Below are 117,320 nucleotides of genomic sequence, written 5' to 3' on the forward strand. Positions count from 1 at the left end.
TCGTATTATACTTACATTTCCTTGGCTAGCTGTTATTGTACATGCCACTTGTTCAGTTCTCATGTATCCGGCTAGTACACTGTTAGTGATTAGAACCAAATTTTTGTGTCACCCCGGACGTTAATTTGCTCGCCGTTTTTGCTGGCTGACCGGCCTGCCTAAATATGAATACTGTACGGTGGGGCTGTGGTGATAGAGAATTTAGAGAATTTAACATCAAATTCACTTGTCTCAACTTCTTTACCATCTAATCCCATGTGCTCTATAATATGTCACTAGGAAGGTTAATTAGTCTATTTGGTACCACTTTCTCTATTTTTCACCTATTTTATATTTCCTAATTTTATTTAGTTATTTATACAATTTTTTAGACTTCTTGACATTTTTTATCCTAGGCCCACCTGTCAGATCCGTAGAGAGATATTCTCTCCTTGGATCCATCATTCTGCCCGTATCTCCTCCTTCACTGGCCCCGCTGCCACGGCGTTTCTGACACTGTCGAGTGCTCCACCGGCCTATTGCCCCGCCGTCGAGCGCCACAATGCGATGGAGCTCTGCTTGAAACCACATAAGGAGCCATCTGATATCTTCAAGTCTGAATGATTCATATTAGGGAAGAATGCATCCTTGCATTTGCTGCACATCACAACTAGATTGTTCATAAGATAGCACAACGAAATTGTGACTCTGAGAGCATCGGTTCAGTTGCATGCATATTATTGATATTTAGAAATCGATCTTTTCATGGCTTTCTAGAGGTCAAAGAAAAAGATGTACTGTAGCCATTTTTCGCATGCTGGTTACAATTGGTCTTCCGTGCTATTTGGCCTGCCTCCTCCTGAGTCCTGACACTGCACAACAGGTTAAAGGGTAACATGACGCCATTATGCATCACCTTCACTATGTACAGCGATGTTCTGCTCTTGAAACTTTGAGCTTTACTATGGGACGGCGCTCAGTGGCAGGGTCGATGGGGCGACGCCTATCGAGCGATCGAGGCGCTGGCGTAGACTGGCAGCGGAGACTGTAGCGCTAGGCGTCGGTGGGACGGCGGGCTGGTGGAGCACCGCTGGCATGGACAACGGCGAAGAACATCGCGGTGGCAGGGTTGGTGGAGGAGGGGACACGGGCGACAACGACACTGAGTCTTGGTGTACAGTATGCTCATGGATAGAACGATCTATTCTCTCTTTGGATCTGACAGGCGGGGCCAAGGGCAAAAGTCTCCACAAACTTGAAAAAATTGTATAGACGAAATTAAGAAATATGAAATAGATGAAAAATAGAGAAAGTGGTACCAAATAGACAAATTAACCTTCATAGTGATATATTGTAGAGCACATGCGGATTGGGTGGTAAAATAGTTGAGGTGGGCGAATCTGATGGTAAATTTTCTAAATTCTCGTGGTCGATCCTGTGATCGTTAAATAGTGATGTGAAAGTGTGAATCATATAATCTGTACATGGTGCTGATTCATACGTGAGGTAGGTCACGACCAATAGGTTGTTCCGTGAGTCAGGGTAAAAAACATATCAAATCACCTCTAAATTTCGAGTTATATCGCTCAACAGTTTTTTCATATCAAAATCTTATAGCTCTTGTGACGACGGTCTGTATGCTAGAAATAGAGTCCTAGCATAGTATATGTATATGTGTATGTGTCGTGGTTGTTTGGATGAGGCCGTCGCCGCCAACCGCCTCACCTCCTCCAGAACCGCGTAGTCCAGCCCAACCGACGGACAGACCTACTTACACATACCACCGTGCTTATACTTTCGTCCTCGCTTCATGTAAAAGGATCAACCCATAAGTCATATGGTTCGAGTGATGATGCTTTATAAGTTGGTTCCACTCTTGCTAAACTAGCAAGGTGGTACTAAACATACGCACACAGCTCGCATGGGCCACACAGGTCATATATCGGGCCAAGATGTCACACACCCACCTTTAAAGGACTACATGTCCTCGTCAGTCTAACTTACCCACAGCCACACAGGAATACATAGGCATCATCAGTCTAACTTACCCACAGCCTCGTCAGTCCAACTTACCCACAGCCACACAGGAATACATAGGCAAATGTACAGGAACACACCCTCACCCAGGATGTCACACACCTACCCTCAAATGACTAGACGTCCCCGTCAGTCCAACTTACCCACAGCCACACAGGTATACACAGGCAAATGTCCAGGAACACGTCCTCTCTTAGCGCACGTCCATACATCCAGTGTTAGCGCAATATGCCATGTCATGTGCCTCACATAGAGCCCACATGCGCCATGCGCCAAATGCCTACACACAGACCCGCATGCATAACCGCGAGAGTCGGCTTTGATACCATTTTTAACAACCCGTCTCCAGAACCGCATAACCCAGCCTAACTGACGCGGTGGTGGTCGAGCGGTTCATCCAAGAAATCCTAGTATGCTCATTCGAGTCGATCGGCTCGACACCGAGTGGCGCATCCTCCCCAAAGATGAGGGTGGGGGCTATAAGACAGCCCCATTGCAGCTGTGTGTCGGGCCGTGTTGCCTTGTGTTCCAGGTCTACCAGGCCGGCGACAAACTTCCTGAAATCTTGAAGAGGTTTGTCATAGAGGAGGACCACATATTCATGGGAGCACATATCTGCAACGACTTTAAACGACTAAAGGAGGACTGCGGCATCACAGATACCAATCCGAGGGACCTTCAATTAATCGTACCGGGACTTAATGAAGAATATAGTCGTCTCGTTAGTCCTAGTCGGCCTCGGTCATCACTCGAAGCGATTGGAGCAGCAACTACCTCTCTAGAAGAACAAATACTTCAACCATAATTAATTTCTAGGGTGTGAGGATTTTGACAACCAGTCAGGTGGAGTACGCTACCAAAGATGTATTTCTGTTGTTTGAGATCGCCAGACAAGTTGAGATCAAGCATGGTTTTCACAAGCTGAGATTGCCGGCGGGTCTTTCCCTGGAGGCGACGGCGGCCGGGGGCAGCACCCCTCCTACCACTGTCAGGTCAGCCCCGACCTCTCACATTGTCTTCAGTCCTGGTCTTCTTGCTTACTGTTAATTATCTTGTTTGAGTAATTTTATAGTCTAACAAAAAGTAACGAAAAATATCTCGAGGTACCGGTATCTCATGGTACCAAATCGTTTCTGATCGTTGGATCGTACGTCCTATCCAGCTAGATCCTATGAAATAATTTGGTATCTACCGGTATCTCGAGATACTTTTTGTTAGACCGGAACAAATCTCATCTTATTTTTGCAGGCCGGGACCCTCCGGAGCCGCTTCTCGATCTGGGCGGGCCGGGACCGACGGTCGCATCGCATCGACGACGCTGTTGGTTGGCGTGCCCGGCCGCCGCAGAGGTGGAGGCGAACGTAAAGCTGCCACTTGCGGCGCCGTTGGGCTCTACGAGCGATGAGTGACCTTGGCCCAGCGTCGGCGGAGGCTGAGTCGGGGATAGATGTAACTTTTGTTTTAAATAGAAGTAACTGTGGTTTAACATGAAAGTAAGTTTGCGTAACTTTTGTTTATATAAATGTAACTATGACTAACTGCAGATTTTAGTTTTGTTTTATATAGAAGTAACTTATTGTCAATTACCAAGCATGCATATATGCAAATTCTTTTAAGCAACATTAATATCGTAGAAGTTAATCAAATCAACACCCCGCAAGAGAATTAATTATGCATATAAAAAGAAAGGGAGGTTCATGCAGTAAGAAAGCAAGGAAGAGTCAACGTAGTCACGCCATTCTTGAAATTTATGGGAAGGAAAGATTACAAGTTCCATAAAACAATTTAACAAAATTAATACAGTAACTTGCATACAAGAAAAACGTATAAAATGTGTAATAGAGATATAACTTTAACAGATCATTGTATTTGTGTATTTTCAATCAACTTACTGTCCCTTGCAAGAAAAACTAGCAATATACTCGTACTAACACTACGGTGTCATAATATTTTCATTCATATATTATTTAATTTCACTCGTTAAACTATTTTTTCCAAAATAGATCTAATTACAACTTAACTCAATTCAAGTCATATATAACATACATGTGCTAACATATGGTGATATTTAATAATAGAAATCAAAGGATTGAAATAAATTTATATTTCAAATATTACATAATTTTATCTATCCATAGTTATATTCAACCAAATAAATGTCATGACTATACGTGTACCATCCAACATACTATTAAGGTATGTCTATACTCAAGATATAATACATAAATTTTTTTTGAAGACACGCGCATCAATCCTTAATACAATGAAATTAGGATCCATCTTCTAATTCATGTAAAATGAAGTATTTAGGCAAATTTGTGCACTTCCAGTGAACAACGTTCTTTTATCATAATCTAACCGAAATGAAAAAAATCTTATATACAATTAGTCATAAATCTTAAGCATATGTGTATATATAGCATAATTATATGAGCTATATACCGTATAAATTTATAATTATAGAAAGTTTATAATATATAGAAAGATTTTTTCTATGCATGATATATACAAAATTTCTAATACAAGTTTATATTTTATAGAAAGTTTCTAATATATTTTATCACTCTAGGGTAGATTAGATGATACATGAGCATATATATTAAATAAATAATTTAATTTGGACCCAAACAAGTTGTTTATTTATTTTACGAATGACTTATGATATTGTATATTTGCAATAAAATTTTAAAAAAATACAAATGGTCCATCATAGCTCCGAAATTTAACGGCGCCTAAAAAACCGCACGAAGCAGTACAAATACCAATGTGTCAAAAAATAGGTCTCATAATTACCTATGAGTCAATTTGAACACACATGTTTATAATTTAAATAATATATGCATGTATACATTACTATTTTATACTCGCTCTGTTATATACATATAAAAAAACAACGCGTAAGTAATACAAATATTACTGTGTAAAAATATCTCCCGTTATTTAAAATTTTTTTAGCTCAAACGTACATACAAATATTAGATTATATATATATATATGTGTATATATATATATGGTACATCATGTAATTAATATTCGGTCTATTTTTATTTAACGCCGTTGATTTAGGAGTCTAGGGTTGATCACTCGTGTTGATATATACATATAAAAAATTATTTATTTATGAATTTGATTCATTATTAGTTTTGAAAAAGATGAACGATTAGATGAAGATTTGACCGAGATATGGCATGGTAGTATTTCTAATACTCCCTCCGGCCTTTTTATAACACGGTGATTTTTGGATCTATATTTGACTAAGGTTTAATATATTAAATTTGATGTGGGGAGGATAGATAAAAATTATGCATAATTTTGGGAGCCGGTAAATAGAAGGAGGATAGATGGTACGTGGACGTCCGATTTGATGCAAATGATGTCCGTCGTTGGATTTATCCAATAAGTAAATTAAGTTCGCACATTACAGATAAAAATAAAATAAATAAATAAATAATAGAAAAGGAACGAAAAATCAACAGCACTGCACGGGATATGCGGCGTATATACGGTTTCTGTAATTTTTGTTTTTGTATAAGATGCATAAAGTGCTTTCTATTTTTAGGAAGGGAGCAACGTCTGATAGTTATTAATCCATGTCCTCTCTGTAAAAAAAAATCCACGGGAAAAAATCCTGGCCTCACGAGGCGAGGAATTTTTTTCCTCACGTGCGTGACGGGGCGCCGTCCGTCTCCTCTCCTTCCTCTCGCACGCCGCCGCCTCCTCCTCCTTCCTCTCGTCAGGACGCCGACGCCTCCTCCTGCTCGCAAGGCCGCCGCCTCCTCCTGCTCACAAGCCGCCGCCCCCTCCTGCTCGAGACCGTCGCGCCTCCTGCCCTCTCGAGACCGCCGTCGTCGCCGGCCAAGAGCCTCCCCGCGAGACGTCGCCTCCCTTCGCAAGACCTCGTCGCCTTCCTCTTCGAGATCTGAGGTTAGCCCATTCTCCTTTCTCCTCCTTTACTTCCTAGGGTTTTGGTTAGTGTTGTGACCTAGGCTATGTTGCGGTTCTTGATTTGGTAATGTTGATTTGGCAAACAACACATTGACTGACAGCAATAGCACGTTGTAGAGCAATTGAGGAACTTACAGATATATAAGTAATAGAGGCAAACTTCATAACAATTTGTAGAAACAAAAACGAATTTGATGGCAATATATTTTCTTGGAAAGAACAAATAATTTCCATGGTTCTCAAATAGATATAGTACTCTGTGTAATGAAACTTATTTGTAAAACAATATATGTAAAATGAGCATTTTCACAATGAGCTGCACCCATTGGAGGATGATGGCTTACCTAAGAAAATAGCATTAAAAAATATTGAGTGACATGCAGTTGCAGAACAAACACCATTAGTTAACAGAAGATGTCTGCAGAATGTTTCTGCAATTGCGATGTTTCATGTCACTAACCTGCTCAGCGATGAATGTAATACCCTGGTGGTTAACCATCTCATATGTCTCCCCTAGGATGGGATTGAAAGGCTTCCAGGTACGCTGGTATGCAAAGTAGACCGATACAGCCCATGTAGCTGAAAATTTATTTTAGAAGATCAAACAAGAAGTACATAGCAAGGTAAAGGCATTGCTCATGAGGGAAGATGCAAACTCACAGGCATATACCATACACATGTATGGGTCTTCACATTCATCTGCTTTGTCTAAATGTTCACAGTATTCCATCAACTGCATTCAGAACAAGCAGCTAAAATCATTAGCAATCAATTAGTGTGCGCCTGATAGATCTAATTGCATTCATACATTTAAACTAACGCTATGGTGTCACAATATTTTCATTCATATATTATTTTATTTTGTTAGTTAAACTAATTTTGCCAAAATAGATCTAATTGCACCTTAACTTGATTCAAGTCTAACATACATGTGCTAACATATGGTGATATTTAATAATAGAAATCAAAGGATTGAAATAAATTTTATATTTTAGATATTGCACAATTTTATCTATTCATAGTCATATTCAACCAAATAAATGTCATGACCATACGTGTACCATCCACCACCATGATACTAAGGCATGTCTATACTAAAGATATAATAAATAAAAATCTTCTTGAAGACATGCGCATCGGTTCTTAATACAATGCAATTAGGATTTATCTTCTAATTCATGTAAAAATGAAGTATTTAGGCAAATTTGTGCACTTCCAGTGAACAACGTTCTTTTATCACAATCTAACCAGAATAAAAAAAAATCTTATATACAATTAGTCATAAATCTTACGTATATGTGTATATATAGCATAATTATAGGATCTATATACCGTATAAATTTATATTTTATAGGAAGTTTCTAATATATAGAAAGATTATTTCTATGCATGACATATACAAAATTTCTAATACAAGTTTATATTTTATAAAAAGTTTCTAATATATTTTATCACTGTAGGGTAGATTAGATGATACATGCGCATATATATTAAATAAATAATTTAATTTGGACTCAAACAAGTTTTTTTATTTATTTTACGAGTGACTTATGATATCGTATATTTGCAATAAAATTTGAAAAATACAAACGGTCAACCATAGTTCTGAAATTTAATTGCGCCAAAAAAAACCGGACGGAGTAGTATAAATACCAATGAATCAAATAATAGGCTCCGCAATTATCTATGAGTCAATTTGAACACACACTTGTTTATAATTTAAATAATGTATGTACGTATATATTAAAAAAATTATTTTATACTTGTTCTGTTAATTCATTCATGTTGATATAAACATATTAAAAACAACGAGTGAGTAATACAAATATCACTTTGTGAAAATATCGCCCGTTATTTAAAACTGTCAGCTCGAAACTTACATACAAATATAAGATTATATATAAACAAATATAAATGGAACATCATTTAATTAATATCCGGTCCATTTTTATTTAACGCCGTTGATTTAGGGGTCTAAGGTTGACCATTCGTGTTGATATATACATATTAAAAATTATTTATTTATGAATTTGATTCATTATTAGTAAATGGACTATGAGAATGACATATAATATTCTATGTTTGCATAAAATTTTTGAAAAAGACGAGCGATTAGATGAAGGTTTGACTGAGATCTGACATGGTGGTATTTGTAGTACTCCCTCCAGCCTTTTTATGACACGTTGATTTTTGGATCTATATTTGACTGAGATTTAATATATTAAATTTGACGTAGGGAGGATAAATAAAAAATGCGCGTAATTTTGGGAGCCGGTAAATAGGAGGGTAGATGAAACGTGGACGTCCGATTTGATGCAAATGATTTCAGTCGTTGGATTTGTCCAATGAGTAAATCATGTTCGCACACTATAGGTAAAATAAATAAATTAGTAATAGAAAAAGAAAGAAAATCAACAGCTCTGCACGGGATATGCTGCGTAAACACGGTTTCTGTAACTATTTTAGTTTTTGTTATAAGATGCATAACGTGCTTTCCCTTTTTTGGAAGGGAGCAACGTCCTATCAATTTATTAATCCACTCCCTCCCTGTTTTAAAAGAAAAATCCACGCTCCCTCAAAAAGAGAAAAATAAAGGGAAATAAAATCCTCCCCTAATTCGATTCCAATTAGGTTGTTCTGCTTCTTGTTATTCTTCGTATATTATATTATTCCTCTTATCCTTCCTCCCAAACCCTAGACTCTTCCGCGGCAGCGACGGGGCGGGTTCTTGATCGGGTCCGCGGCGGCGACGAGGCAGGTTCTTGATCGGGCTAGCATGGCGACCACATCTCAGGTACACACGTCGTCCCTAATTCTTCCGATTGCAATGCAACCGTGCTGTACTATGCCCCCTTTCCGTACGAACAACAAACGGAACTGAACCCTCCATCGGTCTCACATGGTTCTTTCTCAGAAGGTAGTCGCTAGTGGCGCGGCTGCGGTGGAGCAGAATTTTCCCACTGTTGCAATGAAGCGCAAGCAGGAGCTCACCTGCGACTGCGAGGAGAAGGCGCCCACGAATGAGCCAGGTTCTTCGAGCCCTAATCGATCCATCGAGATGATGGGGGAGGAGCAAGACCAAGAATCTTCTTCTAGTGCTGAAAGATGTGCCGACGACATGGAGGAAGATTACTGTGAGTCATGTGTTCATCCTTTTGAGCCAGCAGTGCATACAACCTTCATTCGGTGGATGCAAATACCAACCAACCAAAATTAATCTGCCTTGCCTTGTTTTACAGTGGATGACAGTACCATCAGCAGCAAGATGGAGGATGCGGATGAGCAGTCCGCTATGCAGAATCAAGTAGAGTTGCCCTGGGAGGAGAAGGTGTACGAAGTTCTCAACATCGTTCGTCGCCAAAAGTTTGCTGAATATGACCCCAAGCAAGATGGGATTGTATACACCCGTTTTGCTGCCGGAATATAGCCTTCTTCGATCTCGACAGAGAGTGTGTGTACATTAGTTTCCAACCCCTTGTTTTATCTTAATAGTTCCTTGTCCATCCCTACAGCAAGTATAGTTGCATACATACATCAGATGGTATGTATGTTCATCTTAGGCATCAATAATCATGTGTTAAAAAAAGTTGCATTCTTGAAATTGTTTCCAATGCAGCAAATATTGGGCCAGGGCCACCAATTCACTCAATCCCTTCATCTGATTACTTGTGGTTGATGGACTCGGTCAATGTCATTGCTATCAAGGTTGCTGAGAGTGACTTATCTTATCCTATCAGAATATATGGTACCATTCTAGCAAGGGATCAGCAAGACTACAGATGTGTCTATTTATTCAGGCGTGATAAGGAACATCCCCAACACATCGCCTCGCCGGTATGCATTCATTTATCCCTCCATCTACACTTACTAATCAATCCAAATACTATTGTTCTTCCCTTACAAATAGACTGGCACACACCATCCATGGTAAAGTGCATTACCATATTTCTGTGAACTTTTGACTAGTCAAGTTACTTGATTCCCATTTTCTAAAAGAACAACCTAGTATCAGTGGGAGATGCAACCTTATTTGTCACATCTCACATTACTTGATTATTGGGATGAGACAGTAGTTGGCAGTGGTAAAATTTTGAGAGTGTCGGATCTTCTAGTGGCATCTAAGTAATCCCATTTATTTTGGTTATAATACCTAAAAGCTCATTTCTTTATGTGCTATCTACCCAAATTTCACTTTGGTTTGATATTTATGTCATCAGAATTTATATTTGAGTTATTGGGCCTATCTATTCCTTTTTCTATTGTTTTTTACTTGCTTTTGCTTGAATCCATGTGCAGGAGGATATGATAACTTTGACAGGCCCATATCGAGCACTCGGTTCGACAGATATTATAATTTTTGAGATCAACTTAAAGGTTTTGGGCGAAGGCAATGCTACCAAAGATTTCAGCAAAGGCGTGATAGAACACAGATGTGTCCATCATACAAAGAAACTCATGAAGTTCAAGCTAACAAGTTGGCTGAGCACAGTAGAATTGATTTATACGCCTGTTCAGTTTGCTGTACAAGCTTTTATTGCAGTTAATGTTTTGGAGGGGCTATCTGATTTTAGTGGTAAAGTAATTGCTTGGACTACTAAAAATGAGGAGAATGAGATTGTTCTACATGATAGCCAAGTGTCAGGCTTTTCAAATAAACTTAGAAATAATGGATCTGTTGAGTTAACTCGTCATATAGTAGCAGTCCCATTGGATGGAGAGCTGGTGATCAATGTTATTTTGTTTGATGGTGACCATGAAGATGAATGCTTTGAATTTGTTTTAGGACTCTATGACGAAGAATCTACTTGCAAGCAAAGCTGTTATGAGCTGCAGGTGAAGGTCGCCTGGACAGGTATACTGGGACAGGAAGAAACCGAGATTTGGAAGAGGATCGGTGAGCATGTTTTTCTGGGTGATTGGGATTGAACTTTGGGAAAAACAATTGCTACATCTCAACAGGGAATGCCGTGTGTTATGAATCTTGTAATTAAGATTGTGCACCTTAATCTTCAGTTAAGTTGATCCTGCAATAAAATTTGTCCCCTGGAGTGCTATAGTTTTAATGTTGACAAACATGTTTTTCCTTCAGGACTGCAAGTTTAATTTTTTTTGCATGTATGGTAAATGTATCTGGCATTGTGCTCATATTTGGCAGCTGTGCTCCAACGTTACCATTTGTTATGCCAATGCCAATGTGATGCTTCGGTCTTTCACCTGTTTCGGTTAGCTCTTGTCATTTTATTCGTTGTAACCAGAATAATGAAATCTGAAGAGTAGTTCTAAATTTTGCTGAAATCATGGTTTAAACTGAATTTGTGATAATAAAAGCTAGCTGAGAACTTGAATAGTTAAACAGGGTAGACTGGAACCCGTAGTTACATCTCGAAAATGACACAGCAGCATAAACATGTGAAGTTGGTGCGTTAGACGGTGGTTAAAAAGGCTATTTAGCGAATGTTCGTGAGTCTGTTTATACGAACGCTCACGCTCACTGTTTATTTTTTTAGTATATGATTTGTTTCCTTTTTTAAAAGTTTATACATGTAAAATTTGTATCATCAATATTGTTTGTAAGTATATGTAATTATATATTCGACTTCAATTTTAGACTAGAATTTGATTTTCAATTTTAAATTCATCTGTTTATATATCTATATTAAAAATCTATACTTGCTAAGTTTATACATGTAAAATTCATACGTTAAAAGTTTATGTGTAATGTTTATATGACTAAAGTTTGCACATGTCACCTAAATAGAGAGTCCATGCGTTTTGGTCTCCGCGCGAGCGTACTCTAAGTAGAATCACCTTCTCGGGGTGGTATCACGGTGACCATGTTGGCGCGGGGAGAAAAGAAAATGAAAATAGAAAAAAAAAAGATAAAACTGGTAATTGTGATAGATATCACTAAACCGTGTGACAAGTTTATAGTTGCACTTAACTTCATGGCAAATTAGCGATGGCTAATTAATAGTGCGTTTGGTTAGTAGTAAGGTGGGATGGAATATGAATATCCATATTTTTAGGGATATGGTGATCCAACTATGAACATATTTAATTACTAATAAATAATATTATTAATTAATCAACATATATCTGGTACTAATTAGTATAAATTAACATATAAATATATCATCACTAATTAACATTAATTTAAACTTGATAATTACTAATTAATAATAAAACATGTTAATTATCACTAAACCCTCACTAATAAATACCGTTAGTAAAAGTGGATGAGCACATGCACCCTTCAATGGTGCATTGGTGCTAGCCATTAAGCAACAAAAGCCGGGTGGACACCGCGTGCAGCAGCGGAGACTACTCCGATATCTCTTCGAGCCAGTGTATCTTACTCTCCCATCATCATTTTGCTTTTTGGAAGATAGCAAAATCATGTTTTCTCTCGATAAAAATAATTTATGGACAGAACTTTTATATACGTGTTTATAAAAAATAACCAAAAAATCAAGTTTTAAATTAAGTTTTAAAATTTAAATTTTAGCTTATAAGCAATCGTAACCGCAAAATACGGGAACCGTAAAATCTTGATTTGTTGGTCGCAATTACGTTGGTTGCCAGCCGGATACATGCTAATGAAAAATCTTCCTTTCCTTCTGCAACTCCTTGTGGTTGCAGGGCATGTCGGTGTGAGTTCAGAGACGGTGCATGTGAACGAGCAGTGTGCTATGGATATCATTTCAATATTTGTACTGAGCTCAAATCGGAGGTGGAGCGAACCCAGGGGCATTGAGATCCTCCGCAATCAAAGGTGCTGACATGTGGACCCACCGAACCCTAGGACCATGTCGACCAAAGAGAATTGAAACAGAGAGCTGACATGGGAGTAGAAGGCGCTGAAGACTCTTCTCACGTTCTTCTTCTTCAACAGTTAACTGAATTTTAAGTAGTTTTTGGAGGTAACAAATCGACTACTATATCAGACTTTTGATCTTTGAATAAGTGTTCATACTTTGATACAGACAGTCCTCTGTTGGCAGGACCTCCTAAGGTAAGGAAAACATCGTATAAGAATCAGGTTTGCATATTCTGAAACCTGATGGATTGCTACAGCAAGGTCAAACGGCAATAACATACATCTACAGAACCTAGTTGATATGTGTGACGTACTCTGACTGTTTAGAGCGTACAATAGTACAAAATGGTACGCTAACGTATACCCTTCACTTCTTAAGCATTGTTGTACAAAATGTCTTCCCTGCTGATTGGTAGGAAGAAAAAAGAATGTATCCAAGGAGAGCTGGCCAGCTCATAGGAAAAGCGAGAGCTCCTTTCTCCTGTATCACAACTCACAAGCGCATCCAACAACCATCAGTATATTTTGTAAATATAACAGATGTATGCATTAGCAAGCTTCAGAATTATATTACCTTCAAAAATCTGTTCAAAATGTCTTGGTGTTCAGTGTTATGAAGCTTCTTTGGTCGAGATCGATGATGTCTCAACATCCTGTGGGCTTCCTGGGTTGACTTTGTTATCAGTACCCTGCGGCTCATTGCCTTGAGGTTTCACTTTGAGCTTGTGATTGTTGTATGCAACAACACCTGCTATTGCTGTGGATTGAAAAAAAATGGTGCAAGAGAAATTAATCTATGAGCTCAATCTTGGACAGGGTGTAAGAGAGAGTATGAAGCTAAACCAGTGATAGAAAATCCAGTATAATACCTATGGCATAGCCAATTATATTTATAAAGGTAAGTTGTGTATCAGCAAAGATAGCAGCAGAAAGCAGCACCACGGTCCAGTCTCTCACAACTCCAGTAACACGAGCTGTCAGTGCACTAGTTCGGGAAATGACAAGGAAGACAGAGAGATTGAGGATGAAAGTGCACATGCAGTTTAAGAACAATGTAAATGGTGGGAAGTTCCATGAGACGCTTTCATCCATCTTGGGCTTCTCTAAGAACAACCAGGGAATAAAGAGACACAAAGCACTGCAGGGAAATGATAGGATAAAGTTATAACAGTAAACAGTTCTCAAGTAAATTAATTATGAGATCGAGTGGTCAAGGTACCTGCAAGGGCTAACATAGTACATCATGGAAATCAAGTTAAGCCTAACACCTTTTTTCTTCAGAAAAATCTCAATGAAAATCAGTCTTAGTGCTTCTGCAACGACTCCACCCATCTGGTAAACCACCCCAACCCAGCTGATTGTAATTTCACCAACAGAGGCCACAATAACCCCAACGCTGATGACAGACATGATAGCAAGCATTTTACAGCTCATTTCTTCGAGGCCAAAGGCAGCTCCGAGGAGAAACACAGCTACAGGCACTACAGTGCTCAAACAAAAAGTACATTAACATCATAATCCGAATTAATAAAAATTTGTCACCTGCAAATCAATCAAAAACCAGACAGATCACATACTTATTGCCTTCAACATTTGTGCAAATGCAACAGATATGTAGAGGTATGCACTGTTCCCTAGCCAGAGTGTCATTGCAAACATTGCTCCAATTGGAATGACTGAACTAATATATCTGCAAGTTCAGGTGTACTTGTAAGAATGAAAAAATTCTGGATTTCAGGTACTCACTATGAACAGCACAGGCAAGCAATATGCCAGGATTTCAGTGTTATATGCTAGTTAATAAACATAAAAGGGAAATACTTCTTCTGGAATATGGTATTGGATCCAGATAGAAATATCACAGAAGACAGAACATCTAAATTTGTTCAGATTGGTAGCTGCAGCCAAATAATGAAAATTGAACCATTCAAAAATAGTACAGGCAAGCATACTCATTTTTACAATTCAGAATTAAGAAACCTCGATCCAGTCGAGATCCAGGGACAGCCAATTTCAAATGACATATATTATTTTCTATCCTTATATATACATATTAAGTTATTCTCCCAGTCATAATCTTGACAAAATTGTGAAACCCGCTTGATGATCTTGAAAATTTAAGCATAATGTATTTTAGCAATAAACAGCAGGACAGGTTTCGAGAAACAGTTGTTTAACAGTTATCCATAATCTTTTTTTTTCCCCTTAATATGAGACATCTGTACATGTTTTGACAAAAATTTAACAATGTTATCAAGGAAATAATAACATTTATTAAACATATACATATGAATATTAGAAGAATATGGTAGCTTTATGCAAATCTATAAACTTTATTCCACTTGTTCGTTTAAGATAGACAGACTTGCAATTTTGCAAATGTCTTATTCATGCTGTGATGGTTCATGGAACATGATATACTGATGAAAAACTACTGTACAAACAAGAAAATTATACATGATCCATGACTTACATATCAGTAGTCATTCCCTCCTCAATCTTTACAATCTGGGAAATATTGTCAAACCAAAGGGAAAATAAGTCTATCGATTTACTGAATGCCAAAAGGCTATTGGAACATGAATGTCAATTATTTCAAAGATTAGGGATTATCAGCAGAGAGCCAGAGAGCATTTTTTCAAATGTACACGAGTAAGTACCTTGAAGACCTTTGTAATTGTAAAGCACACTACAGATGAGAAGACCATGTGCAGCAGAGTTAATGCCACTGGATAGGGGAAGTTGATCTCTTTTGAGGATAAAACCCACTGCATCGGATCAAAACAGGGTTCTAGTTAATAAGGAAAAATAATTTGTAGGTAGCTGTGGCAACAATGATGCTGTGTTGAAAAGTTGTTCATGTAAGTTGCTACTTGAAGATAAAATTAAGTTCGGTATTGTAGTAAACTGAAAGATCATGCAACTACATGTGTAGGAGAAAAAAAAATCTATAGTTGAGACAATTTTGACAGTCCAACACTGTACTACTTTGTCAACTGACAGTAATTTTGTGGCAGTAGCAATTCATACATACTGAGTGAGAGTAGAAATTGAACCCATAAATCAAACTAGGAAGCCAAGTTGGAATCATGTGTTCAAGGCCCCTAATTCATATGAGCATCTAGTCATTTTACTAAAAAGAAGCACAAGCAACCAAGCAGTTATCAATGTCTGAAACTTATTTGTGCATATGGAAAAGCCAGTACCACTTTTTTCTATGTGATATTTTGTAGTCTTGTTATTATTGGTGTAGACAGAAATAATAATAAAAGCCATTGAGCAAATCGATGTTGTGGTCTACAAATGTCAAACATTAGTGCACCAGACCAAACTAAAACCATGAGCTTCCTGTGCTTTGCACACTTTGGCAGCAAAATGAAGACAATTCCTTATTACGGAAGTACCTTTCAACTGTCATACAAAGAAAGTCAACCTTTCCCACAGAAAGAGATCTAGGTTTAGCAGTGAAACTAAAGCCAGAAAAAGATTACTCTTATGAGGATCAACAGATCTAAGATACACAGTTTTTGGAACTCGGCAATGGCATTAAAACTATCTTGCATTAATGCCTAAGGTGACAGGATTAACCGCCTCAGGAAAGAGTATAATTTCATTGAAATATGGGTTGCTGATTACATTTCCCATAGTCTGTATATCTTGCCTGAATACTGAGAAGTACATGACAGATTCTCTCCCAACTATAGGAGAATGATGAGCAGAAGAGGGCTGAAGAATCAGTTGAGCTCAAGCATGAGTTATGCGCGCTACCATCTTCAAATCTCGAAAGCGCTCCCCATTTTATTTTATTTTTCAATTCCCCTCCCACGGCGTCAGAACTCAAAACATCCATCTCGCCAGTACGGAGGCAAGCGATTCACAGTTCAAAACTAGAACCATCAAAATCCTCCAATCTCATCGGGCGACACGGCCGAGGTGAAACTAGATGGGAACGAAAAAAGATCCGGAATCCTTCCTAGCCATTTCGCACGCCCACACCATACAATCACCAGATACTAAACCCAAACCCCCACCCAAAAAAAAGGAGGAAGAAACCCCCGCCGTGCCGCAGAGCAGAGGCCGGCGGGCGGGAGGACGGGATCGTGTGTCGGCTGAGGAGGGGGGGGGGGGGGGGTGGGGGACTGGTTGCTTGTTTGCTTGCTTGCCTTGTTGAAGAAGATCTGGCCGCTGGAGATGGCGATGTAGAAGAGGAGGTGGAGGTAGGTGACGGCGCCGTCCCTCCACGCCCCCCTCGCCGCCGACGAAGACGACGATGTCCTCTCCATGGCCGCGCGCTCCCGCTGCTACGAATCGAATACGATTCGCGTGGCGTGCGTCGTCATTCGCGTGCTCCCGTCACCAAGGAGAAGGGTAGGCAGCGTGGGGCGACCCCTGGGCCCACTAGTCAGCGACACTGCTCAGGTCAAAATCTGTTCGTGTTTTTTCTTTGGCGGTAGTCAAAATCATTTTAGTCAGCGTTAGGCACGTATGTACATACATGAGATTTAAGTGGCGTTCAGTCGGTCAAATAAAATTTTTTTGCATGTCACGTCAGACGTTTGACCGGATATCGGAAGGGGTTTTGGACAAGAATGAAAAAACGAATTTCACGACTGGCATGGAAACCGCATGACGAATTTTTGAGCCTAATTAATCCATCATTAGCGCAGGTAGGTTATTGTAGCACTTATGGCTAATCATGTACAAATTAGGCTTAAAAGTTTCGTCTCACGATTTCTCACATGACTGTGTAATTAGTTTTTCGTTTTATCTATATTTAACACTCTATTTAGGTGTCTAAAGATTTGATGTGATGTTTTTGGGTGAAAATTTTTGGAACTAAACTGGGCCTAAGTTGGTCATGTCGTGCGGCCTAATTGCGGGCAACATATAGCCTGCGTTGTTTCTGCTCGCTCGATTTGAAATGTACGATTCTCGAACAATTAAACGGTATATTTTTAAAGAGAGGGACTACAGCATGGGATTCTATCGGACCAAATAGTTAAAATAGAACGAAGAAGAGAAACCGTGTCCGTGCATCACCTACGTTGTTGCATGCTCGCATGTCGCTGCATGCCTTCATGTTGCCCACGTCCGCCCGCCTCCATCGTCGTTACGTGCCTCTCGCCTCCGCCGTCGCGCATTCCACCCACCTCCATGCACCCCACGTCCACCCGCCTCCGCCCCACGTCAGCTCGCCTTTCGCCTCCGCGCTTAGACGCATCTCACATATGATACCAGATGATACCGCTGGTATGATACCAGATGATACCACTTCATCTGTTATCATAGCGTCGCGTGACAAAGAAAGCTCAAAAAGATACAGATATCACATGGTATCAGGCGGCGCCCGCCTCCACCGTCGTCGCACTCTCGCCACCGTGTGTCGCACACCTCCTGCCTCCGCGCTCAGATGCGCCTCACGTATGATACCAAATGATACCACTTAGCGTCGCGTGACAAAGAAAACTCAAAAGGATGCAGATATCACATGGTACCAGGCGGTACCGTATGGTTCTTTGGTCGAGTTGCCTGTAAGAAGTGGAGAACGACGAGGAATCATGGCGATGATGCCCGGTGCCGGTGCGAGGCAACGTGGTGCGCAAGGTGGCGGCCATGATGAGCGAACTCGACACCGACCGCGACGGATTCATTAACCTCAGGGAGTTCACGGCGTCCCACGGTCGCGGCCTCGGGGAGGCCGAGCTGCGTGTCGCCTTCAACGTGTACGACGTCAACGGAGACATGCACATCACGGTGGCCGAGCTCGAAAAGTTCCGGATGGAAGGATGTGGCTGCCGTCCCTTTTAATTATCCCGTCCCCTGGACGGCATGCCGTTGTACATTTTTTTTATTTTAAAGCACTCTAGGTATAAAAAAAGTCATTATAGATTTTTAGTTTTATAATTATTAATTTTATTATTATATTAAAAATATTAAATAATTAAATAATTGTCTATCTTTTATTATAATATTAAATAACTATTAAAAAATTAAATAATTGTCTATCTTTATCTAGCAAAATAACACTTAGTGGGCATGAGTCTGACTATAATATATTATTTTCTTAAGTTTCTTTTCAGTAATGTTTCTTTTTCAGATACAATAAATGCCAGATCAAAGATCTGTCACGACGGATGTGTTTTAAAGATCATCAGCAATTATTATTTAACTAGGGATGACTACAAGGCTGTGGAGAAGCGAGAAACAGGGTGAGACCCACCTCCAGCCTAGCCTACGTTGCCTTGTTATGATTTACTCTCTCATGGTTTTTTTACGTGGCACCGTTAACTTTTAGATATTGATCGTTTATTTTATTCAAAAATTTTATTTAAATATATAAAATTATAAATCATACTTAATATTTTTATAATAATAAATCAAATTATAACAAAATAATTAATAATTATATATATATTTTTAAAATAAGATGAATGGTCAAACGTAAACATAAAAGTCAACAGCGTCATATAGAAAAACATGAAGAGAGTAGAAAATAAGGTGTGACTCACCGTTAGTGGTGAGAACGTGACAAGGTCCATGCGTTCTTTCACAGCCCTATTTAATTCTTTTAGCTCAAAACTCTATACAATTTTATTTTCAACCATTTTAAACCCAACCCTTAAATTTTATAAACAAAATGATGGGTCCCATTATCACCCCTACCCACCGTAACATATTGTTCTTTTTTACCAACAATAATGCTACGTCACGGTAGTAACTCTTTACAAGACACAATGTATTACTACTTTTTAACAACTAACCAGTACTTCAAGCGTGATTGACCTTGAAATACAACGTGTTTGCTCCAATCCCGTGAGCGAGTGCATTCATTCAAGCGGCCATAACTTGATACAAAAGAGACCAAATGCAACGAATTTTGATTTTTTTTTTGTTTTGAATACATCGAACTTTTAGACTATATAGGTGGAGAAAGTTACTCCATTACAGAATTGTAGTGTTCAGTTGAGCCCCAAAAGAAAAAAAACGGAGATGCTTCGAGTGATTCTTGATCCATTTTCAACCGAATTTTCATGTGGAACTTGAACATCAAGATACAGAACTCTATCAGGAAGTGTCGAGTATTTCTCTAGCAGAAAAACCAAACTAATCTTCTGTATTATCAGCCACCCGTACCATGGAAACTAATCTAAGGAGATGTTTATCTCAAAGCTGGACTCTGAGCTGATGGTCTCCTTGTTGGTGGTTCCAGCAGGATGATCAGCACACTCCAGCATCAGCCTCAGGTGCACCGGTTTCATGATTGTCAGGTCCCTAGCATCCTTGCAGTTCTGCATCAACAGATCAGCGCCTGCATGCTCCTCGCGACGCTGACACTGGATGATCTTCTTGACCAGAGCTTTCTGCTCCCCTTGGTCGTTTTTCGTGCTGTCGATCTTCAGGTACAATGCAGCAGAGGCCACCAGCTGCAAAAGGTAACATGATAGTGTATGAAGGAAGTGTCTGAACTTCTAGGTGACGTGAACATGAGTACTTCAGAGTTATTATGACATAACAGTAAGGCATTTCCCTCCAGTGATCGAGAAGATTGTTTTTAAGAGGAGACGCACCTCGCATGTCCCAGGACTGACGTTAACGGCACAGGTGAAATGCACTCTTCTCTGGTCTTGGTAACCTCCATCTGTAGGTTTCTGATCAGATTCATGCGCAGTAGGCTCCTCAGGAACTTCAGAAAATGCTAGGTTATCTATCTCATCATACCATTGCTGTGCTATACCAACCTGACAGCATGTACATCAGCATAAAGGAATTAGCACCTTCCAACTGGAATATCAAAAAGTCCAGAACGAAAGAAGAGAGTTCCTTTCACCTTTTCTGTGTTCGAGGCTGGTTCATCAGAACCGGAAATCTCAGCACCAGATCCCCTTACTTGGCGCCAAATACAATTCTCAACCAAAGGTGAGGCAAGTTCAGTATCGGCAGGTATATCTACAGAAACCTTTATATTGCATCTTCCTGTCAAATGAATATCTCGAGTTACACAAATATCTTGAATGAATTCCACACAGCAGTGCAATTTGGCAAAGAACACAATAATAAGCTACTCATCCAAGTAACTTACATTGTCTCTCGTGATTACGCAAACCAGTAGAGTTTGTTTGAACTTTAAGATTGAAAGTTTTCTATTATATCCAATTGCAGTACAGGATATTGTCAATTTAAAAGAATTTGAAGTTGAAGGCACGGCAAGTTACCTGGGAGCACATTTACTTGACGGATATGCTGTTGACATTGTCCAGTAGAATGACCCCTGATGATTCATTACAAGTAGAAAGGAGTGTCAAAACAATGAACATGCAAGCTTAGCATATCAGTTTCCATGTCATCACAAACCCACTGAGCATATGAATATAGGATAAGCAGCTTACCAGGTTGGTACTCTCTCGAGATGGCAAACAGACCAATATGGAAACCCAAGGACCCCGAAATTCGAAAATTGAATATTTGAGGTGACCTGGGTATCCAAGTCATGCTTCAAAACACTTTGACCATCTTGACAGAAAGGAAATAAATTGGAATAATTTATTATATGATTTGAAAGCAAATTTAAGTCCTAACATAACAGCTTATATATCAACCTGCATCGCAGAAGACAATGCACTTCTGAAATCTTACAACTGATGACACAAGTTCCTTGACAGGGATCTTCCCCAACGGATCAAGATCAGAATACTCTGTAGCATTTGATGACCAACTCATGTTCATATCCTTCAGGAGAGCACATCTCTCATTCATTGTTTGCTGATATGACTCCATCTCTTCAGCTCTACCTTCACAAGACTTTAACTCTTCAATGAGTTAGGGAATTTAAGTCTACTGTATGAAACAAAGGAGTTTACTGACCTCTTTCAATTTCCAGCTTTTTACCAGTTGATATGCTCAAGATCCAGAATGTTTCAAAGCTGCAAAAAATGTTAGTATAAGAACTATTTTTTTCTCAGCACATCCACAGTCAAGACAATATGTCCAAAACAGGGACCAGCTATAGTTGACGTACAGTACATAGTGTGTGTACATCACATAAAAACCAAGAACAAAGTGCAGCTTTACTGTATTAAGAACTTCCACAGTTTGTTTAACCAAAAGCACAGTCATATTTGGTTAAATATTTTTGTAAAAACAATATGTTGCCAGTAAACAAGAAAGCTCTACACAGAAGAGTCTTATTATCACACTCAACCAAGAGAATATTCAGCAAGCATCCACAGTAACATCATTGAGCAATATGGAACTAAAATTGAGATCGGACTGAACTGTACATGTACAACAAGTCAACTCCCAAACTGAATGACAAGTCTAACATAGAAAAGGTGCACAAAATTGAGAATAAGTTAAATTAGATCCAAATGGCTATAGCCGTTGTGAGAAAGACAAATTAATCCAACTGATATTTAAAAAAGGTTAACGTGTAGGGGATGAGAAGTGATCCATACTAGCGGTCTGCTACTAAGAAGGCATCTTCTGTAACCTTTAGCAAATGCCATGGAAATGCTATTGAATCTGTATCAAAATTTCCGTTTGGAGCATCTTCCCGTCTCAAACCTAGCTTATCAACAATCCAACTCCAGATGCCACTGCTGCTTTTACTGGAGACTGGATAGACGGTCTCTAACATCCTCCTTCCCAAATCTGCTTTTCTAACTGCATGGTTCTGCAGAAGAATCAGGTAGGGGAGTTTGAATCTGATGCATTAGTACATGGGTAGCTGTAAATTTAGTGGAAGACAGGGGAGAACATGTAATATGCACACAAGACCTTCTAATATACCAAATATTATATAAATCCAGAAAATTATAACTACTGAAAAAGGCATTCTTCTCTAGTTCTCTTATCAGAACAACAAAAAGGATCGATCCTATTGTGGATAATTACCTCCGAATCTACAACATATAGACAATCTTCAGTGGCATTATAAAATGATGCAGCAGGGCGCAAGAACTTGGCAGATTCAAATTCACCATCCTCAAAGCCAGGGGAGCATCCAATCTGGAAAAAGGAAATTACATTTATAATCCTGCATGGCTGCAGTTCTATATTCTATGCAGTCATGCAAACAAAATTTAAACCAACAATAACAGTAAGTCATACATACATAATCTAAAATAGTCCCATTGCTGTCGCTAATGATGACCCTATGATGGTTACTGTCTGAGATGAAAATGCGATCTCCATCTTCATCAACCGATATGCAAGCTACAGCACATGAAGTTGACTATTTGAGTATTTACAACTTCTGGATTAAATAGGAAAAAAGCCATGGCATCAATTTTATAGAATTAGGTCGCAGTATTGATGTTTAAGTAGAAAATTATACAAAGTAGATAGGTGACAAGTACCAGGATGGTATAGTAACAAATTTCTTACAGAACCAACGCATGGTTCTTTAGGAACCTCTTCTTTTTGCCAAGAAACTTTTGATTCTGGAGCAGTATCAGAAGGTTCGGCTTTCAAGACAGCATTGTCCATGCCTGCTTTCAATAAATGATGAGCATCAAATTTAGAAAACAACGCTGCTGCAATTGAGATAAGTCCAAAAGACTAGAAAATTTAGACAAGGCGGGATTTATAGCATTGCAAATATAGCCAATTATGTTTAGTTTTTACCCTTGATCAAAATCTCAAGCTCTTCATCCCACTTCAAGAAGAGGACAGGGTCCTTAGAACCTTCAAATAGCAAGTAGCAAGCACCATTTGTCATCTGAACACTCATGAAAGGACATTCTTGTTTCAACAAAGTATTTGAGACAATACTAGAACACAAAAAGGAAATGCAAAACAAGGTCTTCAATTTTAATAGACATGATTAAAAAGTTCTTGAAAGTGAGTATAATGCTGCCAAAATTGAATACACAGTTATTTATAGGTTTTATAGGTTGAGATGACATAGAAAATGCACCAAAGGCATCAACAAAAAAAGGAATGTGGTTATTTATGCATCACAAGTTCATGATTCATGAATGCTTATTGATCAAGAAATAATTTTCAAACTTCTATAATACTATAAAGATTTCAAGGTTATGTGCCTTACATTTGTAAAGTCTTTATCTGACATCAAGATAGGAAAACTAATGTACTCCTTCATTACTGTGAGAATTGCTTGGCTTTGTGCTAGGGAACTAATACCACTCCCATGCTCCATAGCGAAAACAGTCAGATGTGGATACCTAGGAAGGGGGGAAGTTAAAATAAGTTCAAGATTTTGTTAGGCTAGAGCACATTTTACATAATTACCTCTGTTGAAGATATTTCAATCTTCGAAAAGCAGATGAAAGTTTTCCCTGGCAGTCTAACGTTCCACAGGATTCATATAAAAGGACAAGGTATGATCCTTGATTGAGGGTCTTCCAGGTGTCATTCATGCAGTTCAACCAACAATGATTTTGTCCTGCATCAACAAATTGTAGGCTATAACAACGAACTAATCCTCAGGAAAGGAGCAGTGCATTTACATTCACTACTAACATCTATATAACACAAATACTATAACTGTTCCTGTAGCAGACACAAGTTCATTTCAGCTTTGGAAGAATTTTGACAAAATACACTGCACTCTTGTACATCAGATCAGGATAGCAGTTTCACAAGAAATATAAACAGTTCAGGTGGTAAACATGGTAACTAGTTAAAGGAAATATTTGTGATTTTTTGGCACATGAATATTAACACAAGTACAAATATTCACAGAAAGGAGTAGGTCATATGCAACTTTGCAACATAATAACCCCTCCATATTTTAATAGATGATGTTGTTGACTTTTTGGCACATGTTTGACCACTCGTCTTATTCAAAAATTTTGTGAAATATGCAAAAATGCAAGTTATAATTAAAATATATTTAGTAATAAAATCCAATCACAATAAAATAAAAGATAGTCCGTCATAAATCATCAAATATATACCACAAAGCCAATGTCACCGTCTATTAAAATGCGGTTAAAATACGGAGGGAGTACCGAACAACATTTTAGAATTTGGAATTTTTGTTTATTCTGCACTAAACAGTGACACAGCGTCACAGTAAGTCAGTAGACAATGGTTGAAACAAGATTTTCTCGCCAAAGATAAACCGGCGCTTTGAGAAAACAAAAGCGTTTTTGGTGACATGATATACCTTCAAGCGTCCCAAAGGTGGATTTGATGAAACGTAGAAGCTCAGACTGTGAAGCAGATGTCTCGGGTTCACTTGGCACCGTTGCCATGGAGCTCCTGGATGGAGGAGAAACAAGAACACAGCAAATGCATCAGCATCACGAAAGAAAAGGAGAACCCACTAGTGGAAGCAGTTGCTGCTAGCTACTCTACCTCGTCGAGTGGTGCGCCTCCCAAGCCGTGGCCGCCGCATTCCGACGCCGAGGCAGACCGCGCCACAGGCGGGGACCGAGCCACGCGGACGCGCTGAAGCCGCGGCAGTCCCACACCGGCTGCTCCGGCGGGAGCAGCGCCCCCGGAGCAGAATAATACGAGGACGATGACGATGAGACGGCGCCGCGACGGAGCCTGGACGAGAGCAGCGCCGCGGCGGGATCGCCGCGGCGGCGCCCGAGGCGGCGGAGCGCCGCGGCCGTAGCCTGCACCATTAGAGCACCGTCCGCCTCCGCCTCCTCCTACGCACCGTCACCTGCTCGGCGCGGTAGCGTAGGTAGGACGGATCGCACGAAGCCGAAGGCCGACGCGGTGGCGGCGGGAGGGCGGCGCGGCGGGAGGAGAGGTAGGGCGGCGAGTGGGGGAAGGAAACCAAATTGGGGGTTGGGTTAGATGGGCTGGTTCAAAGTCTAGGCCCATCATAAATTTCAGCCCAAAGCCCATCCTATAGGTGAGCTTAACTGGGCTTGGTTTATGGGCCGGGCCTCTAAATGGGATTATGGGCCGGAGAAGGGTGCAAGGAGGCAAAGTTTAGCGATGCTCTTTCTCCATTTCTGGAGAAGCAAACTTCTTCAATTGCTGTGTGATTAAAAAAATACTTCTCTCGTTCTATAATGTAAGACTTTCTAGCATTGTCTAAATTAATGAATCTAGACATATATATAAATTATATATATTATGCTAGGCTAGAAAATCTTACGATATGAAACGGAGGTAGCGCTAAGGCCCATATAGTTGATATGCTGTGCACATTCAAGAATCTTGAAAAGGGATTATTGCTGAGGCTGTATAGGACTGTGGCTGAAAAGGGTAGAATATTTTTTTATCCAAACATTCAATTTGGCGTACATATGCTCCACTTGTGAGGTTTCCATATTCTCAGTGAGAATCAGTTGCCCATAGTGTTCCAAAATAAATCCATACAACATTATCATCATCATCATCTCCTTGAAATGACTCTAGCTGACCAGAAAAGTTAATCTTGTCTTTTTGGATGCCATAAGAAATTATCTTGCGAAAGGGACTTTGTCATGAATACAAGTTTAGTTTGCGTTCGTTTCTAGGTGAAGTGGGTGAAAACCCTCGTTTCTCATTAGCATGTTTCCGAACAATTAAACGGCATGTTCTTCTAATAAAAAATGACATATCTAAAAGTTACTTTAGAAAATCATACTATTAGTCAAGCTTTCGAGTTTAAAATTATTAGTACTAAATTAGTTACACGCTAATGAGATGTGTCATTTTGTGTTTCTTCTTCCTCCCCTCTTGATAAATATTAATTTGTGTTTGCTTTGATGCCACAACTACTTTCCAAAAAATAATCATGTGGCATCATGTCCATTTAAGATAGTACCATAAAATTTTGCACAAAATGAGCCAAATTTACAGTACAATACTCCTGCATGTGTAGGAGGTACCGTGTAAGTTCCTACTGAGGAACTTATCCAAGGTTCAGCCTTGATAGCCTAAGCTCCATTTATAGTACAATACAATATTATATATAGAGAGAATATAATAATTTTGGTCCCCTTTGGAATGTTCGAATTTTATAGGAATTCAAATATTTTCGATAAAATTGTTGTGAAATACTTGCATTCCAAAGAAGCGTTCATTTCAAAGGGAAAGTTCCTGTTCTAAAATAACCAGGGCAACACCTCTCATGCATTAGGGCTTTACACCCACTTAGTTTTCCTGTAGTTGCAATGCCATCAGATCAAGAAAGAAGCACACCGCATTGACTCAGCAATCCAAAACAAGCATGATCCAAACATATCTTTAGCGTCACGATGATGTGTCTGCAGTCTGCCTGAAGCATTTCCAGACAAGCTAGAATCTTTCTCATGAGGCTTCAGACAAAGCCACAAGAATCTGCCACTTTAGCACTTGCAGCAAAACAATAACAAACTTCAGAAAACCAGCTCCAGGTTTCTGATTAAAGCAGCCAGCTTTGGCTGATGATTAACAGAGAGGTTTCAGTCATTACACGAAGCATTAATCCAGTGTATTAAAGAGAGGTTTCAGAGATTACACGAAGCAATAACACAATCAATAAACTGTTGTGACAGATGTCATTACTCAAACCAGTACACAAACAGCTAAAGCCTAGCAGATGGAATAAAGGCTCATCTGAACACGAAAGACTCAAGAAGCTTCGCTGCAACCTGCCGCAAAAAAATCACTCCTTTTTCTTGAGAGGAATCAATCCGTGTGCCCTCATCGATTTGTGACCTAGCTTGCCTTGGTTGCTACCTTGTTCCTTGCTTGCGCCTTTAATTCAGTCATTCTTCCATGGATTTGATCTCTGAACTTTCTGAGAAGTAGAGAGGTAGCTGACAGGTGACAGCAGCATCGCATGCTACAAGAAGAAGAAGTTCAGGTTCTTGGCCACCGTCGTCGTCGTCGTTGTCATCGTCGCTGCTACACATGGGCGGAGTGATCGGAGCGCTGTTCGGCGGCGGCGGTCACCGTCGTGCAATGGAAAGAACGGTGACGAACCGGGCTGGTGGCGCCGGCGGCGACAATCGCCGGAGGGCGATGCTGAGCAAGAAATACTCGTACATACCTGACTCCTACACTTCTCTCGAGCAGGTGGATGAACACGAGATCACTGAAAGATACACTAAATATTATCATCGATTTAGCTCGTTTCTTGCATGTTTCTGCTTCTGAATTTCTGGTCGGTCGAATCAATGCTGAAAAAAGAATACATTTTTTTTCGTCAGGTGACGGCGGCGTTACGACAGCAAGGGCTCGAGTCATCCAACCTGATACTTGGGATAGACTTCACCAAGAGCAACGAATGGACAGGTAAATAAATAGTATGATCTGATCAAGTGATCATGTTCTTGCCTGCATTGCTCTGAATTACTACTCTCTGAATTCAGGGAAGCTTTCGTTCAACGGGCAGAGCCTGCACAAGCTAGGCACCACGCCGAATCCTTACGAGCAAGCCATCAGCATCATCGGCAAGACTCTGGCGCCGTTCGACGACGACAATCTCATCCCTTGCTTCGGCTTCGGCGATGGTGAGGAGCTAAATCAACATGAACACTGGTTAAAAATTCGCAGTTAAAACATGTGCGCACCTGAAACATTTGAGAAAATTCCGTTTGAGCACATGATAAATATTCATCGTCTTCTTCGTTGTCTGAACTCTGACAAAAATGGAATCTTCTTCTTCATGTGGTGTTTTCCCCCAATGCAGCAACGACCCATGACTACAATGTTTTCAGCTTCCATCCTGACAACTCTTCCTGCCATGGTTTCGAGGAGGTCCTATCATGTTATAAGAAGATTGTGCCACACCTCAGACTATCTGGTGATCATCCATCTCATCTCTGAAAAAAAAAAACTCCTGCATTGTGCATTGACCTGAAATCTTGCTGTCATCTTCTTTCAAGAAAGAAAAACAATGAAACTTAATTGTCACTGATGATTTAGCTGGTGAAATTGTGTGCAACTATTGCAGGGCCTACTTCTTTCGCGCCGATCGTCGAGGCGGCCGTCGACATTGTGGACAGGAGCGGAGGGCAGTATCATGTTCTTGTCATTGTTGCAGATGGGCAGGTTTTCCCTCGACACAAATGAAGAACACATAAACTTAATTTTGAGATATTTGTTTTACTCCATCTCACACTGATGTACTCAAGAACAAAAACATCCAACTTTATAGATACTTTCTCATTGATGGTGATTGAAAATGCAGGTGACTAGGAGTATTGATACAAGCGACAATGATCTTAGCCCCCAGGAGAGGGCGACAGTGGACTCCATTGTCATGGCAAGGTACAAACTACAAAGTTTTTCAACTAATTTCAGCCTTGCAAAACATTTATTTACTAATGGAAAATTGATTCTTGTTGCTATTTTTTTTCAATTATTGATTGATCTACTCAGCTCCTACCCTCTGTCCATTGTTCTTGTTGGAGTTGGAGATGGCCCTTGGGAAGACATGCAGAGGTTCGACGACAAGATCCCGGCTCGCCATTTCGACAACTTTCAGGTGAAGTTCTGAATCTCATCACCACAACTGAAACTTGGAGATGGATTGATCACATTGCAAAGGCAGATTAAACCTGTAATGTGATGCAAATTGGCAATTGCTTGTGTAGTTTGTGAACTTCACGTCGATCATGTCGAGGAGCACGACGCAGCAGCAGAAGGAGTCGGCGTTCGCGCTGGCAGCTCTCATGGAGGTGCCCATCCAGTACAAGGCCACCATGGAGCTCGGCATCCTAGGGTAAGTGAACTGATGCCACAGCCAAAATTTGAATTTTAAAACTTAATTTTAGAGTTAATTTTAAGGTTTCCTTATTGTAGTTTATTTCTTTCTGAATTGGCTTATCAAACTTTTTTTTGGTTGCTTAATTCTTTTCCCCTGGCTTATCAAACGATCAGAGCTAGAAACCTTGGCACATTCCAACTGGATAATTAGATAGATTATAAACTTGGGGAAATTGCTCATATGATTGATTAACTATTATAAAGTTAGCAAATAATTTAGAATAAACTATCTAAGAAACGCTAATTAGAAAGTTTTTTTGGGAGAAATCGTAATTTTATAATCATGGCATGAATAATCCCAACCTCCATTAGCCGTTCAGCACTGATGATTTTACTCTTCATCACCTGGTGATTTTCTTTACCTGTGCTGTTCTGAAGCCGGTCGACGGGGAAGGCGAAGAGGATCATGCCGGCACCGCCGCCGCTGCCGTCGGCGCCGCGGCAGCCGTCGCTGAGGAGGGCAGGCAGCAACGCCGCCGCGGCAGCCGCTCCACCGTCACCGAGAGGGGATCAAGTAGAGCAAATTTGTCATTGTGTCATCAAAAGATTTCTTCTTGTCATTTAGGTTGAGCAGGATTGACTTGACTCACAAAGCAACTGCTGCTTGTGGTTTGCTTTGCAGGTGTGCCCAATCTGCCTGACCAATGCCAAGGACTTAGCATTTGGCTGTGGCCACATGGTAACTGGAAATCTCAGACTAATTAGAGTTTTCTTTTTAGTCCTTTTTAATGTCCTTGAAAAGTAATTTGAGATACCAAAAAATTTAATACAAAATTTTAGTATTTTTATATCTAAAGGTACTAAACTTTACACAAAAAAAGTGATACATCGAGATATTTTTTCTAGGATAGTAAAAAAAGTTATTTCTTTTTTATTCTACTAGATGCTTTAATCTGTTCAAATATGTAGAAGTAGAAACATTTGTTTGATTGGATTGTTTCTCATATGCAGAGAAAAAATTATTGATTGGATTCTTTCTCTTGTGAAAACAACAGTGTTGCAGGGAATGTGGGGAGAGTCTGACCAGATGCCCAATCTGTCGACAGACGATTCGATCCAAGCTGAGGCTGTACTCAGGATGATCACATCAGCTGGTGGCTGTGATTTGTTCATGGTGTACAGGATGCATGACATCTCGTTTGTGAAAAATACTGAAACACATGAGATTTGTGCTGATAAATAGGGTTCCAAATGTATGATTAGTTCTGTTTGGTTTCTTCTGTGCATAAGGTTTCTTTTGTCTAGCTGCTTCCTTGTATCATCACCGAGAAACAAAAAGAAAATGACACCCAAGGGGGAATAAATAAAAAAATAAATAACTTGCAGAGAGGAAACTGGAAAGAGAAGAGTGATGGTTTTTCTTGTGTTGATTGGAGAGGGTTTGCTTCTATGATGAAAACCATAGACTTGTTTATATCACATTGTAAATTTTCTTTACCTCGAAAAAAAAACATTGTGAATTTCCAGTTATGTACTACTGAGGAATGTCTCAGTTTTGACCAATTATATTCTGCTGCTTATCTCAATATCTCTGGGGATTTCTTGCAACCGTCCTGATAATAAATAGTAGCAATGCTGCAATGCACTGAGCCATTATTCTCGTAAATATAAATAAACGAGGCATAAATTGGATTGATTTCTTGGCCGTGTTAAACCAACCGTTTTTGCAGCACGCCCTTTCTGCTTCTTCTTCCTTCTCCTCTATATATACCTTGTGCGTTTCCTTAATTCCGTGTGCCAAGAATTCCAAAGAAGACCTCAAATCTGTGTTCTTTGCTGCTACTACTTGTTTTTTTTCTGACACATCGAGATACAGAAAATAGAAGCTCATTGCATTCTCAGGTTCAGAAAGAAGGATCACAGATGGCTTCAGCTACTGCCACATTGCTCACATCCTTCTTTGCTCTCACACTCTTGACGCATCACTGTTTTGGTACAGCTCTCCAAATACAGACTGCTTTTCTTCATCAAACTTGTTGTCTACTGTTTTTTTTCCCCTGAAATGATCTTTTTTTGTCTACTCAAAAATGACCGGTTTCATGTTTTTCAATGGTAATTCTCACATCAATGCGCTGTAATCTGTGGAATTCCATGCAGCAGCAGCACCCAGCCTATACCAGAGCCAGGTACAGAAACAAACAGTTCTCATCAAGAAATTTAAATTCCCCTTAGTTCTGCAGCACCAGCATCATGATCATTGCCATGTTGATCAACTGTTATTGCCTGAACTGAACTGAACAAAACCTGCAGACAACCATGACATGGTGCGTCGCAAATCCATCAGCCAGCGGGGCTGCACTGAGGGCCAACCTTGAGTTCGCCTGCTCGGAGAGCGACTGCGCCGCCATCCAGGGCACCGGCGGGTGCTCCTTCCCCGGCGGCGACGACGACGGCAGCCTGCCGACGCGGGCGTCGGTCGCCATGAACGCTTACTACCAGGCCAGGGGGAGGAACTCATGGAACTGCTTCTTCAACGGCACCGGCCTCATCACCATCACTGACCCCAGTAAGTAGTGACCTCACAGTTGCAGATTCATTTGCAGGTTCTTCTGCCTGAATCCTGCAAATTTACATGGCTTTGTCTTCCTTTTTTTGCAGGTTCAGGCAGTTGCAAGTATGCTTGAGCTGGGAGGTCGCTCCAGGCAAGCCAGCAAATCTCTGGATCTTGACAAATAAAAGCTTTCTGGGGATGTTTTGTTCTTCCAAGTGCCCCCCACTAGTGTTCAGTTTTCAGTATCAGAGATGCTAGAATTCGAGTCATGTTTAGCATTTATGTATGGATAAAATTCAGAGAGGAATGCTTTATTTCAAGATAATATTGTTCCACTTTTGTGTAGCTTCAAAGTTTTGAGAGTGTGAATCTTAGACATGTCTTAATTGCATTGCACTATATGGTCCTCTGCTGCCATGAAGTTACAGTGACCCAACCATAAGAAATGTACGAGGATTTGCTCAATCAAAAGCTGGAAAAAACGAACCAACTTGAAGCTAAGGTTATGTGTATTACAGCAGTAAGTTTAATTCCTAATCTAATACATACTCCTGGAATATCATTGTGCACGAGTTAACTTGATACAACTGGAAATTCCTGTCTACAAATCTAGCTGAGCTTCACAAGCTACAAGTAGCACTGGCAGATGGCATTCACGTTTCGACCACCATGACCTCAAAATGCGCTCAGTCACCTGACATGTCAGTGAATAGGAGATAGTAAGGGCTAGCTCGATATCCAGGGTAATAGCGATACAACAATCGTAAGTAACAAGATAGTGGATAAAAAATTCCTGATCAACGGAAAGCCAAGTTTTCAGCAGGACGTCATAAAAGTGATTACTGGAAAAGGATTGGCGTAACATGTTAACATCCAACAGAATAATCAGAAAAATGTTGTTCAGGCCATCGTGATACACAAACTATATGACAATAGTTGATAGTGGACATTATGCCAGGTGCCAATAGGGCACATGGCATAATATTCTATATGCAGACCTTCCTATAATAATACAGTGTACCAAGTTTAGGAAGTCAAGCGTCTATATGGTAGGCCACAAATAATCCCCATACCATAAGCTCAAGCAAAAAATATTGCAATAAAAAAGAAATACCGGATGGTTTGTTGAGACAGTGAATAAAGCCATCCAAACTTACATGGATAACTATTAATCTGGTTTCTTCAAATTTATACAATGATCTGTAGCTTCATTAAACAGAGCCTCAACCTGCTTCAGCTCTAGTTCTACAAAAGCAACAAAGCATGTAACACAATGGATTCGTAAACAATCACATGGTGAAGAATCATTTACTAAATTCCAAGAATGTGGCAAAGCATGTTACCAGCAGCTTCCAGTTGCTTCTGAAGCTCTGATCCTACAATTTCATTCTCTGCCTGCATAATTTAATTCATAAGAACTTCTGTTGCATGTATACAAAGAAGTATCATGAGTTCATAAAAGTCCATGGTGGGAAAGACATGCTTCATTAAGAATACTAATGTCTGAGGGTTAGGTTAGCGTGAAACTCCATCCATAAGGAGCACAAATAAATGGAAGTCGGTTGCATGTATAGAAAAGATATCATGAGTTCATGACAGGCCATGATGGGAAAGCACATGTTAAACGTCCTTTCATTCAGTATACAAATGTCTAAGGAGTATAAGGTAGCATGAAGCTCTGTCCACAAGGAACACAAACAAATAGAAGGAAAACATTCACAAAGATGCTATTTTCATAAGACACTAGCGTAAAGCCCACCCTTTCAAAATGTACAGCTCAGAGCAAAACTGATGCATACCTGGAGCTCTTTAATCCTTTTCAGCTGATCCTCTTCAGATGATAGTGGCAACGCAGAAACAAGAGCATCAAACTGCATAAATGACAAATTGTGAGAACAAAACAGTAACAGCACATTTCAAGTATGCTTTCAGATGTGAGAGTCATGTTGTGCTGCAAGGTTTGGCATCTGGAAACAGAAATTGGTGTGTTGCACATCCTTATATTTTCCGCAAGGAATCATTCTACTAGCATAAGACTAGAGTGACGCACATGATTATCATCCTTTATTTCTTTTAGGAATCATTCTACTGGCATGATTTTCCTAAATATACACAATAAGCAATACCTACAATATTTTGCAGCACCACACAAGTTTCTAGAAAGGGCTAAAAAATAGCACAATACAATGGAAGTGCTCAACCACACAACAGGAACAATCTCGCTGTAGATGGTATGATTGCGCAAGCATTCCGGAATTCAGAAGAAGTTGAAAAAAAACAAGGCATCCTGGTTCTTGTTGTAATCTGCACTATAAAAAGGAGTGGTGGTGGGTGGTGGTGGTGAATCTGCAGTCCATCAGGCGCTCCGGCATTCTGTCGAGCAGGTGGTGAGCAGACAACACCCGAGGGACGAAGCATGTGAGAGGGAAACCGGAAGAAGAAGCGTCACCTTCTTGGCGGCGAGGACGAGCGCGTGGCTCATGGCCTTGGGATGCTCGGCGAGGTCGAGCGCAGGCGGCGCCGCAGGCGCTGGCTGGGCCTGCGCCGGAGCCCCCTTCCCGGCCACCGCCGCCGCTCCGGGCTGCGGCTGCGGCTGGGCGGGGTCGTCGGGGCTAGGGTTTGCGGTGGTGGGGTTGAGCGGGTCCGGGTAGCTGTTGGAGAGGCGGACCGGCGGCGCGTCCCGCTGCAGCGTCCCGAACGTGTTGACCGCCACCATGGCCATCTCGTTGAGCTGCTCCTGCAGCTGCGAGATGATGTCCATCTCCCCTCCTCGCCGCCGGCGATCTCCTCCTCTCCCTCCTCTCTCTACTCGCCTCGGCCCAACTACATATAGGCCCAGGAGAGACGACGGGGTGCGGGGCCCACCGTTACGCGACGACATAGTCAACTCACCAACTGACAAGCGGGCCATGCGTCCATTGTGGCCCACCTGTCATGGACCGCAGGCCGTTTCTCGATTACTTCGGACCGGTGGGTCCCGCGAGGAAATATCCGCGACGGGGCGACACGCGGCAAAATCTGGGCCGGAGAGAGACCAGATGATCGGACGGTCGAGGACTAATCCGAACTGTTAATGAGGATTAACTTCGATTGATTGGTAGGATCAGGGAGATAATCGGAATAGGCATGAGCCCTTTATAAGGCGGGCCTTCGCTGCTGCAGAGAAGGCGTGAGTTGACGAAAAGATCGATCGCTCGCTCTCTCTCTCTCTCTCGCTCGCTGAGATGGACGCACCCACGTCGTCCGCCGCCGGCGAGAAGTGTCAGAGGCAGGCAAGCACTCCCGCCGCCGCCGTCGCCGTAGGCGAGAAGAAGAGGAACGCCAGCACGTCCGGCGCCGCCGCTGACGGGACGTCGCCACCGGTGGACGCGCCGTTCGAGACGGCGCACCAGGAGTTCAGGGACGCCGCGGCCGCCGTGGCGGCGTCCGGGGTGACACTCCGAACCATCGTGTTCTTCCCCGGCATGGCCGGAGCCGAGCAGGTGTCGCTCCGCGCCGGCGCTTCCACGTCGTCGACGCCGGCGCAGGCGCAGGCGAAGAGAGTGGGTGACTTGGATTCAGCGAGGAAGCTGATCGAGCGGGACGTGTCGAAGATGTCGACGCTGGATGAAGTGATGGCGCATCAGAAGCGGCTGATGACGCTAAGGAAAGCCGTGGTTCGTAAGCTCGAGGACATGGAGAAGAAGGCGGAGGCGAGCAACGTCGGAGCCGGCGACGGCGACGACGACGACAACGCCGGCCGCAACAAGATCAGGAGGATAGAATAGTGGAAGGCATATAGACCACTACAACAGATCTTCCGTTCAATGACAAAAGGAGGGTGACAAATAATGGTTTCGTCATAGAACAGTATAATCTCTGACGTCACAAGACTTGGCTGGAGGTGACAGTCTCTCAAAATTGTCATTAAATATAGACTATGTTTCATCATAGATGTTCTATGGGGGTGGTGCGGACAATTAAAAATAATCTATGACGATAGATCTTTTGTCACAGTGTATCTACTTTATGACGATTTATATTGGAAAAGAAACTTCTGTTTGTGACAAAGTAATGCATTGTCATGTATATAGTGCCGATTAGATAAGGTGGCCAGACCACCTCCTCTTCCTATGCCAACAAGATAAGAATTGGGGAGAAGACCTTTTGATGAATAGTCATAAAATTGGCACTCAGGTACCTCTTTTCTGTTTTTCTTTTTTGGATTTACTTCTTCGATGCCTTATTCTGGTTCATGTGTTGGAAGAAGAGGCATTTCATTCCCTTTCTATAAGGAAGTGTTGAAAGCACATCGAGTTATTGATCTTGTTTTATTAGTTCTCCAACAATTTTAAATATAATTGATTGTTCTTGTGTGATTCCCTGCTCCTTGTTTTCTTCTAAACTAGACACACCTATTGGCTTAGTGATTTTGGGAGAAAACTATGTTGTTTGCTCTCTGTGCGGTCAAACTATTTGATGAAATTCCCACATGCAAGTAAGTTCAATAGTAATAAACTGGTGTGTGTACTTTCCTCAAAAGACAACCTTACAACTTTTGTTTGTCCATGTAAGGTATATATATTATCATGTTAAGTTTGTCTTCCCTATTAAAAATTTGGTATAATATATTTTTGTTTTAGGATAAAATGGATCGAAGCTGGATAAAAGCACGACGTTTCAGTGCTACATACATAGACGATGTTGAGCAATTTAGACAGTTTGTTCAAAATCATTTTAATGAAAACGATAAAATATTATGTCCATGCCGCCGGTGTCTTAATTTGAAAAATCACACCCAAGAAGATGTGATGGAACACCTACATGTGAATGGTATGTCAGTTACATACACAAGGTGGATTTTTCATGGAGAATCAGTCAGTGATGGTGAAGAAAATGATGAGGAGGCTCCCTATAACTTTGATGTGGATAATGATGATTTTGATATGTCTAGAGAAAATGCTAATATTGACTAGGACGACGACGATGATATTCTGAGTTTAGTACAAGATCTGTACGTAGCTGGAAATCAAGGGGGTGGAAATCAAGGTGGTGGTCACCCAAATATATTTGCAAATTTAATTGATGAGTCCAAGAGAGAGATTTACCCTGGATGTAAAAAATTCACAAGATTGTCATTTTTTATTAAGTTGCTCCATATCAAATCTTACAACAGAAATTCAAATTCTGCATTTAATTCCTTGCTTCAATTGTTGAGTATGGTACTCCTAGAAAACCATAGCCTACCAAAGTCATACAATGAAGCTAAAAGTGTTCTTCGTACAATTGGTCTTGGTTACGAGTCGATTCATGCTTGCAAGTATGATTGTGCACTGTTTTGGAAAGAGCATGCCAACAAAAATCATTACCCAATCTGTGGTACATCACGATGAAAAGACATGGAAGGAAAGAAAAGAATTCCCCACAAGGTACTTAGATATTTCCCAATAATCCCAAGGCTTCAAAGAATATTTGTATCAAAGGCAACATCTGAATATGCACGATGGCACCAGGAGAAGAGGTGCGAAGAAAAAAATATTATGAGACATCCAGCTGATGGTGAAGCATAGAAAGACTTTGATAGAAATTATGGATGGTTTGCCAACGATCCTCGCAATATAAAATTAGATATTGCCACAGATGGATTTAATCCATTTGGAAACATGAGCAACTCTTACAGTGTGTGGCCAGTGTTTGTCATGCCATACAATTTCCCACCATGCATGTGTATGGATCAATCAAATTTCCTAATGGCATTACTTAATCCTGGACCAAGATCACCAGGAAAGGATTTCCATGTATATATGCAACCTTTAATGGAAGATATGGAACTTTTGTGGAAAGGTATTCCTACCTATGACGCATATAAAGATGAAACATTTTCCTTGCATGCTTCTATAATTTGGGGTATTCACAATTATCCTGGACTAGGCACTATGTCAACGAGGTGCACAAGGGGTTATTTTGCATGTGTGCACTGTGATGAGAACACATGCTCTGTGTCACTTCGAAATAAAATTGGATATGTTGGGCATCGGCGATTTCTTCCTACTGACCATCCTTGGAGAAAAAGCAAAGTTTTTAATGGGAAGCATGAGAATAGAGAAAAACCGAGAAAGTTTTCCAATCATGAATTGCTAGAGAAGTTAGGGAACCTCACAGACTTTGTTCCTGGGAAACATCCAAAAAACAAGAAGAGAAAGCGTCCTGATAAGGATCATCCAAGTTGGAGTCAAAAGGCCAGTTTTTTTGATTTACCATATTGGTCTCAATTGAAATTACACCATAACCTTGATGTAATGCACATCGAAAAAAATATTTGTGACAACATTGTAGGGACATTGCTTGACATAGAGGGTAAGTCCAAGGATACTGTGAGTGCTAGACTTGATTTGCAAGATCAAAATATTCGAAAAGTGTTACACTTGATAAATAATGGGACTTCGTATCTCAAGCCACCAGCATGGTATACACTTAATAAGGAGCAAAAAAAATAAGTTTTGCCAATTTTTGGCCAGTGTGAAATTCCCAGATGGATACGTTTCGAACTTAGCAAGATGTGTGGATCTTGAAAAATGTAAATTGCATGGATTAAAAACTCATGACTGTCATATTCTACTGCAGAGAATTCTACCAGTTAGTATTAGAGGAATTGTGCGAAAGGATATATATGAAGCAATTGCTGAGTTAGGGAATTTTTTCAAGGAGTTGTGTTCTAAGACTCTTAAAATTGATGCCTTGCTCCGATTAAAGGCTGAAATTCCTGTGATTCTGTGCAAGTTAGAGAAGATTTATCCACCTGCTTTCTTTGATGTAATGGTGCATTTAGCTGTTCACTTGCCCGATGAAGCAATTATTAGAGGACCAGTCCAGTACGGATGGATGTTTCCCATTGAAAGACGGTTGGGTAAGCTCAAGCAGTATGTGAGAAACAGAGCAAGACCGGAAGGATCAATAGCTGAGGCCTATATTGTTGATGAGTGTCTGATCTTTTGCTCAAGATATTTCAATGATATACAAACAAGATTTAACAAGGAAGAGAGGAACAAGGATGGTAAAAAAAATGTATCACCCGATGTACTGCCAATTTTTTCACATGGTACCCATGCACTTGGTCCTTCCAAACTAAAATATTTTCATACTGAATATGAAAAAATGGTTTGGTATGTGCTTAATAATTCTCCTGAAATAGATGAATATAAAAGGTAAGCACCGTTCTTTTAAATCTATGCATTAATTTGCTACTGTTGAATTATAATAATGTTTTAAATACCTATTTATGTTTTGTCTAGTATATTCAGAGAAGAACTAGAGAAGAACAGTGTGAATGATATTGACACAAGACTTGAGAGAGAATTTCCAAAATGGCTCAAGAATTATGTAAGTAATTCAATTATCCAGATCTTAAAAAACTATTAGAGCATATCTAATGTGCAAACCTTGTAATAGATTGAGGAGCTACATTACAATGGAGCACCAGAAGTTTCAGATGATTTGTACTCTCTAGCACATGGTCCAGATAGGCGTCTCAGAGTGTACTCAGCTTGCAATGTGAGTGGGGTTCGGTACCACACCATTGATCGTGAAAAGAACCGAAAGACTCAAAACAGTGGCATCAAGGTTGAGGGTGCACATAAAAATTTAATCATTGATTTTTATGGTGTTCTTACAGAAATTCTCGAGTTGCGGTACACAACAAATAAAAATGGGGACAGATCAGTTTTTTTGTTCCGATGTGATTGGTTTGATCTTGATGGACGGAAGACACGGATGAGGAACGATGGGTACTTTACAAGCATTAATATTCGTGGTCGTTGGTACAAGAAGGATCCTTTCATTTTGGCACCCCAAGCAAAACAAGTATTTTACTTGGATGACACAAGATTTGGTAAAGATTGGAAAGTAGTGCAGAATTTTGAACATAGGCATGTATATGATGTCCCTGAAAAAGAAAGAACAGAGACCAACAAAAATGATGATTTTCAAATGGATAATCAAGATGCGTACCAACAAGAGAGTTCTTCTACTGAATTCATCGTAAGTGATATCAATCCTCTCCTAGACACACTTCACCGTGATGATGAAGATGTTTTGGACCTTCAGATTGAAATGGTTGAAAATATTCGAGACCAAAAAGGCAAAAATATTGCTCATGAACTTTATAGTAGTGACAGCGAAGAAGAATGTGAAGACGATACTCGGGACTATCCATATGACAATGGAGTTGATGGTCCACTTAGTGAGACTGATGATGAGTAGCTTTCTTTTAATAAGTAATTTGGGAATATGTTTGTAATATTTGAAACAATTACTTACTGCATTACTATTATCCAAGTATTTATTAGTTTGCACACAAGACAGACGTGTGCATTTTATATTTTTAATGAACATCGTGAACTATCGAATGCTCATCATCTTTTTAGCTTTAAAACAGGTTTTTTTTGCCAACTAGTATATGAGTATCCAATGGACATATACCATACAGACTAACTTCTCGGAAATAGATGAAAACAAGCTCTGCCTTTTTTTCTTATGTATATACTACATCCGTCCATAAATGTTTGATGTCGTTAACTTTTTTTTATAAATGTTTGACCGTTCGTCTTATTCAAAAAATTTACGAAATTATTAATTCTTTTCATATCATTTGATTTGTTGTTAAATAAAATTTTATGCACATATATAGTTTTATATATTTTATAAATTTTTTTGAATAAGACGAATAGTCAAACATGTGTTAAAAAGTCAACGGCGTAAAACATTTAAGGACAGAGGTAGTGTGTGTGTCTATATATATATATATATATATATATATATATATATATATATATATATATATATATATATATATATATATATATATATATATATATATATATATATATATATATATATATATATATATATACGCAATATCTATTGCGGTACTACTCGTCTGCAGCAACATCGGCGACGTGAGTGGGGAGGGGAGGGTTGGAGGGGCTCACCCGTGCCAGCGAGCCCGGGAGGCCGCCGGCGGCGGCAACGTCGGATAGGACTAGAGGCCAACCGATATATATGACATGTATTTGGATTGGATCGGATGGGATCATATAAGTTCTATTTGCACACATTTGTTAGCGTTACTGTAAGAAAGGTAATCAGTATCAAGATACCAGGTAGTATCTTTTTTTGTCTGGCGGTATCAAGTATCGGGATCGTACTAGATTTTAAAATACATGTTTTTATATAATTTTTATATAAGATTTATAATTTATAGTATACATTAAATCCTATAATATTAGATTTTGCTAAATTTAATTTAATTTATGTAACTTTAGAAGGAACTTACTCATAATATTATAATCCACTCTATTTTAAAACAATATTGCAGATTCATGGTATCGTAGGTTACTAGGATACGTATCAGGATACTGCCAACCTTGACTGTGAGCACTTGAGTCAACTTTAGGATTTGACTTAGAAAGACAACACCAAAATCCTAACTATTCAAGCTATACAAAATTAACTGCTGGTTATTTTTACTAAAATAATAGACCAATATTTTCCAAAAAACTAGGCGGACGAATAGTCAATTTTTTCCAATTATTAACTTAGTTAGTTGTACCCGAGTATTTTTTTCAATTATTAATACAAATAGATGAACAAAATTTGAAGGAATAAGAATAAATGTTATTTTGTACTGAGCGACTTTACTTTGAACTCTACATGTACAATCAACTGATATGCATGCCATTTAAATTTTTTTAGAAATGGTTATTTCATAAATAAAACACTAGCCAATTAGTAGCCAAATTGCCAATTCCTCCCAGAAATGTTAGCGCGCCAAAAAATTTGGGAGAATCGCGCCATTTCAGTCCCATATGGGCTAAAGTTCCACTTTTGCCCATAACCGAGCCTTCTATGAAAATTTTGTAGCAAGGGTAATTTCGTACTTGCTCAAACCCATTAAAATCTCCTGTGTCCGATGAATTCCACAATTCCACACCCAGATGCAAGACTCAACCACTCAGGTACCTCCCTCTCTCTCTCCACCCCCTCTCTCCCCTCTCTCTTTCACTCCCCTAATTTTTCCCCCCAGCTTGCACCCCATTCGATCCACTCCCAATCCATTGAATCCACTAAACCTTCTGCTTATAATCCTCCCACTAAGGCACCTTAACCTTCTTCATTTTCAAATCCCGATTTGTGGTTCATATGCCTGGTATCTGGTTAATAGGGTTTATTAAACCTAGGGATTTCTTAATTCCGGTCTTTCTTACTTGATGCTATTTTTTTTGGTCCTAATTTCTATCTGTGTGTTTTGCTTACTTCTACAGATCGACAGAACAAGGAGCTGAACAACATCCACATGCATATTTCCGTTGAAGGCTATCTGTCATATTGAGATCAAGTAAAACTTTCTTACGCATGTATATCGAAATTGATCTGTTAACATCTGAACTATTCTGTACGTGGTGGTAGACAATACAATAGTTATAACATGAATTGTGCTTATTTCCATAGTTGGCAAAAAAAGTATATATTCTTGTAGCTTGCTCTGTGACATGTCCCATACTCCATGTAATGATATTAATGCAGTGCTAAGTTCTATATTAACTCTGTGTATACTTATGCTATGCACTTTACTTACCACATGGGTACTGCTCCCATCATTTCTACCTTCTAAACGATTGGGCAATAGATTTGAGTTGCTTAATTAGAAATTAACCTTATTTGGAATATTGGTTACATCAGCTATTCTTATATGAGTCCTTACTGTATAGGAACAAAAATCCAATATCTATAGGAAATGGAACTAACAGACTATGAGAGGAAGAGGAACATACAAATTGACAGGAATAATAAGGTGCTACAATCATTTGGTTTACCTAAACTGAAAAAGTCTCTTTTTAGTATGTTTCATGGGAAAGGAAATAGCAGTGAACAAGTTATCTTAGCGAAGAAGCGGAGAAATACTAGTAATCAGGAGTAATCTGGATCGGATTATGAACCAAATGAGGAGGAAACTGAAATAGATAGTGATGACATAGATGGAAACAGCCTAGGACAAATGGTTCAGCAGAAGCATGGAAAAACTCTTGCTAGGTTACATCAGATTAAGGTGCTAATTTCATCATTTTTTTTCATTGGTTAATTGAGCATAACATAGATATGATATGAGAATTGTTACACTATTATTAGTTTGTTAGTCTAGCTCTCAACTTTTATTTGTGTGATTTCTTTCTGCAATTACTATGTCTTGTTGACTTAATTCTTTTTAATATGCAGCCCCTGATAAATTCAAAGATGGCACCTAGTACAAGACCTCAAAAGAGGGCTAAAAGCTCCTCCAACAATGAATCTAGCTCTGTGTCAACACGTTCTCGGGTGAATCCATTGGATAATGCACACGTGACTGATCAAAGGATTGGAAGAGCTATAACATCAGTTAGCAACCATCTCTTAGACTGGAACCAAATTAGGGATCCACAAGAATCCACACCCTGTCTAAGCAATTCACCTATGGCAACTCAATTTTCTCGGTTGAGCAATGATATTACTGATGGCAATTCTGCTACCCATAACTATGATGGGGTCAGTGAAACTACTAGACAATTTGGTATGGTTGTTTCACTGCAAGCTAAAGGTAATCATGTATCTAATGTACTCTATTATATAGTAATGTATTGTACCAACTTTTTATAATAATATTGTCTACATTCTTTTAGATGCACCAACTAGCTCTAAAAAATGTAAACAGACTATGGGACATGGACTTGAGAAGTATGTACAGAGGACAGGTCACAAAATGCACATCTCTTTCACTGATGGTAAGCGAAGACCACAGGATCCAACCCAAGCTTCAAAGCTAGCATCGGAATGCGGAATTTACATTAGAAACCATCTGCGTGTTGCAACACATTGGAAGATGTACAAGACAAATGACTACAAGAAAGCCATCCCAGCTGCTATCACTTCTATAGCGGTGACTCCAACTTGCTCTATACATATAGCCTTGTTTTCTAAATCATGTCTAGTTTTTAGATGTGTGGACCATACATGTTTAACATATGTTTGTTTCTAATTCTGGTTTTTTTAGGGAAAGTTTCACATGAATGCAAATGATGAAGTGGCTCGGGCAACATGCACTAATATTATTAAGGATGGTATCTGGCAACAGCGGTATAGGCTTAAGAGCAAATATTTTAATAATGTTCCTATTAGTGAAGTGCTTTCAAAAGGCCCACCACCACGTGTCAGTCCGGAAGATTGGGCAAAACTTGTAGAGAAATGGACTGATCCAAAGCACAAGGTATGAGTATGAAACAAGTAAACAACTATTATATATTCCATTAGAAGTGTATTGTACTAATGAAAAGTCTTCATATAGGAAACTTGTGAAAAGAATAAAATTAATCGAGAACAGGTTAAATTTCACCAAACTACAGGTTCTAGGAGTTATGTTTGTGCAATCCATTCTATGGTAACTTACTGATCTTTTCTCTAGCAATTATGTACATATAATGGGTAGATCTGAGAAAATAATTGGATCTTAAAAATCTTTTTGCAGAAGGTGAATAACAATGATCAAGAACCAGATGCTATTGACTTTTAGAAAGAGAACCATTTCAGCAAGAAGAAAGGTTCCATGAGTGATGATGCACAGGAAGCCTATGTATATTTTTTCCTCGCATATTTTTCATCATGTTTGCCCTTTAAAGATAGGTTAACATATTTAATTTTCAGAATGCTATGGTGAGTAAAAGAGAACAAAATCAAGAGGAAGGTGGACACGCGAAACTTGACGAGGAAATTGTTGCTGAAGTTTTGTCCGAAAGAAACACATCAAGCACATTTCTAGTAAATATGGGTTTCCCCAATAAAAAATCTGGCAATACTACTTCATATATGCAGGTGCAAGAGCTGCGTGATCAGCTAAGAGTAGAGAAAGAGGATAATGCAAGGAAGCAGCATCAACTTACTGAACAGCTTGAATCTCAGCAACAAGAAATTACTGAATTGAAAAGGAAGCATCAGGAAGAGATGGACAACTTGAAGAAGAGCCAAGATGAGAAAATGGATGGTCTTCGGAAGAAACAAGATGAAATGGAGGCTATGTTCCGATTTTTCATAAGACAACAGCAGACCCAATCATCAATGGATCAAGGAACATCAAAGTAGTTTGTTAGGGGAAGATTTTTTGGGTATGATACTTTTAAGTGGTAGAAATGACTTTTGTGTTTTGGTGGCATGACGTTGAACTGTAGTTATTCTGATTTAGATGGTCTAACTTAGCTGTGTGGTATCTCTTTTGTATATGTCAGTAGGATGCTTATCTTACGGTGAAACACTGAATGGTATCTTTTATGCTATGTTATAGACATATTGAATGAAATATATGAATTCCTATTGGCATCACTCATGTGCAACTATATAAGTTTGTTTACAATATTACTTGAGCATGTACTGGTAACTGAATTACTAGAAACCAAAAATAGTAATAAAAAATTGTAAGCGTCATGGTGAACCGTGACGATTTGCAATGTCATAGCTACAACTATAAGGAGGCATCCACGTGGATTAGCTAGTGACGAATGTTGGATAATACATGACATAACTATATTATCATAGATTTTATGACGCTAGAAAAATCGTCATAGATCTATGACGAAAAAAGGTGATTCGTCATCAGAAACTTTCTATGACGCGGCTTCCATGACGATATTTGTGACGCGTTGTATTTGTCACAGGGGATCATCTATGACGAATTTAAGTTTTCTATGATACTTATTCATCGTCATTGAATCACAAATCAGTTGTAGTGGACTCGGATCGAATTCAGTTACCACATGCAATGGCTGCCATGTTGATTAGAGTTAAATTCATTTGTATTAATTCGTGAGATAAGTGTGTTGTTAAACCTGATCAATTAACACTAACTGCGTTCGAAGTCAGCTTGTGGTTGGAGTGAGGCCTATATATAAGGCGTATCGCTCGCGCCCTTAGATCGATGGACGTTGCAGCCATGGCGAGAAGCATCGGATTAGGTCAGCCGAGGTGTTCCAGAGGGAGCACCGTGGGTTCTAGGCCGAGGCGACCGCCATGGCGGAGTGCGGGGTTAGCTAGCGTCCAGAGCATCATAGTATCGTACGTGTTCTACTTCTACCCCGGCAGACGCCATGGCGGCGGCCCGGGGGGGGGGGGGGGGGGTGCGTGAGGAGGAGGAGGCGAATGGTTGAACAGGACGTGTCGAGGATAACGCTGGAGAATGTGGAGGCGAACCGGCCATCGACCGTTGTACGTGATCCACAAGCTGCAGGACGAGGCGGTGATTACCGTCGACGACGAGCGGCGGCATTAATATTAGGGGGACATGATTAGTCGTATGCATGGACACGTTGTAATTATTCGGATTCGAATCATTCGATTAGTAGCAAAGACATGTTGCAATTACTCGGATTAAGTTTGCCAATTCATTGAACTTGTTGATTAGATTTATAGATTACCAGTGTTACATTTGTCCGAAAACTTATTTGCCATTGACATTCTGACTTTCTCTGAGCTCAAATCTCTATGCAAAGAGGAAGCCACGGATTAGTTCTCTGTATTTGGGTGTTGGAGAAATACAATGATTTCACATTCTGTTTGTCGTAAATTGGAATTGCTTTTGAGGTTTTTTAATTAATTTATTTTTAACTTTTGTTATTAAATTATAAAAACATATATATATATATATAATTTATACATACAAAATATTTTTAATCGTTAATTTTTTTCTCTTATATTTAATTTTAGCGAAATGACGAGACTATTTTTTGTCATCGTTTGGATTATATTGAATCATATGCCAGAGACACATGAAATATATACGAGTCATCGACGGCATGATAGGCTGTCAAATAATTGAAGCACTACCAGTCGATTGCCAAAAAAAAACAGTTAAGTTTCATTAACCTCTTTTCATGTTTAGGATCAATGGCAACATGCTAAGGACATTGACATGTTCAAAGATAGAATCTAGGATTGGTTCTTCTCTAATCCAAATCAGCAACTAAAACTTATCTTATATATGTATAAAGATAGAGTTAGGTATCGTCTCGTTATTAATATAATAAAATATTCTTTTATTATTCATGTTTTCTTTTTATCCATCCCATGCAACACAATTTGCTTACATAAATACTAAGAGTCAGACTCTAAATCGTGTTATGTCAACCATTATTTTTTATTTTTCTCTCAACTCTTTCCATCTTATTAATAATTGACTCTTTACATATACTAAGGCCGCGTTCGGCCACCCTACGAGTTAACTAAGTCTCTCTCGTTTTCCGCGCACACATTTTCCGAACTGCTAAACAGAGTATTTTTTTAAAAATTTTTTATAGGAAAGTTGTTTAAAAATCATATTAATTTATTTTATATTTTTTAATAATTAATAATTAATTAATCATGTACTGATCTATTACTACGTTTTCCGTGACAGAGTATTAACTTATGCCCCCCTCCCTAACGCAGCCTAAGGAGAACAAGGTAATTGAGAAAGATAAAAAAAGGGCCATACATTACCGGTGGCCCATAAGAACTCGGATCCAACCCCAAGCTAGGCTCAACGAAAAGCTCGTGGCTCGATAGCTCGTTCAGCTCGTGGCTAGCTCGGCTCGGCTCGCCTCGCCTCGACTCATTTCAATTTCTTAACGAGCCAAGCCACCATTTTAGCTAGTTTGCTCGTGAGCTAAACGAGCCGCATCAAAGTAATTTTCTAGATTATTTTATGCCTTGATACTTATAATTTAAATAATCTTGATCATAAAATTATGGAGGCATGAAATTAAATTTAGATTATATTTTCATATTTTAATTAAATTTACATTATATTTTTCTATTTATATTTTTATGATCAATTTATAGTGCAAAGAATTCATATAAATGTTGTGGCTCACAAGCTATTTCAGCCTCGTTAACCAAATGAGCTATAACGACCCGGCTCGGTATCCCGCCCTACCCAAGCCCAATTTGCTCCCTCAAACCCGCTTGCTTTAACCCCAATTTTCCTTTTTTTTGTTTTGCAGCGCTTCGTGTGCGCAGTGCGCTAGCTATTCGAAGCGTGCTCTCGCTGGTCGCCGCTGCTCCACCACCTCCTCCCCCCTCCCGCGACTTAGGGTTTCGCGGCAGCGGCGGCGGCGTTGGCGAAGTCAGGCGGCCTCGGATCTACGGCTCCGTTGAGGTGAGCCGTCCCTGCGTCCCTCCCCTCACCCCCCCCTCCCGCTGGTGATGAGGGCCCGATCCCAGGGCTCCTCTCCTTGCGCACCCACGTGAATCCGTTCAATCAGGGCGTTGCTTGCTCGCCCTGCTGGCTCTCGCATGCGGAGCTTCGTGGGGATGCTTCTGGCGGGGGATTCGCCGCGTTGGGGACCCTCGCGTTTGGGTCTCTGCTTTGCGATTTTGCGGCGGGAACACGCGGTTCTGCTGTTAGGTTTGGGGATTTTGAGGGGTTTGGGACTGCTGTCCCCGAAACTTGATATCTTTTTGGTTGGATTTCGCATGGGGGAGCAATCTGTTGGCTCAGTCTATGAGTTTTCTTTAGAGAGTCGCTTTCTGGTTAGATCAGGGAAAGTTGCTCACGAGTTAGATCTTGAGGTTGCTATAGCAGTTTTGTCTTGTTTTGGATTGGAAATTTTTCGTCTTCGCTGCTCCAATCTTGTTGATGTATAATGTTCTCTGTACGGGAGCCCCGATGGGTTTAGGGTTCTTTTTTACATTTTTTATGAGATTAGTGGATAAATACCTGGAATGTGCCCGTTACTACTTATCAAGAGCTTCTCTTTGTTAGATTTTCAGTTATTTTTTTTCGTCCGGTGTGATGGAAAAACATGGTCTAACAATCTGGTTTTATTCCCTTTTTTTTCAGATGAAAAGCAAATGCAGTATGGTCTTTTGATTTTCTACTGGAAGATCGGACGATGTGTTGCCAGGCTGGACACCTTTGACATTCTGAGACAGTCTCAGGTTGGTTTCTATACGATGTTGCCATAATGTTCTGTTCTTTCTTGATGTGTAGAGTATGCCATGTTCCTTAAACCTTTTGGTGTATCTTGCATCAATGTAATACGGTCTGTAGACCATCCTTCTGAAAGGACTTATAACAAATCATGTAGATCCCAAGAACCCTTAATTAACTTGCTTCCGTGGATTTGTGGTTCTCTCCTTTGTGTCATTTTTGTGTTTCCTTCATTGTGGTGATTGTTGGCTGTTTTGAGAACATCAAGTAATCAGTAGCTTGCATGTGCTTACCCATTTGTACAATTGCATGCATATGTACTGCTAATAGCGCCCAAAATTACTGACAATGTTGTGACAATTGTTTAATCTCGAAACCAACGATTGCCGTGCTCTCTTTTCTTGCATGACCATCAGCTGGAACATGATATACTAGCTATATCACTGTCCATGTAATACGACACAATATGGCTGGGTTCTTGGATTCATGAGACGATATAGGTTTAGTGTTTTCATGTGCTTAGAGCTAGAATTGGGCGATGATTGTGGTAGGGGTGGAGACATAGGAATTCATGCGAGCTGATAGAATTATCTTTCTCACATGCAGGATTATGTAAATGCCAATTTTTGGAGTGTCTGCCCTTTTGGTTTAGTCTCCATTCTTCAAGACTATAGCTAGCAATTATATAAAGAAAAAAACGAACTGTTAATTGCCACCAAGTTGGCAAAATCGCTGGATACAACATTCGAGGGGAGAAACTTCAGTGGAAATACTAATAATATCAATGCCCCAAGGTCTCTGCAATCGGAGACAGTAACAACTGAACCTTAAGTCTCGACAAAGTCTGGCAAAACCACTGGAACACAGTAAATGAAGGAGAAACTTTGTTGCAACTTCTTGATGCCCAAGATTACTGCAAGTACCGCTTGATGTGATTTTCTTGATAGGTTGTGTTTATAAATTTGGCTGTCCTGTAAGTGTAGAAAGAACACATTGTGGTCATGCCTTTACCTGTAAGTTGTATAGTTCATTTGAGTGGTTGTAATTGTAATGTTGAATGAAGTGTTGTTTTATCCATGGGTTTTTATTGTGAATTATTCCAGATGAATAAAACATGGGTTTATGCCTGGTTGTGGAATTGATAAATTCTTCACAAGGCTTATAACTCCTGAAGGCCTTCTGTAGAAAACTTTCCTTTTTTCTTATTTCCACAGAAAGCTCATTTTCCATTGTATGATCATGTGCAACCTCGATGTTGGCATTTCTCCACCTCGACAGTGCCAAATCCAAAATCTCTATGGTTGTGGGTCAATTATTCAGATTACATGCTTAGTTGCGCAAGCTCTTCTAAAATTATTGTTCTACTCCGCTGTTATCAAGTTGTGTGACTAGTTGGCCAGTCAACAAGTCAGCCAGGGAGTAAAACCTGAGGGACACGACTCTGACTGGCTGGCACAAGATAAAATGGAGCTAGGGCAGGAGCTGCTTGGGAGGCCTGGTTTATCAGGCCACTATTGCTGACTGAATGAGTGACTGGTTTATCAGGCTACTATTGCTGAGTGAATGGGTGACAAGAGGAGAGCTTCCTTGGGTCCATTGGGTGCAAGCAGTAGCAGACTAGCGTAGAAGCAACCAGGATATGTGTAGTAAATAGTCCTATAGGAGTTCAATAAAAAGTAAATACTCTGGTAGTTAACTAAATGACTAGTGTTTGACTTGTTAGGAGTCAGGACTAGCGTCCAGGTTTGTGGAACAGCAATTCGATTTGACTTAACAACCATCTAGGGTCTTTGGCAGTCTAGTGAAGTTCCATCATGATCATATCTAATATTCTACATTATATAAATGTAGACTTATTGCATTTGTTTGGCATTCAAATTGATAATGACATGCTCTTGACAACTGTTGTGATATGTTGTTAATATCCCAAGCCCACTTACCTACATGTACAAGGAAGCAGATGGTAATGCTGAACTGGCCAAAGCAAGTTCAGTTTAGTACTTGTTGATAGGTTGCTGGATTGTTGAGTGTTCTGTTGCTTTGTCTTAGAAATAATCTAGATAGGTATGCTGGTTTTAGTCTGATGTGTGAAGGTAATCAATGTGTTCTATAGGATAAGTACACCTATTCCTGTTGGGATACGAGGAGTCAAGGAAGTTCCCAAACATCCTCAAAAATAATTCGTGGACATGCACACTACGGTGTGAATGCCCTGCAACAAATGTTGGTGTATGTGCAAAGCACAAACGAAACGAAAATACATAGAAAAAAGTATGCCCTGTACCTTTTCTGTTGAGGCTATCATATCTTTGCCACCCCATTTGACAAGAAAATTTTCTTAGGTTTCTGGGACATATATCTTATATTCTGATCTTCATAATGGGAGCGGCTAGCCATTTAGGCAGTTTTCCTTGATAGTGGGAAATCTGTTCCGGTATACCTCTCCTGCTTTTACATACTTCCATTGTTTGGTTTTTAGCTGATAACTGCTGCAAAATTTGAGTTTTAAAACTTAATCAGCTGTAGGCTACATGATCAGAGTAATTGATATGGACTTGATCTTGGGTGCTAATTTATTCTACAGTTGTCAGTCAGTTGTTAAGTGCCTCAACTTTGTGAATGTTTCTGAATGCTGTCCTTTGGGACAACATATCTGCAGCTGTAGGCCAACTTACTTTCAGTTACTACCGTTGTTGCTGTCTCTCACTTTTGTTGTTCAAGCAATCTATTCTTATCGATAATGATATATGCACATGATCTTTGACTATTTCAGATAGATTGACAAGAATACTTTTGGATAAGGGAAGGGAGATTGTGCACCTGGAACTAATTCTTTGTTGGACTAATAAAGAAAGGTTGGAATGACTGGCGAACCTAGGAAAGAGCGGTCCAAGTGGGATTCAAAAGGACCTCCTGATATAGTTGAGATCAGTGAAGATGAGTCTCTTCCTATGAATATGGATGATCATCGTAAAGGTGGTGATTCGCTCCCTAATCAGGATTTCTCTCATGGTAATGACAATCAAATTGGTGAGGCTGATGGACTCAACAAAGATATCAAAGAAAGGCCATCCAAGGCATCCTCTGAAAGACTGCCTCTTAGAATGGGTGATGAGGATCATAACAAAAATGGCTGGCACAACAGAGGCTTTGAAAAGGCAGGCAGATATGCAGATGACAGAAAGCGTGGTGATGGGTGGGGTACAGCTCTTAGCCGTGGTTATTCTTCTAGGATGTCATCTGGTCCAGATGTGTGGAAGCAGCGCAGTCGCAGTCCACTATCTCCGAGAGGTGGTTGGAACAGGTCACGCAGGTGTGTTTGAACAAGTAATTAGTTTGATTAACTGTGCAATTGGTAATCTTTCCTTGTATCCCATAGCAGCTTTCGGAGATGATTTATAATAAAATTGATCAAGAAACTGTAAATATCCTAGATATATTCTATAGTTTGCTTATTCTTAAATGAAGATAAACTACAAACTAGAAATGGGGAGATACAGAATGTAATTTATCTTTAAGTCAATACTTATTGAGAAGATCAAAGATGGTTTTCACATAAGAAGTTTCCATAATTTCTATGGAGTACACTTATTTGGAAAAATCTGGTTACTAGTTTTTCCTCTTTATTGAATATTTGTTTTTTTACACTTTACAGGAACAGAAGCCGCTCTAGAAGTAGAAGCAGAAGCAGGAGCAGGAGCATAGGGAGAGGTAGAGGCACAAGCAGAAGCAGAAGTCCTTACTTCACTGACCGTGGATCTGAGTGGAGGGCTGAGAGAGGCAGAGCACCTGGAGGACCTGCTCTTCCCTGTAGAGATTTTGTAGCTGGTAGATGCAGAAGAGGCTCGAATTGCAGGTTACCTCATGAAGATGGTGTGCGCAGGCAGTTTGATGAGCATTATCCTGTAGACTCAAGGGAAAGGTATGGGCATCAGAATAGGGAATTCATGGATTCACGAGAACAGGATGATTATTTAAGGAGTAGGCCATCTCGAGGTGGCCATTATGATGAAGGGACCTGGGAAAGACCTGAACCCCCTCGAAGGGACTATCGGTCTACAATGCAGTGCCATGATTTTGTCAAAGGAAGATGCAGCAGGGGTGCAAATTGCCGATACATTCATGATGATTCCACTTCTCATGTTGGATGGAGAGATGAGGTTAGAGGGAGTGCTATTGGTAGAGGTGGCCCTGATTCATCGTATGGGAGCAGGACCGAGCACCGTAGGACAAATAAGAACCCCTGTAAATTTTTTGCTGATGGTCGATGTCGTCGCGGCCAAAATTGCCCATATCTGCATGAGGAAGCTTCGCAGAGCCAAATGGGACTGGGTGCACCTGATGAGCCTTTGGGTTACACTGGTGGGCCTACAACAAGAGGAAATTACTCAAACTGGAGTGAACAAAATAATGCTGTGCAAGCAAGTTCTCATATTTTGTCCAGAGATGACAGAGAAAACCCTGTTCCTCAGAGTACCGGCAGAAGTGATTCTCGATATGAGAACAAAAACCGGCATTCCAAAGATGCTGGAAGTAGTCAGTACCAAATATTTCCTCAGGAAGGTTTTGGTTCACTAGAGCAAAACAAACCTGAAACAGCTGCTTCACAACCGTCGCAATTCTTACCATCTGTCCAAACAGGTGCAGAGAGCATAAATATTGACAAGGTATCTGACATGGGTGGTCAGAGTGGACCTGGAAAAGTTGGCAATTTGAGTATGCAAATTAGGATGCACTCTGCTAATCCTGTAGGAGGACAAAACTTGGGGGAAAAGGCAGATATCCAAGATGCAATTCCTCAAATTTCTGCTGCACTATCTCTTCCAGTCACCACCCAATTGCAAAATATTGCATCCTCAGTGACTTTGAATGGCCAGCAAAGTGACTTTTCATTACATTCAAACAGACAGGATCAGTTTGTGGTTCCTCATGCAACTATAAACAACTCTGCTCCTAGCATGCAGAGCCAGCCAGTTGCTCCTTATATGGGGCAAAGCCAACAGGGCTACATTATGGGGGCACAAACATCGCAAGATCTCTCTGCTCGTAATGGACAGATTTTCAATGTTGTTGGCCAAGTTCCGCAGAATCTTCCAACAATTGTGCATGCTGGGCAGAGTCAGGGAACAAGTGATACACCCAACCCAGGGCGAGATAGTGGTGATCAAAGCTTGCACAATACACATAATTTCCAGCCTGTTGCTCCAAATGAGCAAACTCAGAGTCAAACCTTGCAAGGGTTGTCAGTGGTTGCCAGTTCCAGCTTAGTTGATATGGCTGGAGCTCCTCTTTCACAGAATGCAGTGTCAAGTTTGACTGCATCTTTGGCGCAGTACTTTGCTCCTTCTCTGACAGCTGATACCACTGGGCTGCAGTCGTCTCAGCCTAATCCAAATTCAAGCTTGATGACCAATTCATCTGCTGCACCTCAAGCGGTTCAACCTAATCACTGGCCTTGGTTACAACAAGCAGGAATGATTCAACCCCCACATCTTGTTCCATCTGAACAGCCAGCGTCCCAGATATTTCAGGCACCAATGGCTGCTGGTAGTAGTAATGGCAACCCTCTGGTTTTACCCCATTCGGTTGCACCGACTGGTCCTGCAGCTGTCTTGGCCAATGAAATTGCACCTGCAGAAAATAAGAAAGAAGAACCCAAAGACACTGATGCTGAGGCTCATGAAGATGGTGAGAACAAGAAGAGCAAGGATTCCAAGGCGCTGAAGATGTTTAAGCTTGCACTGGCTGATTTTGTGAAGGATGCACTTAAGCCTACTTGGAAAGAGGGTCAAATGAGCAGAGATATTCATAAAACAATTGTGAAGAAGGTTGTCGACAAAGTTACAACCACAGTTGAAAATACTCCTCAAACAAAAGAGAAGATTGATATTTACATGTCCTACTCCAGAGAAAAGCTAAACAAGCTCGTACAGGTAAACTCAGCCTCCACCCTCAGCGCTGTGTACCCAATCTCTTATTTCTCTATTTGAAAAATTTAAGCTCAACTTCTATTATCTCAGCACTCTAATTGGGCTGTGTTATGTGCAGGCATATGTTGGCAAGTATGTCAAGAAAGATTGATGGCATCGTGCCTTCCTGCCTTTGTGTTAGAAAGATTGAAGCAGCCTTAGCTGTCCCTAAGTTTTAGGATTCTTTTTTTTGGGCTTTAAAAACTAGTTTAGGATCCTGTAATTTAGGGGATTTATTTAAAATAACAAACATATATTTCTTGGTCTTCCCTATTTCTATGATCACTATGGTGGTTTGACAAGTAGTATTGCTGGTTCTAGCGACTGAACCAAATGTCACCTCAGTGTAACTTTTGTAGAATACTCATCTGAATTCATGGGGCCTTCTGTTTGAGATTATGCAAGCTGTGGATCATATGTACGATCGTGTGGCTGAGTTACAGCTGATGGTTGTGTTTGTGCTAATCATGCCTCAACATTATATCATCACCATTGTCAGAGTGACATAAATATGAGCAGTTCTTTGTGCCTGAATTTTATTTGATGGATCGATCCATTTGCAAGGCCACGGCTGCTGCACGTATACCTGCTCGACAACAACAGCTTCGGCTGCATGCATGGCATGAGCTTCCTGGCATCTTCTCATGCTTCTGAAGTTGTTGTAGTAGTAGCAGCATCATACCATCTTTCTTCCATCTGCCTATCTAGCTAGCGTGATTCATCGTCCGTCCATCCATGGCCAAAGATAACAATAGGATATTTTCACACATTTTATTTAGTTGGTCCTGACCAAAGCTCATGTCTGAACAATTAATCACCACAACCAGGACAGCTTAGTAGAAACAAAAAAGAAATCTTGCTTCGAACACCTTGACCAGTGCATGCAGCTGCAACAACAGCGTAGCAAGAAGGGTTTTGCATCTCACATGCATCTATTCTTGTGTGGTGGTTGGTGAGAGAGAGAGAGAGGGGATCTCTGAATATTAGGATGCAGAGTCAAAGAGGCGAAAGAACATTAGGATGCAGACTGCAGGCTGCTGCTTGGCTACGCCGTCTAAACTGCGCTGACACGACAACAGCAAAGGAACCATCTCGTTTGCTACTGAATGTTCTGAATATGGGACATATCAGTGTCAATGTGGAGCTATCACCTGCTGCTTTGATGTGTCATCTGAAGTTGTGAAGCTGCTGCTTGGGATTGTGAGCCTGCCTGGCTAAATAGATGGGCTCTGTGTAGGAGTACTAACCAATTCCTTGGTGAGTATTAGAGGAAGTTTGTACAAGTTTAGTAGTACTAATTAATTCCTTGGAGTTATATTATTGTCCATACTCGTACCTTTTTGGTCCCTGGATTGCCCATTCAATTTGCAATGCTTGTCTATGTGTATCAGGTCAGGTGTATGAGTCGTGTGCTTTGACCAATTGGTACCCCAATCAGCATATTTACAACGTAAAATAATTTGTAAATAAAGTTTATATATATATATATATTTGGCAATCTAAAAACATTGACTAAAAATAAACTATGATGAAAAAAACATAAATTAGCTACAAATTAAAGATAAAAACTTTAAATTTTAACTTACAAATCTAGGTCTAAGAAAAACGAAAAGATATCTTATAATATAAAACATAGACAATACTACCCTACCCTAGTCCAATTTAAACTCAAACCAAATTAACAAAAGTTGTTTGAGCTTCGGCTTTATAAGTTAGTACATGCCTACGACCAATTTTAAACTTTAATACTTGATTTTAAATTAATCCATTTTTCATTTTCGTCACTCAACTTTATCTTTAACCACTAAAATGATAGGTATAGAAGTTTACCTCTAACCATATTTTTATCATCCCATATTACCGCTCAATAAGACAACCAACATTATTTTTTGTCGTACCAAAATACTGGCAAATCCAAAAAAAAAATCTCAATTAAACCATGACACCAGAATCTATGCAAAATCTGAATCACCAAACCACAACGAAAAAAAAGGAGAACAACTTGCTATCCTCAGGGAAAACATGCGTCGATGTTATTAAAAAGAAGCAAGATTACTGTCGTAAAAAAACAGCAGCATTACTTATCTACCTAATATTTAATTTTGGATTAAAAGATTAGGACGTAGATGGTACAACTGTCTTTGTCAGGTAAGCGTTACAAAGTATGCTCCATATCTGTAAGCATAGGTGGCCATATGAGTAATGTAAATTAATCACATACTTTATTTATTTTATATTATAAGATATTTTGCTTATCCATAAATCAATCCTATCAATACTTCTCCATAAATCAATAAACATGTTTTATATATGTTTTATATACTGATCTATTTCGACGCAATGGTGATCTTTTGTTTTTTTGGAAAAATAAAACCACATATTCTAAAAGAAATAATTTATAAATATAACTTTTATATATGTATTCTTGACGATATAAAGCAAAGACTTAAAAATAAACTATAATAAAAAAATCTTAAATTATTTTTAAATATACGAATAGACGAGTACGCAAATCTTTATACTGTGAAATGATTTATTTATTTTTTGTCACGATCAAGCTTACAAGTAGCCGTCATCACAACTGATCCACTTGGAACCCTGTCCACTAAATAGATTCACATAATATTCTCACAAAAGAAAAAAAAAACGTCACTCGTGGCCGCCTACGTGGACAATAATCTCACCCTGACCTGCGATAGAACAATCCACGCCGTCCATTTCCTCATCCAATCACATGGGCGGCCCAGGACGCTCCACGTGTCCCCCTCGTCCAGACAAAAAAAAAAGCAAATCTCGAGGCGACGGCGAGAGACCAGACCACGGCTCGCTCGCTCCCCCGCCACACGTGCCGAAAAGCCCGCCACGATCCGGTGGGCCCGGGCGCGACGCTCCCTGCGCCGGGTCCACCGAGCGCCCGGCGTAGACGCCCGCGCGGACCCGCCACCTCGCTGTGAGAGGGGCGCACGTGGGCCGGGTCCACGGTGGACGCACCTACCCCGCGCGGAGAAATTCCAAGCGCGACCGGCTTATATACCCGCCTCGCGTACCCGCTCCTTCACCCCCACCGCTTCTCCCCATCCTTTTTAATTCCACCTCGTCGGAGACGCCATGGCCGCCGCCGCCGCCGCCGCCGTCGGGAACCCTAGCGCCGCCGTAGCTGCGACGAGGGTGGGTGGGGCGAAGGCGAAGGCGACCCCGCCTCCCCGTGTGGCGGGTCTGAGGGTGGCGGGGCTTGCTCAGCGGAGGGGCTCCTCCGTGGTTGTGGCCGCAATGCAGCCGGCGAAGGCGGTGGCCGCGGAGGCGTCGCCGGCCGCGGAGGTGGGGAGGAACGGGGCGGCGCCGGGGCTCGCGAGGCCCGACGCGTTCGGGAGGTTCGGGAAGTTCGGGGGGAAGTACGTGCCGGAGACGCTGATGCACGCGCTCACCGAGCTCGAGGCGGCGTTCCACGCCCTCGCCGGCGACGAGGATTTCCAGGTAACCGTCGCGCGGGTTTGTGGATTTGGGTGCTCATCTGATTGGGAAAGTGTTTTCGTTTGGGATTCTTTCGAATCCCCCTAACTTTATCATTTTTTGGACTTCGTCATTTCATTTCGCATCGCCGAACGAACTGGTTGATGATTGGAGATGTCGACGCTGATTTGCAGGATTTAATCCGCAAAGTTTACATATTTTTTTTGTGGATCAGTGGCGATTGGCTTGGTTGAACCCGTAAAGTTTGCATTTTGTGGCTATGATTAAGCCGATTTCTTCGATTGCCTCTGGCTCATACGAGTAATAAAGATTTAATGTGTAAACTTTGCTTTTTTTTTTTTCATTTTTTGGTGGATTAATGGCGATTGCGTTGGTTCTGTCGGTAAAGTCTACATTTTTGTGGGTATTATTTTTTTTGAACGAAATTTTTGTGGCTATTATTAAGGCGATTTCTTCGATTGCCTCTGGCTGATGCGAGTACGTGATGCTCATCGGTTTCCTCGATCGCTGTTTTGTGGTAGAGGGGAGAAGTCACATCATTCTGTACAACCAAATTGTGCTTTGAGACTGATTGATTTCTGACAGAGATTCGGCTCTTTTCGTGTGTGGACCCTTTCCGACAACTGCACTCACATACTTAGGAGCTCCTATTTAGATAATTACTCCCGAGATCATTTGACGTTTGAGCCCTTATTCTGGAAGCAACTGTATTTGATCTATAGTTATGAAGGCCTTTCAAAGATGGGTTGCATTTTGATTGCGAAAATGTTTAGTGCCTTTTTTGTGTATCATGTGAGAAAAAGCTAGCTAGTTGTTCATCACCGTAATGCCTTAAACTTCATATGATTCTTGAATCATGCGAAATGTTTATAAGTATCCATTGCTTATATGGAGATTGTGAAATGAAAGAGAGATGTGTACTGTGTTTTTGACACCTCTTTCTTGCTCTTTGCAGAAAGAACTCGATGGCATCCTCAAGGATTACGTCGGCCGTGAGACCCCTCTGTACTTTGCTGAGCGATTGACTGAGCATTACAGGCGTGCTGATGGCACAGGCCCTCTGATTTACCTCAAGAGGGAGGATCTTAACCACACCGGTGCCCACAAGATCAACAATGCTGTCGCGCAAGTTCTGCTTGCCAAGAGGCTTGGGAAGGAACGGATCATTGCTGAGACTGGCGCTGGCCAGCACGGTGTTGCCACTGCCACGGTGTGTGCTCGGTTTGGGCTGGAGTGCATCATCTACATGGGTGCTCAAGATATGGAGAGGCAGGCGCTTAATGTTTTCAGGATGAAGCTTCTTGGAGCAGAGGTATGGTGGAAGCTTGTATCTTTTGTGCCTGCAATCGTTTAAACTTGTTTCCCAACATGTTTTGATGACCCCCTTTGTTGGAACAGGTGAGGGCAGTACATTCTGGAACAGCAACTTTGAAGGATGCCACCTCGGAGGCCATCCGTGATTGGGTCACTAATGTGGAGAACACTCACTACATTCTGGGCTCAGTTGCTGGTCCGCATCCATACCCGATGATGGTGAGGGAGTTCCATAAGGTGATTGGCAAAGAGACCCGCAGACAGGCCATGGACAAGTGGGGTGGCAAGCCTGATGTGTTGGTTGCTTGTGTTGGTGGTGGATCAAACGCCATGGGTCTCTTCCATGAGTTCGTTGATGATCAAGATATTAGAATGATTGGAGTGGAGGCTGCTGGTCATGGTGTAGACACTGACAAACATGCTGCCACTTTGACAAAGGGAGAAGTGGGAGTTCTCCATGGATCATTGAGTTATGTGTTGCAGGATGATGATGGACAGGTTATTGAACCACACTCCATTAGTGCTGGGTGAGTATTCAGTTGTTTGCATCGACAGTAATTTTTTGTTACAGCAGTTGGGCTAACCATCCATGTTGTTTTGAATGATAGACTCGACTACCCTGGTGTTGGGCCTGAGCATAGCTTTTTGAAGGACATTGGACGTGCTGAATATGATAGCGTGACAGATCAGGAGGCACTGGATGGTATGTGTTTCAGTGTCACTATCTGATATTTTCCTTCCACTTGATTGGTGGAGTATCTACTAAATGTTGATAGTATCTGTGACAACAAATTGGCTAATGTTGACAACCAACAGCTTTTAAAAACAGTGATCTAAATAATATATATTGTGAATATTCTGAACTTTGATAATACGAGTTTGAATGGGGGCAGAGGCATCAAATTTCTTGTTTGGAGCCTCTGTCATTGTACTGATATTGGAACTGTGGTCTATCGGTATCTGATTCACATGTTAGATGTAAATTATAGATTTACACTGGAAATTTACCTTTGCAGTTGAGTTAGCAGTACATCTGAAAGTGACCCTGAATTACACAAAATTAAAACCAGGGAGGTTCACACCGGGACTCGGCAGCTTGGGAGCTGTCGCATGCATGCATGTTAAACATTTAGCCGATGTTCTGATCTTGATTGTTGAAACATGTAATAACATAATCCCAACTCTTAACACATCTGACTGAGTCGTATGAATTGTGGTGTAGTCTTTCTATATTTTTAAAAAAACATTCTAACTCATGTGTTCCACATCTTCACTGACATAATGATAAATATTTACCTGATATCCCAGCCTCGCATGTTGCAATATCTTACTCTTGAGTGCCATGCTTAACATCTAACCCTTCCTTTTGCAATGGTATCTTCACATGCAGCTTTCAAGCGCGTCTCTCGTCTGGAGGGCATCATCCCAGCTCTGGAGACGTCCCATGCGCTTGCCTACCTGGAGAAGCTCTGCCCAACGCTGCCGGACGGCACAAGGGTGGTGGTGAACTGCAGTGGAAGAGGAGACAAGGATGTCCACACTGCCAGCAAGTACCTTGATGTCTAAAAACTCTAGAAAGGGGCTAAAAACGATAGCTTTTTCCATGAGCAGTTTTGAAAGGGTGCAATACAGCAATTGCTTAGCTTTGTTCTTTGGATAAAAGTACCAATAATGCTTGGAAGTTTGTATTAGCTACAAGTATCTTGGTTTGTTTGTCTTGTAATCTGAATGATCGTATTGGTGGAGTTGGTAAATATAGCTAAATAAACACCAAGCTTTCTCTGTTGGTTTAGCATATCTCTGCAGATTTGCTCATAGTATGCTGTGCTATCTGGATCTTAGTTTTCTTGCTACTTTGTGATGGGCTAATGTCTGAAGAAGTATGAGTAATTCTAGCAATGAACATGACGAAAGCAACAAGCATCTTCCTTGCACTACTTTCCTTGCAATTTTTCACATTTGCCAGTCAAAAATGTACTACTGTCTGCTGCATTTCTCGGACATCATCTTCCTTGTACAGGACTGAGATATGTCGACAGCTGACAGCAACCTGCTCTGACTAAACCAACAAATTTGTTGGGTGTTAGGGCCATCATTTAGGTTGTGCTAGCTTATCTGTCTTTAAAGCTGCCACCGCAATGGTTGTTGCTTCTGCTGATCTATGTCTGTTTTTGTTTGGAGCACCTGAACCTCATTTTGTATTAGATGCATAAGTTGCTAGGTTTTGACAGCATCTGAATAAAAAAGGAAAGATGGCCTTCTCTTGCAAAACTTTACAATGGACAATATATGTTTTTGAGATATAGGATATGGTTTACTAGGTTTTGACAGCATCTGAATAAAAAGGAGAAATGCCCTTTTCTTGCAAGGCTAACCATGGGCTTTGGCAGCATCTGAATATAAAAGAGAATTTGCCTTATCTTGCAACCAAACCATGGGTACCATGACACTCCCTCTATGACTGCGGGAGGGAATAGAGGAGAGAGACAAGGGACAACACAGAAGAGGACGCAGTCACCAAGATGGAGGACCGAGACGACACAGAAAGAGACGCGGTCATCAAAGTGGAGGACTATCCATCAGAGATGCAATCGATGATGGAGAAACAAAGAAGAAAATACGATGAAACACAAGATTTCAAATTCAGTCGCAATCGTTCGCTTCGCTCCCGTTACGACTGAGGGGGAATGTTAGAGATATGGATACATACGGTTAGAGGTAACAGAGTCCAATATAAACTCTAGAGATAAAAATAAAATCCTAAAGAGATATGATAAAATATTTATCTTGTACTCCAAGTTTCTATCTCCTATGTAGATTATAAATATACATACGAGGGTCAGTGTAATGTACAACAGAAGACAACAAATCATATAGTTTCTCCCCTTCTAATATTTTCCACAGCCTGGCGTCCGACGTGTAGTTGCCGCAGTAGGAGACGATCTGCTTGGCGGCCGCGGCGAGGCAGGCGTCGCAGTCGCCGGCGGAGACGTCGCCGCGGCACTGCGCGAGGCCGTAGAAGACGGCGTCGCCCCTGCCGGCGGAGGAGGTGGCGAAGCCGCCGTTGGAGCGCGCCTTGGCGGTGAGGCCGGCGAGGAGGGAGTTGACGCTGCGCCGCCTGGCGATGAAGTTGCTGTCGCTGATCTCGGAGCAGAAGCTGCCGGTGGGATACGTCGCCGTCGAGGCCGCCATGCCCAGAAGTGGGAGCAACGCCAAGGAGACAAGGACGGCGAGCACTACCAGCTGCTGGGAACCGTAGGCGCTTCTGCTGGATGCCATGGCTCCAATTTCTCATAATGTTATTAGCTTGCTTGTGTTTGATTATGTGTGGGAATCGGGAGGGGATGGGTGGACTTTATAAAGGTGAGGATTGCATTGTATGTGCTGGGCGTTGTATCAAGTCGATCAAAACCTTGTTCTTGATTGCAGACTTTTTCTGACTGCTCGATCAATTGTTCTTGTGGTTGGAGAAATGTGCTAATTGCGGGGAAACATAGTATCAAAATTAAACCCTTGTTCTTCGTCGCTGACTTGTTTTGACTGTTCAATTGGTCACATATATATACTTAGGCCGCGTTCTTCACCTCCACTAAATTAATTTATCACCCTCATTTTGTATTTTTTATAAAAATTCTATAGATAAGTTGTTTTAAAAAATCATATTAATTTTTTTATATTTTTTAATAATTAATAATTAATTAATCTTGTACTAATTTATTAGTTCGTTTTTCCGTATCATGATAAGTTAACTTACTTGCGTCCAGGGGCCATGCATGTCCATGTCTTTTTTTTTTTTTTTGAATCTTGCATGTCCATGTCCTTGCATGCGGATGGGCACTCTTGCTGATCACCTCACCTACATATGGATGTCGTGGACTAGCTAGCTGGCTGGCGGCTCGATTGGTCGAATGCAGCCAGAGCGAGACTGTGGGCAAAGCTATTGCATGCCGAGTCACCGCTGTCCTTGCATGCATGCATGCACTTAGGTGGTGTTTAGTTACCAAATTTTTTTTTTAAAAACATCACATCGAACATTTGACCGGATGTCGAAAAGAGTTTTCAGATAGGAATGAAAAAACGAATTTCACTGCTAGCCTAGAAACCGCGAGACGAATCTTTTGAGTCTAATTAATCTGTCATTAGCATATGTTGTTTACTGTAGCACTTATGACTAATCATGCACTAATTAGTTTTAAAAAATTCGTCTCGCGATTTCTTACATAACTATGCAATTAGTTTTTTGGTTCATATATGTTAATTGTTTTATTTAGATGTCCAAAGATTCGATGTGATGTTTTTGGAGAAATTTTTTGGGAACTAAACAAGGCCTTAGCAAGTACTACTCTGCCCAAAAAAATGATTTCTGAGTTTTTTGGTCGAGCGTTTGATCATCAGTCTTATTTAAAAAATTTATTAAAAAAATTAAAAAAATTAGTCACATGTAAAATACTATTCGTGATTTATCACGTGGTTTATCATGTAGTAACAATAAAATTATTAATCATAGAAAATTTTCAAATAAGACGAATAGTTAAAATTCTATCAGAAACACATAAAAATTAGTTTATTTTGGGACAGAAGCCGTAGCAGCGTGGGCACGAACACGAAGCACTTGCTCTTGCAGACTTGCGGTTTCGTGAGGGGGTCTTGTCTACTATTTCTATTTGCCTTGAGAAATCAGTCAAATTTTGGCAGCCGCAATCGCTTTAAAATTAATTCGTACCATACCGCTCTTAGTTTGGATTGGGTATCAATATATCCCTATTTGCGTCCATCATATAAAATTTTCTCTCGGGCAACTTGTTATTGTTGTGGAGCTGGACTGGAACTAAGGAGTACATAGCGCAATGTGTTCTTTTGTGGAAGGAAGATATAAGACGGAAAATTGAAGTCCATTAGACATTCTATAGATCAGCCACGTGACCCTCTAATAAAGTAGAGAAATCCTATAAATTCTAATCAAAAAACAAAACATCCATACATTGATTTTCACTTAAACGGGTGGGAAGATCATTAGATTAGAGAACCTATAAAAAGCAAACCACATCCTAACACCCACCTGTCCCTTGCGAACTTTTTTTAACTTTTTAAACCTTTTTAATAAATGATTTTATTACTGAACCTCTGGAAAAAATATTTGTATAGTACGAATCATTTGGTCACGCCACCCACATTGACGTGGCAAAATGGCTTACGATGCCATTATCGATGACGTGGAAGCATTGTCTTGTCTTGTTTGGTGTGGTAAGACTGGCACGTCATGCCACGCCTAGTGCCGACTAGGTTGTATGACAGTGTTGTCTTGCCACACCATCCACACTGGCGTGGCCAAAAGGTTCAATTTTGGAAATATTTTGCCCGGTGGTTTAGTAATAAAATTATTTGTTAAAAATGTTTATTTGCTAAAAAGGAGCTATTTGGATCCAGAGACTTTTTTGCGGTCCTCGTCACATCGGATGTTTGGACGTTAATTAGGAGTATTAAATATAAACTGATAAAAAAACTAATTGCATAAATAAAATCTATTTCATTAGATAAATTTTTTAAGCATAATTAATCCACGATTAGCAAGTGTTTACTGTAGCATCACATTCGCTAATCATGGACTAATTAGGCTCAATAGATTCGTCTCGCGAAATAGTCCAGAGTAAAGAGTAGGTTTTATTAATAGTCTATATTTAATACTTCTAATTAGTGTCCAAACATTCGATGTGACATGCACTAAAAAAGTTAGAGGGAAACAAACACCCCCTTAGCTACCCCTATATACTTGAGGTAGACATGGTGGCCAGTAAATTATGGCACTGTTTAGTTCCCAAAATTATTTTTTAAAAACATCACATCAAATTTTTGGATACCTAAATAGAGTATTAAATATTGATAAAAATTAAAACTAATTACATAGTTATAGGGAAAATCGTGAGACGAATCTTTTTAGCCTAATTAGTGCATGATTAGCCATAAGTGCTACAGTAACCAACATGCACTAATGACGGATTAATTAGACTCAAAAAATTCGTCTCGCGGTTTCCAAATAGAATCTAAAATTTATTTTATAATTAGACTACGTTTAATACTTTAAATGTGTGACCGTACGTACCGATGTGACCCATCTCCTCAAAATTTTTGGGAACTAAACGGGGCCTAAGCTACAAGTTGGTGCACTATGGGTGTATATATATATTTCCCGCTCTATCTTCAACCTTGTTCGTTGTTCCACAATCTCCGGCCATCATTATGTGTTGCATGCAATGCAAGGACTGAGGGAGTTAGCAACAACTACTCACAATAGATGCTTTGAGGGATGGATTGTAGAGTACACACAACGGCTGGGTAGTAAACCTAAATAGCAACTGGCTAGTTTTAGTATGTACTATACGATGCAACAACCAGTAGTAGTCAACTGCTGCAACATAACTAGAAGAGAGGAAAGAAAATTAGTTCAAGCCAAAAGCTTGTAATACACACAGCGGCGCTAGGTAGTAAACCTGAATAGCAATTGGCTAGTTTTAGCACGTACTATACGGTGCAACAACCAGTAGTAATCAACTGCTGCAACATAACCAGAAGAGAGGAAAGAAAATTAGTTCAAGGCAAAAGCTTGTAATAATGTTGTGTTTGTGAGCTAAGCTCAATATAGATCAATGGAAAGTGGTCCTGATCTGCATTTGTATAAGTTGGCACGGGTGAGACCAAGACAAAAACGATCTCGGGCCATGGTTAAGACAGTCCTTCGGCCGCCGCGTTCAGGACGTACTAGACGGTCACCACGCTACCTCTGTCTATAAAGGAGTATCAGTGGCTTAATGTTATTAACACAATGGTACAGTAGTGGATCCAAGAGTCACGTCTTCCTCCTAGCCACATCTAGGGCAACCTTCTTCTACCTCCGACGGCAACAGAGCGAAGACGGAAGGAGGCAGAGGAGGAGCCGTGCGTTACTGCGTCGAGCTAAGAGTGCTTAACGACGACCAGGGTCCCAAGTTCACCGGCTACTTCACCTCCTCGGCTGAACGTGCTGAGGTGAGATGCATCCCCCTCAGGGGCGGATCCAGATTAGCAAATTAAGGGGGGCTAATTGTCTTGTTCCTCCTTTAGCCCCCTACACTTCATATTTTCTCTATTTTTCTTCCCTTCATTCCTCTATTTTCTATGGGAATCCAGCGGGTAGGGGGGCTTGAGCCCCCCAGCACCCACGCTGGATCCGCCCCTGATTCCTCCTCCCTCTCTCCTGCTCGGCTATGCGTGATTTCGGTTGTTCTGGATCACGTTGTGCAAGATGTTTTCTCGTTTTTTTGGATAGTTCTTTGATAACTTCCTTGTTGCTTGAATGCAATCCCCCCTGGGATCACTTGCTTGGTGCAAGTGGGGGTTGTGTTTTGCTTGGATTCTCATGTTAATTAGATGGAGAAGGGAAAATCTAAGCGTCTGTTGCAACTTTTTCTGGATGCTGCATCTCATTTATGAGATGTATGCATGCAGTGATCCATACGTGTTAGTACTGATCCCTAACCATTTTGTTTGTCTTTTTGGTTAAACTAACCCAAATCCTTGCATGTGTCTGGATTCCTCTGCGTCTGAAGAATTTCATTTCACATACGTGAATTGATCCACAAAGTATGTTGTGTTGCATTCTTCTGCATCTGTAGCTTTCCATTTCAGAGATATATGGACTTATCCGAAGCATCATGTTTGGTCGATAAATCATTTTGTCATTTTACTTGTGTAAAGGGTAGTGACTGAACAGGCTTGATCATTCATTTAACTTTGCCTAAAAACAATGATGAACGTTGGCGGTGGTCCTGTTGATTTTGATCCGAATGAACATGTATATGGACGTTTGCTCTCCCCATATATATGCAATCTACTTCGATTCATGTTTGACGTGAGCCTAATTTTTGTTGCATCTAAATGGTTTCGCGATAACCGGATTTAACACCATGGGTGAACTCGTAAACTCTGTTACCTTAGCATACCATGAGAGACGGTGGCTGGATGCTAAAGAAACAGTTGCTATGATCTTAAACCCTAGTCCGTTTATGTGGAATGATGGAGCATTCGATGATGGTAGCATGTATCGGGACTGTTTCTTTTTCGTAACAACTCCGCAAAATCTCTAAGATTCAGCCGACCTTTCTAGGGCAGCAGATGGCAGATGGCTCCTCTATGGTAGCAGTGGTAGAAGAAAAGAGAACTTTATGACCATAAAGAAAAATTTGATGACCAACAGAGCTTTCATGGATGCGAACAACATTCCTGTTCATTGTCTGGAAGTGAGGGGTACACTCCGTGCCCGTCGTCGCTTTGTCCTTCAGAGGGTTGTATTTCCACGCCCTGTCGAAGATAAATATAAAACGGATGGAGACTTTTGTCTTTTGCATGCTACATCTGCCAGCAAAATACTTGTTCATTTGGCTAGCAGATCACTATTAATATATATTATATATTACATATAATATGGGAAATAATCCAAATCGATTATGATGCAGAAAATTTGGTTGAAATCAAATATCTTTCCATGATCCAGATAAAAAAAAATGCCTTCCAAAAAATTGTTGATCAAGATATTGGTCACAGAGCCCTTTTCCATACGACACTCTAGTAAATTAGAGAAATTCTATGTTAACCATTGATAATAAATGATGTGTTTTGCTAGGTAAAAAAAATCATTGATATTTTTATTAATAAAGGACTATGAAAGGATAGGTAGTGGAGCACAAATTTATCTTTCCAAATATGAGATCACGTTGAATACTTTCCCAAGAATGCAAACCTATTCAAATATTTGGACCTACGTATAAATGATTTTGCCACAATTTTGATAGGAAGTTTAATGAAATTTAACATATATTCAACAATCTAATCTAAAGAAAAAATTTAGCTCCAACACCAGTCCGGACCACCCCTTGGTGAAGGTGGTCAAGGTGACCTGTCGCTGGCCCTTGGTCTCGATGTGGCGGATCTCGACGCGCCTGCGTGCGGGCCTGACCTGTCATCGCCTCCGCAGATGGAAGAGATAAAATTTCTCTAATTTACTAGAGTGTCACATGGTGATCTATAGAATGTTTAATGGGCTTTTAGTATATAATAGATAACTTGATTTTGGCTACGTTATTTTTGGGAGATTATTCTTCGGTTATTATGCTCATGCTACCCGAACCACTAAACATTTTCTGCTAAAAAAGTTTTTATATAAAATTTTATCATATCACATTTGTAAAGTATATTTTAACTTTGTAGTAGATAATTTATCATTTAAACCATTAAATAGCTATAAAAAAATTAGATAATTTTCTTATCTTTTACCTTTCATAAAAGAACACCACATTTGTGCTATCCACTCTTAATTCTAGCTCTACATGACGATAACGAGTTGCCCGATGAAAGAGAAAATTTTATATGGCGGATGCAAAATAGAGCGGTATTGTACAAAATTAATTTTAAAGCGATTGCGGCTGTGTTTTTTTGACTGATTTTGAAGGCAAATAGAAATAGGAGACAAGAATCCCCCCTCTGCTACCTGCTGCTGCTAGTTTGCCAGAGCGTCATTCGTGCCCACGCTGCTACCTGCTAGTGCATGGGTGCCTCGGCATGCAGTAGCTAGCTCTGCCCACAGTCTCGCTGCATTCAACCAATCCAGCTAGTCCACGATATCCATATACAAGGCTGCGTTTAGATAGGAAAAATTTTTGGGAGGGGTCATATCAACGCGTGCAATTATAAAACAAATTTCAGATTTCGACTGGAAACTATAAGACGAATCTTTCGAGTCTAATTAATCTATCATTAGCACATGTTGGTTACTATAGCACTTATAGCTAATCATGTACTAATTAGGCTCAAAAGATTCGTATCACGATTTTCTCCATAACTACATAATTAATTTTAATGTTCATGCATATTTAATGTTTTATTTAGGTGTCTAAAGATTCGACGTGATGGTTTTAAAAAAAGTTTTTGGGAACTAAACAGGACCTAAGTCTACAAGAGTGCCCACCCTGGCCTGCAAGGACGGACATGGCCCCTGCATGCAAGTATATCTGCGACCAAGAACAAGTCAGCGATCAAGAACAAGGGTTTGATTCGATACTATGTCCCCCTGCAATTAGCAGATTTCTCCAACCACAACCCATCGGCATGCAAGAACAGTTGCTCAGTCAGAATAAGTCTGCAATCAAGAACAAGGTTTTAATTTGATACAACGTCCAGCACATGCATGCATCCTCGCCTTTATAAAGTCCAGCCATTCCCTCCCGATTCAACCCAAGCCCACGCAGCACACACAATCATACACAAGCTATAGCATTGTGAGAGTGTGAGATCAGAGAAATTGGCGCCATGGCATCCAGCAGAAGCGCCTACGGTTCCATGGCAGTGCTAGCGGCCGTTGTCTTCTCCTTGGCGTTGCTGGCCATGGCGGCCTCGACGACGACGTATCCCATCGGCGGCTTCTGCTATGAGTCGACCTACGGCGAGATCAGCGACAGCAACTTCATCGCCAGGCGGCGCAGCGTCAACTCCCTCCTCTCCGGCCTCACCGCCAAGGCGCGCTCCAACGCCGGCTTCGCCACCTCCTCCGCCGGCAGGGGCGACGCCGTCTTCTACGGCCTCGCGCAGTGCCGCGGCGACGTCTCCGCCGGCGACTGCGACGCCTGCCTCGCCGCGGCCGCCAAGCAGATCGTCTCCTACTGCGGCAACTACACGTCGGACGCCAGGCTATGGTACGACTACTGCTTCATGCGGTACTACGAGTACAACTTCGTCGGCGAGGTGGACACGAGGGCGGACGCGAGCCTCGCGATGAGGACGTCGTCGGAGGAGATGGACAACCCCAAGGCGTTCCAGAGGGCGGCGGGGAAGGCGATGGGGAAGGCGAAGGCGCAAGCGGTGGCGGCGGGCAACGCCGGGCTCGGCAGGGCGAAGGAGCAGTACGCCGCGTTCGTGAGCGTCTACGCGCTGGCGCAGTGCACGCGCGACCTGGCGCCGCCGGCGTGCGCGCAGTGCCTGTCGACGGCGACGTCGAAGCTCGGGCAGCTCTGCGGCGGCGCGCAGGGGTGCCGGATCGACTACAGCAGCTGCTGGGTGCGCTACGAGATCTACCCCTTCTACTTCCCGCTCGCCGCCGGCGCCGGCCGCGCCGCCGCCACCGACATGACCAAGTACACCAAGATCACCGTGCACTAATCGATAATAACGCACGCGCGTATGTCTCTCGACTGCAAATGCAACCAGTGTGTGTTCGTTGTTGTTTTTTGTTTCAGTGAATAAATTGAATCGTGTAAGGCTAACTATATAAAAGTTGTATCAATGCAAACATGATGCAGGCTGTAGCTAGCTTTGAATAAATAAGGATCTGTACCCAGCGTCGTTGTACGCACGGTTCAATGAATAGTATCGTAATGTTTATTTTACTTATATTTATTTCATCCGTTTCACGTTATAAGATTTTCTGGTTTTAACTAGATTTTGTATACGTGCTAACGAATCTACACATATACAGACAGGGTGATTGTTTTCCTATGACTTTTTTTAAATCACTGTCATAATGTTTAAACACTAATTAATTAGAAGTATTAAATATAGACTATTAATAACACCCATGCTTGCAATCGGCTCACGAGCCCAACGAGGCCGGCCCACTTTCAAGAAAACAAATATGAGGCCTGCAGGCCGAACAGCCGGCCCACCTGGCCCATGGCAACCGCATGTATTAGTAGGCTGTCGTCGTTGCAAGCAGTAGCAGTACTGTAGGTAGCACGCAGACGCAGGCCGCAGCCAACGACGCGCGACCGCCGCTGCGACCTGCAAGTCCGGCGACCTCCGGGAGGCACGGACAAGGTCTGGGTCGATCTGGACCAGGATGGAGGTGAGGCCCTCGCTCCTCACTCAGTCAATCCTTCGGATCACGAGCCAAACGAGAGTCGACCCAAGCCTGCTTTTTCATTAGCTCGATCCAACTCGAGCCAGCTTATTATCCTACTAAACTAAAGCTAGGCAATGCCGAGTTGAGCCAGCTCGACATCCATGCCTACATGTAAATATATGAATACAGCCACAGTGTTGTTCATCTTTGGCATGCAGTACCAGTATCGATCGGCCACCATTTTCATAACATCGAACCCAGGTGTCTGAGAAAGCGGGTACAATTTTGCAACATTATCATATAGACTAACATCCTCCAGCAACGTGCGGGATACACACACACACACACACACATATATATATATATATATATATATAAAATCTAGTATGGAGTAGTATTGCTAGTTTTGTTTTCAAATAGATGTCATTAGAATATGTATAGTCAAACCTAAATGCAAAACGTTCTGATTTAATTAACATCAGAAAATAATATTAATTGGTAGATTTTTCATGAAAAACTCTCGGTGTTGTATTTTTAGTAGCTTTAAAAACATATAATTATAAAGGTAATGGCGAGGCGCGTGCATTGAAGACTATTTTGATGTCTAAAACGACAAGCAAAAAAGAACATAGGCAGTCAGGCAACATATACTTGCTCCGTCCTTTAATTTATGAGGAAAATGTATATATGCATTTGTCAAACTTCAATCCTAAAAGTTGTTACTTTCCAAGCATGCCAACAACACAACAAAAAAGAACAATTACGAATAGGGATATTGAATAGCACCCTATCTTTTTGTTTTCTAGTTATGTTTATAAACCAAAATTTGAATTTTTAACTTGAAATTTTATATTGATTTTGGGGTATTTTTACCAAAGTTTATTTTTTAGCCTTGACTTTTAAATTACTAAGAATATGTATATAAATTTTTTATTTATAAATTATTTTTCGTTTTAAAATATTAGACGATCACCCCATATTTTCCAATCCAATATAGGGCCAAAATTATGACGCATGCAATGCAAGGTGGTTGACCATTGCTCAATAAATCTGATATTGATCAACTGATATGGCCAGCGGGAATTAATTGGATGCTGCAGGGGCCATGGTCTCTAGCAGCATTGTATTGCAACGTCTCCGGCCCATCCCGTGCATGACCACCTGCCAATGGACCCAACCAAATATTGTAGAAAAAAGCATGTCAAATATTTACTTCAGATTTATAAAGACATGTTCAATGATAGAGACTATTATGAACTCTATCTTAAGGCACGTCAACAGAGAAAACTCTTCATACAAAGGACAGTCTTTCAAGTTGACTCTTCTTAATTATAAACTAATTAATTCTCCATTCACATTTCATCTATCAGTGCCTCTAATTAGAGTGCAACGATTTTGATTTTCTGGTTATCTCCTCGTTTTATGTGTCAAGAGTTGATGTTTTGCTGACTCCATACAAAAAACCATTTTTCTCTCTCCTATCCTCTCTCTTCCACGTAGCATGCAACGATAGAGACGACAATGAGAGCCTTTTGTACGTGCCCTAAGTTTACATTCAATTGATTTTTCTAGCTTAATTATATTATGCAGAAATTAATTCAGAGGTGTAATGCACTTAGATTTTTCTTTTTAGTTATCTAATAAAAAGGAAAAGGGAAGCAACGTACTATGTTTCTTATGGCATTTAAGTTGATGATACTTATAACTACAATGGTAGAATATATTCTTGAATACAACCATCATAATCAGTTGTTGCTGCCCTTGCGGTGTGTGGGCCACAAAAGTATTTAATCTTGAGCTCAACTTCATAACACATAGGCCAGGGCGACTTCAAATGTCGCCTTCCTACCTTCAATACAAACAAAAGCATAATATGTACTGCACCCATCAAATTAAAATGATTCAATTGAAGTGACCATATATCAACTATAAACTCTGGATTGCATATCAAGTTTGGTGCCTTAATTTTGTCTAAAAGTTGAGCATATGTAGACATATGTGTGTGTGTGTTTAATTAGTTAATTAACGTCCTCTAATGTGGTAGATTGATGTCGATGCAACTTAACTTCACAAATATCAGCAATATGTTGAAAAAAAAGGCCGGTATTGAATAAATTTAGTAAATAAATTTTCTGTTGAATATTTTGAAATACTTTTGTTCAGAACCACTATTCATTCATGACTGATGGTGTCGCCAAACCCTCACCATGCCAAGGTTTTAGTTTATTCATCCTATCATTTATATATGTATACATAATCCATCCATCATTAAATGCGATGGAATGTGTATATAGAAATAAGTTATGGACATATTTAATTTAACATTTTATCAAAAAAGCTCCAAGTATATTTAAAAAACACTAACAATGAAAGCAACCAATTTTTTTTGGGCTAAGACAACTTTTAATTCTTGAAGATCCAACACAGTCAAGGCTGAAAGAATAGAAAACAATAAGGAAACCAAAAATTATCTCTAAACTTTTGTTTTAAACTTCAAATATATACATGTTCATGCTTGTTAATTTGGTCAAACCTGAAGCTTGATATAAGCACAAGGGAAAAAATTAATTAAGTGGATCTCGCCAGCATATATGCAAACATAAATTCGTATAGAGTTAATCATAGATTAATTTCTTCATCTACATACAAACGCACTGATTTTTGGTCAAAATTGGAGTTACGAGGTATACATATCTCGACAAATTAATTGGATAGTCGGCACGTCTCACGCATATATATGAGCATATCTATATGTTCATTAATTATAGATGGGTGTACATATATGCATGCCATTTTTGCTATTATGCTATTTGGTCAACATTAGCTGCTAAAGTTTTTTATCAATCATTTTTAAAAATCCAAAATAATCATTCGAGTTGACTGTGGCAGGGCTTGTTGGATTGAGAAATTATCACATAGTAATAATATTAGTTCCTCTTATAAGACTCCATCCGTCCAAAATAAACCAATTTCTAGAGTTTAAATTTGTCCTAAAATAAATTAACTTCTACCCTTTTACCTAATATGATTCGTAAATCGAAAAAGTTTATCACTTCCGTACCACACCCCATTCATCAACCAACACTTCTTTTGTATTACACAGGGAACAATTTAGTCTTTTCTTCTTCCCACTATTTTTGCAGGGGAATTATACTGATCCTCTCATTTTTTTTTGTGATAGAGGAGTATGTTTTGAGTGTACGTGGCTGCATTCTTTGTAAGATTAAGATGAAACATAAAAGTTATATAATTTTTTGATAGCTATTTCGTGGTAGAAATAGTGAAATTAACCACTGAAATGTTAAAAAAACTACTTTAGAAATATAAAATGATTAATTTCTATATAAGAACATTTTTGTAAAAATATAGTATTTAATAGTTTCGTAAATGTACGTGTAAAACCCGAGGAATAATCAACACAAAAAATACAGCCATACAACGCAAAAAATATAATATTTAAGTCATTGTATTATAAAATTACAAATTTAGTATCATTTTTTTTATAAAAAATACAACTTCTGTAACCTAAAAAAGACAACGGTGAAACTCTAAAATTAGTAGTCATTTGATAGCTAGCTTGACCGCTAAATCTTTTTGTGAAACAAAATCTTAGATCTATAGTTTTTTTGATAAATTTAGTGCTAAATATATAGTTAATTTATATTTGGTCCAATTTCATGTAGTTTTATAAATCTATTATACATTTTTGTACACAAACACGATGGTGGGGATACATATATACGTACGTACGTACGTATTCGTACCTCTCTCTCCATCTATGGGTGTACAGAGAAGCAATAAATTCTGGACCTAAACCGCCTATTAACTCTTTCACCACAAGTCATGAACAGCACACAAAAACGGCTCTGCACAGTAGTTGCCTCTGCCTGCTGTGTTTGCTGATAAAACTTAACCAAACTCACCACCACAGTCCACACATATATATACCGGCCGTTCCATTTCTCTCCTTTTTTTTCACCTGTCTTCATTTTATTTTCACCTCTCTAGCTTCTCCGGTAAATGTACATGTCCATCTATATATCTTTAATTTGGCAAGAGCTTGCCACATGTGTACGTTCACCCTCCATCTCGTTTTACTTTTACAGTACATTTGCAAGCAGTACATGCGTGTGGTTGTCGTATATAGATCCGTCTCATATTTTTTCTTTCTTTCATGCATTTGTGAGAGGATTATATTAGAATTACGGTCTCTATATATATAATTCAATTTTTAATTTATATATGTCGACAATGTTGTATAAAGATATATAGATCTGTCTTATGCCACACTCGCAATGCTTTGTTGTTTGTTATACATGTACGTACAGTGGCCGGATTGACCACCATGTTCAATACATTGTATAGTTTGTTAATTTGCATGCTCTTCAAGCTAGAGTAACCGTTGCGGTTACTTGTGTAGTTCTATTTTAATATAAATGTATGTGAGTTGTATACAACTAAATTCTCTCTTTCTATATAACTTTTTCATGGACCCTCTTTTTCTTAATTTTAGTTACTCTTGGATGCATGGTCTTTCACATGCACTATCCTTCTATTTTAACTATATCAGTTTTGTAATCTCATGACCGTACATGCTCTGACAACCTTTTGTTTAATATAAAGAAGTTATTAAAAAGGCATTTCTCTAAGCATTGCCTTATTAATCGGAGACGAGAGATATTGGGAAAAAAGACGATCAAACCACATACATGGTATACCATGAAAGCATGCTCGAGCATCCATATATTCACCCTTCCATAATAGATACTCTCTCTGTTCAAATTTGTAGTTATCCTAAGGGCACGTACAAATGTGTCTATTAGCTGACTCTCTTAGAATGCGTTTGGTTCGTGGACGAGGTGGGTTGGGTTGGCTCAATCCCTGAATTATATGATGTGTTGGTTTTATTTTTCTGTTTGGTTGGATGGATGAGTTAGACCCGTTTTTTGTTTGGTGTAAGAGATGAGATGAGATGAGTTGGACCCGTTTTTTGTTTGGTTGAAGGGATGAGATGGGATAAAGGTTACCTCTCATATCCAAAATAAAATATTAAATAATAGGATTAATATATGAATAACCTAAAGTAATTAAATGTATATTTATACAAGTAATATATTTTAAATAAATTTAATAAATAAAATAGACACTCCTCTGTGCGTCGTGACCGTCCTGGGACGGATCCATCCCACCGTTTTGGTGGATGGGTTGGACCTGGATCTGGAGAAATATTCCTCTCCTTACCAAACAGAGTCAAGGATGGGTTGGCTCTGTCCCAACCCATCCCATCTCTGAAACCAAACACATCCTTAATCGTCATGTAAGCAAATTTGGTGACATAGAGGAAAGAGAGAAGAAGAGAGAAAAGTTGTTGCCATGCATGACAATGGCTTAAAGTCGACTCTTAGCATTTATTAAAGGAAACTTTCTTGCATGACAATATATAAAAAGGAAACTAGCTTAATAAAAAAATATTTTATTGCATTAATGAAGAAACCAAACCTAACTCTACCTTTATACGTATCATTATAAAATAGACTCTTGTTGCTGACATAGCTTGAGATAGAGCCCATAATAAGCTCTACTGTTAAATATGCCCTAAATAGTTTTAGAGCTAGCTAGCAAAAATTTGGCTTGCTATATTTTTCATATACTCCGAGAGACGACAAATTCTACCATCCATACTTAATATTTTTTTTGGGGTCCCAATAGTAAATAAGTGGTGATGAAGGATGGCCGGCCAAACTTGAATTTTGAAAACACGTGACTTTGTTGCTAACATGTGGGCTTGACGAATCTTAAGCCCACGGGTCAGTAACACAAGTAACAGACAGAGGATCTCAATCCGCCTTACTTAGCTAGCTAGTCAACTCTTTTTAGACATGTGTTTTTCTTTGGTAGCTAAAATCTTACATAAGTACTATATAGCTAATCTGTTGAAGATGCTCTTATTAATTATTTTTTTCAAAAACCCGCCATTCCTTACCGTCGATGTATATTTACATGTTCACCCCTCCATAACACCTAACATGACGTTTTCGATGGCGGATAATTCGGTCATTTGTACAAAGCTACTACTTAAAACATTACATACAACATATCCAAATGACAAAAAGACGACAGCATACATATTACATCTACATGTATAGATATACACACACAGATAAATACGTACTATACGTACATGGTATACCAAATAATCTCTCTCTACACTAGTACTGGTTTCTCTCTCATCACAGGGCAGAGAGAGAGAGAGGGAGGGAGGGAGGGGCAGCCAGTGCGTGTCATGCAATAACTCCACGCCCGCAATGAATGCCCATTGCACCCTCTCGCTACTCGCCGCATTTACTCCCCCCCTCTTCAATACGCGCACCCTCCACCCTCCCTCCTCTTCGTCTTCCTCCTCCCGCCGCCGCTCCTCACTCTCCCTGTAGCTTGATCGCTCACAGCAAGCAACAAGCGAGCCTAGCTGCTGTGTGGAGTGAGGTGAGAGTGCAGACTAGCTGATCCGCTGTGCCGCCGGTTACAGATACGAGCGACGACGACGACGACGGCTGGTGTGGTACATGGTGAGCTAGAGAGAGATTAATTGTTGATTTGTTGGTGCTGGTAGATCTGAGCTAGCTCCGTCCGCCCGCGGGTGTTTCATGGTGGATCTCTAGCTAGCTACGTGCCTAGCTAGGGTTTGTGGTAGTTGCAAACTTGCAATTAGCTAGCTAGCTAGCTGGCTGGCTGGCTATATCTCTCTCCTGGTCTGTGACGTGTTAGCAGCTTTGTATGCCCTGAGGGATGATGATCCCTGGCCGGAACCTCTCGCCGGCGATGATCGGCCGGCCCAACGGCGGCGGCGTCGCTTATGCTTCCTCTTCATCGGCGCTCTCCCTCGGCCAGGTATGGCAGTACTGTCAACCATGGTATAATTGTGAGCAAATCTGATAGCTTGATTTTTGTTTATGGCAGTTCTTATCTTATCTCTGAATAATTAAGCCTCGTGATTTTCTGAATCCTTTTACTGTGTTATGCATATATATGCGCAAATCTTAGTAATTAAACACTACCTAATTTCCTGCACTTAAGTTGTTTCCTGCTAGTACTCTTAGCTAGTTGCGTGTGCAGTGTCTGTCAGGCTGTCACACTGTCATGCATCATCACTAATTAACTCACTCATCTGTATGAAGAATGTATTATCAAGTAATAAGTGTGCACACACATATGGAGTTAATTAGGAGATCGAGTGTTTTGTTTTCAGAATGAAAGCGAATGCATTTAAGTAGGGGATTAATAAATACCAAAAGGGATTCATACATATATATAGCTAGCTCTAGCTAACTTGGTGTGCTGTATATGAAGAAATGGAACACATTAATATTGGCTTTGTGTGTGCACTTGCTGCAGTTGTGAAGATTGGTGCAAAAACACTACAGCTTCTCAGTACATATTAATATGCCCCTACTCTCTTGTGCAGCCTGCAATAACTTGTGCCATCCTTTATTAATTTCTCAAGCTGTGTTCTTTCCCTAATTTTGGCTCCTTTTTCCAAGCCTATTTGCAAACATTTATTGCCTTGCTGCCCCAAAATGAACATGATTTTTCTTCCATACTGTTTTTTTCAGTCAGACTTAGCACTAACTAAGTAACTAGCACTGTTGTGAATTTCTTATAGTTGGTCCTCCATTTCAAACTTCCCTCCAGTTTATTTTGCTTCAGAAAAGCAATTCAATTGAGCGTTTTCCCTCCAGAATTATAACTCCCTCTTGCAGTAGTACTTGTTTGTTTTGATAAATGTGTCTCCCATACAATCTTTAGAAAACATTAGCCGAACGTACGTGCTTTGTTACAGATAAAAGAAAATATATATAGTAAACTATATTTTCCATGAAATATGTTACTTATATTTTTGTATAGGGAATATTCCCCTAAATTTGATTTTATATGAGCTTATTTAGATTTGATTCTTGCTTAATATTAAGAAGTTCAAGGGGTAATTTGCCAAATTTATGATTGAAATAGATGGGTGGCAGATTCGCTGCAACCACCGCCATCTTTTTTTAGAGTAATATAGAAACCTTATTATTAATCACAAATTTTTACAAGTTACAACAGGAAGTCATCAATATATCACACTCCACAACTAGAGACAGATCAAAAACCACTAGGTTCCTGAAGATTGAGATGTTAAACTAAACGCTCTGCATTTCTGCACTAATATATGATGTAATTCAAGTTATATTCACATCTAATCTCTTATTTCAACTGAACTACAACTATCTATATATGCTCATACCATGAAACTACATACATCAGCACATATTGTCTAGTACTCTAGCTCTAGCTATCATCAACTATTTGCTCTTACTACCATTACCTAGCTTGATACATAGTTGCACCAACTCATGAATGTTAATTGCAATGCAGAGCTTACTGGATGGACACCACCATCAGCTGCCAATGCCATCAGTGCTGCAGCAGCACCATCACAATGGGCAGCATTTGCTTGATCATCAGCACCAGCAGCTTCCCCCACAGGCGACGACGACGAGCGAAAGCGACGCTCGCGCCCCTCGCGACGAGCTGGAGATGAGCAAGTCCGGCGGCAGTGACAACCTCGAGAGCGGCGGTGGCGGCGGCGGAGGTGGTGGCTCCGGTGAGGATCAGGACCCCAACCAGCGCCCTCGCAAGAAGCGGTACCACCGCCACACCCAGCACCAGATCCAGGAGCTCGAGGCCTTCTTCAAGGAGTGCCCCCACCCTGATGACAAGCAGCGCAAGGAGCTCAGCCGCGAGCTTGGCCTCGAGCCTCTCCAGGTCAAGTTCTGGTTCCAGAACAAGCGCACCCAGATGAAGGTAACATACTGATCCGTGTACGACTAAGTATGTCCATCCATACATGGTTTCAATTGAAATGTCTTCTTTAAAATGCTAATGGTTATGTGTTCTCTATGTGTGTGGTGGTTGCACGGATGGGTGTGTTGCAGACGCAGCATGAGAGGCACGAGAACAATGCGCTGCGCGCCGAGAACGAGAAGCTAAGGGCGGAGAACATGAGGTACAAGGAGGCGCTTGCCAACGCGTCGTGCCCAAACTGCGGCGGCCCGGCCGCCATTGGTGAGATGTCGTTCGACGAGCACCATCTCCGGCTTGAGAACGCGCGCCTCCGTGACGAGATCGACAGGATCTCCGCCATCGCTGCCAAGTACGTCGGCAAGCCGGCCGGGGCCGTGGCGGCTGCCTACCCGCCGCTGCCGCCGTCGAACAGGTCGCCGCTCGATCACATGGGCATGCCCGGCGCCGGCGCGGACGTGTTCGGCGCTGACTTCGACAAGCCGCTGGTTATTGAGCTCGCCGTGGCCGCCATGGAGGAGCTCGTCCGGATGGCGCAGCTCGGCGAGCCGCTCTGGACGCCGGCGCTCAGCGGCGAGGCGCTCGGCGAGGAGGAGTACACGCGCGCGTTCCCGCGTGGGCTCGGCCCCAAGTCGCCGGAGCTGAGGTCGGAGGCGTCGAGGGAGACAGCGGTGGTGATCATGAACCACGTCAGCCTCGTGGAGATGCTCATGGACGTCGGGCAGTGGACGGCGCTCTTCTCGAGCATCGTGTCGCGCGCGGCCACGCTGGAGGTGCTCTCCACGGGCGTCGCCGGCAACCACAACGGCGCGCTGCAGCTCATGTCCGCCGAGTTCCAGATGCCGTCGCCACTAGTGCCGACGAGGGAGAGCCAGTTCCTGCGCTACTGCAAGCAGCACCCCGACGGCACGTGGGCCGTCGTCGACGTCTCCCTCGACGGGCTCCGCTCCGGCGGCTGCCCGCCTGCGGTGCGCGGCCACCGGCGCCGCCCCTCCGGCTGCCTGATCCAGGAGATGCCGAACGGCTACTCGAAGGTGACGTGGGTGGAGCACGTGGAGGCCGACGACCAGATGGTGCACAACCTGTACAAGCCGGTGGTGAACTCCGGGATGGCGTTCGGGGCGCGGCGGTGGGTGGCGACGCTGGAGCGGCAGTGCGAGCGGCTGGCGAGCGCGATGGCGAGCAACGTGGCCTCGTCGGGCGACGCCGGCGTCATCACGACGTCGGAGGGGAGGCGGAGCATGCTGAAGCTGGCGGAGCGGATGGTGGCCAGCTTCTGCGGCGGCGTCACGGCGTCCACGACGCACCAGTGGACGACGCTCTCCGGCAGCGGCGCTGAGGACGTCCGCGTCATGACCCGCAAGAGCGTCGACGACCCCGGCCGCCCCCCCGGCATCATCCTCAACGCCGCCACCTCCTTCTGGCTCCCCGTCCCCCCCTCCCGCGTCTTCGACTTCCTCCGCGACGACTCCACCCGCAGCGAGTGGGACATCCTCTCCAACGGCGGCGTCGTCCAGGAGATGGCCCACATCGCCAACGGCCGCGACCACGGCAACGCCGTCTCCCTCCTCCGCGTCAACGTACGTACCCTTCACCCTGCCTCCTCCTCTCTTCCTCGACGCACGCATCGATCGATCGCCATGGCTGATCAAATCGCGTTTGCTTGCAGAACGCCAACTCGAACCAGAGCAACATGCTGATACTGCAGGAGTGCTGCACCGACGCGACGGGGTCGTACGTCATCTACGCGCCGGTGGACGTGGTGGCGATGAACGTGGTGCTCAACGGCGGCGACCCGGACTACGTGGCGCTGCTGCCGTCGGGGTTCGCCATCCTGCCCGACGGCCCGGCCGACGGCGCCGCCGGCGGGTCGCTGCTCACCGTGGCGTTCCAGATACTGGTCGACTCCGTGCCGACCGCCAAGCTGTCCCTCGGCTCCGTCGCCACCGTCAACAGCCTCATCGCCTGCACCGTCGAGCGCATCAAGGCCGCCATCGCCGGCGAGAATGCCGTCGCGCCCTGCCCCCTGTGACCGCCGCGGCGCGCCCATCTATCCATCCGTCCATCATGTGCAATGGTCAGTGATCATGAGCTCCACTAAACTCACCTTAATTTAATTGTTCATCATTCATAATCCCTGTGAAGTTACCATTTTTATCATTCAAAGCATGCCACTGAATGATCATTTCTTTTGTCTTTTGCTTATGCTTATAGGCTAAAATTTAAAATTTTCAACTTTAAATTTGAGTTGATTTTGAGGTTTTTTCAATGTAGTTTATTTTTCAGAATTGTCTTTTAAATCGTGATAAATACGTATATAAAAGATTTAGTCATAAATTATTTTTCGTTTGCAAATATGTCATTTAGCCTTTTCTTTTGAAAACCCAAAGATGATCCTGTGTCAGCATTTCTTCGATTTTAAGTCGACCCACTTTGATTAAAAATTATTGCTTTCCATCGTCTTAAACATACCAGTAGGTGATCAATTCATTGAAATGTTTTTTTTTGGTCTGCGTGTACAGGTTTCAGTTTAATCGAAATTTGTGCTATTTTAAATTTGGTGGAATTTCGTGTGTGCAGGAGATCAAGGGAGGGATCAAGAGCGAATTCGGAGGTTTAGCATGTGGGGAGTCAAGAACGCACCGCAGGCTACTGTCCTGGCAAAGTGTTGCTGCTGCTTCATCAGTTAGCTAGTTTATTTATCTAAAAAATTCACCATTACCATCACCCAAAAAACACACCACAAAATCATGAGTAAATCTTGATTATCCAACACGGCAGCAACACAACTTAGGTCCTATGATCATGGCTGATAATATATACTACATATTTATACAGTGATATGTCATAGGCTCTGAGTTGTGTTGCTCTCAAATTCCTACTCATCATCATCATCCAAATTAGATTTGCTTCAGTGTTCAGACAAACACATTGCATCCATCCATGCATCCACCTCTTGTTCGATTAGGTCCAGGTTAGTTTCAGTTCAAAAGTTAATCACTCACCTGCATTTACATGGCTCATCAACAGGTCATCAGAGAGTTAATTAATTCAGAAGCAAGCAGGCAAAAGCAACACTTTGCAAGAACGGTTGGTTGGTTCGGGTATTGACTCCTCTTTCTCTCTCCGGGTTGCCACTCTCTCTCTAGGCCTCCTCTCCTTCCTCTTCCAAGGATATATGCATGATTTATTTCATCATCAGCTGGACCAATGCATGCATTGTGTGCTGCACAGTACCTTTCAATTCAGTTTGCAGAAAGTCTGTATCATCTTTGTGTTTCTTTGGTTTCTCCTGTTTATTAGATTGGGTTTAAAACTACTTTGCATGCATCTGGAGATTGCAGAAGTCTGTCTGTATCCTCTCTTTGTGATTCTCATGGACAGTTTGATTAAATTGAACTTCCTTTTTTTTTTTTTGGCATCCATCTTGTTGTCTGGCTGAGTTCATGCATTGTTTTCGTATATATCTGCAGATGATTAATGATGTTTGTTTGTGATAAGTTTGATGTAATATTGTAAGTCAGATCTGAAATAACATCCACGTTTCCTAGTATTTTCCGAAAGCTACATCTCAAAAAAACGGACGCTTTTGACTAGAGTTGTTCAGGATGATTTATTGTAATTTTTTTGAGGTAGCCGATCATGTGATAACCGTGGTCGTTGTAGATATGGTAGTTGATGTAGCTGCATATAGCCGAAGGCGAAAAAAAAATTTGAAGACGGAGCTGCGATCATAGATGAGGCATCTTGCAGATGTCAAGGGATGCCGTTGGAAGCGTCTTTGCATATGTCAGAGGATGCCCTTGGGTCATCTTACATATGTCAGAGAACGTTGTTGACGTCGGGTCACCAATTTTTGGTTGTCCTCCTTACGTCGTGTATGAGGTCACCACCGTAGTGATGCCAGGTTGATGCAGTCTTTGTCCGTCGTAGATGACGCGGTCGATGCCATCGTCGATGACGCGGTCGATACCGTCGTCGATGAAGCGTCTTGCAGAGATTCATGTCAGAGGACGCGAGATGAATGTCCATCATTATGGACGAAGCGGCGTCGTGTTGTTCCACTGTTGATATGGACCATCGGCGGTGTATCTTCAATACATGTTGATGACGGACATGGAGACTTGATGAAGACATCGGTTGCTTGATGCAGTGCTTGCTTGTTGGTTGATCGATGTCGTCGCTCTTCTGCTTCTGCCGCTAGAATAGAATTTGGGAGATTTTATAGTGGGAAGAAACTAATCTAAAAAAATATAATCTAATCTATAGATGATTTTGGGTAACTAAAAAGAAATTGATCTAATGCTAATTATTAAAAAAAATAATCTAATCTAGGGATAATATTTAGTGGCTATGTAGCTAATTGAAAAAGAATGCATGCACTATATATGTGCTGGAAGTTGATGATCATGGTCGTCGTCCTCGCCGTCAAACTGCAGAGCGAAACGATTTTGCCACCCGCGGAGTAGCGTCGATGTAGCCTGGTGTCCTTGCCGTTGAACAGTCGGCCAGACCGATCTTACCATTGAAAAAGTTGAAGTGGCTCAGCGACGTGCTCGACAGGCACTCGAGAAGGCGATCGCGGTGGCCTCGTTGTCCACGTCGAGGGGGTCGGCAGGGGGTAGGGACCACCAGAGCCTCGTCGTGCCGTCCTCCGCATCTCCCATGCCTAAGGGCAGGTGCTCCGAAGGGGAGTCTGAATCTTACCGTCTTGCCTTGATCGGTTGGATGGCTCGCCGGCGGTGGGTTGCCACTGGCGGGCCGGCTTTGACTCGAATTCGACGATTTCTATTAGGATCTAGGCTCTGATACTATGTGGAAAATATTAGGTGGGTTGCCACTGATGCAGTGCACGTGCGACCTGGCGCCGCCGGCGTGCGCGTAGTGCCTGTCGACGGCGACGTCGAAGCTCGGGCAGCTCTGCGGCGGCGCGCAGGGGTGCCGGATCGACTACAGCAGCTGTTGGGTGCGCTACGAGATCTACCCCTTCTACTTCCCGCTCGCCACCGGCACCGGCCGCGCCGCCGCCACCGACATGACCAAGTACACCAAGATCACCGTGCACTGATCGATAATAACTCACGCGCGTATGTCTCTCGACTGCAAATGCAACCAGTGTGTGTTCGTTGTTGTTTTTTGTTTCAGTGAATAAATTGAACCGTGTAAGGCTAACTATATAAAAGTTGTATCAATGCAAACATGATGCATGCTGTAGCTAGCTTTGAATAAATAAGGATCTGTACCCAGCGTCGTTGTACGCACAGTTCAATGAATAGTATGGTAATGTTTATTTTACTTATATTTATTTCATTCGGTTCATGTTATAAGATTTTCTGGTTTTAACTAGATTTTGTATACGTGCTAATGAATCTACACATATACAAACAGGGTGTTTATTTCCCTCTAACTTTTTTAAATCACTGTCATATCGAATGTTTAAACCCAACATCGTTCACTCGTTGTACGGACGGTTCGATGAATAGTATCATAATGCTACTATATTTCTATTTGCCTTCAAAATTCAGTCCAAATTTGGCAGCCGCAACCACTCTATATTGGATTGGGAAGTATCAATATATCTCTATCTGCGCCCACCATATAAAATTTTCTCTATCATTGGGCAACTTGTTAGTGCTGTGTGGAGCTAGAATTAAGGAGTTGATAGCAGATCGAATGTGTTCTTTCATTTTATGTGCTCTTGCTTTATATAAAGCTGGGCTTTTAGCCTTTTATAAAAAAAACAATATGATAAATTATCTATATTTTTATAGCTATTTAATAGTTTAAATAATGAAAATCATCCAAAGAACACAGTTTAAATAATAAAAATCATCCAAAGAACGCAATTTAAATAATAAAAATCATCCAAAGAACACAGCCTATGAGCACGTATGTGCGTGCCTGGGTGCAAGGCAGGCCCTGACTCTGCCCTCACCTCCTCTTCCCTCTACTTACTTCTTTTTTAAGTGTTTGAGATAACATTTACTCATATTTATCACAATGCATTTTTTATAATGTAACATTTATATTATATATATATATATATTATATGCAATTTTAGCATATCCATAGTATTATTAGACCTGATTATTTGCTCAACACTTCAAAATACGTCTTCCTCAAATAAATTTTCCAACTGCATCGAACTATGAAATTATTAGACACTTTATTATACGCTATTTGTTAAGTTTGTTTTTAAAATATTTGATCTATCCCAACAATCAAGTAAATAAATTTGCGGTGATAATTCACTCAATAATCTAGCAAAATCAAGATTTTGGACAAAATAAAATGCATTGAACTATGAAATTATTTATGACCATTTAACTGAATGAAAAGTCTCGTGATGGCTACGACGACGACAACAACAAAATTCAAAACTCTATTGAGGACAGAAAATGCAGATTTTAAGAAGATAAAAGAGGAGAGAGAAGAGCGGAAGGCTACAGATTTGTAGCCAGCTAAGCCAGACTCTAAGACACATGTGTGTATGACATGTGGGACTCATAATGATTGTGTAGTATATGTTTATAGGTAACTATTGTATAATTGACTATTAAGTTGGCTATAGATGATTAGGGCTATAAGCACTATTGAACTTGCTCTTATGCGGTTTTACGCCCTTCCTAATTTGCTTCCCAAAAGCAAAAAGAGATAAATTCAACTATACCACCGACAACAAATATATTCACCTAAAAAACCACTTCCGATCTACGAAAGTGACTCGTAAAAATACCATGATAGTGTATGCACGCACTATTACTTACCATCATGCCAATTGGTTCAACTTATTTAGGGTGACTGTTTGACTTTTTACGAAAAAAATCTAAGGAAAAGATTGGAAAATAAACTTAAGTAAAAAAACCTTAAAAATTAACTTCAAATTTAAATTCAAAATTCAAAATTTGTCAAATAAGCATAAGCAGAATCAAAAAGTTAGGGTTCATGTTTAATTATTTTGGCTACATAAAAAGACCAAAGTACCCCCAGTCATTGTATGCTTCGTTTTTTCTTCCTCACTCTTTCTTCCCGTACGCCGGCGAGGCAGTGAGGCGGCGGCGGCTCCTCGCCAGCGGCCGACCGGCGAGCTCCCCCCCTCCGCGCTCTCCCTTGCAGCAGCTACCCGCTCCTCCTCTGGCGCTTATCCCTTCCCCCCCTTTGTAGACCCTGCGAGAAGCTCAGGCCGTCGTCATCCTAAACCCCGACCACGCCGGAATCCCGCCGCCGTAAGTTACCAAGGGCACCTAGGCCGCCTTCCGGGGAAGGGGGAGGTTCCGGACACCCCCAACGCGCTGGTTCTTGCGTATGGCGAAGCTGGGTCCGGGGCAGGGGCTGGGGTGCGAGGCGGCGGTGGGGTCGTTGCAGCCGAGCCGGAAGCGGGAGTACAAGGCGTGCAACAAGCTCACCGAGGGGAAGCGCCCGCTCTACGCCATCGGCTTCAACTTCCTCGACGTCCGCTACTACGACGTCTTCGCCACCGTCGGCGGCAACCGCGTAATCGCTCGTTCATTCCTTCTTGTTTTGCGGAATTCTTTGCTGATCGGAAGCTGTTATTGTTAGCGATAATTTGGAAGGGAGGGAGAATCTAGGGTTTTGATTTAGCGGGTTCTGGTATTTGGGGGGAAACGGAGGATTTTGGTTTGGAATTTAGTGGAAATTCTAAAGCTGGTATATTAGCTTGGAGTTTGAGATTTTTATCCTCTTCCCTTTGCTTGGAACAGTATGTGATTTGTACTGCATTTCGATGGGTCTTCTGAAATTTGTAGTTTTCCTTTAGGCTTTGACAAAAAATCATATGAATATTTGCTTTAGAGGATCGATCATATAGTAGACAACCTCTTTTAATGGCTAGTATGATGAAATGTTCTGTCTTTATCTTTTCTTGATTTTGCAGGTGACAACATACAGCTGCCTCAAGGATGGCAATTTTGCTATACTGCAAGCGTATGTTGATGAGGATGTAAGCTTTCCCGACAATCTCCAGTGTCTTCAGTTTCTTATATGACTTAGGCTATTGTGTTTCTAATGCTCGCGAGATCTGTATTCTACCTCAGAAGGATGAATCATTCTACACACTGAGCTGGGCTTGTGATCTTGATGGTACGCCATTATTAGTGGCTGCAGGAAGCAATGGGATCATTCGGGTCATCAACTGTGCCACCGAGAAGTTACTCAAGGTTCAATAGTGCCATATTTTCATATGCTTCTCAACAAACTTGAATGAAGATTCATTTATGACAATCTATGCTCTTTTATTTTTTGAGATACCCATGATTGAAGCTATGCTTCAGAGAATAGTTACTTCTCTGGTAAATGCATCCATTCAAGGTCACTTGATATTTGCTTTGATTATGAATTGTGTGTTTTACTGTTTTTCCATATTTTATTGCTATTAAATTGCATCTGTTTGTCCATAAAAGTGTATATTTAGGTCTTGACTGCTTTAATGTGTCTAACTAGGGTGCTACCTGCATGTTTCTACGGGGCTGATATGACACCATACGTAGATCATAATGATTATTCATTATACGTGGAAGGTTTTGACAGTACTGAAGTAGATATTTAGGAAGCCACAAATAGGGCACCTTAATAATTTACTATTAGGCATGAAGTTAAATTACTGTAGGTGAGATCCATTTTCTGCTCATCAACTCTTGTTTGTCCGTGTACTTATGATCTTTCGTTTACAAAGCTATTAATGCTAAAATTATCAAGTGATAATTATTAAAATAGCGTCTCTTAATTCACAAATGCTAAAATACCATCAGGTTAGTCATTGACAGAGTGATTACATTTTGGTAAACTGCATGTGATAGATGTAAGAAAATCCCCTAATTATCAATCCATTGTTGAAACCATTGGAAATTCTACATAAATCAGCAAGTTTCTTTTGCATGAAAGTATCCTGGGTTGACTACCATTCAAGCGTATGTCTCATTGGCGGGAACTGGATAATGTTAAATTCTGTTCTACTTAGAATTTGTACGAACCATTCACTCATCTAGGGCTGCTCCAAGAAGCATGAAAATTCTAGGCCGAGGGATGTAGGAAGAAGCGAAATAGACTACGATCATACACATAAACAATTGCAGGTTGGATGAAGCATTTTGCAAGCCTGGATGTACCTGCAAACTTCAGTGACTTTCTTTGCCAACACAATTTCTTTAAGCCTCCCATGTCTCCTGGAGAGAGTGGTGAGAAAGAATGCCTGCCAATGCCTTATATTTATGTGTTATTTGGCTACTGCCACCTGGCTGGCCAGGGCTATTACAGGCTTAACACATGCGATAATGCTTTGTCAGTGGTTATAACATGATCCATTTGTTAAGTATAAAGATGTGCTGATTGTGGGATTAAGATTTTTCAAAATAAGTAATCAAAGGGCTAGATTTTTTTTTTTGATGGATGATGTGGCTTAATCACAATGCTTGCTTTTCAGTCAGTAATATAGGAGAGAAAGATATGGGTGAAAATGTAGAGCATAGTGGATGTTTTCCATTGAAATAGTCTGAGAACTGGGTATATCAATTATTTACTATCCTATACTGATGACTAGGGATTTAGGGTAAATGTCTTATATCTGTATATTTTTCAGACTTTTGTTGGCCATGGTGATTCAATAAATGAGATAAGAACTCAAGCATTGAAGCCTTCGCTCATCATTTCTGCAAGCAAGGTTTGAAGATAATCTTTTCTGGAGCTGGATCTGTCTATGTTTAATTGTTTTTTTTTCTGATTCTGCTTCACATGGCATTGTGTAGGATGAGTCTGTTAGGCTGTGGAATGTTCACACAGGGATCTGCATTTTGATTTTTGCTGGAGCAGGTGGTCACCGGAATGAAGTATTGAGTGTTGTAAGTTGCTTCGGTTTTCTAGTTATGACATTATTTGGGGAAAGTACTTAGTAGAAACAAACTGAAGATAACATTCTTCCAGCTTCTAATATTTTTTCGAGGAACCGGGCAGGAGCTCTTTCATTTCATTTTCAGTTTCTTATATCATCTTTCTTTATTGTGCTGAAAATATTTAATTGATTCCAGCAGTAATCAAGCAAGTCTTGGTTCCACAATAACAGCCATTTTATTTATAGTTCGCTTTAGGACAAATATTGATCAACCATGTTTTGCTACAGGACTTCCACCCATCTGATATCTATCGCATAGCAAGCTGTGGCATGGACAACACTGTTAAAATATGGTCAATGAAGGGTTAGCAGGCCATCTCAGCATAGCTTTTTATTTACATTCACTTTCTGCTTACATTGACACTGTTTGAATTATTGTCATAGAATTCTGGCCATATGTTGAGCAATCCTTTGCATGGACTGACCTTCCATCAAAATTTCCAACAAAATATGTCCAATTTCCGGTATGCTAAGTATCTTCCGATAACCTTCGAATATTCTTTTGCAAGATTTTGATATTCCATCCATGTGGCATCATACAAATCTTCCTCTGCTTTCAGGTATTGATTGCTGTTGTACATTCTAACTATGTTGATTGTACGAGATGGCTTGGTGACTTCGTCCTATCAAAGGTCAAACTTTTTATTCTTTAAATGGATTTATGGATTGGTACATGCTCATAATGTATCCATACTACTGATGCAAGATACTGCATTGATGCTGCAACCTGTTCTTTCCGTGCTATTTTGGTTCATGCCTATAGGATGAGTATATCTGATCGATGCTAACTTTAATTTGCAGAGTGTTGACAACGAAATCGTGCTGTGGGAACCAAAAACAAAAGAACAAAATCCTGGGGAGGTGACACAATTCTTCTCTGGAACTATGGACCTTAATTCATTTTACTTGCCATCTGATATTATCATCTAAACAGTTTTCCATTATGTTACTTTAGTTCCCAGTGTCCCTTCCCATACTAAATGTCCCCCTCTGAAGTAAAACTGCTTTTCAAATGTAGGGTAGCATTGATATTCTTCAGAAGTACCCTGTCCCAGAATGTGACATCTGGTTTATCAAATTCTCATGTGATTTTCACTTCAATCAGTTGGCAATAGGTAATATCTCCCTTCCATTTTATCATTACATTGTAAATTTTATGCACATGTTTGAAGATGTTCTTGCATGAGAAATTTTTTTGTCATACTCAGTAATCACAAGTCAAAAGATTATGTTTATAAAAAAAAATGAAATCTGCAGAATATGGTCTAGTGCTATATGCATAGTGTGAAAAAAGTTACATGTTTAAACTCATTTGGTTTATATTATTTTTTCCAAAATATGCTGAATACTTGGAAATAACCAATTTGCTTATTTAATCAGGCAACCGTGAAGGTAAAGTTTATGTCTGGGAAGTACAATCCAGTCCTCCTGTTTTAACTGCTCGGTAATTTCCAAGAACTTGAGTTGTTTCCCATCAAGAACTTGAGTTGTTTCCCATCTTAACAGCTCGTGCATCTTGCATGCTAACGCATCATCTTTTACAGGCTGACTAATCCGCAATGCAAATCAGCGATAAGGCAGACTGCTGTGTCATTTGATGGAAGGTGCTTCACTTTACCTGTTCTCAATCTATTTCAGTGAAGATCCTGTGCATTATTATGTTCATACATCGTTTTCAACTTGTGTTTTTTGTTTGATCTTTGATGCCCTGACATGTGAACATTTTTTCCTCTTCTTCAGCACAATCCTTGCCTGCAGCGAGGACGGTAGCATATGGCGGTGGGATGAAGTGGACCATCCAAGCATCAAAAACTGAAGCAGGTGAAAAAAAAAAACCTACAGACAGACGACGGCAAGGCCAGATTAAGATTGGAGTTTCCTGCATGTGTACTTTGTTGTGGGTTGTACTAATCGGTCTTGTCGCTGGAAAGAAAAAAGCAACTGCAATTTTGGTTCTGTGAAATCAGAACGGTTTGATCAACTGAATGTTTGGTCTGCCGACTAGTATGTTGCTTCTGTTTTGCGCGGGAAGTTTCAAGTTGGAGTTCCAATTAAAAGGCCATGGCTCTAGCTCTAGCTACACTTGTCTTGAAGCTAGAGTCTAATCGAACGATTTTAGTTTCACATAAAGGTGGTGTTTTAGTTGTCAAATTTTTTTAGCAAAAATATCACATCGAACGTTTGACTGGATGTCGGAAGGGGTTTCAGACACGAATGAAAAAACGAATTTTACAGCTAGCCTAGAAACCGCGAGACGAATCTTTTGAGCCTAATTAATCCGTCATTAGCACATATTGGTTACTGTAGCCCTTATGGCTAATCAGAGACTAATTAGATTCAAAAGATTTGTCTTAAGATTTTTTTTATAACTGTGCAATTAGTTTTTTGGTTCATCTATGTTTAATGCTTTATTATGTTTAATGCTTTATTTAGGTGTTTAAAAATTCGATGTGATGTTTTTAGAAAAAAATTTTGGGAACTAAACAAGGCCAAAATAGAAGTGGAGGAGCAGCGTGGAGTGATCTTTAAAAAAATGAACTAGAGGTGGAGTTGGATTAGAGTAGCTCCACAGTTTCATTTTAGATTCTGCCGAGTTGAAGCTCTGCCAATTAGGCCCTAAAAACAATCGAATCTTGCAAAATTATTGTGATTTAAAATTTTTAAGAAATTATTAGGGTTTATTTGGTAGGGCTTCAGCTTCTCTAGAAGCATAGTCTAGAGCGGAGTTGTGAAACTTCTTAGATCCAGTTCCATCCATCTAATTTATTTTTTTTAATGATCATTTTGGCCCGCTTCACTCTTATTTTGCATGGAGTTCGAAAATCATTTGGATAGGTTTGGTTCTAGCTCTAGAACATGTGAAGCTGGAGTTAGAGCTTCAGTAAACATGCCCTAAGCTCAAAACACTAGACTCTATAGAAATAAAGGGCATGTTTGGGGAGTTTTAAATTCCGAGAATTAGCTGTTTAGTAGCTAATTTCTGAGTTTGGAAAAGCTCCAGTTTCATAGAACATAGAAGCAGAGCACAGTTTCGAGTGATCTAGAAAATAATAATAGAGAGGTGGAGCTAGATTAGTGTCCACAACTCCATTCTAGACTTTGCCTCTTGAGTTAACTTTAGAAGTTGGAGCTCTCGAATTATTTTATTTTTAAATCTTTTTAATAAATAATTTTATTACTAAAGCTCGGGGAAAACTATTTCCACCGTATGAATCTTTTGACCACACCATCAACATTGGCGTGATAAAAAACTGTTGGCACACCGAGTTTTTAGTGTGGTCGAGTCAATTTTTCAGCATTTGACTCGCATGATTTTTTTAAAAAAGTTGAACCTTTTATTTTTTAAATTTTAAACTATACCACTTTGACATTTATTTCTAAATTTAAACTTTTGGTCACGTTAGGAGCCGCCATGACAATCTAGCCAGTGTGTAAAAAAAGTTAATTAGATTCATGCTTTTATAAATTTGTCAGTTTTGAAATAGTGTTATTATTATTATTCGACTAATTGTAAGGACGTCATTATAATTTTAGAAATATTTCAGATATATCATTTTGGGACCAAATTGTCCTTTGCACATATCAAGGACACAGTGAAGAGTAGATGAGCAATATGGTCTAATTTTTTTTAAAAATACACCGAAAGAGTATGGAGTGGCATATTTTGAATAGCTCTGAAATTATAATGACATTCTTACCATTAGTCGAATAGTAATGGTATATTTGAAAACTAGCAAATTTATAATACATGATGTAATTAACCCTAAAAATTTGCTAGAGCAAAACAAAGCTGTCACGTCCACTGCTTGTGGCGAGATGACGTGCCTAAAAGATTTGGATTTGGATTTAGAAGCAGTTGTAGGAGCGGTATAGATTTAATTTATTTTTAAAAATAAAAGCTTAAAAAAATGCAAAGTAACTTCACGTTTCAGTTAGACCCGTATTGGACGGCTAGGATTAGCTCTCGATCAACCGACGATCCAGATCCGACGCGGGGGCAATTTCGTCACAAGAAAAAAAATCCGCCGTCTTCTCTCCCCGCTTCACTCGGCCGTCGCCTCGCCCCGCCGCCGCCGACCTCACTCCTCACTCGCCTCACCGCCGCCGCCGCCTCCCTCCGCCGTCCCGAGCCCCGGATCTCCCGCCATGTACGGCGGAGGTAAGTTCCTCTCACGCGCCTCCGCCCCGCCGCTCCCCCGAGCTAAACCCTAAATAAGCCCTAGAGATCTGTGTCGCTCGGACTCACGGGGCGCTGCTTCGGCTTTTTCTTTTTCCGTAGATGAGGTCTCGGCCATCGTCATCGACGTGGGGTCCTACAGCTGCAAGGCGGGGTATGCCGGTGATGACACCCCCAAGGCCGTCTTCTCCTCGGTGAGAGAGCCGCTTCTCTTCCACCCCTCGCTGTACTTCTGTGGGATTGCGGGGTCTCGGGGTTGGGGGGATTCAGTGTTCGGTTGGTTCTAGTTCGTGGAGGTGGTGTTTGGAAATGATAGGTTTTGTTGCTGGCTCTGTGCACAATGCAATCCCGCCGGGGAATTTGTTATTTTTCCCCATGATTTTAGCTGTTTTAGGTCGTTGACTTCGAATTCTGATTCTGGGAGATGAAAAGAACTTTTGGTTTTCAAAGTTCTTATTGCGGTGGTATATGTTTTGTTATGTTAAGGTTGTTGGTTCAATTGAACAAACGGGAGAAACTGAGGAAGCAAAGGCAGACAAGGATGCTGACACTGCATCAGATTCTAAGAATGGAGCTAAACCTATGGATGTTGACAAAGCCAAGACAAAGCGCAAATTGTATGTTGGTCAAGAATTGGATTTCAGGAGGGATCATATGGAGGTTAGTTATCAACATTCTTAAGTATCAATTTTGGTGCTCATGATTTTGTTAACTATTGTTTTTTTTATTCTCTTCTGTGCCCCACTTAACAGGTGATTTCACCAATGAAAGATGGAACAGTTACTGATTGGGATATTGTTGACAATATATGGAATCATGCTTTCAGGTTAGTTGCTTTATCTATTTGATGCTGCCGTGAGTACTTATGTGCCAAAGTGGCATGCCACAGTTTTTGTGATGCTGAGAAGCTGGCTAGACTTGTGCAACAAAATTTGGCTAGAAAAAATAAATCTATAACATGCGGGGCACATGAGTAACAAGGTTTGGCACACCGGTGCACCACTAGTGTGTCTTGGTACCAAAGGGATGCCACAAAATGTCAAACTTCCCTAACTCGATTTTGGCAAAGTTTGGGATGAACTAAACACCCCTCTTTAACATACTTTGCTTAGAATGATCAACACAGTTCATCTTCTAGGCCTCAAGGTTATCTTTTGGATCTGAACATGGTTACTGCGTCATGCCCACCATTTTTAAATACTATGTATTTCAAGAAATCCCTTCTATGGTTACAAACTGTACATTATTTTCTGTTTACTCTCAGGCTGTTTACTTTTATTAGGATGCTGTGACATCTCTATTTGCTAACATTGATCAAATACTAGATTTTTCTCTATATGGTGTGGATATGCAAGTATGCAACTACTGAAGTTTTTTGCTTTGGTAATTTTTTCCCTACATTTCAGGCAGCGGCTACTGATCAATCCTGAGGAGCATCCTATGTTGATAGCTGAACCATCTACAAACACTGGACAGCAAAGAGAAAAGTATGACTATATGTTTGTATTTAAATTAATTGTTTTGCTAACTGCCTAACTGTATCGAACAAGATAGAGCATTGCTTGCTATAAGAGACCTAGCGGAGTAGCACATTTACTTCCATGCCTCTTATCAGTTATGACAGAACTGTATTGGTACCAGATCTGAAACTTGGCTGCATGCTTTGCTACTTCCTTTAGCAACAGACGTTAGTTTTTGCTGTGTTTGTCACTTTGTTCATACTTCCTCACTCACCAAATAAAAGGGACCTAAGCATTTAATTTTTTTTTCTCAAATGTAAGGTATCCTAGAGCAACTACCCTCATTCGAAATTCTCCCCATCTTACCCCCAAGTCTGCAACTACCTTCCTACTTCTCACACCTGTTACTTAATGAGGGGACAACGTAATCTCTTTCCTCCACCCTTAATTTCTCCAAAATAACCTAGAATCCTTATATCTGAGGACAGTAGAATCTCCAGGGACTGATGTAGTATCATGTTAATTCAAGGCTGAGGAGAGAAATAGCTTGTGGTGAATGGACACATGGAATTGTGTTTCACCCTGTATAACTTATTAATATCAACAAGCACAAGTTGTGAAGATATGAACCAGAGTTACATTTGTAATTCATCACCTATTATTTTTGTGTGGTTCTATGACAAGACCTGACTGTTCTTTTTCATGTTTTATAGAGCAGCAGAACTTATGTTTGAGAAGTACAAAGTGCCAGCATTGTTCCTAGCGAAGAATGCGGTATGTATCAGTAAAAAAAAATTGTTTGTGCAACTATTTTGTTAGTTTTAACCGTTGATTGGGTTGTCAGGTTCTCACATCTTTTGCATCTGGACGTGCTACATCTTTGGTAGTTGACAGGTGAGCATGGTCTGAACTAATCTCTTCAGCTGCTACTTACTGTTTTCCTCGTTTATCAAATGTAATACCTTCTCATTTAGCCATAATTGTCTTATGTTGTCTATTCGGCTCTTAAACTTCTTTTTTTTTATGAGGTATAAATTCTGAAGTCTTGAAATATTTTTTCACCAGTAAGGCATAGTGCACAGATATGGGGTGTATCCTACCTCATAAGTACACGTTGACAAATGTTCATGGAAGTGTAAAAATGTCTGTTATATCAAAATGAATCTTCCACCCACTGTTTCAAATATATATTTCAACGACAAATCCTGCGGAAAATGAGCTTATAAACGAAACAAACAATTAATGGTCATCTGCATCATTTTTAATGAAGGATGCATTGAAGGGTGGAATGCCAGAAATATTATCCTTAACAATGTTGCTATTCCACACCATTCATGGTTCAGACACCAATATATTCTTCACTGGTTATCTATATTGTACCTGAGTTGATTAATGCTCTTCTTTCCCCTTTTCTGTACCAGAATACCATCTTGCTCTAGGGCTTATGTATAATCACTTAAATTATTTTAGCATGTTTTAAGCCATAATATTCAGTTATTTCAATTTTGATGTCTCACAAGTCCGCTGATGTGTCTGTTGCACCTTAATGGTGTGTGGTGTGTGTGGCTTATTTCATCCTTCTCTTGGCTTTTGGGTTTTGCACGAGAAACTTTAATGGAATGACAATGCTGTCATTTTTGCTGCAGTGGTGGTGGGTCTACTGTGGTTGCTGCTGTTCACGATGGTTATGTCTTGCAGAAGGTATGATATGCTAATTATACTAATCAAAGTGTGCAATGCAGTACTTACATGCATCTAATTAGTTGGCCCCGCATGGCACTGCTTTTTGTCAAGAAACATAGCTCATTTTGAGTTTTACTTTTTTTTTATAAAATATATTTTTAGGGGTTTTCCTGTGTCACTTTCATTGTCCATCCTTATTTCCATTATTGCTGCGAGGATGACTATAAAATCTATGTAAAGTTATTAATAAAGTTCACGTTTCAAAATTTTGGCTTAGAAAAAGCAGTGCCTAGTGGAGTAATTTCATCTTTTTCACGTGAAAACTATGAAGAAGCAAAGCTCCTTTAAGACGATATAAGTTTGCCCTTTTTTGTTTTACATGGACACTTGCTCCGGACAACACGCTCACCTCCTTTCTGGAAGTCTACCTTTGATCCTACTTACTTGCTACTTATTTCCTCATTGCAGTCTGTGGCAACTTCTCCAATTGGTGGTGAATTTTTAACTGACTGTATGATGAAAAGCTTGGAGAGCAAGGGCGTTGTTGTAAGCATCTCTCTTGCTTAAGATAGCACACTAGTCTTCTTGCATGTTCATATCAAGTTTGTTCAATTCACTTTGCAGATTAGGCCCAGGTATTCATTTAAGAAGAAGGAAGTCAGCCCTGGCGAATATAAGGTGTAGTTTATTTAATACCTTTGGTGGTATTCATATTTTCCCTGGGAGCCCATTGTACTGTTGACATCTTTAGTGTACTTTTTTTTTGGAAATTGACAATAACATTTATGCTGATCTATTGGTATGTTTGAAGTTAGTTCACTTAATAAAAACAACAAGGAAAGCAAATATAAAATACTAAATAACTAACTGCCAATGGAATGACTTCACAATTCACACATTGCCAAATGATTACTGGCAGGCACAAAGCCACAAAGGTGAAAGAGCCTGAGGGGAAGTATTTTTTTTGCTGACCTCATTTCTATCACTGAATTAAGTTTTTTTTTCATGCCACATCTCTCAAAATATCCCTCGTTTTGTTCCTACGAAAGATAAATGTAAATTCCTTGTATATCCTAGTGCAGTGGTTTCTAAAGAACGGAAAATTAGCCTACAACAACAGCAATATTTAGTCTTAAACAAATTGGGGTAGGTTAGAGATTAAACCCAGCCACCCAGGTTGAACCACCCAAACCAAGATACCTCTTAAAAGAGCATGCTTCTGGCACATGGATAGAAGATACCTCTTAAAAGAGCATGCTTCTGGCACATGGATAGTTTACTTTCCACAAACTCCTATCCGAAAACAAATCTTGTATACATTCTAAGCCTTTGTTTCTCTTATGATTGCTTCGAAGTTCCAACCATGAGCAGTTTTGGCCGATACCTGCCTACTTGATCTTTGACATGGTTTTAGCATGCACTATGCACTGGTTCTTCAGTGGGCCTCTGTTGGATATTGCCAAACTAGTTCAATCTATGTAAGAAGTTTGTGCACCATTTTAAATTTCAAGAAGTTTCGTGGAGGATTACTATGGTGACTGTTCCTTAGTGTTTATGTGGGGTCTTTACAGATATCTTGGTGGTCGCATCATCCATATTGTTTATTCCTAAATTGTTGTGTTACTTACCATGATTATGTTCCACTTTGATACATTTGGATGCCATGTTTTCGCTAATTCCTTTTCTTTATTATGATATCCCACAAAGGCTTTTGTGGTACCAAGCAACAAGCTTTTGTTCACATTAGACTGGACAATTATAACGGAACCAACACCTTGTTTGACTGCATGCTTGTCTTTTCAGGTTGTAGATCTTGATTTGCCAAACACAACTGAGAGTTACAAGTTATACTGCATGGTATGTTCATTGTCAGATCTTTGCGCCTTGTTCTGTGTTGTTTTTTCTGGATACCTTTAATGGTGATGCTTCATATGTTCACAGAGAGCTATTGCTAGTGATATCAAGGAGTCTGTTTGCAGAGTTCCAGATACTGCCTTCGATGGTACAATGCATACATAAATACAATATTCTTAACTCCTTTATATTAACAAACAGTTGATCTATTGTGTGTTTCCAACTTAGTTATTACAAGGAACATTTCATTATTGAACGAGTAAATTGTACTTTACATCAGGTAAAATGCACCATGTTTCATTTTGCACTAGGTTTTTAGCACATACTTTCACTTACACCATGTTATATTGGAATAAGTGTCACTTAACACCATCATACATCATCAAAATTATGGAAGTTTAACGAAACTTGGTGAAACACGGTCTAAACTCAAGAAGTTTCATAAGTTTTACCCATATTTTACAAGATTTCGCTTTAATTATATGATGAAACCTAGTGCAAAGTGAAAGTTATTTTGATATACCCTGGTGTAAAGTAAAGTATGGGCTAAACCTGGTGCAAAGTGAAACAAGATGTCAAGATACCATCTACCCGGTGCAAAGTGCAATTTACTCTTATATGTATGCTGCCACACAGGCACATAATAGTTGGTTATGCTTATACTTATGTTTTTAGATAATGATGCTTATACTTATCTGAGGTCATGCATCATAAATTACTTTTGTTGCAGAGGCTATTTTGACCTGCCTTTTTATTATTCATTTTTTATGTTCTGCTCTTTACTATCCTTGCTTTTTCTTTAATGCAGAAGTGGCATATGCAAATGTTCCCACAACTTCATATGAGCTTCCAGATGGACAGTAAGTTGTATATCAGAATTATTTATTCACATATTTGTTCCCAATAGGTTGAGTGGTTTAATTTTGTTATGCCTTGTTGTTATGTACCTGTCCAATTAGACAGAGTATCAGCTACTTTGCTATATGTGCTTCTGGTGCATCTGTGCATGGCACCTCAGGACACCACACCAGAAAAGACTACACGACCAATTGATTTATCTATGAATCAATATACCATCCTCAGAGAAAATTGACAATATTGACATTTAATATAGTATACCTAAAAACTACTCAGAATTACACCATGATTTGTTCTCTAACCCCTCCTATGTACATAGAGCTTTGAGTTGTGACTTCAGATTGGTACATCATCTCATGAACCCAACCTCTCTAAATAATTTAGAATTTTTCATGGTCATTTGCATGTTATTTTGAGGGTGGTGCATGATGCACCAGGGGGTGTTGAGATGCACTAATATATCTTAACTTTTCCCTTGCTATTATCTTTAACTTTGTGTTTAAGATTTTGTTTTGTCATTGTACCTTTCAAGCATCTTGAACTTGCTATCTGATGTCTGAACAGAACCATTGAAGTTGGTGCGGATAGATTCAAGATTCCTGACATTTTGTTTAATCCATCTCTTTCTCAGGTTAGGTTCGAGGGAAGGAATATTACTTCCTGTGTACTTGTATTTTAGGCAGGATTTGTAACTGGTGTTGGTGCTAGTTTACTTTATTCCAGAACGAAACTAGCTTGTTTTCTTTTTCAGTAATGTTATTGATGGCTTGAAAAAATATTTTAACTATGCTAACTCTCACATGCACACAAAATTTTGTGATCAATAGACTATTCCTGGAGTTGATGGATTTGCAGATACCATGTCAAGTCGTGGTCTTCCACGAATGGTGAGTTAAACATGAGATTACACTTGCGTATACTGCTGTGCATTCCCGGCAGTTCACATTACTGAAGCTTCTATCATTGTTACTTTCCTCAGGTCATTGATAGTGTAAATAGGTGTGATGTTGACATTCGCAAGGAGCTACTTAGCAGTATTCTGGTAAATACCCTATAAATTCTTGAACTACATTTTGCTATTCTCTCTTCCTCTCGTGGAGTTGCCATTCATGAGCTTATTGACATTTGTCCCAATATTCTTCTAATTTCTGTTAATAGAATTCTAACATCTACAAACATGCACTGTGGATAGCTTTCAGGTGGCTCATCATCGATTCTGCAGTTGAAGGAGCGGCTAGAGAAAGAAGTTCTTGAGGTATATGTTTTTCTTCAGAACAAACTAGGACTGCCATCATCCAGTTTATACTCCCCAATCTAAAATCGAAATGTGTCATTTTATAGTCTGTGCAGCCAAACTTTTTAAGTTTTTAATTACTAAAATACGTCGAAATGTTCTGTGGTTGTTGCATGTACATGTATTTATAGGTTTGTCTTTGTAATGAAAAGTATCTTTTTATCATTACATTTTTGTAATAATATATGATTTAAGGACATGCTCGATGTATAAATGAAGAACCAGATAGTAAGGTAGGTCCCAGATTATTCACCACCACGTTTTTGCTATCCCCACAATGTAGTGGTAATTAAGATGGGCTCCACACATTAAAAAATTGAGTAGGATGAGAGACTTTTGGCTACCATTCCAGAAAATTATTACAAACCCTGTATATCGATTGTTGTTAATTTGCTTGATGCTGGTAGACAACAACCTGGTAGTTGTTACTATCCCTTCCAACAATGGTTACAACCAGTTAGTAGGGGTGAATTAAATGCTTACTATCTACTTTTGAACCACATTGTGGTTCCCATTGACAAACTATAATCGTAGAAGTAGCCAAAGGTTTGTAGTTGGCGTCCATTGATGTCTCAAACGGCATCTGCTTACAATAGGGGAACAACATACAAGAATAAATGAATCTCAATTATCTCATTTGTTTCTTGGGGTTTATTAATAATGGGTTACAGTGTAGTTCATAAGTCTTCCGTACACTGTACTTGAGGCGATTGAAATTGTTTTCTTAGATCTTGTAGCAGTAAGGCTTGTTCTTATATCTCCCTCAAAATATTGCAGGAGTCTTCTGGTAATACTCGTGTAAAGGTTTTGGCAAGTGGAAATTCAGTAGAGAGGCGATTCAGGTATTTACTTTTCCATTTGAAGCCTTTATCCTTCCCAGTTTGCATTGACGTATGCTCTACCTGCTTTATCGACTAGTGAATAGTGCAGAAGTTTAGACGAGTGCCATATGTGTCTGAAACATACCAAAACATGCAGATCACCTTTTTTTCTAGTCAAACATACCTTGTGGGTGTGGACTTAATCCTTTTGATGTCCAGTAACATCTTATATGTCTATTTGCTATGATTTGGGTGCAGTGTTTGGATTGGAGGGAGCATTCTTGCATCTCTCGGCTCGTTCCAGCAAATGTGGTTCTCCAAAGCAGAGTAAGCTTGGTGTTTTCAGATCATGATTGCGTTGCTCATCTTGGACACCTCATAAATTAAACGTGATCTATCTCGCAATAGGTACGAAGAGCATGGTGTATCCTACATCCAAAGGAAGTGTCCATGAAACTGGGGAACCTTGCCACCGAGTTGTATCGCCAAAGGGTGCATGATGCAGACGCGATTACTGCCACCCTGTTGTTGAGCTATCATGACTATCATCAGACTATTTATCATCATTATGCTATGACTAGTTAGTTTGTAGATTTTTGAGGGCAACATAAAAAACCAATCTAGCTAAAATACCTGTCCATCCTTGATGGTAGATCCTAGTTCATGTGTTGAATCTTTTCTCCCTGCTGTAGAATGTAATGAGTTGCTCTCAAGTCTGTATTTTAGAGTATATTTTCAATTATTTGGGATCAGCTGATTGTTGTACTACTGATACACCACCAACTTAGTTATGTCAGCAGTTGTTGAACTTAAAACATTGGGTTAGCTAAGAGTGGTCTTGATTGTAGTTGTTAATCACATGTTATTCGTGGACATTCTGTGCTGGATCTTTATCAACCACGATCCGATCAGCTTCTGTAACACTCTTCATCGAACGTAGAATGCCAATCGCACGGAAAATGGAATGTAAAGGAATATTAATCCTAAGTCACAAATTGTTTTGATTCAGGAATGTTTTGGTCCAGCATTTCAAAAAGTCCTTTATAATCAGTTATTTTTTCCTGTTTTGTTATTTCGAAATTCAACATCTATTTAATTTGCACTGCTCGCTAATTTCAATAGATTGATATACTGAATAAATACTAAAGGAGCATATCGGCTCTCTTAATACAATAGCTTGTTTTTAGCAAAACTTATTTTGAATTTTGGCCTCACATTTTGAAGGACGGTTGAGACGCACCATAGTCGTTCTTTTTTTAAAAGTAAAAAATTGATTGACAGACAAAAGTTTAAACACATATGCGCTGAATATTATTGGAGTACTTATGTAGTAGATATTTTTCTCAATTACAATACTTTATTAACTTAGCCCCTAGGGCACTAAAACACCTTCAACAATCTTGTGAAGCCTAAGAGGCAATATTGACCTAATACAACATTTTAGTACGGTGGAGTGACTTCACAATAGCAGGCACAACAGACCAAGTATAATAGACATGGTATTCATATTCACCATTGTAAAGTTTTGACTTAACAATTCTCCTATAAGATGATCTGTACAACCTTTATGTCAATCACACTTAAGAAGATGATCAACCTTTTTTTAATAAGCAGCCCACCATATGGATCAAGATATGTAAACTTCACCACCAAGAATTCTCATCAAGTTGCTTGGCTCATCTATGCTATTGTTAAGGAAAAAATTATGGCATATTCCATCTTTCGAAGCAGTAGTCACATTGTCCACCCTATGAATTAAATTGAGGTCCTAGAAATTTCCACAAACTAAAACTTATAGAATAGTGGACCATATGTATTAATAGAAAATCCCATTTGAGTGCATTCAGTTTTGGAAAGCTTAGATATTTATGTTGGAGATGATTTTAGGACAAGCCAACTGGCAACTGCAATTCTTGCTTTCATCCACATCTACCTCATCACCATTTCTTCTTCTTCCTTCTCATTGTCACCACCTTCCACATTAGTGAATTCATCCTCCTTAGTTGGGAATGACACCTCATCACATCTACCATTGCTTAGCTAACTAGGTAAGCTAAGTAAGCAATTAGAATATAACCCGTAGCGTTTGTTTCCATCACACTTACAAGATGTAAATTTTATAGAAAAAAGTGTGCTACCCACAAGCCTACTATATGTATGAAACGGAGGATACATAAGTCCATAACCCAGTACTCTTTAAAATTGGACGGCCCATATATACTATTTAAAAGCCCATTTAGCCCATTCAATATTAGAAACCCTAGGGTTTTTTCCCTATAAAAGATATCTATGTCATTGTTGCTTTTCCAACCCGCCCGCCGCCGCTCCCTATTCCCATTTCATCCCATCCTCTCTTCCTGAGCGTTTCTCTCCCCTTGTCCAAGCAAGAGGTACCGCACTTTTCTTTTTATTTGAAATCTTTGCTTTGTTTTACTATCATCGTTCATGATTTTTAAAGACGTTTGAGCAGCGAGTACAACTCAAAGCGATATTTGAGATTGTTATCGTTGCTTGTGATAGAAAGTACGCATCCTCAAAATGGATAAGCCGCGAGCAAAGACGGGTCCCGCAAACAAGAACCACAAATCGTCTCGAAAATAGTAAGTGGTTTTATTATATAGCACATTTTTTTAGAGGATACATATCCCACAAATGGTTCAAACACATCTAATGCCACAACATCTGAATTGAAGTGCGGCGCCGCATGATGCCAAACCGCCCCGTTATACGCATCGCAACCCCTCCGTCACCGCCTCTGCCATTGCTTCTGAACCAAGAGATGCCAAGGAAAGTCCATCTTCAGCGACAGATGCCAAGGAAACGGTGCAAAAGTTTCCGACCATCCCACCGCTTCCTGCGCGGATCACAAAGTTGGTGCCATTAGAGGGGCTGGGATGTGAGGAGGTGGTGGGGTCGCTGACGCCGAGCGAGGAGCGAGAGTACAAGGCAACCAACAAGCACACCGAGGGGAAGCGACCTGTCTACGCTATCGTTTTCAACTTCCTCGATGTTCGCTACTACGATGTCTTCGCCACCGCTTGTGGTCCACGTGTAAGATTTCTTATGGGGTGCCATGTAGATCTTAACAGGGAAGTAGTAGCATTTTATTTTTTTTATATAATTTGATAGAAATTTAGGATTTTACCTTATTCTTCTATTGGAATTACAGGTTTTTTAATCCGACTTTTTGCATTCACTTTACACTCTATAATACATTTTTAAAAAGAATACAATTTTTCTGTAAATTTTGATCAAATTATCAATAGGGGAGGGAATATTTGGATCATAGATTTCCTTTTTCAGAAAATATATTTTAATGGATAGGGTTATGCATATATTTTAATTTCAATGTGTGTATGTTGAGGTGGTGTGCACTCGTGAACCTTGCAGCTGTCAACCTACCGCTGCCTCATGAATGGTAACTTTGCTCTTTTGCAAGGATATCTTGATGACAATGTAAGCTCTGGCAGCAATCTCCATTGTGTTATTTTCATTAATTAGGCTTTGATGGCATTCCTTTTCCTAATGATGGTGTGGGTCTTCATTGCCTTGCAGAACAATGAGTCATTCTTCACTGTGAGCTGGGCTTGTGATGTTGATGGCAATCCATTGTTAGTGGCTGCAGGAAGCACTGGAGTCATTCGAGTCATCAACTGTGCCACTGAGAAGGTGCATAAGGTGAGTAAGGTTTAGTAGTGCCATATTATTTTCTCTGTCATTACTTCTTCAAGCTTGGATTAACTTTTACTATGCATCATTCTATATTATTTCCCCGGTAATATGTGTCAAGCTAAATTTATAACTTTCTCAAAACAGTTTCTTATATGATAGAAGAAAGTTCCTTTTTCTTTTGAGAAAACAAATTTTTAGAGATGTGGAGCAAATAATAATCCAGTGAAGAAACTAAAAAGAGTGGGCCCTTAGGTGCAAAACCAGAGTCATGTGCACCCTAATTTGTCTTTAGCATGCCTAGTGAAAAAATTGGCACATGAACTATTTATCATCCTATACCAAGTATATAATGGATGTGTGGGCAGTGTCTTATTTCTGATTATGAGAAATTTACAGAGTCTTATTGGACATGGTGGTTCAATAAATGAAATAAAATCTCAACCACTGAAGCCTTCACTCATCATTTCTGCAAGCAAGGTTGGAAGATTACTTTGTCTGAATCTGATATCTACATTAATTGTTATTTTTACTAATATTGTTTCCCATGGAATTATTTAGGATGAATCTATTAGGCTGTGGAATGTGCAGACAGGGATCTGCATTTTGGTTTTTGCTGGAGTAGGTCACAGGCATGAAGTTCTTGGTGTTGTAAGTTGATTATGTCTCATCTACGGCGATTTTTTTCTACTGTAATTCTACTAACTTGAAATTATCCTGAAGACAGCATTTCTCCAGATTTTCTGGTGTCACCTTTTGTTTTGACCAGATCTGATTTTTATTCATTTCACTAGGAGTGAACTAAATATTTGGTCCTTGGTCACTGAATTTATGTGCATCCTTTCATTACAGTAGGAGTGTGAATAATAATCATAATTAATATTATTGCTGTAGGATTTCCACACATCTGATATCTACCGCTTTGCAAGTTGTGGCATGGACAACACTGTGAAAATCTGGTCAATGAGAGGTTAGTGATCCATTTCATGGTAACTAAATTTTTTTAATAATTGACTAATGCTTATGAGTGAAAGTATGTGAATTCTATAGAATTCTGGCCATATGTTGAGAAGTCTTATTCATGGACTGAAGTCACATCAAAATTTCCAACAAAATTTGTCCAATTTCCGGTATGCTTACCATCTGCCGATCATATCTGAATCTGTTCTATAATTTGTTACATAATGATATTTATACCTAATATGGTTATCATATCTCTCTTTTCAGGTCCTGGTTGCTGAAGTACATTCTAACTATGTGGACTGTACTAGGTGGCTTGGGGACTTAATCCTGTCGAAGGTAAATTTGTTACTACTATTATTCTTTTCAAGTTAATATTTCTATTGCTCTCAAATCTTTATATCGTGGCTTTATCCTATTCATAAGGGTAAAATTGTTATTAATCTTTTGAAGCCAATATTTCTAGTTCTTACAAGTGATTATGTCATGGCTGTATCCTATTCATACGGATACTGCAAATTTCTAGGCTGTACCAAGAACAGTCTTTCAAATCATTAGATTAATAAATCTGATCTGTGCCACTATGAATTTGCAGAGTGTTGAAAATGAAATTGTGCTGTGGGAACCGATCACAAAAGAACAAAGTCCCAGCGAGGTGATATATAATTTAATTTTTCTACAATTACAGACCTTGTTTACTGGTCCAAAATTCCAAAATACTTTTAGCTATGTTGATTTTCTGAAAGTAAAAATGTTACTTTATTTCTTAGTGTCCCTACCATACTAAATGTCTTCCACTAAGAAGAAATATTCTTCTTTTCATTTGTAGGGTCACATTGATATTCTTCAGAAGTACCCTGTGCCAGACTGTAACATCTGGTTCATGAAATTCTCATGTGATTTTCACTTCAATCAGATGGCAATAGGTAATATCTAATGTTGCAATGTTTACTTAATGAATCTTTTTTTTTGTCAGAGTTGATGAATCGTTTTTTTTCGGTTACTGTTACAACTGTCTATTAATTTCACACAGCACAATGTCTTCTTTGGAAAGAAATGAATAATCTTAGTATTGATTTTGATATTTAGAAAAATGTCAAATGCTGGAGGATAATCATTTTCTTATTGAAACAGGCAACCGTGAAGGTAAAATCTATATCTGGGAAATACAGGCCAGCCCTCCTATTCTAATTGCTCGGTAATATTATTAACTGCAAGAACTCAAGTTGTTTTCATCATCGTCATGTCTTATTCATGTGTGCAAACCATCATTTGCAGGCTAAGCCATCCACAACTGAAATCAGCCATAAGGCAAACTGCAGTCTCTTTTGATGGAAGGTACATTGCTACATTCATTCTGTTCATCCTGTTGCGGTACAAATTCAAGCTTGAATCAGTGTACCAAATTTCAGAAAACCGCTACTATTATGTCTAAACTTATTTCGCTGCAAATTTAGCTAGCAATTTCACAAATTTACAACGATAATAACAAACTTTATTGAACTGGTAGACCGGGTCCACCTATCGTGCACACATATAATACTTGTAATGTTGCAAGGTAGGCCTACATCCCAAACACACACATGGAATAAAAGTTACCGTTTTTTTATAAAGTAGTTCACTGTTATTGTAGCTCTGTGAAATGTCCAACTAAAGTGACATCAAAGTGATAATTTTGAATGGATATTTTCAATTTTATTAAATTTACTCTACTAAGTATCATTTATCCTCTGCTTATTAATTGTGATGGAGCTAGCCTATCCTTTGCACTGTGTTGATGCATCTTTTTTATTTATTTATTTATGGTCTGTTCTAGGTTGCATAAAAATGTGTTGTTATGTTTTTTTTCCAGCACAATCCTTGCCTGCACCGAGGATGGCAATATATGGCGTTTTGATGAAGTGGAGCAGCCAGTAGTTCCAACTCCCAAGCAAGAAACAAAAGTGAATTAGCAATGATATACTATTAATTAATAAGCCGAGTTGGCGATTTATTATCAGTGATTCAGTGAACTGCGATTTGATTTTTCAACAGTCTCAAGTGGTTTATTAGCTGAATGTTAATCATTACAACTTACCTGAGGATGTTGTGGATGACTTGGTTTCATTAATCATTTTTCCTGGAGTAAACTCAATCTCTCCATTTGTTTCAGCTCTGTGAAATCATCATATCATTATGCATTCCCATTAATTCCCAACAGGTTTTGGTGGTAATTAGTTTATTCCAGCTAAACCAATAATCGTCATGCTTGAAGCAAATCGTGCATGCTCTTATTCTGACACAGTTTGCTGTGATATATATCATCATCATCTAGCTCCAAAATCATTTCAGCCAAATGATTAATTATGCTGGCCTGCCTGTGTAAGATTAGTCGTATATATGCAGAGACCAGAGCATGAGCAGCCATTGGAACGTAGACGGTGACGACTACGGCTCCTCTGACTTAAGTCAAAGAGACGTGGATGGTTGACAGTAGATCCTATCGTGTATGAGTCTATATCTCAGTCACTCTAACTTAAATCAGAGGAGCTCGTTCTGGATGGATGAACGGTGATGCGGTTGCCGTTTGGCGCCAAAAATGGCGTCGTCAGGTCGTCGTCTTCTTCCTCGCGCCATTCGGCTGCACATGGAATTGTTTGAACCAGCATTAACCATACGCGTGTTCGTTTGATAATGCTAGGCTGGGTAGCTAATTGAAAGCGCAGGAGAAAAAAAAAGATAGAAAAAGAAGCAGAAAAGCAAGTAGAATCACATGGTAAAAGATGAAACTGATGCACAACTGCACAAGGGAGAGCACACGCTGGAGCACGGCAACGATGATCACAGGCTCACATGCCAACTCTTTTCCCTTTTTTTGAGTTTTGACGACTAACTTTTGTGGCGTCCTATATATCAAAGTTTTAGTTTTAGATGCATAACTTGTCATATGGTTTACATCACACTAAGTGAAAATATTACATATATGTGGAGGGACATCGAGGTGTGATTTGTGGATTGGTAGTTACGTGACTCTATTGAGTTGACCATGGTTTATATATTCTAGTGTACATAAATATTACATCGTTTAAACTTTATGTATGTTTGCATACCGACCGTATGTTACAACTAAATTTTATTAAAAAAATATTATTAGTATGTTATTAAAGTGAATTTATTAAAAAGGTTTAATATTTAGGTCTCAATTATTTTTCCTTTTAAAAAAGTAAGAGAGAGCTAATGGTGAGGTAAATGAAAGATTCACTATCTTTCACCACCAATACTATCTTCTCTATAGGAATATAGAAATATAATTAAATCAGATATTTATCGTTATCCAACTGTGTTGTTAAACCCAATTTAAGACTGCATACTACGGATATGCGCATACATAATGATATACATGTTGTTATGATTACTATGTTTTATGTAATAGAAAATAGGTTTATATTGTCTTAGATATTTCACAAGGATTACATAAAATTTTAGACTCCACTACGCTTCAATTTATTATAGTACTCCTTTCTATTTTAACTCATTATTTTTTGGCATACATTTAAACATTCGTCTTATTTAAAAATATATAATTATTATTTATTCTGTTGTGATTGGACTTATTACTAGGTATATTCTAATTATAACTTATAATTTTTATAATTTGCTAAATACTTTTAAATAGGACAGAGACGAATAGTTAAGTATATAAAAGTAGTTAACGACATCATTATTAAAATTGTTAAAACATGGAGTATTTGTGAAGAGGGGGAGACAAATGGTTTTGATTTGAAGTGGAGAAGTGAGACGGTTGGGTTTCTTCCCGGCTCACTGCAAACACTTCGCTCCGCCGCCGCGTCCGCGCCATGGCGACGCCGCCGTCGCGCCCGCGCCTCCCTCTCCGCCCACTCCTCCTCTCCCTCCCGCTGCTCTCGCTCCTGCTCCTCCTCCTCCTCGTCCACCGCCACCGCCCCGCCCCGCCGCCTCCCCTCGTGCCCGCTTCCCTCCTCGCCACCGCCACCGCCTCGGCCGCCACGCGCCGCGACGACTCGCCGCGGCGAGCGTCTTCTTCCGCGACGGAGCAGGCTCCGACGACGAGGATGGAGCACGTGGTGTTCGGCATCGCCTCCTCCCGCCGCACGCTGCCGCTCCGCCTCCCGCTGCTCCGCCTCTGGCTCCAGGCCCCGGCGCGCGCGTACCTCTTCCTCGACGGCCCGGCCCCGGCCGCCGCCGCCGCGTCCCTGCCGCCCAACCTCCGCGTCTGCGTCTCCTCCAGTGACGCCTCCCGCTTCCCCTACACGCACCCGCGCGGGCTCCCCTCCGCCGTCCGCGTCGCGCGCATCGCCAAGGAGCTCCTGCAGCTCGAGCGCCCCCGCGGCGGCAGCACGCCGCCGCCGCCGCCGCGGTGGCTCGTGCTCGCCGACGACGACACGGCGTTCGTCCTGCCCAACCTCCTCCACACCCTCTCCCGGTACGACTGGCGCGAGCCGTGGTACCTCGGCGCGCGGTCCGAGTCCGCCGCGCAGAACGCCTGGCACGGCTTCGCCATGGCCTACGGCGGCGGCGGCATCGCCGTCAGCTGGCCGCTCGCCGCCCGCCTCGCCCGCGTCCTGGACTCCTGCATCCTCAGGTACCCGCACCTCTACGGCAGCGACGCCAGGATCTACGCCTGCGTCGCCGAGCTCGGCGTCGAGCTCACCCACGAGCCTGGATTCCACCAGGTGCACCAACACCTTCTTCTCAAAGCTTCCTCTTTTTTTGTTTCTCTTTCCCCTTCTCATCAGCATCAACATGCTACATTTATCCTAATGGAATGTTAGGTTGGATTAATTACTGACCATCCAGTAATCTGCTAGTGTGGTGCATTCCATTGTACTAGATTGATAGATACTAGTGGATCGTTAAAGAATGGAATTTTTAAGCAAAATTTGGTACACTTGACACCTGACAGATGAGTAGAGGGGGAATTATCTGAGGACATGCCTGACCATATTAGACAAATCTTATCTTGCGCCTCAACTATTATCATGGCATTATCTGTAACAATGGTCGTTCTTCTCTAATAATTTAGTCATTATGTAGTACAATCCTGTTGCTTCCTGTACTCTGTTCAGCCTTCTCAAGTCTAGTCAGACTGTAGTTCAGAGGCCATAAGTAGGTGGGTGATTGGAAAAACCTGAATGCTATATTTGTAAATGAAAAATTATTTGTGAATAAAATTTTTATATACGTGTTTTTAACTTTCTAAAGCCAAAACTAAAAAATAAACTATAATGAAAAAAATCATAAAATATACTTCAAATTTAAGGTTGAAAATTCAAATTTTGTCTTATAAGCATAAATAGAAGCGAAAAGATGGCAGTGGTAGTCTTTGATACTAACTTATCAATTTTTGGAAGAACAATTGTTGGATCCAAGGTTACGGTTGAACTTGCTTGGCATAAAGGAAATTGCGCCCTCGATGGAAGCAAGTCTTATGAGCCTTGAGCTGTCTGCATTCAGAATACCTTTTGCTTCCACTAAAAATGTCAGTGTGCATTGTTGTCTGCATAGGTTTGTGCCGTACATAGACTTCTCAAGAAAAGGCTTATCCTTTTAGAATGCTCTCAAGAAATGCAGAACCACACCGCACCAATCCTGTAGAGTGCTCTCAAGAAGTGTACATACACATGGAACCATACAGAAGCGATGGGTACTGGCTACCCACTACAGCTACGAATTGCTGGGTCAATACGAAATCCTTGCCACTGCCCACTGGATTTAGTGATCCGTGCTGGTGCATCAACTTTGATGTGAGGTCACTTGAAAGTGGGTGCTTTGGTCCACATGCCATACATCCCTTTCAGATAATCTCAAGCTCTCGACATCGCTATCTTAATGCTGTCAAAATGGCATCTTAATGATGTTGTCAACTAATGGCTGTTACTGAAATAGGCAGCAGAAACTATTTCCTTTTGTTACATTTATTTCTGTTACTTAATGAATTGAATAAACAACTAGTCAAACATTATGTCCAAAGAGTCAGTATAAAAGGCATGATCCTTAACTTAAGGACTCATAGACATGAAGCTTGACCATAGATTTACTTGAATTATGCAACGGAAAAGGCATGATCCTTAACTTGTATGTTGTGTTGCTTTTATTTTATCCAGATCGATCTTCATGGGGACATATCTGGACTCCTAAGAGCTCATCCACTTACTCCTTTAGTTTCGTTGCACCACCTTGATCATGTCTATCCGCTTTACCCTGGTATGGATCGTGCATCAGCGGTGGAGCATTTCTTCAGAGCTGCCAATGCTGATCCAGCAAGGATCCTTCAACAGACAGTGTGCTATGATCATTCGAAAGCAATTACTGTATCAATAGCTTGGGGCTATTCAGTTCAGGTGTACAAAGGGAATGTCTTGCTTCCTGATCTCCTTGCTGTGCAGAAAACATTTGTGCCATGGAAAAGGGGTCGCAATGTTACCGATGTTTTTATGTTTGATACCAAGCATTATCCAAGGGATGAATGCAAAAGAGCTGCTCTTTTCTTCCTCAAAAGCATTTCTTCCGGTGAAGGCAAGATCAAAAGCGATTACAGTAGGCAGCAACCTAAAAGATGCTTGCCTAACTTGACTCCACTGGGGAATATTCATAAAATAAAAGTGACATCTGAGCCATTACGTCTGGTTACTGGGAAGGTATGACTATGATGGTTTCCTGGCTTAAATTTCAGTGCGTACATTAATTTTATTATTGTTTTTTTGACATAAGAAGGTAAGGTAGCTCTACCTTATAGCCATTTCATTGATAGAAATTAGGTGTTACAAGACTGTCAAGTTAAAATAAAATGAAAAGACAGAGTAGAGAAATTTACAGGGTCGGGGGTGAATTTACAGGGAAAGCTTTTATAGACAATTTTATTGTTGTTATTTACTGTTGTGCATTTTCAGGCTTTAAGAAGGCATTGCTGTGATGTTGTGCCTTCTTCATCTGAAACCAACATGGGTATTAACATCAGAAAATGCAAAGATGATGAACTGATTGCGATGCATTCTTAGTCATATCTTAAATCGAACTGGAAGCTCCTCCTCTGTAGTAAGTTCCTCCTCACATCTCTTTGTACTTCCATGAATAACCCACAGAATTTCCCTGAACATGCCTCGATTGCTTTTATCATAGGAAAAGTGCATTTCCATTTTATTTTCGGGTTCATACCATTAGCCCCATGAAGTCCATTTATTCCACAGATTGATGCTATAAACTGCCACGATAAGGAAACACAACTAATGTTTATATGGTTTATCATACTAAATAAATACATGTTTTAAAATGCCCATGAGTTTTGCTTTTGCTTTGAAATAAATGCAAGAAATTTGTATCAATGTATTTTCATAAATATTTTTTCCTCATATCAACTGGTCCTTTTTTGTATGATGTTGCAGGAATTCCATATATAGCTTCCTAGTACAGACAGTGACAGCATGACAGGAGAAATTAAGCTGACTCGCATTATAGGTTCTACATGCTGTTTAGTGGGTCAATTGGAATCTCCTTTACACAGGAGTGAAGGCACCATCATTTGTTTGTGCTATACTCTGATCTTTAATTAGCTTGAGAGTAACCAAAGAAAAAGCATAGCGGCCTCCTTTTGCTGAGCAGAGTTGGGGTGGCATCCTGTTGCAGATACTGAAACTAGAACAGCATCAATACATGGATAGATATATAGACAGATACCTGAGATGTGAAACATCACACTTCATTTTTTACTTTACCTAGCATATATGCTCAGTCAATTATGATATTTTTACCTTGACTTTTTTTCGCTGTGTAACTTGAATACATTGGCAATGTATGTATGTGTCAATGTCTCATACAATTATGCATGTATATGCTTACAGTATACATATATATAATAAATATAACATGACAATTAATTCCAGGTCCAGGTCCTAGTCCTAGTCCTAGTTGGGATTACATGGCAATCCTGTTGAGTTGAACTGCTTTTGACATATTATTACATGGTTGTTTGGGCCTCCATCTGGGCCCATCCATTTGTATGGGCTGTGATTTTGACTGTGGATGTGGCAGGATATCGGCCTATCCAAAAGGGCCTTTTCTAAACTTTCTAATCATCCTACAGGGCTAAACTTGGTTTGCTGTTGGGCTCAAGTGGGCCCTCCAGCCTGGTAATGTGGGCCATCAATGGGCCTACTCCAAATTAGTGAGAATTTCTGGATGGGCCTCGTCGTCGCTGGAGTTTCTTCCGTTTGATTAATTATTCAGTATGGATGATGATCCTTGATGTTTGTGAGTGGATATGACTGCTGAATATACATGGTATTTTGAGGCTTTCATCATGATTTTGTCAAATATATGTTTGTGAGTGGGTGCAAGAAAGTAACAGAAAAACATTTTACTGAATTTTACATGAAATTTACGTGTGAGATACTCGACACAGAGGAAACATGAAATGAATATAGGTAATTTACCTCGAATTAAACTCGTTTGAATTAAAAAGGTGAAGTTGTTGGACCCTTGGAGGGATGGGGGCAAAATTTGTACACCGAACCAACAAAAGAATAAAATGTCCCAGCAGGTATATATAAAACTAGCTATTACATATATCTGCATTATGTGATGTCATACATGTTTGTGCATTGTGAGTGGATTATGTCTACGGTGCTCTAGTTAGAATTCTACTACTTATCATATCATCCATAGAATATTTATCGTTAATTTAGAGTTCTACTATAAGTGAAAAAATATTTTACTATTGGTTCAATATGATAGTATAAATAGATATGATCTGTTGAATTTGAAAATTAAATTATTTAGATTAGTTCTACTATCATTGGAGCATTGTGAAACAAGTACTGTGAGTGGCTGCATCAAACTAGCAGAATGCTTTCAAGAAATGCTCTGGTTCCTGGGAAGGTATGACTACGATGGTTACCGTTGTTTTTTTTTAAAAAAAAATAAAAAACTATTTTGTGTTCTCAGGCTTTAAGACGGCATTTTTGTGATATTGTGCCTTCTTGGTCTGTAGCCACCATGGATATTAACATCACCAAATGCAAACATTGATTGCAATGCATTCGTTGTTGCATCTCCAATCAAACTGGATGCTCTTCTTTTGTAGTAGTAAGTTCCTCCTCATCTCTTTGTATTTTCAATAGGAGTTAGTTTAATTTCTGTAAAGATTCTTCATAGTTCCCTAAAGGAGGCTAGCCTTTTTTTTAGAATCAAACTATGGCACGTAATCGCTGTTTTCTCGTGTAACTAAATAATTTCTGCAAAGTGCAAACTATCTTGTTGTGTTATTAATTAGTAAATAAAATAAAGAGGTGCAAAGGCATAAAGCCTATAAACTACTGCTCCATTTGTCTCAAAATATATAACAACACATGATCAAATTAGACACGTTTTAGTAGCATAAGCCTTACCACAGATCTGTTCTATGTTAATTAGTAGGGCTTTTTTACCATTCTTGAAAAGTACCTCAAAGTACCAAGAATTTTAGTATAATTTTTTTGGTACCTCAAAATACAATTTTTTAAAAAGTGTGGTACCTTGATTTACTTTTCCGAGAATGGTAAAAAAAACTTTACTTATTAGCTCCGCTCCATAATAAATAAGATACCGGTATCTTAAGATACCGGTACTATGTACCAAGTCATTTTTTACCATCTAGCTGAGTAGGATGTGTACTATTAGATTCAACGATCAGAAATGATTTGGTACCGCGAGGTACCGGTATCTCGAGATACTTTTTGCTGAACTGAAATAAATCTCATAATAAATATAGCTCTCAGGTTTAAATTTAAACTAGTTGTATTTTAAGACCAAGAAAGTATAGTAGACATTGTACTAGGGTGTCTGAATTGACAAATTAATGCAGCCGTACTAGCCAAATTTGGTACTATTACTGTGTACCTAACGCAAACTTTTGCTGTTTGATCAGTTGACCTAATCACCTGTTAGTACGTCCATGGGCGTCAATGTGTCCCCATTATTCAACTATTGATGGCAATATATGTCTCCACATTTATACCATATCGATCGGCAGTTGAGCTCTCTTTTCCCAGAAGCAAGTGTGTGTGTGTCACACACACACACACACTGACAATCTGAGATAACATTGGTTGTGAGGTTGGCCATTCAATTCTATCCATGAATATATATATAACATAACATGTTTTCTTTAATGTCTCGAATAAGTATAGTAGTACACAGTTTAATTAGTCCTCCCAAAATATCTGTGTTTGTGGTTTGCCTTTTTACAGGACCGGCCAAATTATATGAATATAGTGTCTGAGTTTTCTGAAATAAGAAG

The 117,320-nt window shown here is 40.3% G+C and overlaps 15 protein-coding genes and 1 pseudogene across 18 annotated transcripts; 12 read left to right on the forward strand and 4 right to left on the reverse strand.

Moving 5' to 3' along the window:
• Positions 1-8,156: 8,156 nt before the first annotated feature.
• On the forward strand, positions 8,157-11,169 carry LOC102705093 (annotated as a pseudogene).
• A 1,646-nt stretch (positions 11,170-12,815) lies between these two features.
• Positions 12,816-17,120, reverse strand: LOC102707234 (probable sugar phosphate/phosphate translocator At3g14410). Its single transcript, XM_006659739.3, has 8 exons — positions 16,942-17,120; positions 15,439-15,546; positions 15,252-15,286; positions 14,356-14,468; positions 13,998-14,259; positions 13,648-13,916; positions 13,353-13,535; positions 12,816-13,259 (listed from the first exon to the last, which is right to left on the reverse strand). Exons 1-7 carry the CDS (start codon positions 17,059-17,061, stop codon positions 13,390-13,392), a joined length of 1,053 nt encoding a protein of 350 aa, XP_006659802.2. The 5' UTR covers positions 17,062-17,120; the 3' UTR covers positions 12,816-13,259; positions 13,353-13,389.
• Positions 17,121-19,622: 2,502 nt separating this feature from the next.
• On the reverse strand, positions 19,623-25,412 carry LOC102707513. 2 transcript variants are annotated; one of them, XM_006659740.3, is made up of 16 exons: positions 25,100-25,412; positions 24,909-25,003; positions 24,029-24,182; positions 23,826-23,961; positions 23,402-23,495; positions 23,134-23,265; positions 22,890-22,990; positions 22,670-22,783; positions 22,231-22,448; positions 21,641-21,699; positions 21,376-21,567; positions 21,166-21,289; positions 20,992-21,047; positions 20,607-20,752; positions 20,347-20,517; positions 19,623-20,202 (listed from the first exon to the last, which is right to left on the reverse strand). In XM_006659740.3, exons 1-16 carry the CDS (start codon positions 25,372-25,374, stop codon positions 19,921-19,923), a joined length of 2,349 nt encoding a protein of 782 aa, XP_006659803.3. In that variant the 5' UTR covers positions 25,375-25,412; the 3' UTR covers positions 19,623-19,920. The 2 variants fall into 2 exon arrangements, with proteins under 2 accessions (XP_006659803.3, XP_040382500.1); XM_040526566.1 differs by having other exon boundaries at positions 23,134-23,268.
• A 1,843-nt stretch (positions 25,413-27,255) lies between these two features.
• Positions 27,256-30,971, forward strand: LOC102705365 (E3 ubiquitin-protein ligase RGLG4-like). The gene is made up of 12 exons (XM_015840266.2): positions 27,256-27,401; positions 27,482-27,748; positions 27,883-27,967; positions 28,045-28,185; positions 28,365-28,478; positions 28,629-28,726; positions 28,866-28,945; positions 29,057-29,162; positions 29,272-29,399; positions 29,822-29,957; positions 30,066-30,122; positions 30,439-30,971. Exons 2-12 carry the CDS (start codon positions 27,584-27,586, stop codon positions 30,523-30,525), a joined length of 1,197 nt encoding a protein of 398 aa, XP_015695752.1. The 5' UTR covers positions 27,256-27,401; positions 27,482-27,583; the 3' UTR covers positions 30,526-30,971.
• A 216-nt stretch (positions 30,972-31,187) lies between these two features.
• Positions 31,188-32,238, forward strand: LOC102705650 (major pollen allergen Ole e 10-like). 2 transcript variants are annotated; one of them, XM_015839973.2, is made up of 4 exons: positions 31,188-31,376; positions 31,541-31,569; positions 31,694-31,949; positions 32,042-32,238. In XM_015839973.2, the coding sequence occupies exons 1-4, from the start codon at positions 31,307-31,309 to the stop codon at positions 32,065-32,067; spliced, it is 381 nt and encodes a 126-aa protein (XP_015695459.1). In that variant the 5' UTR covers positions 31,188-31,306; the 3' UTR covers positions 32,068-32,238. The 2 variants fall into 2 exon arrangements, with proteins under 2 accessions (XP_015695459.1, XP_015695460.1); XM_015839974.2 differs by having other exon boundaries at positions 31,544-31,569.
• Positions 32,239-32,537: 299 nt separating this feature from the next.
• On the reverse strand, positions 32,538-34,745 carry LOC107304695 (mediator of RNA polymerase II transcription subunit 21). Its single transcript, XM_040526530.1, has 5 exons — positions 34,384-34,745; positions 33,734-33,805; positions 33,278-33,329; positions 33,092-33,179; positions 32,538-32,628 (listed from the first exon to the last, which is right to left on the reverse strand). Exons 1-4 carry the CDS (start codon positions 34,693-34,695, stop codon positions 33,103-33,105), a joined length of 513 nt encoding a protein of 170 aa, XP_040382464.1. The 5' UTR covers positions 34,696-34,745; the 3' UTR covers positions 32,538-32,628; positions 33,092-33,102.
• A 7,484-nt stretch (positions 34,746-42,229) lies between these two features.
• On the forward strand, positions 42,230-45,303 carry LOC107304810. Its single transcript, XM_040527142.1, has 7 exons — positions 42,230-42,306; positions 43,185-43,542; positions 43,625-43,881; positions 43,996-44,208; positions 44,287-44,379; positions 44,467-44,571; positions 44,643-45,303. Exons 2-6 carry the CDS (start codon positions 43,203-43,205, stop codon positions 44,509-44,511), a joined length of 948 nt encoding a protein of 315 aa, XP_040383076.1. The 5' UTR covers positions 42,230-42,306; positions 43,185-43,202; the 3' UTR covers positions 44,512-44,571; positions 44,643-45,303.
• A 2,615-nt stretch (positions 45,304-47,918) lies between these two features.
• On the forward strand, positions 47,919-55,300 carry LOC102705933 (zinc finger CCCH domain-containing protein 55-like). Of its 2 annotated transcripts, XM_006659034.3 has the most exons (5): positions 47,919-48,120; positions 48,805-48,902; positions 51,668-52,207; positions 52,550-54,827; positions 54,943-55,300. In XM_006659034.3, the coding sequence occupies exons 3-5, from the start codon at positions 51,756-51,758 to the stop codon at positions 54,973-54,975; spliced, it is 2,763 nt and encodes a 920-aa protein (XP_006659097.1). In that variant the 5' UTR covers positions 47,919-48,120; positions 48,805-48,902; positions 51,668-51,755; the 3' UTR covers positions 54,976-55,300. The 2 variants fall into 2 exon arrangements, 1 of the variants encoding a protein (XP_006659097.1); XR_005812312.1 differs by lacking the exons at positions 51,668-52,207; positions 52,550-54,827; positions 54,943-55,300 and adding an exon at positions 49,501-50,027 and having other exon boundaries at positions 47,928-48,120.
• A 2,635-nt stretch (positions 55,301-57,935) lies between these two features.
• On the forward strand, positions 57,936-61,431 carry LOC102707794 (tryptophan synthase beta chain 1). Its single transcript, XM_006659741.3, has 5 exons — positions 57,936-58,337; positions 59,290-59,646; positions 59,733-60,175; positions 60,257-60,351; positions 61,039-61,431. Exons 1-5 carry the CDS (start codon positions 57,972-57,974, stop codon positions 61,212-61,214), a joined length of 1,437 nt encoding a protein of 478 aa, XP_006659804.3. The 5' UTR covers positions 57,936-57,971; the 3' UTR covers positions 61,215-61,431.
• Positions 61,432-62,018: 587 nt separating this feature from the next.
• LOC121055135 (cysteine-rich repeat secretory protein 55-like) lies at positions 62,019-62,927 on the reverse strand. The gene is made up of 2 exons (XM_040526712.1): positions 62,483-62,927; positions 62,019-62,041 (listed from the first exon to the last, which is right to left on the reverse strand). The coding sequence occupies exons 1-2, from the start codon at positions 62,925-62,927 to the stop codon at positions 62,019-62,021; spliced, it is 468 nt and encodes a 155-aa protein (XP_040382646.1).
• A 7,059-nt stretch (positions 62,928-69,986) lies between these two features.
• LOC102708080 (cysteine-rich repeat secretory protein 55-like) lies at positions 69,987-71,017 on the forward strand. The gene has a single exon (XM_040527224.1). It carries the CDS (start codon positions 69,987-69,989, stop codon positions 70,830-70,832), a length of 846 nt encoding a protein of 281 aa, XP_040383158.1. The 3' UTR covers positions 70,833-71,017.
• Positions 71,018-77,936: 6,919 nt separating this feature from the next.
• On the forward strand, positions 77,937-83,892 carry LOC102708359 (homeobox-leucine zipper protein ROC7). Its single transcript, XM_040526945.1, has 5 exons — positions 77,937-78,399; positions 79,924-80,352; positions 80,484-81,929; positions 82,019-82,426; positions 82,930-83,892. Exons 1-4 carry the CDS (start codon positions 78,298-78,300, stop codon positions 82,379-82,381), a joined length of 2,340 nt encoding a protein of 779 aa, XP_040382879.1. The 5' UTR covers positions 77,937-78,297; the 3' UTR covers positions 82,382-82,426; positions 82,930-83,892.
• Positions 83,893-87,365: 3,473 nt separating this feature from the next.
• Positions 87,366-92,260, forward strand: LOC102706215 (polycomb group protein FIE1). The gene is made up of 13 exons (XM_006659035.3): positions 87,366-87,843; positions 88,244-88,309; positions 88,404-88,526; positions 89,945-90,025; positions 90,111-90,203; positions 90,482-90,557; positions 90,638-90,717; positions 90,814-90,885; positions 91,055-91,114; positions 91,272-91,368; positions 91,634-91,697; positions 91,798-91,857; positions 91,994-92,260. The coding sequence occupies exons 1-13, from the start codon at positions 87,655-87,657 to the stop codon at positions 92,067-92,069; spliced, it is 1,137 nt and encodes a 378-aa protein (XP_006659098.1). The 5' UTR covers positions 87,366-87,654; the 3' UTR covers positions 92,070-92,260.
• A 2,050-nt stretch (positions 92,261-94,310) lies between these two features.
• On the forward strand, positions 94,311-103,255 carry LOC102708639 (actin-related protein 4). The gene is made up of 20 exons (XM_006659744.3): positions 94,311-94,412; positions 94,533-94,624; positions 94,917-95,090; positions 95,183-95,256; positions 95,837-95,917; positions 96,604-96,664; positions 96,735-96,784; positions 97,537-97,591; positions 98,042-98,119; positions 98,198-98,251; positions 99,377-99,430; positions 99,515-99,575; positions 100,236-100,287; positions 100,850-100,916; positions 101,113-101,172; positions 101,265-101,327; positions 101,478-101,540; positions 102,357-102,421; positions 102,659-102,727; positions 102,809-103,255. The coding sequence occupies exons 1-20, from the start codon at positions 94,400-94,402 to the stop codon at positions 102,852-102,854; spliced, it is 1,332 nt and encodes a 443-aa protein (XP_006659807.1). The 5' UTR covers positions 94,311-94,399; the 3' UTR covers positions 102,855-103,255.
• A 1,683-nt stretch (positions 103,256-104,938) lies between these two features.
• LOC102708917 (polycomb group protein FIE1-like) lies at positions 104,939-109,148 on the forward strand. The gene is made up of 14 exons (XM_015840001.1): positions 104,939-105,000; positions 105,094-105,451; positions 105,791-105,856; positions 105,956-106,078; positions 106,469-106,549; positions 106,631-106,720; positions 106,964-107,039; positions 107,120-107,199; positions 107,297-107,368; positions 107,625-107,684; positions 107,859-107,955; positions 108,164-108,227; positions 108,308-108,367; positions 108,882-109,148. The coding sequence occupies exons 1-14, from the start codon at positions 104,939-104,941 to the stop codon at positions 108,979-108,981; spliced, it is 1,389 nt and encodes a 462-aa protein (XP_015695487.1). The 3' UTR covers positions 108,982-109,148.
• A 1,614-nt stretch (positions 109,149-110,762) lies between these two features.
• LOC102709196 lies at positions 110,763-114,899 on the forward strand. The gene is made up of 4 exons (XM_006659746.3): positions 110,763-111,720; positions 113,152-113,685; positions 113,938-114,082; positions 114,430-114,899. Exons 1-3 carry the CDS (start codon positions 110,866-110,868, stop codon positions 114,043-114,045), a joined length of 1,497 nt encoding a protein of 498 aa, XP_006659809.2. The 5' UTR covers positions 110,763-110,865; the 3' UTR covers positions 114,046-114,082; positions 114,430-114,899.
• Positions 114,900-117,320: the final 2,421 nt, after the last annotated feature.

Source organism: Oryza brachyantha, chromosome 8, assembly GCF_000231095.2.
Source record: "Oryza brachyantha chromosome 8, ObraRS2, whole genome shotgun sequence".
Lineage (NCBI taxonomy): Eukaryota > Viridiplantae > Streptophyta > Magnoliopsida > Poales > Poaceae > Oryza > Oryza brachyantha.

Coding starts and splice junctions, on each gene's coding strand:
- LOC102707234 (XM_006659739.3), bottom strand. CDS start 17,061: ATGGAGAGGACATCGTCGTCTTCGTCGGCGGCGAGGGGGGCGTGGAGG. Junction 13,917..13,997: donor TACTATGTTAGCCCTTGCAG/GTACCTTGACCA, acceptor ATTTCCCTGCAG/TGCTTTGTGTCTCTTTATTC. Junction 13,536..13,647: donor TATAATTGGCTATGCCATAG/GTATTATACTGG, acceptor TTCAATCCACAG/CAATAGCAGGTGTTGTTGCA.
- LOC102707513 (XM_040526566.1), bottom strand. CDS start 25,374: ATGGTGCAGGCTACGGCCGCGGCGCTCCGCCGCCTCGGGCGCCGCCGC. Junction 21,568..21,640: donor AAAGCTGGAAATTGAAAGAG/GTCAGTAAACTC, acceptor AGTCTTGTGAAG/GTAGAGCTGAAGAGATGGAG. Junction 20,518..20,606: donor CAGCCTCGAACACAGAAAAG/GTGAAAGGAACT, acceptor ACATGCTGTCAG/GTTGGTATAGCACAGCAATG.
- LOC102705365 (XM_015840266.2), top strand. CDS start 27,584: ATGGGCGGAGTGATCGGAGCGCTGTTCGGCGGCGGCGGTCACCGTCGT. Junction 28,946..29,056: donor GACTCCATTGTCATGGCAAG/GTACAAACTACA, acceptor TGATCTACTCAG/CTCCTACCCTCTGTCCATTG. Junction 30,123..30,438: donor CATTTGGCTGTGGCCACATG/GTAACTGGAAAT, acceptor TGAAAACAACAG/TGTTGCAGGGAATGTGGGGA.
- LOC102705650 (XM_015839973.2), top strand. CDS start 31,307: ATGGCTTCAGCTACTGCCACATTGCTCACATCCTTCTTTGCTCTCACA. Junction 31,570..31,693: donor CCAGCCTATACCAGAGCCAG/GTACAGAAACAA, acceptor CAAAACCTGCAG/ACAACCATGACATGGTGCGT. Junction 31,950..32,041: donor CATCACCATCACTGACCCCA/GTAAGTAGTGAC, acceptor CTTTTTTTGCAG/GTTCAGGCAGTTGCAAGTAT.
- LOC107304695 (XM_040526530.1), bottom strand. CDS start 34,695: ATGGACATCATCTCGCAGCTGCAGGAGCAGCTCAACGAGATGGCCATG. Junction 33,806..34,383: donor TCGTCCTCGCCGCCAAGAAG/GTGACGCTTCTT, acceptor TCATTTATGCAG/TTTGATGCTCTTGTTTCTGC. Junction 33,180..33,277: donor GAAGCAACTGGAAGCTGCTG/GTAACATGCTTT, acceptor TTGCTTTTGTAG/AACTAGAGCTGAAGCAGGTT.
- LOC107304810 (XM_040527142.1), top strand. CDS start 43,203: ATGGCACCTAGTACAAGACCTCAAAAGAGGGCTAAAAGCTCCTCCAAC. Junction 43,882..43,995: donor CTGCTATCACTTCTATAGCG/GTGACTCCAACT, acceptor TGGTTTTTTTAG/GGAAAGTTTCACATGAATGC. Junction 44,209..44,286: donor GGACTGATCCAAAGCACAAG/GTATGAGTATGA, acceptor GTCTTCATATAG/GAAACTTGTGAAAAGAATAA.
- LOC102705933 (XM_006659034.3), top strand. CDS start 51,756: ATGACTGGCGAACCTAGGAAAGAGCGGTCCAAGTGGGATTCAAAAGGA. Junction 52,208..52,549: donor GGTTGGAACAGGTCACGCAG/GTGTGTTTGAAC, acceptor TACACTTTACAG/GAACAGAAGCCGCTCTAGAA. Junction 54,828..54,942: donor AGCTAAACAAGCTCGTACAG/GTAAACTCAGCC, acceptor TGTTATGTGCAG/GCATATGTTGGCAAGTATGT.
- LOC102707794 (XM_006659741.3), top strand. CDS start 57,972: ATGGCCGCCGCCGCCGCCGCCGCCGTCGGGAACCCTAGCGCCGCCGTA. Junction 59,647..59,732: donor TGAAGCTTCTTGGAGCAGAG/GTATGGTGGAAG, acceptor TTGTTGGAACAG/GTGAGGGCAGTACATTCTGG. Junction 60,352..61,038: donor AGATCAGGAGGCACTGGATG/GTATGTGTTTCA, acceptor CTTCACATGCAG/CTTTCAAGCGCGTCTCTCGT.
- LOC121055135 (XM_040526712.1), bottom strand. CDS start 62,927: ATGGCATCCAGCAGAAGCGCCTACGGTTCCCAGCAGCTGGTAGTGCTC. Junction 62,042..62,482: donor TGTACATTACACTGACCCTC/GTATGTATATTT, acceptor TTTTATATTCAG/ATGCTGCCAAAGCCCATGGT.
- LOC102708080 (XM_040527224.1), top strand. CDS start 69,987: ATGGCATCCAGCAGAAGCGCCTACGGTTCCATGGCAGTGCTAGCGGCC.
- LOC102708359 (XM_040526945.1), top strand. CDS start 78,298: ATGATGATCCCTGGCCGGAACCTCTCGCCGGCGATGATCGGCCGGCCC. Junction 78,400..79,923: donor CGGCGCTCTCCCTCGGCCAG/GTATGGCAGTAC, acceptor ATTGCAATGCAG/AGCTTACTGGATGGACACCA. Junction 81,930..82,018: donor TCTCCCTCCTCCGCGTCAAC/GTACGTACCCTT, acceptor GTTTGCTTGCAG/AACGCCAACTCGAACCAGAG.
- LOC102706215 (XM_006659035.3), top strand. CDS start 87,655: ATGGCGAAGCTGGGTCCGGGGCAGGGGCTGGGGTGCGAGGCGGCGGTG. Junction 90,204..90,481: donor GGAATGAAGTATTGAGTGTT/GTAAGTTGCTTC, acceptor GTTTTGCTACAG/GACTTCCACCCATCTGATAT. Junction 91,369..91,633: donor CTTCAATCAGTTGGCAATAG/GTAATATCTCCC, acceptor TTATTTAATCAG/GCAACCGTGAAGGTAAAGTT.
- LOC102708639 (XM_006659744.3), top strand. Junction 101,328..101,477: donor AGCTACTTAGCAGTATTCTG/GTAAATACCCTA, acceptor CACTGTGGATAG/CTTTCAGGTGGCTCATCATC. Junction 102,422..102,658: donor TCAGTAGAGAGGCGATTCAG/GTATTTACTTTT, acceptor ATTTGGGTGCAG/TGTTTGGATTGGAGGGAGCA.
- LOC102708917 (XM_015840001.1), top strand. CDS start 104,939: ATGGATAAGCCGCGAGCAAAGACGGGTCCCGCAAACAAGAACCACAAA. Junction 107,040..107,119: donor GAAAATCTGGTCAATGAGAG/GTTAGTGATCCA, acceptor TGAATTCTATAG/AATTCTGGCCATATGTTGAG. Junction 107,200..107,296: donor CAAAATTTGTCCAATTTCCG/GTATGCTTACCA, acceptor CTCTCTTTTCAG/GTCCTGGTTGCTGAAGTACA.
- LOC102709196 (XM_006659746.3), top strand. CDS start 110,866: ATGGCGACGCCGCCGTCGCGCCCGCGCCTCCCTCTCCGCCCACTCCTC. Junction 111,721..113,151: donor ACGAGCCTGGATTCCACCAG/GTGCACCAACAC, acceptor TATTTTATCCAG/ATCGATCTTCATGGGGACAT. Junction 113,686..113,937: donor TACGTCTGGTTACTGGGAAG/GTATGACTATGA, acceptor GTGCATTTTCAG/GCTTTAAGAAGGCATTGCTG.